The following is a 144,179-nucleotide window of genomic DNA, read 5'->3' on the forward strand; positions in this document are numbered from 1 at the left end:
GTTATAGGAAATATAATATTAGGTAGAAACCTTAGACAACCTAAGTAGTATTGATGTTATTGTTTGATATTGTGTTTCACATGTAAAAGTGGAATAATACATGCATGGACAACTCTAGCCTCACGTACATTAATTTGTTTTCTTCAATCTCAATTTCAAAGACTATTACATCTTCCTTGTGAAACAATCCCACTTTTATTTCATAAGCATAGTTAACCTTGAGCTACATAATAGATTGTATTCCTAGGTTGTAGTATTTGTGTTGTTGTATGAGGATGATGCATTTGATCAAGAGTATAAGGAACAAACATATTATCTTGTCCTTTTGTTTCAGGGCTTAGGGTACCTGGTTTAGGTAAGTCATATGGATTAGTGAAAAATTCTTGGCATACCTTGTCTTTCTTTTTCTTTTCAAAGAAACTGGTAGTAGTGTTAGAAGTATCAGAATCTAATGTGGATTGTTTTTGTTTGCCCTTGTGTCTTCTAGAAGATTCAACTCGTGTAGTAGAAGTAGCTCCAAGAAACAATTTCTCTTTGCATCCTGAGAAATGGACTGCATGTGCATTTACTGGCTTAAAAGTATCAGGATGAACTATATAATCCTAAAAAACATCTGTATCTGAATCTATAGAAACATGTGTGGTTGTAGTACATGTATCATCTGTATCAGTTTCTAGGGTATTTGAGTCAGCACTATAGTAAGAGGTATCACTGTCATCGTCATTTTCAGAGGAAGAGTGACTTTTAGCATTTGAAGAATAATCATCAGACGAAGAAGAAGAAATATTACTAATATAATGCAAGTTTATCTTAGCAACATTTGTGTTTTACTCCTTTTTTTTTTTACATTTGTTGGCCAAGTGTGAAGAGCTCCCACAAATATAGCATTTCAGCTCTTTCTTTGATTCATGTTCATTCTTTTGAGAATGGCAAGAAGATTTAGAATGTTGATGAAACTTACCATGTCCATGTTTGTGAGAATGTTGAGAATGTCGATGTGATTTTTTGGACTGGTAATTGTGGTCTTGTATGTTAAAATAGGATATGGGGTCTTTATAATGGTGATAAGGGCGATGACGCCGATTAGAACCGTTAGAGCTGGAAGGAGCACAATTATATTGTTTACATCCAAAATCAACATCACATTTGGTGGAAGATTTGCATACTAACTATGGAAATTTTTGGTTGAGTTAGGTCATCTTTTAATGATGACAGACCTCCTTGATTGTCTGTTCTAAAGTCTAAATAATTTTTCCTACACTGCATGTAAAATCTACATTTTCTACCTTCATTCTTTGTGTGCAATAGAAAGGAATAGGCTCGAGAAAAGAACATACCAAATGTTCCTTCATACTGTTTTCATGGGCGCCTAAACTTTCATAAAGAAGATCTCTCATATAAATGAGATATTCCTTGTATTGTCTTGGATCACATAGTTTTGATTTGAAAAAAGCTTCACGAGCCTCCAAGACATCATCTAATTTGTTTCCTACTAATTCACGAAGAAGTAGCTCAAAAAATAATTGAACTGGATCAACATGCTGTGCAATGGCCAATTTCACTTGAGGATGGATAGAGATCCACCATTGTTTTAGTCCACCCACAAAACCATGAGTCATGGCATTTAAAATATCAATTCTGTTGGTTTGGGGTTTTTCTACTATCTTTTTCCCAACATAAGCATACATCATATATATAAGTTTGATCTCTTCTAGAGATTTTCCATCTATAGACCATATTGGAAAAGAACCAACTTTTTCGGGGACACCAATTTTCTTATAGAAATTTGTATAAGAAGGTTTAGGGCACCCTGACAATAGACATAAGGCAGTGTTCACAACAAAATGGGGCGTGTTTGCCTACATAGTCATACCCTTTGGACTGACGAATGCACCAGCTACCTTTCAATGCCTCATGTGTATCATCTTCAAGGACATGCTTAGGCAAGAATTGGAGGTGTTTGTTGATTATCTATGCATTCATCCTGTTGGAGGAAACACCTAGATAAACTTCACACAACCTTTGAGTGATGTAGGTTGTATAACCTCTCCTTGAACCCCTTGAAGTGCCAATTTTGGGTGAAACATGGATGTATCCTAAGGCATGTGATGTCTAAGAACAACGTTGCCACAGACTTCTCCAAAGTCAAAGTCATTATCGATTTACCACCACCCACAAACTGTAAGGGAGTTCAATGCTTCCCGGGACACACAGGGTACTATCAGTGATTGATGATGCATTAAGAGGAATTCACACTATTTACTGGAAGAGGAGGTGGTTTACTTACAATAGTTGTTGTGTGTGCATTTAAGAAAGCTTGCAGTAATGTATATGGAGAAGTATTTGCTCTATGAGGATTAATTGGAACAAAATCCTCATCCATTACACTATCACCATCTTCATGTGAAGAGGAGAGTGTGTATGCATCTTGTCTTTGAAAAGCTGCTTGATCTTGGTATTACATGCAGGAAGCTCATTAGGAGGGATATGAGGCGGATGTTGTTCAATACTTTCCTCCATAATTCGTGAATTAACACGAGCTTCAATATGGCATTGAAGATCTTCCTTGTGTTGATCTGTAGGGTCAATACATAAAGGCATCTAGTCGAGGACCTGATTTGCTTCTCTATGTCTTTTGATTCTAGCAAGAGCATGCTCATCCATATAATCAAAAGCACTTTGATAGTCTTGATCACACCAGTCAAGAAATATAAGCTCAATAAATTATGACAAAGCACACGACGCTTTCTTCCTGAATGTGTACATTGGTCTGAATTTGATATTCCACATGAGTGGCAAATGGATATCACTTCTTTGAAGAAAAAAGAACTTTTACCTCCCAAGATTATAAAGGTACAAAACATAAAAGGCAAGACTCTCCATTTATCACAGCATAATGCCCCTAAACTTCCAATTCGAGAGAAATTAGTTGTGCCCAAGGCTCCATAACCGCAACTAAAGGTATCCCCTTCATAGAAAGCTAATGCATTAAAATTCCATACACATCCTTGTGAACATCGAACACTCTAAAAAACTCATCGAACAAGCTTCTTCTTCTACCATCATCAATGTCATCCAAGAATCTGAATATGAGCATAATAAGTATAAGGCTACTCCATATTTAAGGCCACATGATGTTGCTTCATGGACAATAGAATTACAAGCTGCTAATTGAACTCATTTAGCCCTCACCGGCTTAATTGAGAAGGTTGATACATTGCAACAACTTTGTGATTAGATTGTTGTATTATGTCAACAATTTGTTAAAGCCCAAATACTAGGCTCTTTTGCCAACACTTCTACAACTATTTCTACAATATAGTTACCTACAACCTCTTCATTGGTTGCAACATCTTCTACACCAAACTAGGCTACTTTCTCTACAAAACGACTCCAAAAAGGATGGGTGCCCTAAACCTTCTTATACAAATTTCTATGAGAAAATTGGTGTCCCCGAAAAAGTTGCTTCTTTTCTAATATGGTCAATAGATAGAAAATCTCCTGAAGAGATCAAACTTCTTATATATATGATGTATGCTTATGTTGGGCAAAAGATAGTAGAAAAACCCCAAACCAACAGAATTGAGATTTTAAATGGCATGACTCATGGTTTTGTGGGTGGACTAAAACAATGGTGGATCTCTATCCATTCACAAGTGAAATTGGCCATTGCATACCATGCTGATCCAGTTCAATTATTATTTAAGCTACTTCTTGGTGAATTAGTAGGAAACAAATTAGATGATATCTTGGAGGCTCATGAAGCTTTTTTCAAATCAAAACTATGTGATCCAAGACAGTACAAGGAATACCTCATTTATATGAGAGATCTTCTTTATGAAGGTTAATGTGCCCATGACAAGAGTATGAAGGAACATTTGGTATGTTCTTTTCTTGAGCCTATTCCTTTCTATTGTAAACAAAGAATGAAGGCAAAAAACAGAGATTTTATAGATAGTGTAGGACAATTTATTCAGACTATAGAACAAACAATCAAGGAGGGCTGTCATCATCAAAAGATGACCCAACTCAACCAAAAATTTCCATAGTTAGTATGCAAATCTTCCACCAAATATGATGTTGATTTTGGCTGTAAACAATGTAATTGTGCTCCTTCCAGCTATAATGGTTCTAATCGGCGTCGTCGCCCTTATCACCATTATAAAGACCCCATATCCTATTTTAACATACAAGACCACAATTACTAGTCCAAAAAATCACATCAACATCCTCACAAACATGGACATGGTAAGTTTCATCGACATTCTAAATCTTCTTGCAACTCTCAGAAGAATGAACAGGAATCAAAGAAAGAACTTAAATGCTATATTTGTGGGAGCTCTTCACACTTGGCCAACAAATGTCAAAAAAATAAGTAAAACACAAATGTCGCTAAGATAAACTTGCATTATATTAGTAATATTTATTATTCTTTGTCTAATGATTATTCTTCAAATTCTGAAAGTCACTCTTCCTCTAAAAGTGACAGTGAGACAGTGATACCTCTTAGTATAGTACTGACTCAAATACCCCATAAATTGATACAGATGATACAGGTACTACAACCACAAATGTTTCTAAGGACTTTACAGTTCATCTTGATACTTTTGAGCCAGTAAATGCACATGCAGTCCATTTATCAAGACGCAGAGAGAAATTGTTTCTTGGAGCTACTTCTACTGCATGAGGTGAATCTTCTAGAAGACACAAGGGCAAACAAAAACAATAGACATCAGATTTTGATATTTCTAATACTACTAGTAGTTCTTCTCAAAAGAAAAAGAAAGACAAGGTACCTCAATAATTTTTCACTAATCCATATGACTCACCTAAACTAGGTGCCCTAAGCCCTAAAACAAAAGGACAAGCTAATATGTTGTTCCTTATACTCTTGATCAAATGCATCATCCTCGTACAGCAACAAATTACTACACTCCCTGTCTACTACAACATCCAATACTCAACAAGCAGGTATAGACATGCTACAAGCTTTTACCTGTATGCAACAAGAGTTACACTCTCTCTGCAAAGTGTATAAGTGAATACTCAAAGGACAAAGAGAGCTGGCACAGGAAACAACTGCTATTCTACAAGAACTTCATAACTCTACCCTAGAAATCCCAGCCAAACCTATGAATCAAATCAGAGTTACTAACCCCCAAGTACATAAAGTAAATGCTCTAACTATAGGTGGCCCTATTCCTATGGTATGTGTTCAACTAAAAAATATGCCACAATTTTCATCATATGTGGATGCTCTTTTAGACATTGGATGTAGTCTAACTATAGCCCCTTTTGAGTTATTTCCTCCCAATTGTATAAAAACCGCTACTCTTATTATTGTGGAACTCTCTAATTAAAAAAAGGTTACAGTGATCCATGTAACTCAAGCTTTCCTTTAGCTTGGCCACATCAAAGTTCCCATTGAAATACAACTGATGAAACAGATGTGCTATGATATGTTGGATTGGAACAGATATCTTGCAACATCTGGTTCCATATACTTTTTGGGTCGAACACTTTACCATTTCCTATTTGGGGAAAAAGGCAGGCATGCCATTACTGCCCAAAATTGGCCACAGTATATATTCAATTGTAGAATTACCTTACCAGCAAAAGGCTCTTGCCATAGAAATTTGGATCAATGGAGAATTACAAGCTCATGCTCCAGAAATTCAAAAGATTACAGACCATCTCAAATCTTTTATGCATGAAGACTCTCTAATGTATAGGGAAAAAAGGGTTTCATATGTTGTTTCTCCTCCTTTACACCCTATTGTCATCCCTACTAAAGTTATTTACTCCGGCATGAAGGAAGAAGACTTACTTCTATGCGAAGAAGAGATCCAAACTCTTCCTAATAAAGGATTGATTGAACCTACTACTTTCACGTGGGCATGTCAAGATTTCTATGTAAATAAACACTCTGAACAAAAAAGGGGAAAGAAGAGAATGGTAATTAACTATAAGCCACTAAATACATATCTCATAGGCCATGGTCACCCTATCCCATTAAAGGATTTGTTGATTAAAAAATCTTTAAAAAGCCAATTTCAATAAGTTTGACCTTAAATCAAGAATTTGGCAACTTCCTTTGAAAACTGAAGACCGCTATAAAACAGGTTTTTGTTTGCCTCAAGGACATTATTAGTGGATAGTATTAGCTTTTGGCATCAAAACTGCTCCTAAACAGTTTCAAGGGTGGACTGATTTTGTGTTTGCCAAACTTTCCTTTTGTTTGGTATATATTGATGACATATTTGTTTTTTTAGAAACTCCTCTAGAGCATATTACTCATCTTCATCAATTTGCCAAAGCAATGGAAGATGCTGGAATGGTACTATCACGAACAAAGTGATTAATGTTTCAGAATTCTATTGAATTTCTAGGTCTAGAAATCCAACAAGGTACCATTAAGTTGCAAGAACATGTCTTGACAAAGATCTTAGACATGCCAGAGGAATTCTCTAGTGTGAAACAGTTACAACAATTTCTTGGATGTTTAAATTGGGTTAATTCCTCTACACCGAACATAGCCTTATATTCCAAAGATCTTTATCCTCTTCTCTGAAAAGATCAATTCAACTAGAAACCCCTTCACACACTAGCTATATAGAATATCAAGCATCTCATCAGGCATTTCTCTCTTCTTCGTCTACCTACTAGTTTACCCCTAATCCTTTACACTGATGCTTCTGACTCCGATTGGGGTACTTGTCTCTATAAAGAAGATTCCATTACATCACCATCAACTCTCCAACCTTGCCGATATGCATCAGAATTTTCAACAGCACCACACCACAAAATTATCCATCATATCAGCAGGAAATTCTAGCAATGATTAAAGCCATAAAGGCTTTTTCTATTTTTATGGAGTTTGTCCCTTTTACCATTCAAACATATCTTAAACATGTACCTAGCTACCTCACAAAAAAGGCACCCAATGAAATAGGGAATAAACACCTATTAAGGTGGTCCCTCTTTTTTTATGCCCTTGATGTTACCTTCCAACATATTCCAGGCACCCAAAATATTATAGCTGACCTTTTGTCACATCAACCACCCTAACACATGTAAAATGATTGTACAATATTCCTTAAGCACTAAGATATGCCTTTATTCCAAACGCACAAGCAATTCAATGCTCTTTGAATCAACATCCACTCAAAAGATGCTCACTTATCCTTTCACTTTCATGAGTGCTCGCACTATCCAAGCCTATAAATTTCCTCCCTTGTAATTCATTAGATAGACGAAGAACGAAATACAAAGCCTTCTAGCTTCAATACGATTCTTGGTTTGTTTTTAGAGATGATATAAATTTGGTTCAAATGGATGTAGAGACTAGTTTTTTACATGAGGATATTTACATGTAACAACCTGAGGGGTTTTGTGTGAAAGGCAAGATGCCATCGGTATGAGTTACATAAGAGTTTATATGATTTAAAAGAGGCTTCCAAGGAATGGTATCATAAGTTCAATGCCTTTATGCCATCTCAAGGGTACCTTAGGAGTAAGACTCATTCCTACCTATATACTAGGAAGGGTAGGGATGGTAATCTCATTCTTTTGATTCTTTATGTGGATGGCATGCTAATTGTCAGGACATTAGTCATGGATGTTGATGTTTTTTTAAAAAGATTGCATGAACATTTGATATAGAGGACTTTGGGAATGCTAATCACATTCTTGATATGCACATTATGCAAGGTCGAGACAAAAAGATACTAATATATTGGGAAGATATTGGAGCATTTCAACATGGTGACAAAGAAGGCTATTGGTATTCCATTGCCTCCATATTTAAATCTTAGCTAGGAGGAAATCCCCAAGTCACATGAGAATAAGACCAAATTGGCCAAAGTTCCTTGAGCATCTACAACTAATAGCTTGATGTATGCCATGGTTCCTACACACCCAGACATTGCATATGCAGTGAGAGTTCTTAGCAAGTATATGGAAACAAACGCTATAGTAGCAAGAAGTATTGGGAGGTAGTAAAGAGTATCATGAGATACTTGAATCGCATTAGATCTATGTGCATATTCTTCACAACGATGTGTTATGAAAGCATCAAGAACTTGGCAAGGACAAGGATTTTTGGCCTTGCAAGGAATTAACTTGAAGAATTTAAAAAACTCAATTCTTGATTATAAGAATACAAAGTACAACAATAACATTCTTGATAGAAGATTGATACAATGATGGTTGTGGCTTGAACAGGAACTTGAGAGGACTTACCTCACAGGAGCCTCACAACTAGTGTTCGCAGGATTGAGGAGGTTGTAGCCCAAAATCCCTATTTATAATAGGGTTGAGGATATTAAGAGAAATCTTCTAGATGATGATATCATTGATGGCTTTAGCATCGCTAACATAAGCCATAGCATAAGCAATGCCAATGTAACCAATGTAAATGCTCTTCTAGAACCTTCCAAAGAATCTTCTAGAACTTTCTCGAAACTTCTAAAAGTTTCTAGAATATACTAGGTTTCTTGGTCATCCATGATATTATCCCCTCCTTTAGCGACGAGTTCCACAAGGAGGAGTGGGGTTCCTTGGTAAGGATTTTGGCTTCAATGGATATTGTCAATGAAAACTTTTTACTGTAGCAAGTGCTTAGTGAAGTAGGAGGATGGTTCCCATGTTCGCTCACTAGTATCATCGCACTTTCAATGAATGATGTATTCAAGCCTTCCACAAGAGAGATTCTAAAATCAAGGATAGTCTTGTCTTCGTATTCAAGGTGACCTTTGATTTCAATAGATGGTACTGGTTGTAGGTTCCTCCCTCTTATTGATGAGGATGCATGGCAAGCCTCCAAGATTGATACATGGAATACTAGGTGAATTCTCATGGATTATGGTAATTGGAGATGATAAGTGAGTGGATTCACTTGGCCAATTATCTTGAATGGTCAAGTCTTTGTTGATAATGTAGCTTCTAGGATGAGCAAGAAGAACATAAATCTTGCCATAAAAGCCTAACTCGTTCTCCAATATTATAAGTTGAACATTGCATTTGTTTTCAATCATCAATATTATCTTTATATCTTTCATGTGCTTCCTGAATGCATGAATTTTAGTTCTTATGGATCTTTGATGTGTTGAGCTAGATTTATAGACACTTGATTTTTTACTGGGTGACTCATATAAATGTCCAGTTTAGAGTGTATTCCATAGTTGGTTAAGGATGGGGTTTGCCTAGTAGAGGTATGACTAGCATTATTGTAGGTGAAGTCAGCTAAGGGAAGTAAATCCATCCAATTATCTTGATGATAACTAATTGCATATTAGAGATATTTCTCCAATACTTAATTTGCTCTCACTATTTTTCCATTACTTTGAGGGTGATTGGATGAAGAGAGGTTGATTTGAACATTGAGAAGCTTGAGAAGACTTCTCCAAAATCTTGACACAAAGTGTAGTCCTCAATCTAAAAACAATGTCATCTAGTAACCCATGATAATTATAGATATATTCAAGAAAAAGTAAGGCCATGTCTTCCTTGATAACTATCTTGTCAGTGAAGATAAAGTTTGCCATATTTGTAAATCTATCAACCATCATATTAAGGGAATTAAACCCCTTGGAGGAAGGTGGATCAATGAGATTAAGTCCAGTGATACAAATGACTGAGGGTGATTAGGAATAGGCAAGGGGTGGAGCAACCCATAAGGTCTATGGCAAAGTCCATTAATACATATGACCAAGGATGACCAAGACTGATTAGGAATAAGCAAGGAGTGGAGCAATCATGAGAGCGATGGTAAGGGACTTTGGCTTTGTTGTACTTATCACACGATTTTCACATTTGAGACCACCATTAGTCTTGAGAGATGAGCTCTATTATTTTATTGAACCCAAAATATCATGTAATTGAAAGATCATGCCTTGTTTAGAGTATATGTACATGAAGCAATCTAGATTGTATATATAGTAGCCTTTATAATAGAATAGGCCTTGAACTCCCTTGAAGCCTTCAATACGTGTACACTGTTCTTAAATTTTCTACTTGATATTCTAGACAAAGAGATCCTTGAAAACTTTTTCCTTGACTAAGATCTTCTTGATCTTTGCTTGTTATTATGCAAAGTTGAAATTATCATGGTTTCAGGAGAACAGAATCCTATTGGTCATGAATCACATCTTCTTTTTTAGATACAAGATAGGACCATCAAGACAATGCATCTAGTTTTTCTTATTGGTTGTGAGGTCAATATTGTTATGAAAAAATCAAATCTAGAAAGAAAGGTACTTGATTTTAATTGATCATCGATTCAAGACTCCAAAATTCATGAAGTACTCTATATTTTCATGGCCTATAAAAGCTATGATTTTGTGGGGTATCCCTCTAGAAGATGCATCCATGTTTCAAAAGAGCCAATAATAGCCAAAAGTTACTTATCATGAATTTCATAATTTACTCAAAATTTTCTAAAATGAAAAGCCACTAGATGTACTCGGTCATTACCACCAACTTGGAAAAGAATAGCACCAAGAGCAAAATCTAATTCATTAGTCTCTAAGAAGAAAGACTTGAGTAGATCTACATGTATCAATATCGTTTCCTATTAATCATGTGAGTAGCATCGTGATCTTGGGATAATCCTTAATGAAGATTCTAGTAAAAGTTTGCGAATCCCAAAAAACATTACACATCTCAAACTAATCTTGATGTTTCTCATTTAAGATGAGTTTTCACCTTCTTTCTATCCATTGAGATTCCATTTTGTGAAATAATATATCTAAGAAATTCCACTTGTGGCTGATGAAAGAAACACCTTTCCAATTTAACATACAAGCCATTTTCATATAGCTTATCAAGAACTAACTTCACATTATGTTTGTGTAGAAAGTTATCCAAATATATTACCACAAAGTCATATAGATATTCGTGAAAAATGTCATTCATTAGATATTGAAATATCACTATAGCATTTGTGAGACCAAAGTGCATGACAATATATTCAAAATAGTTATACCTGGTACAAAAGTCTATCATCCATTCATCACCTTCTATTATTCTAACAAGATTATAAGCCTCACAAAGATCAATCTTTGTTATTATATTTGCTCTTTCAAGTCACTCCAAGAGTTTTGAGATCAAGAAAAGTAAAGAACCATTATTAATGGTTATAGTCAATACATATAGAAAGAGAGTTATTCTTCTTCTTGACAAATAATATTAAAACTCTTGCTAGTAACTTTCAGTATTGTATGAAACCCTTAGCTACATTCTCATGAATATATTTTCATAGTTCTACCAATTCATATTTAGATATCATATAGATTGGTCCAAAAGATGATTGAACTTGCTCTTGCAACTCAATGGTACAATCATAAGATCCGTACTCGAGAAGCATATCTCATTTCTTATTTTCAAACACATCTTAATAATAATGGTATAGGAGTGGGAGAGCTTGCACACCTTTGTTAGTCACGTGGGAGAGCTTGCACACCTTTGTTAGTCACTTCACTAGTTTGGCTTACAAAACATACATAAGAAAACTAGGAATTTCCTTTACTACTCTCATGAATATATTTGCCCCAACATAAGTTGCTCTTGCATTCTCTCTTTTAGTAAATTGTGTCATCCTTTCTTCAACTTCTTGCATTCTTCGATTAGTATTGGGATTATATAGTATGAGACAAGATAAACCAATGATAATTGGATTGCTTGTGCAATAATTTATATGGAATTGTATGTTTGTCTTACAAAGTCTCTCAATGCTACTTTTATAGTATGAATACTATATCTAACCTCAATTGAAGCAAGAGAATAAACGTATATGGCTTCTACAAGAGCTAGGCTGCATTTCTCTATAATTGTGATACCATGCCACACAGCAAATATCTCGCCCATATATAGAGACTTATAAGTCCAAAACTACTTTAACATCGAGTTGTCAATGTGATGTATAAACTCTTACTGATAATATAAAACTTGAAATAGTCTTAACAAACAAGGAGAATGCACACTCCACTCAAGTACAACCATCTCTTGGTTCGCACCCTTGGAGTAGAAATCTTATCTACTTTATTATTTCAAAGCTTTTATTGAAAAATTAACAACAATCTTTAGAGACACTAATAGAGCTGGAGTTACCAAGACCAAAATAACAAATCTACACTAAGAATCTAAACCAAGATCTATTATGCATCTAAATTCTAAAAGCCCATATGTGATTTGACTTGATACGAGGATCATTTTATCAACCAACTTTGTTGGAAACTAAATGATAATGTGAAATTTCTTTTGTCGACAATACCAAAGGTTCACATATTGACTTCATTTCTCAAGCAATAGAATATGATAATCGACTATTTAAGAGGTCTCAAGAGAAACACCATGGGGCTTTATTAAGCCTAGCAACCACCAAGACAACAATGACCTCCCAATGAAGACAAAAAATCAATATTAAACCTGTGCAAATTGATTGAGCTTGATTCAAGCCATTGTCAACTCAAGAAAAACAATGATGATGCTCTCAAGGATTATCTTTATATTATGGAAGATTTGGACATATTACTCAACATTGTCTTAACAACAAGCTACAAGTACGAAGCTTTACTATACCCTCATTTTAGAAAACGTGAATACCTAGTCACACCAAAGGCCATGTAATTGGAAAACAATAACCCCCCCTCCCCCCCCCCGATAAGCATCATTAGGATAGCACATAGGTTTCATGCAAATGAGCAACTACACTTGCTGCAAAAAAACTCTAAACTTTAATCTTATTCTATCAAACATTTCAAGTAGAATAACCGTTGTCTATTCTTGTAACTAGGAGGGTGGCTACAAGACATCGAAAAGCCTTCTTGATGTAGACTTGTCTAGTGGTTGCCCTATACGATCCATCAATTTCTATTTATGTTATACATTCTGCATCCTCTTTAGCATTCATTTATATTCTTTACTTAGGGATATATAGAGCTTAGCATGATTCACTCTTGCAAATCATAAATGTATTTTATAACCAATTACAGACATGGAAGATCAAAGTTAATAGTTTAAGGTGAATGAACAATAGAATATCAATTGTTAGAATCCTTGTGGCCAACCCTATATGACATTGATTTTCCACTATTAAGCTTAAATGACAAGGATCAAACTTAAGTCAACATAGTCACCAACAACTAAAACTCTTGTGAAACATTATACATCATCATCATCATCCAACAGCTAAATTATGTTGAGTTATAACTATGGTACAACTCATTCGCAAAAAATTGTCCGCTAGGGAGAGAATTTGAATTCTGCAAAAACAAGCATGTATCTCTACCTTGATTAAAACCAAGCCTTCAAAACAAACTAAATCGAGAAGAGAGGCGATGGTGAGACATGTCCACTTGCCATCCATTTCATCGATCCCTTGTCACCTATCTCAATGCCACTTGCTCAATGTCATATCGATAACATTGAAAGACATAAGATTTGTACGAGTATAAATAATCATGAATTGGAAAAAAAGAGAGCAACTTCAAATAGTCAAAGTGCTCACAAATCAAAAAAGAGATCAGAGAGGAATGATTTTGTATTTGTTGAATATCTAGGCTTGCATCAATACTTGTAGTCAAAGGCTGCCAAACCCATAATTACCAACTCTTACATGTCCCATTACAACGTCCATCTTGGCGACCAGCCAAGTCGAGCCAAATCACTTTTTACAATATACATGGTGCTTCACTATTGTCGACGAGACTTAAGCCTTTGACCTTGGGCTTATCACACTATTTCACTAAAACTCGATATGAAATGCAATGTTGAGAATCTATTTGTTATTAGACCATGATAGAGCAACAGGTTGCTCTAAATCGAGGCATGTGAGCGCGTGCGTACAATCATTGCATGTTTGTATGTGTGATACAAAGCTCCTACAAAAACAAACACTTTTATTCCAAAGGCCAAAAGCTCTTGTGTGCTTCAAAAAGTGTCATTTGTGCAAGAAGAAATTCAAAAACAAGAGGATTATTTTGTACCCAAGAAAAATGGGAAATTTCTAGAGAAAATGTAACCATAAGCTGCACGTGTGGCTTTGTATGCATGTTGTACTGCTCAATTTGCAAACTATTCGTTTGAGAGAGGGAACAAAACTGCCACTGAAGTAGACCTTGCGAACAACCGAAGTGGCTAAGCACACCAGAACAAGAATAAAAAATGAAAGCATCAAAGATAATCCAATCGTCCCAAAAGTGAAAAATCACTAGTCCTTGTGGCTGTGGATCCTGTAAATTTAGGGTTCCAAACATCCAATCCTGAGGATGGCTGTGGATCCTGTAAATTTAGGGTTCCAAACACCCAATCCTGAGGATGTATAGAGCTTCTAGCAATGATTCATACTCAAGAAAGGAGAGACTGTATGCGCTGAGCGAGCAGGCAACCCAAAAACCTATGATGAGGTCTCCTTGGCTGTAGTACAACAGAACAAGAGCCATTTGAAATGGTGCATTTCGAGAGAGCCACAGAAAGTGGGAGACCACCCACCAACATCCTCCGAGTGAAGACTTTGCATTTGAAAGGGGGCTTGTATTGAGCCATCCCACCAGCGCTACAGGTTTCCACCACACTCTGCCCTTGCACAATACACTCCCATAATTTTAAAGCACTAGTCCTTTTTAATCACTAAGGTATAAAATTTTCTTAGACTAGCAAAGGACACATTTAGGGTCTGCACCAAGGAGAGGAAGGTGAATACTTACTCTCTACCAAACCTATTCCACAGAATGGAAATTTGCATCGAAGGCATTTTTAAACACTATACATCAAATTCGTATCTGACTTAACTGGGTGCAATATCTCCATTACTCTAGTACTGTACAAACTAATTTCCTGGAAGTACTTGATGACTAGCTTCAAAAATTAAACCTTGCTGATCTGAATTTATAGCGGTCCCTCACTGTTCTCACTGTTTTAGGGGATACTGCACCCCTATTAGACCCAGCTGCATTACCTTGTAGCTGATCTTTCTTACCTAGATTTGCACTCCTTGCACCTAGAATTGATACTCCTGCAACAACCACAGCTCCAAATAAACTCCTCAAAAGACCAGGACCTTTTTTTGTTTTTGGTATATGTGCTTGCTGTTCCATCTCGATGCCATGGTTCTCCACAGCAGGCAGAGTTCTCCCAGTTATTTCAGATCCTACGCTTGATTCATAGCATAGGTGTTGTGAAGAAGACACAGACTTACTTCTGCTCAGAGTGGAGTAGATGCCTTCATATGAGCAAAGAGCACCAGTCGAGCAGACAATGCAGTCATTCCAGCAACTTTGATTGTCATGCTCATCATCTGCTCAGTTTCAGAATTATTGATTAACATTGTGCCTCTATTATAATTTGAGAAAATGCAATTTATTTAGAAAATACAATTTATTTTACTCTTGTAGATCATAGGCCCATTTATGTAAGGCTAAAAGACAGCCACTTACTCATTATATTACTTGAATCTGCAAAATCATTTGTTGATCTCACCCTGCCACCTTCAAGCACCTATAACAAAATATAAGCCGTACAATATAACCCATGAATGTTGTGTGTATGTCCTTAAATATTTGTGTATACATATGTACCGAGTCAGTCAGACTCATGCATACAAGTATAAGCAAGTATGCAGACAAGACCACGCAACCATGCCTGCAATTCCAGATGCATGCATGCCATGACACATAAAGTGCACATGCAAACTCAACTAGCATGCACAAGTAGCAAGATTCTTCAAATTTATTGTCAGTCTAAATTCATAGTTTTACCTTGGAGCCTGCTAAATTTGAACTAAAGCTGGTGATGTCTGACAAGGTACGGGCATGTCTGGAGTTGGGAAAGGTTGTATTCCCAACTTCCTGGTAGGAATTAAAGATATCTAGCTCTGAAAGTTGCTCTTCATAAAGATCTGATGTGCTATCCAAAGATGTCCCAGTGTTAATAGAGCTAAACAAAGGTGAATTCGTGCTTGAAAGGTATTCCACTTCCCCTGATGCACTGTCACCTGAACATCCATGCCCAAAAGTACGTTAGCTGATGGTAAAAGTTTGTGCTAGATGCTCTTGTAAGCATATGTTCTTCGTGGAAGGGGAATTTTATGCTCTTTTAGAAGGGGATGCCTTACTGCCTGAAAAACATTCTGTACTTCTGCAAGTCGATACGAGTTTGTCCAGTTTTTTGCCAATGTCAGAAAGCACACCTTCTATCTGCAGAACGAGTTTACGTTGACTTGTCAACTATAAAAGAAATTACACATGGCTAAAAGTATCAACTAAGAAATTGGCTAGACAAGCCAATGAACTGACCTCAGTCAAAGAGTGAAAATTGAACTCCTGTGTCTGTCAAAAATTGCAAGATACCAAGTACACTTTACAATTCCTTCCAATTTATTGACATAGTAAGCATCACGCACTACCTTAATCAAGCTTAAAAATACAACTAAATGTCTAAAAACTGGACAGGAACATTCTGGTAGAGGGAGAGAGACACTTGAGCCCACCCTCTGACTCATCATTTATGGCCTTGCATCAAGAGTGTAAGAAACCCAAACTGAGGATGATCTATAGTGCTTCTACAAAGTATGGTGGTAGAGTATAAGGAACACAAACTCAAGACCAGATTGCAGAGTAGAAAGATCTTTGCATCTACAATGTACAGACTAAAAAAGTGAAATAAAGGTGCAGGTGCTTGAACTCCAAGATCAAACAAAAGTGGAGGATGATGGGGGAGATGGCTGTGACCACCTTTGGGCTTCTTCAGCTGCTGTACGTAAGATTACAGCACGTAATTTGGTGTAGAATGAGAATAAATGAGCTTTTTTTATAGAAGAAAAGTAGACTTCATGCAAAGACGGAAAGTAAAGTAGCACAGGACAGCTTTGCTTTTACTCACTTATTGACAAAAAGGCAGACAGGATTTCAAACAGAATTCAGCATGTAGATTCTGGCATGAGTCTTTGGAAAAGCAAGGCTATTAAGCAATGGCCTATTTTTATTCTGATTTTACCCAAAAAATGCATACAAGGAAATCAGCTCAGTTTGCAGCTTCTTAGCATGACTCCATGATTTGACCAAGAAGTGCCAAGTGCAACTTGAATGAAAAAAGAGATCATCAAAGCTTTCAAATAGACTGAAGAATGCTGCAGTTATGGGATCAGTTTTCACTGATGCTGCTCTTAGAAGTAGAGTCAAGCTTCCATTTTTCTCTTGATGATGCCGGTGATCTTTATACACTTCTCTTTATCAGCAGGCAGTTGGATGTTTGATCTATTTGTGCAATACATGGCCGGACATTCAGTATGCTGTATTCAGTTAAGCAGATTTATGCATACCCCAAGGTCACAGCATTGGCAAGCAGTTTAAGTGTGTCTTTCGATACTTGAAAGGCACACTGGCTTTGGGGTTGTTTTACCCTAATGGGCAGGAGATCAGTCTTCACCTTAGAAGCAAGACGGGTGGAGGTGGTGGACTCATATGTCTACTTAGGTGTCACATTCACTACATCTGCCAGGAGATTCACCATGGTATAGGCAGCGAGAGACCGACTCACAAGAGGATACGTAGCATTGGCCATGATGGAGAAATAGTGCCACCAAGCACACTTCTAGGAGCCCCGCACGGAGGTGGCTATTCCACACATTGGTCACACCAGCCATGATGTATGGTGCACCTGTTTGGACTCCTAGGCTGGCTATATACCTATGGATACAAATTGAGAGAACACAGATCATCTTGCTCTCACAAATGATCTGCAGCAAACCACCAATACCAAATGAGATCGTTAGAGCCAAGTTTGCTGCACCACCCATGATGATGAAGACCTCTTTTCAAACCATCAACTTTATACACAAGAGTACATAAAATGCATCCAAATAGACTACTAGGAGAGCCTTTGAGGCCTCTAGACAACTAGCTTAGGTAGGACATAAGAGTCCTGACTGCATGGTATGCATAGGTCAAGCACCTCCCCCCACTTTTAGTATGATCCTGACTCCCCCTTCATACACCTCTCCCACACTAAGAGAAATTTTGTCATGCAACAAGACCTTCACTGGCAACACATAAAACATACATGGATTTCACCGTGGCAGCCCCTTCCACCAAAGATGTTTTGCAAGGACCACTTTATGAGGACTACAATGGATGGTTTCATCGAGAGACCTATATACCTAGATGTATACATGACACATAAGATGTAAGTAGCCATTGGTCAATTCAAGATATCCTCTCATCAATTGCAAAATCTCCCCATCATTTTCCCCATAATCTACAACATATTCTTCCTCCTCCTCTTAAAACCAGCCTTCCTTCTCGCAGAAGGGGGATAAAACCTGATCAAGCACTTAATTACAATGATTAATAAATAAGCATAAACTGAAATGCACATATTATCTTATCAATCTTGGACAATAGACACCCAGTTGTGGCACCCCTTTCAATGTTTCTTTAACTTTAATTGCTAATGGATTGAGTACAAGTTGAGATTCCACAATCTCCTTTACTGATCCAAAAGCCTCTTACTGTACAAACAATCAGCAAGCAATTTGGGCCAATTTCCCTTTGATTTTCACCCAAAACTTGTACAAACGGAACCAGCAACTAGCCAAATGTTGCTCCAATTCATAACGGATGGCCCAGCATCTAAAATCCATGTCAATACCACAAATTTCAGGTGCTAATTTCAATGTACAATGGCCTAGAATCTGAAATCCATATCAATACCACAAATTTCAAGTGTTGATTTCAATGTCAATGCCTTCTCCTATTGGCTTGGGTCCCAAGGCAGCCTGCTAAACCCTAATTTTTGCAAAATTTAGAGTTTACATTAGAGATCCCTCTACTATCGAACAAATTTGGCCGAGATTTGTTCAAAATGGCTAAGAAATGCTGAAATCTCTTGAGAAGGGGTTGGAGAAGGTAAGAGAAGCCAATATGAGAGAGAAATCCGATTTTCTTCATGAGAAAACCCTAAAATCTACTTGTTGTCTGTTCCAGCCTGCATCTAATGAAGAAACCTACTACCAAGCACCTCCAAAATGTTGTCACCTGATCAGCAATGCTGTTGCTAGCCCCTGGAAAGTGTCACCCTACTATCTCCTACCTACTAAGACCCCCAAATAGCTGTCTTTGGTAGTAAATTCTTGTTCTTTGATCAAAAAATGAACCAGCAACTCCCTCTCTCTTCTGCAAACTGTAAGCTAATAGAATGACTAAGGCCAAATCCCCAAAAACGACTCCTCAATTTGCATGGACATATTTGCCAAGTGGCAACCTTCTAAACCCATTTTTCAATATTATCTAGCCATTTAATTAATTTTCATAATTAAATAATCCTAAAAATTAATTTCAGCTCTTTTGATCCTGCCTAAAATTAAATGTGCCCATCCATAATTAAATATGCTAGGCTATTTGCAACCTAGGGTGGTCCCCAACCTCTATTCACCCTTAGAATGGCATTAATTAATTAATGAATTCTAGTCCCTAATACCATCACTGACATTTGTTGGCCAAACAACTATCCTAGGATCGAAATTGACACCAAAACTGACCGCCAAAACCCAATTAGCATAACTTATCACAACTTTTACATTTGATGCCCGCTGCATCTTTGGAATTCTTGGCCTGTACCATGAAATAACTGCCATGTGCATCACGTGTGCTAAACAACCTTATACATTTGATTAATAACTTAATCAAATGTTATCAACAAGATTAAAGCATCTCAAAATCTTATGTCCCTGTGATAGACCTCCCCCTTGAAATCCTTGCAATTGTCCTCAATTGCACTCCATTCCAAAGGAAAAATATACTACACTAGAATTTCCATAAGGCATCACAGTCACAACATTGGCCACTATTGTCTAACCATGCCACATGCCCCAAACCTTGCTAAAAATTTCCAACCAATATTAACATTAGATAATACTAAGAATTAGCTCAAATTTGTTGCTAGAAACCCATTGAATGCATCCATAACTCATGTTTCTCAACTATTCCGACTTCACAATCATAGTAAAGCATTTTCTCAGCATAAACCATGGCTGAAATTATCAATGGCATTGACTAGCAAGCTTTGTCTAAAGGACCAGTTGTAAACCATTGAAACTAATCATTTACTGATTTGAGAACTGCTCACAAACAGCTATAAATGTGACCCCAAACTAATCACAAACGCGTCGCAAAAATTGATCAGTAATTGATGCAAAACTTATCCCAAAAGTGACCATACACGGCTCTCAAACCAATCAAAAAATAATCTGATTTTTTTTCTCAAAATTGAGGCAAAAAATCATGCTATCTTGATCATAAACCGATTACACAATTATAGCTTCAGTGCTTCGGTCAAACTCCTACTCATCTGCATACATCTCACAGTGACTAGTACACTAAGTAGTGACCTCATGGCAAGCATACTATCAGCATAGTATCTTGGATGCATGCTAAATACACCCGAGATCCACTACATATGAGAGCTGTCCACAACTAGAGGAGTGGAAATGCTACCTCTCACTTGAGCATCAAGCAATACTCCAAACCCTTGCCCTATTAAACCTAACTGAGCTCAAACTGAAATCGGCTCTAGCTAAAAGGCATCTAGGTAAAGCTACAATAACTGAGGATGGCTTGCCAAGTCATTCTCTTCCATCCACTTTGCATCTATTGGTGAAACAATACTAAAGCTTTACCAAGAAGCATGTGGAAACTTTACCTCCAACTTTACTTACCTCGAAACCTCTACTAGGTTGTAGACCTTTCTTCCCCTTAAGTATTGCAATGATTTATACTTTCACATTGATGTAATTTCAACTTAAGTAATATGCAACATTGCATCCAATTGACTAGTTCCTCATGTGTACTTGACATGCTAGGAGTACCGAATGCATTAGAGAATATTCTTATTTGCATACTTTGGACCATTGCAATTCGACTATCCATGTGAATTTGCATATTATCAACCATACCAAGATACATTTTCCCATGCATTACTAGCTGCATTTTTTATCATGCAACCATTACTAGCTGAATTTCCCTCGTGACCAATACCATATGGAGCATTTACATTACCAACATTAATACCATGAGTCCCAAACACAATGGGCTGCATATATGCATCGCCAAACTTGTCACTTTGTGCCCCAACGTCATGCCAACATTACTATACATGAGGTTATGCACATTTTCACCCATACCCAAATACATTACTCCTTGCACACCATACATTGGTTGTTGCATACCATAGGGACCCGTATGCGGTCCCTGTCCCCAACCATAAGGCTTTGGCATTACCTTTGGTATGCCTTGCTACCCTGAAGATGTAGAAGATAACTTATTCTCCTTGCCCTTGCTGTTGTTTAAAGTATTCAAAAAATCCGGTTAATTGAGGATCTTTTGCCAATTCAACAAAGAGATTTGTTGTTGTCCTCATCTAATTCTTGAACTGGTCATCAAATTCCTCTTCACTTTGCTGATCATCAGCCTCGTTATGCCTTGAGGGCCTTGCATCTTGCCCAACAGCAACATTTTCAGCTTGCTGTCCATGGACTAAGCCTTTTCCAAGATCAGGCATTGCATTTCCTTCTTCCCCATAGAATGTCCATACCGAGAGGTATCATCATTGCTTGATTCCATCTCATCGTATGAATTTCTCAGCTGGGATCAAAAATCAACACTAGCATAAAGCTTTGGCTTGCAATCAAGTGTCTTGGGCCTACCAAATCAAATGATTGAGTGGTATCCCAACAATGGAACCATGAAACCAATCTTCCTTCTTGGAGAGGATGTAATATTGACTCAACAAACTATTTGAGAATGCTAAATCTCGCCTTGTATGAATCAACCAAAGCAATTTCAATGCTACAAATCTATAGGTATACTTATCGAAGGGCTGACCCAAGGTATTCTTAGATAAGTGGACAGTAGGACCAAGAGGCATGGCCACAAGCCGTGTCTGATCCTAACACTAATCCACCAAAACTAAAGAGCGTACTTCTGTTGTGTTATAAACGTGTATCGCCCAGATTAAACTTCCTTCATTCCCAAAAAGAAAGCTAACAAAATGAAGTTTGTCTTCTCAAATGTAGCACAAAGATTGGCCTTTATTTTCGCTATGGCAGTAGAATCTGAGCCAATCATCTACGTATAGCAGGATATAGTTGATCACCTCTAAAGTGATATGGACATATAGGTCTAGGTCATAAGAGGTAAAATGATATCTTAAGTTCAAAGAAACTCATCCATCCTCTGGAACCAAGACCACGGTGCTTACTTCAATCCATAAGGAGCTTTCCACAAGCAAAAGACCTTATCTTTCTAATCAATAGAAGAAAATTTAAATGGCTGCTCCACATAGATTTCCTTCCCCAAATAACAATTCAAAAATGTACTTTTGACATCCATCTGATAGATCGGCCAACCACAGTAAGCGGCTACCATAAACAACAAACAAAATAATATCATTTGCATGGTAGGAGCAAAGATACCTTCATCATCAATGCCTTACTTCTATCAAAACCCTTACTACAAGGCGAGCCTTGTACTTGTCTAAAGTATTATCAACTTTTAGCTTAATCTTAAAAATCCAGTTCCTCCCGATGACTAGGTATTGTCCATCTTTGGCTATAAGAACATATTCTAATCTTACAAAATCATTGATTGTTAGTGACAAGCTTGACAAGCATAACATCCATGCTCAAAAGTTCATATTAACTAATTTTCTGATAGGTAAAGTTTATTGGGACCACATTGAAAGAGATAATGCAAAGGCTCCAAAGTAATTGTAGCAAAAAGCTCTGCCTAAGTGGAAAAATAAATTTAAGAAATGAAACTAGACGGCTCCGAAAGTTATGTATTGGCATTCGATCAATGTTTACAACAATATGCTTGAACATATACAAGATGCATATAGTCTTGCAGAATTGGTAAAGCTATTTGGTGTAAATATCAAAGCCAAAAAGTTACAGTTGAAGTATAAGTCAAATAACGTGAAGAGTGGCAATCTGTTTATCAAATGACTGTACATTGAAGATTAAGAGCATTGGTGAAGGTTGGAACTATGACCATACAGCAATGTCAATCAATGCTGTAACACACATCCAATGAACTTTGACTCTGGATATAACAGGCTGACAGTCTATGTTCACTTGGACAAGCACTCAACCAAAAATTACTCATGCATTCAGCAAGCTTTGACCAGCAAATATCTTCAGAAATTGGGGACCTAGGTATGCAACACAGATACTCAACATTTGTCGCTTATGGCCTTAAATTATCTATCTCAAAACTGAGAGTAACTGTTGCTGCTTCCTGCAATACAGCACCATACCAAACACTTATAGATCCTGACCATGCACTCAAATACAACAGAACAAATTAAGCGTTAATTACAACACAACCAATCGAGATCTTGACATGACTGACAAGAATATTTAGAGTAGTTAACTAACTCCTTAATATGCATGCATTCTCACATAAGCTTTGTGCTACAATAATATTTGCAGAAAAAAAAAATTAAGACTTCTTCCAGTGGCTCAAAAGACACGAATATTTCAAGCAGTTAACTCCCTCCTGCAAAAACATGCAATCTCATATAAGTTTTGTACTACAAATGCTGCAAGCCCAGCTTTCTTTAAGTTAACACAATTGTGCAACATTCCTATGGAAGATCTATAGAACCCTGCATTGGGACCAATGAAGTGTGGCTTAGTTAAGACCAAACAGTAAGCAACCAGATTACAAAAAGTCCTCTTTAATACTACCACCATCTATTTGATTCAAACAGAGATTAGATGTGTACCGAACAAGTGTTATGATCTTGAAACGGATATCCCGAGGTGCAGCTGGCTTCCAATATGTCAATACTCCTATTGAGTGTACTGAAAGGTGTTACAATTTACATCAAATATCTATGATAACACCCAAAAAAGAAAACCACACCACAAACAAAAATATCATGGGATAGCTAAAAGAAATACAAAAATTGCATTTTTAGTTTTTACAGAACCTTTGTTGTCTGGCAAGAACAATATCATCTTCTTCATCAAAAAATGCAGCGGCCACTGCCTTTTCCATAAGTTGTACAGTAACCTGTAAAAGGCAATCAAGCCTCCACATTTTTAACATTGACTTGCATTGAAGAAGCCCTCTATTAAACTTTTTTCAAAAATGTGCATTTACCTTAAGAACAGGACCTTGACTCTGCTTTGAAATATTGACATACAAAGGATATTTCAGGTAAACTTCTGTGTTACCCTCTTGTATAAACTGAGAAATCCAACAGCCAAAGGATCATGAAATAAGGAGATCAAGAAGCCACATAACCCACAACAGAAATAAAGCCTTACATTTCTGATTGAAAGACCTTATCAAGAAGGGCTAGGATCGAGGTTTGAATGGTACTTAAAAGTGTGAAATCATATATTAAGTGAGTTGTATCATTCTTTGAGTCTTAGAAGCTATAATATTGGCAAACTTGATATTTGAAAACCAGAACTTGATATCATTCACCTCATTTACAATGAAAATGCAAGAAATTCAATCATTCGAAACCAGGCATTCCTAAAACCAGGTCTCAGCTTACACTCGCACTGTTGGACTGTTGTTCCATTTGCCAGTGGTCTTTTTCGATAAAACCACAAAATCCCCAAAATAGATCAGATTGACACGAGAATCTGACTGAGGAATCCCTAGACTAGGCTTAACATGTTCATACTGTCTCATTATGCACTTCTAAGCCCAGGTCTTAACTCACAAACCCTGGTAGGTTTGGATTGTGGTTTGATTTTGGTGGGTCTTTCTCAGTAAAACCACAGAATCCCCAGAACATAGTCTAGAAGACATAAGAAACTGAGTGAGGAATCCCTAGTTTAGGATTAAAATCTTCATCATTGGCCTAACATGAGAACATGAATAAGGAATCCCCATTGCTCTAGGCTTCACATGTTTATTATTGACCAGTGTCTAATATAGCACACTTAATTATACATTAATTGCAGGAAATTGTCTCTTCTTTCTCCCTCTGAGTGTAAATCACAGCACTTGAAGACAGGTATTTTCCACTCGATTCAATGAGAGTGCAGTCCTAACAATACAAGTAAGATGGGAGCTGATGAGATAAAGTTGATGATGACCTGATAAGCATCTTGAAACCTTGAACTGCTCAACCAAATGGAAAGCCACATAGCACCAAGGGCTGACAGAGAGCGCACACAAATGTACAACCACCACCAAAAACAAGATAGTGCTCAGATAATGGAATGGAATGATGCACTAAACAAACAATAAAGGGAATGAATACAAAGTACAGGGTCAATTGCAATGTAGAGCAGGGGCAAAGCTTTGAAGCAACTGTGGAAAGAATTGAAGGGGAGCTGAATGAGTCATCAATGACATCACGAACAGCAAGATTATGCCATGCTGGAACAAATCCCAAGCATCTCTACCAATTGCCTTTTTAATGACACAACAGCACCCTGCTCCTCCTGGACAGCAGTTGTGAGAGCAGGATGCTGCATTCAAGAGCTGGACAACTGCATTTGAAGTAGAGGAGGTCCAAGGGCAGTGAACTGATGATGTGGCCGCAGTATGAGCAATCATCAGGCAGCAGACTGCTGCATTTCAGCAGCAGATGGTTGGATAGCAGCAGCGTGGAGGCTGGTAGCAGGGTCATGGGGGCAGCATGGCTCTGTCTTGACCTGCAGCAGTCCCACATGACAGTCCAATGGTTGCTGGAGCAGCAGAAGCTGCATTTGAATCAGCAATAGCAGCACCTGCCTTTTTTGGATGACATGGCAGCAGCTAAGAAAGGCTGAGGGCTTATAGAGAGCAATGGATGCTGATGGCCAAGGCTAAACACGATGGCAATGATGGCTGAGCACAAAGATAAAGTGGCCTTGTCCCTAACCCCCACTTATGGAACATCTTGAGCCTTATCTTTTAAAAAATGCTCGATTTGTTTTAAATTTAATTGGATTTCCTTTGTTAGGCTGGACAAGAGAACAATAAATTGGCCAGAATTTGAAGGCCTAATTTTTTGTAGTTTAACGAGCTCCACATAAGCACACTAGCATAAAAAACTCATTAATGTGGATGGTGTGCAACAAGGCTACTCACTCAGGATAGTGATGGGAAAGTCAATAAATAAGCAGCGAGAAGAATCCACATGGCAATGACTCCATATAAGCATGATAGGAAGATTATCGTCAAAAGTCAGCCACTCTGGCTCCTTGCAAGAAATACTTAGAAAACTTTCCTCCACAAGCCCATGATCCCTCATTGAGACAGCAAGATCACAATTTTAGGCACCTCCACATAAGCACCAAGACTTACTAGATAAGACCTAAGAGGAAGTGATGGTGGGATGTGGAGTCAATGCAATGTGAAAGAAAGAGAGAGAGAGAGAGAGAGAGAGAGCACACATGAAGTTTTTGGTGGATACTATGATGCCCTTATTCTTCATTATCTTCACTTATATATGATTGTACAATGTGTACTAGTACAAGGGGTACCCGCCAAGCCTTTGGCCATTGGCCAACAACCTCCCACTTAAAGGCTAATGTGCCTTTAAGGGTGAATAAACAGTGAAAATACTATCCAATGCCCATCAACACTCTACACTATGCAAAGTGCTCGGAAGATAAAATCCTCATGAGAAGACCTACAAGGTTGTCATCCTTATGCATCTTGACAAGCTCAATCCACTTGTCCTCAAACACCTCCCTAATAAAGTGATACTTTGCCTCAATGTGCCGTTTTAGCCTTCTACTCATTTGACTTAGGTTTATTCTTTGAAGTATGGAGGCAATGAAACACTGATAGCCTTCCCCCTCTCCATATTAAAAAGCTGAAGTACTATAACAAACCTTTTGTATATCAATTGTTACCAAGACATATTCACTCAATGTTTCCAAATTAATTTTATGCTCGAGTACTTTGAAAGGTGATTTGTATTATTTAAGTGTTTCAAAATATGATTAAATATTCATCTTTTTATTTAAGGATAACCAATGGCCAAGATGCTACTTAGGTCATCATTGACGAGATGCCCAAAAGAAATTAAAAGTTTAGCCGAGCAATCAAATTGAACAAAAAGCTCAAATAACTAAGACTTTTACACTTAGATAGTCACATTGACTAGAAGCCCATATAATGAGTGGTTTCAAAAAGTGAAATCAAATGCTCGTGATCGAAGAAACAAACCATGAACCAGTGAACGTATATAATGAAGCTCTCCAGAAGCTAAATTTGGAGACTCCTAAAATTTAGGAGGTTACTATTTTGAGAAGTTGCTCAAATGGAAATTATATTCGCGTCAATGGCTTCGGAATTTTGCAGGAAACAATTTTGTTTTCAGCAACTATCTCAAATTTTTAACTATTTGAGAGATTTTGAGTAAAACGTTTTAAACCTTCTTTCTCTAGAAAAGTGACATGTGACATCTAAAAGAGGACATGTGTTATCTTGAAGAGATAAGTATTCACTTGTCATTTGTAGTCTCTACTTTTCACTTTTAAACATCCAAGCCCACACCTATATATTGGAGATCTCTCTCTTCATTTGGAATAAGCTCTCATGCTAAAATTTCAGCCACATACTTTGTGTTCTCCTATCTATCTCTCATCCAAGAAGCACTTTCTACTTCATTTGATCTAATCCAAGCACTAAAAAAGAAAATCAACTTGTTGCCTGAGTTTGCAAAAATAAGGGTTCAAAAATCCAATTTTTCAGAATTGTAGTAAATCAACTTTTTTATATTGTTCGGGCATTTGGTGCCCATGGTTTTGTTTCAATAAATTCCTATAAAGGAGGAGGGGTCAGTTCCCCTCTCAACATGGTATTGCCTCTCTCTCTCTCTCTCTACTACTGCCACACAGCCTACTGGAGTACATCATCATTGGACCTCATCTTCTGTAGGCGTCCCTTTGGATAGAGCAGTGGCACTTAGCCGGTCTAGGCGCCCACGTCCACCCGGACGAAGGCCTAGACATCCACACCACAAACAAATTAAAGCCATCATTGAGCGCCACAGGAAACAGATGCCGAGACGCCTCAGCCATGCAGAGATACACCTCCCTAGAGAACAAACATATCATTGATGGAGAGTTTTCCTTTCTCTACTCTCACTTTCAGATCACTGACATGTTTCCCTTTTATAGGACACTATTTCATTTCTTTTTCAGTCTTATAGGCATGTTTTTCATCTTTTTTCTCGTTCCCGATGAGAAACACACCATCCTTGTATGTACTGCTTTGGTCTCATAGGCCACATTGGCCTTTTAGAGATGTTAATATACTCTCTCTCTCTCTCTCTCTCTCTCTCTCTCTCTCTCTCTCTCTCCTAATTTTCATAGTGATAATTAATCAAGTTGATTAAGTTTAAAGTATTGCCATTCTCATGTTCTTCTCCACGCTTACATTAGTATCAGAGCAAAAACTTCTTCTTTAAAATAACTTTTCTAGGTCACAAGTTCTTTGGACCCAACTTTCTCACCATGTCAAAAGGCAAAAATGAGAATTTTATTGCTCCCGACACTCCATATCTGTCTGCTTCTCTAATTATGAGAAGTTACAAAGATATAAGGAGTTGAAAGCCGATCCAAAAATTCAAGTTTTAATAAAGAGAAGTGCTAAAGCACGGGCCAAAGCAAAGGTCTTGGAGTATTTCCTTACCGAGAAGGCTCTTGAGACAAATGGTATCACGGCTACAAAGGCCTATCTCAGCATGAAAGGTATCAATGTTATTGATGCAACTAAGTCTATGAAAGTTAACATATTACCTATCATTCAAGGATCCACCCAAGCGGTGACTTCAAAGTCTCATCATACACAAGCTGCCTCCTCTTATCCCAAGAATCTCTCCATGGAGAAGAGGAATAAGAAAGTCAAAGAACCAACTGTCTCCATGGTAATTGAATCTCCAAAGATGTTTTTAACAAAGAAAAATTATGCTAAAATAGACTTCAAGCCTAGTGAGAAGAGCGTCAAGTTTTATATTTTCTATGGTAAGAGAGATTCTCAGAAAGTTGTCTTTTACTGGACAATTTGATGTTGCTTTTGGTAGTGAAAATAATACAAAAAAATCAGAAATTAGAATGGTTAAAATGCATCTGAAGGATGCTGCTTTTGTGGCTCATAGTTGTTCAAGAGAAAAAGGAACCCTAGTCTTGCAAAGAGTTTAATGAGATGTTCAACAAGAAGTTTCTACCTTCATCCTATGAAGCCGATATACAATAAGAATGAGATGAGCTAAAGCAAAGCCATAAAAACAATGTTAAAACATATATCAACAAGTTTGCAGCTTTTTCTATTAAATTTACATCTCTTAATGAAGTTCCCTTCAATATGGAGATAAGAAAGTTTATCCATGGATTACATCCAACAGTACGACGAGCTGTCAAGATGACAAAGCCTGATACTTCAAAAGCAACCTAAGATGTGGCCTTAGAACCTGAAGGACTGCATATGCCATGGATACTCAGTAAAGCCTCAAAAGAAAAACCACAAAGGAAGAAGACTAAGTTATTTAACCAAAAGAAGTCAGATAAACAAGAACCAAAGCATAAAGATGGAGGTAGACCACCTTTGCCACCCAAAAAGAAGCTAACCTATCAACAGTTAGCAGAATATAGAAGAGGAAAACGATACTTCTGTTGTGGAAAAAAAGGACATATAGCTAGTTAATGTTCTAATAAGGCAAAGAAAGAAAACCAACCTCAAAAACAACTCAAATACATGTTGTACCTAAGAAATCCTTGCAACAAGATGAAACTTCGTTAGAGAAAAGGAAGCTTTTTATGGCTTGGGGTAAGATTGCTAATCAACCTGTTCTCATTCATTTTGATACGAGAGCTACATATCATTATATCTATCCTCGGATTGTTGAAGCTTTGCATACCAAAGGAGAGGTTTGAAACACCAAAAATGACAAGTGCTACTTTTCAAGGAATGGAGTCTAAAGTTACTCCCATTCTTGGGAAACTACAAATTGAGATAAGAGGTCAAGTAGATCATGAGATTTTTGTCATGGGAGATCTCTAATCATTGTGATGTTGTATTAGGAATACCTTTGTATAGAAGAATAGATTCAACCATTGATTGCAATCAAAATAAGTTTAGATTCCCTTTTAAGAGTAAAGATGTATCTTTTGATGTGGGAGTGGAAGGAAACTCTATTTCCATCTTATCCCATGTACAAATTTGTAAAGCAATGAAAAAGTTTATTTCCTCGTACTTGATTTTTACCAAAGATTCTAACAAAGAGTCTAGAATTGAAGAGTCCATCTCAAATATGAACAAGGACAGAATGAGTTTCTTCAAGGAGTATAAAGATTATTTTGCTGATACTTTAGTTAACAAGTTATCACCAAAGAGGCCAGAAGATCATCACATTAATCTCATTCCTAGAAGCTCACCTCCAAATAGGCCACCCTATCGTGTGAGTCCAACACAACAACAGGAGATTATGAAGCAAGTGAATAAGCTCTTGGAGAAGGGTCTAATAAGACCAAATTCCTTACCTTTTTGCTCTCCAATCCTCTTAGTGCAGAAGAAAGATGAATCTTGGTATATGTATGTGGACTACAAGGCCCTCAACAAAATTACAATTCGAAATAGATTTTCCATTCCAAGAATTGAAGATATCTTGGATAGATTGGATGAATCCAAAGTATTCAATCGGATAGACTTAAAGAGTGGCTACAATCAGATAAGAGTTGCTCCTCAAGATATTCATAAAATAGCATTCAAGACAACTTTTGATTTGTATGAGTTTCTTGTACTTCCATTTGGTCTCACCAATACTCCTGCAATCTTTAATAGAATGATAGAAAGAATCTTTAGAGCACATCAAAAGTTACAAGTACTTTCTTTGATAATATTTTGATCCATTCAAAAGATTAAAAAACAGCATAAGCAACACTTGAAAATAGTTTTTCAAGTACTCCACAAACACAAACTTTATATGAATGGCAAAAAGAGTGAATTTTTCCTAGAAGAGATTCACTACTTGGATCATATTGTATCCAAAGATTATATTCGAATGGATCCAAAAAAAGTCAAGGCTATTGTAGAATGGCCAAAATTGACTATTGTTCATGAAGTTTGAAGTTTCTTGGAAACCAAAATTGGCTATTGTAGAATGGCCAAAATTGACTATTGTTCATGAAGTTTGAAGTTTCTTGGAAACCAAGAAAGCAATGGCATTCCAATGGACCAAACTAGAGAAGGAAGCTTTTGAAGCTTTAAAGTTCTATTTCAGCAAAGGACCTATTTTGATTATACCTAATTTGACAAAACCTTTCTTTATGGAATGTGATACTTCAAGAGACTACATTGATGCAGTCTTACACCAACAAGGGTATGCAATTACTTATACAAGCAAAAGGTTGCAAAATACAAGAAAGAATACTACTACCTATGAAAAAGAGTTAATGGCCATCATTTAAGCTTTAAGAAGGTAGTGGCATTCCAATGGACCAAACTAGAGAAGAAAGCTTTTGAAGCTCTAAAGTTCTATATCAGCAAAGGACCTATTTTGATTATACCTAATTTGTCAAGTCCTTTCTTTATGGAATGTGATGCTTTAGAAGACTACATTGGTGCAGTCTTACACTAGCAAGGGCATGCAATTACTTATACAAGCAAAAGATTGCAAAATGTAGAAAAAAATACTACTATCTATGAAAAGAAGTTAATGACTATCATTCAAGCTTGAAAAGATTGGAGACACTATCTTTTAGATGAAGAATTTCTCATCAAGACGGACCATGACAGTTTGACACATTTTCTCAATCAACCAAAGATTTCTAAAAATTATATTCGATGGGCCAATTATTTGACTCAATTTATTCAAATATTGCATATTGTTGGAAAGCAAAACAAGATAGCTCATGCCCTATCAAGATCTCAGATTCATACAATGTCCATGATTCACCATACAAATTTCACTAGTATGAGAGACATGTATACTTATGATGAAGATTTTAAAATCATCTGGGAGAGTTTACAACTTGGTATAAAAAGGGTAAACTCTTATGTTATTAAAGATAGATTTCTTTTGATAGAAAATAAGTTATGTGTTACTAAAGATTTTAGGCCTAAAGTAATGGAAGAATGTCATATGCGGCTTCTTACATGGCTAATCGTGGTATTTTGGCCACAACCAAGACACTTGAAATGTATTTCTTTTAGCCAAGTCTTCAACAAGACATTAAGCAATTTATCAAAGAATGTCTTGTGTCCCAAAAGATTAAGTTTAATCGCCAAAAGCCTGAAGGGCTTTTGCAACCGTTACTAATTCTAAGCCAACCTTGGAAAAGCATTGCTATGGATTTTATTTTTGGCTTGCTAAAATCAACAAACGACAATACTGGCATATGGGCTATTATTGACACGCTTAACTCATTCCAGTCAAGAAAACTATCAAGTCTCAATATCATATGGCTAGAATATTTATTCAATAGATCTTTAAGTATCATGGGTTACCACAATCCATCATGGATGATAGAGATCCACGAATATTAGTCTCTTTTAGCAAGCTCTTTTCGAAATTTTGAATACAAAGGATACAAAGCTTACATTTTCTTCTTCTTATTATCCTCAAACAGATAGTCAAAGTGAGATAGCCAATATCATAATATTGGATATACTGAATTGCTATTGCTATAAAGCCAACCAACAATGGAAAAAGTATTCGCCTTTGGTAGAATATATCTATAACAACATACTTCATACTTCTACAAGTAAAGCACCATTTGAGATCATATATGAAAAACCACTCTTATTACCTACTCTCAAAACCAAGGAGGGGATATTTCATGCCGATGAGTTCATCCATGATATGAATACAACTCTTCCCCAAGTTAGACAAGCTATCCAAAGACCTCAAGAAAAACAAAAGAATGTTGTAGATAAGCATCGAAGGCAAATGATTTTACAGGAAGAAGATTGGGTGTAGCTGAAATTTGACAAAGCTCATCTAAGAAGCTCTAACAAGCCTTCATCCCAAGTCATTAAGCTCGCAACAAAAAATTATGGATCATTTCAAGTTACTAAAAAGATTAATCATGTTTGTTACAAGTTACAACTTTCAAAGCATTGAAGAATTCACAATGCTTTTCGTATCTATCTTTTGAAGCCTTGTGAAAAGCCTTCTCCATTGGAACGTATAATAAAGAATCCACCTAAAGTAGATGAACAAGGGAAGATACTTTGACAAAAGTAAATAGTCTTTTATATGATCCAAAAACGAGAAAGAAACATTTTTAGAAAATTCCTTTTTAAATTTAAAAATTACTCTTATTTAGATTTTAAATGAACGCTAGAAGAGTATTTTAAAGACTATCTAGAAATACTTATACCTTATGAAAAAACTGTAGGATCAAAAATACTTCGAGTAACGTCTTGAGGACAAGACAGATTTCAAGAGGGAAAAATGTAAGAAACCTTTCATATATTAATTGTTATCAAGACATATTGGCATATAGATTCCAAATTAATTTGATGCTCGTGTACTTTGAAAGGTGATTTGTATTATTTAAATATTTCAAAATATGATTAAACATATATCTTTCTATTTAAAAGTGGCCAATGGCCAAAATGCCCTATAATTATACTTGGATTGTCATTGACAAGATACCCAAAAGAAATTAAAAATTTGTTCAAGCAGTCAGATTAACCAGAAAGCTGAAATGACTAAAGACTTTTACACTCACATAGTCACATTGACTAGAAGCCTATATAATGAGAGGTTTTAAAAAGTGAAACTAAATGCTCATGATCAAAAAAACAAACCATGAACCAATGAACCTACAAAATAAAGCTCTCCAAAAGCTACATTTGATGACTCCTAAAATTTAGAAGATTACTATTTTTAGAAGTGCTCAAATGGACATTCTGTTCACATCAAGGACTCTAAAATTTCGCATCAAAGAAACAATTTTGTCTTTAATAACTATCTCAAATTCTTAACCATTTGAGAAATTTTTAGAGTAGAAGATTTAAAAGCTTCTTTCTCTAAAAAAGTAACTTGTGGCATCTAAAAGAGGACATGTATCATTTTAAAGAGACAAATATCCCTACACTTGTCATTTTCAACAAACACTTGTCATTTATAACCTCTACTTTCCACTTTTGAGCACCCAAGCACACATCTATATATTGGAGATCTCGCTCTCATGCTGAAATTTCAGTCACATACTTTGTATTCTTCTATGTATCTCTCATCCAAAAAGCATTTTCTACTTAGTTTAATCTAATCCAAGTACTAAACAAGAAAATCAGCTTGTTGCTCAAGTTTAAAAATTACAACAAATCAGCCTTTTATATATGGTTCACACACTTGATACCCGTGGTTTTGTTTCAATAAATTCCTACGAAGGTCTCAACGTAGTGTTCTCTCTCTCTCTCTCTCTCTCTCTCTCTCTCTCTCTCTCTCTCTCTCTCTCTCTCAATTTTTATGGTGATAATTGATCAAGTTGGTCAAGTTCAAAGTAATGTCATTGTCACGTTCTTTCTCACGCTTAAAAGTACCTTCCCAATATGCTTCTTTTGAGACAAAGAGGGAATCTTCTTGTCTCTACCTCGTATAACCTACATGCTAAGAATGTGACTAGCATTCTCCAAGTCCTTCATGTCAAAGGTTTCATGCAACCTTTTCTTCAATGCTTCCACATCCATGAGTGACTTCCCAACAATGAGCATGTCATCCACATAAAGTATTAAGATCATAAGGCTACCATCCATAGCTTTCCATATCTATAAGCAATAATCAATCTCACTACTATTGTATCCTTCAGACCTCATAAAGGCATTGAACATATCATACCACTCCCTGGAGCCTATCAATCCATATAAACTCTTATAGAGTTTGCATACCAACTATTCTTTACCTTTCATAACAAAGCCCTTTGATTGTGGCATATAAATATTCTCATGCAAATCCCGATGTAGAAAAGCTATCTTAACAAGTTATAAATCTTTCTTGGCAACCAATGCAAGTACCATATAAAGAGTAATCATCTTGACTACTAGTGAGAAAATATCATCCAAGTCAATTTCATTTTTTTGCTTGAATCCCTTGGATACCAATCTTGCGTTATACTAGGCAATGTATCAAATGGATTCATTTTCAACTTGTAGACCCATTGGCATGGTAATGGATATTTACTCTTTGACAAAGGAACCAACTCCCAAGTAGTATTTTTAACCAAAGACTCCATCTTTGACTACATACCCTTATTCCACTTATAACTATCATCCTTAGCAAAGATATCAACATAACATGAAGACTCTCCACAATTTGTAAGTATGATATAGCCAAGAGACAAAGTGTATCTATCTAGCAATCTAGAGACTCTTGTAGATTGTCTCAATATTGGCTCAAGTTGAGCCTCTAGCTATCCCAACAACTATCTACCCTCCCAATGTGAGCCGCCCACCTATTGTGGTACTCTCAACATTTCTTAGTTGTCTGAGTCATACATCATGTAAAACAAGTCATATATTTTGCTCATATGATGATCCTAGAATACTATCCTACATACCTCAATTGTCTTGATGGGTTGTTTATGCATCTTATCCTCATTGAAGATAACCTCATGGCTGCATACTATCTTCTTAGCTTTAGGATCACAAAGATGGCAATCCATGCCACCTAAATCACCATATCCAAAAAAAATACACTTCTTGGACTTAGGATCAAGCTTGTTCCGCTTGTCCTTAGAGACATGCATATAAGACTCACAACCAAACACCTACAAGTGATCATAGGGGGGTTTTTTGCCAAACCACATAAAGTGTCTCCCTAGGATTCAACCTGTACACAAGACACAACACAAGCCATATCCACAAATATAAGGGACTAAACATCAAACTCACCTCCTGGCCATAGAGCCGAATCATCCCCCGAGCCTAGGAGCTAGCAACACTCCGAGTCGCAACCACATCCCAAGGGTTGGTATCCTATACCACCAACCACCATCTCAGTGTACAAATGCATTGGCTAAAGAGCCAAGAGTCCAAGAGTGATGATCACACAATGATGTGCACAATAGGGCCTTGAGTTCTATAAATAGGACTCGATTGCCCTAACCTCGAAGTATCCTTAGTGCATTCACACTAAGTCACTTTATAACCACTATGACCAATGCTACTAGCGCCCATCCAAATGTCCAAGAAAGTAATACTTCCCTCCTTATTCAATGAATGAGTGTTATCCTCAACAATATTCTTGGGGATAAAGTGAGGAAAACAACTCTTCAATGAATGTACCGACTCCCAAGTAGCCTCCGTCTCTAAGGAGTTTTTTCATTTGACCAAATACTCACAATAAACAATTCAATGAGATAGTTTAGTTCTAAGATCAAGAACCAATTCAGATTTAAATGAAATATATTGAGCAGTATCCTCTAGCCGTGGAACTTCCTCAATTGGAACAATCAATTCACCTTGTCCCAATCATTCTTTCAAATGACCAAGATAGAACACAAGGTGAACTTGGATTTTTGAAGGTAAATCCAGCTCATAGGATACGCTACTTATATTCTTGGTAATTTGGAAAGGATAACAATATCTAGAAGATAATTTATAGCACTTGCCAATAGTCATCAAATCGGAATCCTTTGGGACTTTAAGGTAAACCCACATGTCCTCCTAGAGCTCTCGAGAAGTACATGTTGGCTAGCATAAAACATGGCACGATCCTAGGCCATTTTAATACTTTCCCTAGCAATCCTCAACATCTCCTGCATATTATTGATAGTTTTGGCTCATAACCGTACATAACTATAACCATTCATAAGCATAAACAGGCTCATAACCGTACATATCAATGGTTTTGGCTCATAACCCTACATAAGCATAAACAGGCTATAGCCCATAGCCGAATGCTTAGAATTATTATAAGCAAACTCAATCTAAGAAAGATAATGCTCCCAACCAGATTGTCTACGGGAGACATATGCACACAGCATATCCTCCATTATTTGATTTGTCCTTTTGGTTTATCCAACAATTTCAAGATGCTCCAAGGATGACATGGACAATATAGTTTCTAGTTTTTCAAAAACCATTTGCCAAAAATGGCTTTGTGAACTTTACTGATACAAATAGTCCTTAAATATACTTCATTTATGAATTTTACCAAAACTTTATTAAAATAAACACAGTCCTAGAGAGTATTTGTGTCCCACATATAAACCCTGATTTGGGAGGCCCCAAACTTTCTATAAATAGATACGCTACCCTCCATTTAGCCCAATCTCGTTTTTGCAACTTACAGGTACTAGGGCTTTGTCATTCTTCACACCCCGAGGAGATCTCAGCTAGAGCTGCCTACCCTTGCTGTACATCACCTAGCATCTACTACCAAGCCTTCTACTATTGTACCAGGGCTGTCTAATTGCTGGCAACTGCTGTTCAGGGCAGGAACAACTTGCGTTTTCAGTTCTCCGCCTTCCTAAGTTGTCGTACAGCATGTCCCTACTACCACCCAACTTCCTACAACCTCTAGACCGCTGCGTTTTGCTACACCCTACCCTCCATTCAGCCCAATCTCGTTTTTGCTGTTTGCAAGTGCTAAGGCTTTGCTATCCACACCCCATTCACGAACAAGATCTCAACCAGAGTTTCCCCACCATTGTTGTCCATCATCTAGTGCTTACTACCAAGCCTTCTACTATTGGATCAGAGTTGTCTAACTGCTAGCGACTGCTGTTCAGGACTGGAATAGCCTGCGTTTTCAGCTCTCCACCTTAAGAGCTGTTGTATAGCCTGTCCCTGCTGCCGCCCAGCTGTCCATGACCTCTAGAGTGCTGCATTTTACTGCTGTCTCCTCCACCCTACATGCCACATCATCTATAAACCTGTGTTTCGCTATTTGTAGCAACTATACAGCTTCCACATCAACATTGCTGCCTATGTTTGCAGATTTTCAGCATTTTTCTACCTGCCTCTCACACTAATCCAGCATCCACTGCTTGTTTGCTACTGCCCGACACCTTTGGAGGCTGCTTTGGCACATTTTGGGATCCGTCAAAGTACAACACTCTCCAACTCATAGTCTCTACCCCATTCCTCAAGACACAAGAGTTGGGGGTCAATGTTCATTCACTACATAGTGTGTTTGCTAATTGAGCATCGTATTTTATTCAAATTGATTCATTTCACTATTCTCTATATTCATTGTCTCTGAGTTACCCCAACCCTAACTATGTTTTATTATCAGTCTATGCTTAGACATATGATTGTATTTGAGTTTCTAAGTTAGGGCATTTCTTCACAAAATTAGAATCCCGGTCACTAACTATTTCATTGGGCAAACCATGAAGTATATAAAGATGTTTGACAAAGGGACCAACCAACTCATGGCTTTTCATGGTCGTCTTTGTAAGAATGAATCAAGAGATTTTCATCAATCACTTGACCATAACCCAAATTGTATCATAACATCAATTCTTATGGGAAAATCCTACGACAAAATCCATAGAAATGCTACTCCACTTTCTATTGGGAATTTGTAAAGGATGTAAGATCACGCCTGTCTATGCCATTTAACTATTAAGTTGACACTACAAGCACTCCTACACATAAGATTCAATCAACCAATAAAAGTGGCAAGTAACCAAGGCTAAAGTCCAATGCTTGGCACATCATGACACTCATATACAATTTTCTTGCGGATATCAAAATCATCAAGCACACATACTTTGCCTTGTTTAGGAAGTAATACATTACGAATAAATATTTTTCTACCATCTTTTTCTCAATAGCCAGCTTTTGGATGTCCAAAGTCCCAAAGCTTTACTAAGCTACTAGGTCCCTCTTAAACTAGTTGCCAGATCTTACCAAAGTGAAGATCATCTTGGCAATGCTCTTTGAAAGAAAGAAGTCAGTTGAGATTTCAAAGAAGGATAAGGCATTAACTTCAAGCATTCAACTAGAAGCATTGGCAATCATATTAGCTACGTTCTTGAATAAGATTTGCCTATCTGGCCACGGAGATCGAGATGACTACAAAGATATTTTAATGAATGGTGGTAAGTCCAAATAATAAACCAAGCGCCTTACAAATAATGACACCATACTTTAAGTACATGGATAACTGCCAATAGTTCCTTCTCTTGGGCAGTCTAACACATTCAGGCGTCAGTGAGCTTACGGCTCTAAATTGCAATAGATCAGCTGTCTTTATAAAAAACAATACCTAAAGCATAATCACTCGCATCTATATGGACCTCAAAAGGTTTATTCGAATCGATAATCTATAGCATTGGTACAATGATAGCCAGTCATTTCAATGTTGAAAACATTTATCAAGCTCACTAGTCCAAAGAACTGATAGACTAATGTGTTTTTTCTTCCTTCAAATACCCTTAAGCAAACGTGTTAAGGGTTCAACAATATGAGTATAGTCCTTTATGAACTTTTGAAAAAATCAAATAAAGCCTAAAAAAGATTTTACTTATCTTATGGTCCCGAAAATAATTCAATCAAGCACTACTTGAATCTTTTTGGGATCAATCCAAATGTCGTGAATCTAGATGACATGACTAAGATAAACTCTGTGGATAAAATTCACATTTAAAAAGTTTTGTAAACAATTGATCTCATCTTAAGAGACGTAAAACAATGTATTGTTTCACGTGTTTCAATGACTTACTATAAATAAAAATGTCATCTAGGAAAACAACTATCTACTTTCCGAAATATAAACAAAATAAATCATTCATCATCTACTGGAAAGTTACAAGAGTATTGGTCAATCCAAAAGATGGGACCAGAATTTGACAATATCCATACTGCATTCGAAACCCAATTTTTAAAACATCCTTTGAAGCTATCCATATATCGAATGATAACTGAACCTAAGATTGATTATGATAAAATATTGCACACTACAAAGCTAATATATAAGATCATCCATCCTAGGCAATGAATACTAATTTTTTAATAGTGACCTTATTGGGACCTTTGGGATCGATACAAAAGCTCATCATGCCATTCTTTTTTTAAGTGAGAAGGATATGATAAAACAGCCCTCAATCACATGAAAATGACTATCAAGCTCAAAAGAAAATACATAAGTTTTATAGTCAATGTACAAAGAGAAATATTTGTCAAAGAACCATGGCATACCAAGAATGACATCAGCATGGTCAAGGCTTATAAATTGGAAGTCCATAAACTAATGGCACTACTCGACCTAAAGATCTAAACTCAATATCATCTTATCCCAGTGATCCATAGTAGGGCCCTCCATATAACAGACACGATAAACTTGGTCAGCTAGTACCATGTGGAGCTACAATTTTTACACCAACTGAGAATAAAGAAAATTATGAGTAGAGCCATTATCAAACAAATTTGTAACTTCTTGATCATTTATATACACAGTGATCTTTAAAAGATCATGCAAACCCAATACAATTTTATTAATGAAACAACTATTGCAATTACTTGCATTAACGAAACAAACTTTCGCTAAAACTTCAAAAGATATACCTAGAGCTTCAATAGTGTTTATTGAAGTCTTAGAAGTAGACTTTATCTTCTTATTCTGGGGATATTCTCGATCGCTACGAAAGTGACCCATCTTGGCTGCAAGTGACCTTGCGCTTTGCACTTACCATCTTTATTCTCATGCAACAATGCATAGGATTGTAAACAAAGTGCATTCAATGCAAATCTATTTGATTCTTTTTTTTGTGGTTGGGGGAGGGAAGGGGGACGTAGGGGGGACAGCTTAAGGGGTTTGCTATCAGCTTTTAGCTTAAAAAAGGCTCAAACTATCGACTGAAAAAGAGACAACTATTTATAAAATAATAGAGTTAATATTAGGCAAGGCTACATATCAAAAGAAAGGCGAACACATAGTCTCCCAGTATAGGCGACCCAAGATACATAGAAAAAAATATATAGTTTCTCTCCTTCAAATCTTTCCACGTGGGAGGTCTAGAGAGATCATAGCCCTACTATTTTACCACATGACTTGATCCACCACCACCATGGGGACGTACCCATCTGCTCAAACAATTGTCTCTCTCCCTTGTTAGATATACTCAATGCCCCACCCTCGTAAGGTGCCACCAATGATCCATGGTGCTCAAAGTTGTAAGGTCCCCATTATGAGGAGAAGCCATATGTGAGCCCAGACATTGATTGAGTCCTGACTTGTATGTCAGATGAGGTCTATGTGACTGGATGGCAAAAAGATGACCGTTGTGGGTCTAATCTTTGGGTTAGACAAAGTAGTTAAGCTGGTAGCAACTCGAGGCACATTGCATCAAGTTGCGGGATAAGAGAGTTATCGGGGGCCCTAGCCAATGGTAAAGGGAATATTCCCTAGAATATTCCCTAGCCAACTAGTGGAGGTGCACATGGAAGGTCAACAAATACATGTGCATATGGAAGGTCAACAGACACATGGGCACATGGAAGGTCAACAGACACAGGTGCATATGGAAGGTCATCCATCATGACCCCCTTCACAAGCTATAAAATCTAAACCCCTTCACAGCCATCTATTATCCATCTTTCACCCACTTAGGGTTGTTCCAACTAGCCTTAAGCTCTTCACCTATCTTCTGTCTAGATTGCCATCTAAGCTTCACAGTGGAAGCGCACGGGTAAACAGAGCCATCTTTGTATCAGTTGTTTGGAGACAAAGAAATTTTGTTATTCTCCTCTTATCTGTTGTGTACTCTCTATCTCTTTCTTACATTCTATTCGCTGCGTCGTATAATTTTTACATGGTATTAGAGCCCAGGGGGTTCTAGGAATCGAAGAGTGCGCAAGAGACAAAGGCTTCAATAGCAAAGAGAAACGATGTCGTCTTCCGAAGTGGTTCTGGCGCATCAGGAAGTGGTGTTGCTGTACCAGCTATTCAAACACTGAGGATTCGTCCACCAACCTTCAACAAAGGTAAGTTAGATGATACAAACTACACCTTGTGGAAGTTCAAAATTACAACTATCATTGATTCTTATGAGCTTTTGGAGACTTTACTAAGGATTGACGCAGAACCACAGCCTACCCCCGACCCATCAAATTCTAGTGTGATGATTCCTCCAAATGTAGATCTTCTACAAGCTTGGAAATGAAGGAATGCAGATGCATTGTGCCTTAGTTACAAGCTATTCTGACTTTGATTCAGCATACAACCAAAGCATCATAGGCTTGGAATGTACTGAGGAGTCATTATGAAACACGAAACCAAACAAGGATTCAAAACTTGGAGAATCAACTAGCAACGCAAAAGTTTGCTGAAGGAGAGACGGTTGAAGCATTCATCACTCCGATTAAGAATCTACGCAACCAGATGGCTGGCGCTGGGATACAAAACACTAGCGAAGAGCTAGCTCGGAGGTGTCTTCAGATTTGTCCACAAAAGTTTGATGGACTAATAACTGCCCTTAATACTCAAGTGAGACCTCAAGCTTCGACTTTTGAGGAGTTTTGTACATTATTGATAGAGTTGAGCCTGAAAGCCCGAGAAGGAAGCAACAATGGAGATGATGCTTTCTCTGCCAATACAAAAGGCAAAGATGGTTCCTCCACCAAAAATGATGGGGACAAAAAGAAGAAGGGCGGTAAGAAGAAGTTTCAAGGAGATTACTTCCACTGCAAGAAGAAAGGACATGCAATCACAGATTGTTGTATCAAGAAGGCAGATGAAAAGAATGATACCCTTAAAAGTAAAGGGAAAGAGACAGCCAATATGGCTGAAGCAGAGTTGGAGTTATTCATGGCGACCATTGAGGAAGTGTGCTCCTCGGCGCAAGAAAAATCTACCACTAGCTCATGGGTGTTGGATAGTGGGGCCTCCCGTCACATGACCAACAAGAAAGGTCTATATAGTTCTATGCAACCTCTACAAGAATCCATCACTGTGACAGTTGGAAATGATGCAAAATGCCCTGCTGCGGGCACAGATACTATTTTTTTTGTTATTACAAATGGTGAAGTCAAAAAGCTTTCCGATGTGTTGTATGTTCTTGAAATTAGAAGAAATCTATTATCAGTTGCTCCCATAACTGATCTTGGTCATGAAGTAAGGTTCAAGAAGACAGGTGCAGAAATTATTGACAGTGCTGGCAAAATTGTTGGCAAAGGAGAAAGAAAGAACTCGTATAAGCTAAGTGCTCTTACAGCCACCGCTCGAGTAGGCACAAGTAAGCTTTGGCATGAAAGGTTTGGACACACCGGATTTGCAGTGTTGAAGGAGATGCAAAAGCAAGATATGGTTGCTCAACTACCTACAGTGACTGAATTGAAGGAACCATATAAAGCTTGTATGATAGGCAAGCAACAAAGAAAGGCATTTCCACAGATAAGCAAGAATAGAGCACAGGCTCCTCTAGAGTTGGTGCATGCTAACTTGTGCGGTAAGATGCCTACACAGGCCTTGGGGGGATCTTATTATTTTATATTGATTGTCGGCGACTACAGTAGAAAGATGTGGATGTACTTCCTTCGTGATAAGGCTCAAGCTTTTGGTAAGTTTAAAGAATGGCTAAAACTTGTTGAGAATGAAACAGAGAAAAGTGTGAAGAAATTTAGAACAAATGGTGGTGGTGAGTTCAACTCAAAGGAGTTTGAAGACTTTTGCAAGAGCAAAGGTATCAAGTGTCAATTGACGACGCCTCACACACCTTAGCAGAATGGTGTTGTGAAACACAGGAATCACACCATTGTGGAGATAGCAAGATGCATGCTAAAGGGCAAGGGATTGCCTAATCATTTTTGGGCTGAAGCTATTAATATTGCAGTCTACATTCTAAATCGGAGCTACACAAAAGCTCTCAAGGAAAAAACACCTCATGAGGCGTACAATGGTAAGAAACCATCTATCTCACATTTTAGAATTTTTGGATGTAAATGTTATGCACATGTTCCAAATCAGAAGAGAAACAAGTTAAAACCAAAAAGCAAAAAATGTATTTTCTTGGGTTATAGTGATGAGCAGAAGACTCACAAATTATATGACCAAGAGGCAAAGAAGATCATCGCGAGCCGTGATGTGGTGTTCAAGGAGGAGCCGCATACAGTGGAGGAGGAGAATGCAAGTTCTTCCACTTTATCATCAAGCGAAGAAGTAGTCCACTATGAACCTATCCCAAGAGCTGTCCCTATTCTTAAAGAGAAGGAAGCATCATCTTTAGATTATGAGGAAAAAGTTCACCAACCTGACATCACCCCACCGGAAAAACCATTGTTGCGTTGGGTGAAGCAGATCTATGGTCACAATAATTATATACCTGCATCTGTTGAGGAGAAGACAGACGGACCAAGGAGGTCTCAGAGAATAGAGAAGCAAAGGAGGGCTTCTACTCGCATAGTCAATATGGCATTGATAGCTGAGATTATGAGAGAAGTAAAGGAGCCAACTAACTTGGAAGAAGCACTTGTAGATCCAGCATGGAAGGCAGCTATGCAAGCCGAGTATGACAGCATAATGAAGAATGACACTTGGAAGCTAGTGGATCGACCAACAAAGCGGAAGGTTATTGGCACCAAGTGGATCTAGAAGGTAAAGTACAAGACTGATGGTACCTTAGAAAAGTACAAAGCCAGACTGCTTGCCCAGGGATTTTCACAGGTTAAAGGATTTGATTTTCAAAAGTCATTTACTCCAACTGCCAGAATGACCACTATTTGCACAGTACTTGCAGTGGCCGCTCACAAGCAGTGGTCAGTTTACCAAATGGATGTTAAATCAGAGTTCTTAAATGGTGACCTCAAGGAGGAGGTATACGTGGCTCAGCCACCAGGGTTTGAGGCCCCCCATTCTGAGAACAAAGTGTGTAAGCTGAAGAAGGCATTGTATGGGCTAAAACAAGCCCCCAGAGCATGGTACCAGCGGATAGATAAGTTATTTTTAAGCTTAAACTTCAAAAGATGTGCCTCAAATGCTAACTTGTATGTTTACAGGGATGGTAAAAAGTCTGTAGTGATTGTCCTATATGTGGACGACCTTCTTACAGGTGACTATGAAGATATGATCAACCAAACTCGAAAGACTTTGAGTTCTGAGTTTGAAATGACAGACTTAGACTTGCTGCACTATTGTTTGGGAATTGAAGTCTGGGCAAGAGCCAGGAAGGATCTTCATCTCTCAGAAGAAGTATGCATGGGAGATCGTGAAGGCGTTTGGCATGACCGAGTGCAAGGAGATAGCTACACCTATGGAGGTGAATGCAAAGTTATCCATTGAGGATACATCAGCACCAGTAGACATTGGGAGGTACAGGAGGTTGGTCGGCAGTCTGATCTACTTGTGTAACACCAAACCAGATATCAGTTTTGCTGTTAGTATTTTGAGCAGGTTCTCAAACAAACCTCATGAGAGTCATTGGAAAGCTGGGATGCAAGTGCTCAGATACTTGAAGGAAACTCTTGACTATGGTATCACATACAGTTCCAAAACTTCTCTTGTAGGGAATTGTGACTCAGATTGGGCAGGAGACACTGATTCCAAGAAGTCTCTTTCTGATTATTGTTTCTCTTTAGGTTCAGGAATTCTCTCTTGGATTAGTAAGAAGCAACCAACAGTGGCATTGTCTTCTACCGAAGCAGAGTACAAGGCAACTTGTTTTGCTGCATGTGAAGCAGTATGGTTGAGAAGGATCCTATGGCATATGGGAGTGCAGGATGAAAAACCAACTGTGCTGAGATGTGACAATCAGAGTAGCATCGCCATTGCCAAAAATCCAGTGTTTCATGCGTGCACTAAATATATAGAGATCCAGTATCACTATGTGCATGATTTGATCGAGGATGGGATAGTGGAATTGATCTACTGTCCAACACAAAAAAATGGAGCAGATATCTTCACCAAAGCACTTACGAAGAATCTACTTCAAGTTCATCTTCAGAGACTTGGCTTTGGGCCAAGGATATAGTTCACCTGCGGGTGTACATTGAGGGGGAGTGTTAGATATGCTCAATGCCCCACCCTCATAAGGTGCCACCAATGATCCATGGTGCTCAAAGTTGTAAGGCCTCCATTATGAGGAGAAGCCATATGTGAGCCCGGACATTGGTTGTGAGTCCTAACTTGTATGTCAGATGAGGTCTATGTGACCGGATGGCAAAAAGGTGACCGTTGTGGATCTAATCTTTGGGTTAGACAGAGTAGTTAAGCTGGTAGCAACTCGAGGCACATTGCATCGAGTTGCGGGTGAGAGAGTTATCAAGGGCCCTAGCCAATGGTAAAGGGAATATTCCCTAGAATATTTCCTGGCCAACTAGTGGAGGTGCACATGGAAGGTCAACAGACACATGTGTATATGGAAGGTCAACCGACACATGGGTACATGGAAGGTCAACAGACACATGGGCATATGGAAGGTCAACAAACACATGGGTATATGAAAGGTCAACAGACACATGTGCATATGGAAGGTCATCCATCATAACCCCCTTCACAAGCTATAAAAGCTAAACCCCTTCACAGCCATCTATTATCCATCTTTTATCTAGTCAGGGATGTTCCAGCTACCCTTAAGCTCTTCATCTATCTTCTGTCTAGATCGCCATCTAAGCTTCACAGTGAAAGCGCACGAGTGGACAGAACCATCTTTGTATCAATTGTTTGAAGATAAAGAAATTTTGTTATTCTCCTCTTAGCTGTTGTGTACTCTCTATCTCTTTCTCATATTCTGTTCATTGTACCGTGTAATTTTTACATCCCCTTGTTTTCTATGCATCTGCAATCCTATCCGTTTGTCCCACTACACCTAATCTTCTCTCTCTTTATACTACTACACTTATTTTTCTCTCTACACCTTTGAATAGAGACAAAATCTTCTCTCTCTCTCTCTCTCTCTCTCTCTCTCTCTCTCTCTCTCTCTCTCTCTCTCTCTCCAATATTAAACTCTTTTGGTCTCTCTCTCCCCGATTGATTTTGAGTCTTTCTCTCTTCTCAACATCAACATAACATTGAAAGTAAGGTTTTTCCTAACATTAAACACAATATCAACCTTGAAATTAATAGTAACATTAATGTAAACCTAAAGTGTTAACATGCAATAACAATTAATGTTACATTGGTTTCAACTCCCAATTGGCATTTGCAATAATTACAAAACCATACTATCCATCCATAATAAAAGCCCCATGGTCTCTGCTTCACAAATTGCACATGACCGAGAATGAGCACCAAAAAATTTTATTGAGCTAAAAATTTCATTTTACCAAAAGTATCATTGAATGACTACTTTACCATAAGGATAAGTATTACATTTGTAGAAAGTCCTTTACGAGCTAAAGCAAGCACCGCATTCATGGTTTCATAGGATGGATAAGTCGTTGAGCTAAAAATGCATTAGCTTTACTTAAACAGCCCTAAAACTTGCGTAATTAATGAAGAAACCTTGTTTATTTAAAAGAAACACGATCCTAGAGAGTTTCTCTATCCCATTAGCACAAACCCGCTTGGGAGGGTCCAAACTTTCTATAAATACGTATGCTACCCTCCATTCAACTTACAATCTCGTTTTTGCATATTTTAGGTGTTTCAACTTGCTGCCCACACCCCATTCGCGGAGGACATCTCAGCCGAAGCTGTTCATTGCTGTCTACATCAGTCGACACCTGATTTCCAGCCCTCTTCTCGCAATTTGGAGCTGATCCCACCTAGGCGACTGCTGTTTCTGCATAGACCTGCTGCCGTACTGCCTACCAATCATTTGCAGCCTGCATTTGGTAGTTTTCTCTCCTCCAACCGTCGCCCAACTTCTGCAGGCTGTCTAGCTTGCGTTTGGCAGTTTTCTCTCTTCTACATGCTCTCTAGCTTCTGTAGGCTGTCCAGCTTGCGTTTGGCAGTTTTCTCTCTCTTGCATGCTGTCCTGCCTACGTTTTTAGCCTTTCTCTCTCCTACAGGCTACGTTTTTAGTATTTCTCTCTCCTCACTACTATCTGCATCAGATCCAACTTCTCACTACTGCGTTTGCTAATATTTGACATCCGAAGGCTGCCCTGCGATTCGGAATCCGTTCAGAGTACGACACACTCTCCAGCTCATTACCCCTACCCTGATCCTTGAGATACAAGAGTTCAAGGTTCAATATTCATTCACTGCATAGTGTGTTTGCTGCATGAGCATTGTATATTCAGCAATTATATAACTTCAGTTATTTTCTGTATTCATTGTCTTTGAGTTGCCCTAACCCTAACTGAGCTCTTTTATCAATCTGTGCTTTGTCGTACAATTGTTATTTGTGTTTTTGTGTCATAGTATTTCTTTACATGAGTTCCTCAAAATTCATAGTTACCATTCTATCCCATATAACCCAAATTTGTATATCAAAACTACTTCAAAGGAGGTCAACTATATTCTTTTATATACTAATGATTTATTTCTTACAAGCTTAGATCCTGCTACTATTGTAAATATAAAGACTCAACTTTGCACCACATTTGAGATGACTGACCTAGGCTAGTTGTCCTACTTTCTGGGCATGGAGGTTGTTCGATTTGGGGATGAGATCTTTGTATCTTACCAAAATTATGCCCTTTCATTAGCCGAGTAACATTGTACTAATCAAACATAGCCTGTGGCCATGCCTCTCAATCCCATTGTGAAACTGTCTAGGATCTCCATGGTTAGTCCTTTGATGTACATACCTCTAGGCTTGTAGTAGAGAATGAAACATCCCCCCAAGATCCAACCCGCACAGGAGACTCGACAAACTCGCAATAAAAGGAACTTGACATCACACTCACCTCCCAGCCATAGAGCCAAATGAGCATACCCTTGCCTAGGAGCTAGCAACAGTCCAAGTCACAAATGCATCCCAAGGGTCGGCATCCCATACCACCAACCCACACCATCCTGGTATATGGATGCATCAGCCAACCAATGGGCCAAGAGTCCAAGAGTAGTGATCACACAACGAATTTGCATAATAGATCCTTGAGTCCTATAAATAGCACTCGGCTGCCCTAACCACGAAGTGTCCTTAATACATTTGCACTAAGTCACTTCGTAACCACCGTGACCAATGCTACTAGTGCCCATCCGAATATCCAAAGATATAACAAAGAAACTCCTCTAGTTGATTTAGACTAGGTCAAACTTAGCTTACTCGGTGTCTTTGCTCAATTAACATTTCAATGCACCTAAAATATCACATTGGATTGCTCGCATTCATATATTGAGATATGTTCGGTGTATCTATTCTTATGGACTGACATATGACCGTGATATGATTTTGCATGGCTATACAAATTCCAACTGAACAAGAGATCTTGGCACTTGGCATTCCCATGGTGGTCACATTGTCTCCCGGGTTACAACTCCCATTGTTTGGTCCAACCATTAATAGGAGACAATGGTTGCCTCCACTGCCAAAGCAGAGTGCAAGGCTATCTATGATGACACCACAAAGGCTATCTACTTGAGGAGCTTATCAATAATACTCCAATTTCCATGTGACATTCTAACCATCATCTTCTGCTACAACCATAGTGTCATTGTACTAGCTAGTAATCCCATCATCAGTTCGAAGACAAAACACGTAGACATGCACTATAACTTCACCAAAGAGTAAGTTGAGCTAAGCACCATTCACTTAGAGTTTATTACTTCATCAAACAATTTTGCAAACATATTAACCAAGCTGCCCAGTTCTTCAATGCTTGCTACCCAAGATCAGTGTAGATGCTCCCTCCCCTTCTATTTCAATGTGATGGAAAGAGGGGTGTTCCCTTTGGCTTTCCCTTCCACTGTCCAACAATGAGAGAGGGTAACTTCTTCCCTTGGTGTTTATAGGATTTTGCTTACTTTCTACTCCAAATATATATTTTTTATACTTTACTATCATTATCTCTTTCATGAGGATGATTATGATTATAAAAAGCATGCTTGGGCAAGTGAATAATTTCCCTACAAGAGCATTGTCTAAGTGGTACCATTACATAGCATTTTGCTTGAGCATGACATCCTACATTTTTCCATGCATTGGCATTACGTTCTTGTAAAAATGCATCTATATATATTTATCCCTTTTTGGTCAGACAATGATCGACTCTAGATCCACCATATTTGTGGCAGCTCACATGATAATCTCCCTAGGTAGTCTCTATAGCAGCATTCTACATGTACTCCCCATATTTTTTTTCTTCATCAACACCCATGAGTGGTTGTGATAGCTTGTTTGTTTTATGGTGTGTTGGATCTAACCATCCCTTTTATTTTTCCTAGGGGCATAGATACTCAATAGGATCAAAACAATCTCAACCACAAAAAAAAAAAAGAGTTTTGTAGATGCCTTGTATAAAGATATCCTAGGGTTTGCACAAAGAAAACACAAAATGTATGGGTGTAGCTTAAACACAATAACTCAAACAAGAATGCAATAAACACAAACCCTGAATGCAAGATGCAAAAACACCACAAACAGAGAAGAAATAACTCTAAAGTGAATGAATCAATGTTGTAAATGAATGAGAGAAAGTACAAAATGCTCAAGGGCAAAGCTATCCAGCAGTTGCTGATGGCTCTCATGGGAGCAAGCTGAGGGATGTGTCAATGTGTATCATCCACCATAGACAAATCCCAATTGCAATAACCACTACTCAATGCAGAGATTGATGAAGAAAAGTGTTGACAACATAAACAACCTGCTATGGATGCTAATGCAAATCAAGCCAATGCTGGAAATGGAAGGGCAGCAAGCTGCAAACCAAAAGGCACCAGTCTCTATGGCTGGAACCAATAATTGCAACAATGTAACCGCCTGAAGATGATGGCAACTGATCACCGATAATGGGAAGTTAGGCGACTATTGTAGACCAAGTAGCAATTGTCACGAGGACATTAAATTTTATTGCTTTGCTTAGCATTTGATTAAAAGTTAACCAAATGTGCTAATGTCACTTACACATGGGAGGTGCAAGTTAATTATTTCACTATGTGGGACCTAAGATCCCAAGATATCAATTGGTGCCAAAGGCAAAAGTTGTAATAAGTTATGCCTAATAGATACTAGGTGGCATCCAGAGTCAGATTCAAGTGTAGACCAATTTATTAACCACTAATGTCAGTGGTGCCATTAGAGACTAGGCATTACTTAATTAATGCCAGTTTAAGGGTCAATAACTACTCAAGGATAATTTAAGGACAAATTGACCTAGCCAATTCACCTATTGGTTGGTAAATTTAATTTTCTGAGCACTAGAATAATTATTAAACTAATTTTTAAAATTAATATTCTAAAATTTAATTTAATAAGCTGAACAAAGCTAGAAAATGGAATTAGAAGGTTGCCAGTTAGCAAAACATTTCCATGCAAGTGGGAAAGGTGTTTTTAGGTGTTGATGGAAGTCTATTCCAACCATTGTGAGAGAAAAGAAGACTGTTAGAGAGCAAGGAGAGGCTGTTGATGTGATTTGCAACCACTAGGAATCAGTCCTACAGCATGTGATAGCAGTGTGGAGCCCTTCAGAAGCACATGACAACAGCCCAAGGTCCTTCTAGCACAAATGACAGCATACAGGAGGGGGCAGCAATCTTTCTAGTGGTCTTAAGCTGTAGGTAACAACTTCCATGGCTATTTGAGCAAGGCAATAACAGCTTTTCAACGTTTCTCACGATGAAACTCTAAAATTTATCTCTACAGCATTCTTTCTCATCCCCCAGTCATCTCTGTATTTTCCAACAATTTGAGTCATAAAAGAAAGAGATTTCTTTCAATCTCTGTTGTAAAACCTAATTTATAACAGAAATTAGAGTTTGACAACCACCTTGGGATGCATACTCAAAATTGAGAGCCTAGGACTTGAATTCCAACAGCTGAAATTAAGGAATTTCAAGAAGATTCAAGAGGCTATCCAATCAATATTAGATTTGTGGTTAATTTTGTCTTTCAAAAAGTAGGGTAAAGACCAACAATCCCTCAGCAAACCAAGGGGCAAATTGGTTTGGAGACTTACTGGTTAGTTTTGACAACAAGAGGCGCTTGGATTAGCGGAAGAGATCAGAGAATCTCAATTTCCATTTGCAATATAAGATAAAGTAATATCGCGAGGGACACTAGTTTTAGGGCTAATAGACTGTGTCCATTGTCCAAGATTAAAGTGGTAACATTTGCATTTTCAGTTTACGTGAATTTTACGCTTGCTATAATTAGTGTTAAACCAAGTTAGTACCACCCTTCCCTAGAAGGAAGGCTAGTTTCAACAACACTCGCTAGGGGCTCGACAACTAGTGGAAGAGGGTTGATGGCCAAAACTTGCAAGACAAGGATGGGCTAAATGATAGGCACCTTGTCTATTTATAGATGTAGAAGGATCCTCCCAAATTAGGGTTTTGCTTATGGGACACAAAAACTCTCTAGCACCGTGTATCATTTAATGAAACTTGTGCTAATTTACATATTTTAGAGTTGTTTTAAATAGCTAATCAATTTGTAATGCATTTTTAGCCCAACACCTTGGCCTCTCTGAGATGACCCTTTGGGCTCCCTTGCTAAAATAACCAAAGCCTCTATAGTCTTGGCAAGTCCTTGAACAACCACCATACATTCTTGGCTCGATGCCTTGACTGCCTTGGAATGAGACGCCTTGGGATAATTATGGGTTGAGTTTTGCTATGTAGTTCCTTCTTTGTAGCAATTTGGGGCTTTAGGGGAGAGGTTTAGCTAAGTAATGCATTATATACTAATTAGCTCTTTGTTATAGCCCCAAAACATGTTTTTTACTAGAAGTATCATTAAATGACCACTTTCATAGAGTGTATGTGTTCCACAAGAAAACCCCTAATTTGGGAGAATTCACTCATCTATAAATGGACAAGCTGCCCATCACCTAGCCCTAATCCTATTTGCAGATCATGGCATGGTGCTCGCTACCAACCCTCCATCAGCCATTGACAACAACTGTTTTCAGCCCTTCAAGCCTGCGTTTTCTTTTGGCAATTGTTGATCGACCTTCAGTGATAGTTCCCAGCCTTCTCATCCTACCTAGCAACCATCACACTAGTGTGTTTTTACTACTATAGGCATCTCCAACCTGCCTTTACTCATCAGCACATGTCGCTTGCCTGTCATGTCATCATTTGGAGCTAGATTTGTAGTTTCTACTATTGTGTACCACTCACTTGCAGATTATATCCAGCTTGCTGCCCATTCATCCAAGCTGTCCTAGTCATGTTCAGCTTGATCTAGACTCTCTAGATCTGTGTTTGCTACTGTACACATTCGAAGGCTGTTAACTGCATTTTTGGATCCATACAGAGTACGACACACTCTCTAACTCATATTCATTGCCTCAATCCTTCAAAGACACGAGTTCAAGGTTCAATATTCACCTTGCATACTCTGTTTGCTACATTGGGCATTGTACTTATTCATTCATCATTCATTTATCTTCAATATTCATTGTCTCTAAGTTGCCCTAGCCCTATTGAGTTCTTTTATCATTTTGTGCTTTGTCTTATGATTGTGTTTGTATTCTGTGTTCAAGTATTTCTCTACAAAATCTTCACCAAATTGAAATCAAAAACCTTAGGAAGATCCTCAAGCCTAGATTTAAGGCTAGAAGTAGCCTTCTATCTTAAATAGTGTAGTGACGAGTTAGACACGGAGATCGAGACAGACATTGGTGAGGAACCAAAAGTGACCTTCATTTTGTAAACCCATTTGCATAGAAAGGTTTTCTGCCCTTTAGGCAACTACACCAAGTCCCAAGTGCCATTTTTTTCAAGAGATTCCATCTCTGACAACATGGCTTTATACCATTTCTTGCTGTCCTGTCTGTCCATTGCTTCCTTGAAGCAAGACGGTTCACCACAGTCTGTCAACATGACATAATCAGCCACATTATTTGCACCAGGAACAAATCTATCAGGTTGTCTAGTAGCTCTAGACGATCTCCTAACTGAATGGTCATTGTTTGCTGGCTGTTCCTGCATATTTCCATTTTCAGCATGCTGTCTTGGCATTTCAGCCTGCAAATCAGTATTAACAGCTTGCTGTCCTGGCCATTCCTGCGCATGTAATGGCTCATTTTCATGGGCAATAGCTGGCTGATCATTTCCAGCATCATTTCCTACATTTACAGGTTCATTTACAGCAAGTATTTGCTGTTGTACAGTGGGCACATTTTGTTGTCCAAAAGGTATTTCTTCCCGAAATACAACCCTACAGACCTCCTCAGTCTTTTTGAGTTGTTGTGCATGCGATCTTCCCAGAAGATAATGTCATTGTTGCATACTACTTTCCTTTTCTCGGGATCCCATAATCTATACCCCATTTCACCCTCGTCACCATATCCTAGGAAAATGCATTTACACGACTTTGGCTCAAGTTTGCTGTGTTTTTCTTTACGAATGTGCACAAAAGCCTCGCAGCCAAACACATTCAAATGAGCATATGAAGGTGGCTTGCCCGACCGCGCTTCTTGGGAAACTCCCCCCCCCCCCCAAAGACCTGTTTGGTAACCGATTAATTAAGTGAACGGCTGTCATAACAACCTCTACCCAAAAACCATGGGATAATGCAACATGAGACAGCATCGTACGGACCTTACCCTGTATGGTCCGATTTATACGCTTTGCAACTCCATTTTGGAACGGATCTTTGCTGTCACAAAATGCCTGAAAGACCTTGGATATATATTCCCCACCATTATCTGAGCAAAGACACTTAAGTGTCTTATTTGTCTGATTTTCAGCCAATGCTAAGAATTTTTTAAACTTGTCAAGCACTTCATCCTTGCTACGAATAGAGTAAACCTATACTTTCGGTGTAGCATCATCGACAAAGGTGACAAAATATTTCTTTTTCCCTAAAGATAATCTTGGCATTTGACATACATCAGAATGTACTAACTCTAGAGGAGAAGATTTCAAAGAAATAAACTTTTTATGAGACGTCTGTGTATGTTTGCCATAAATACAATGATCACAATGCTCAAAATCAACATAACGAAAACAAGGCAAGTAACCCAAACGAGAAAGCACTTTCATTCCTATTTGACTCATATGTCCCAACTAGCCATGCCATAAAGAAACGCTTGGCTGCTCGGTCATGGCAACAACATGGTCACGCACACTAGATACATGAAGTGGATACAAAGTATCACTCTTGCAACCTTTGGCAATAACCCTAGATCCCTTGCAAATCTTCCATTTTCCATCACCAAAGGTGGTATGAAAACCATCATCATCTAGCTGCCCTGTGCTAATCAAGCTCTTCTTGAGCTGAGGTATATACCATACATACTGAAGTGTAAAGACAGAGCCATGCTGAAACTCTAACTGCACACTACCAATACCTGAAATGTCACATGCATAGTTGTCCCCAAGATGGATAACACCATGTCGACCCCCTGTATAGCGAAGAACCACTCACGATGAGGGGTGACATGAAAGGAAGCACCTAAATCAAGAATCCAAATATGCATGTCATCATCTGTATCTGCAAGTAAAGCATGTGCATTAAAATGTGAAGAGACAAAGAGTACATCACTCTAACTATCACTGTCATGAGTGACTACATTCACCTCTTCAATTTTTACACTGCTCTTCTTAGGCTGACTGTCCTTCTTCTCTTCTTTGCTATCATCTGTCTTCTTGCTTTTTCCTTTCTCTTTCTTCCATTTGTAGCAATCACGTTTAAAGTGACCCTTCTTGCCACAATGATGACATTCAACATCTTTGCCACGTGATTTACTGCGTCCCTTGCTATCATATTTGTCCTTTTGCTATGATCTGCTCCTAGTATGCAAAGCACTGGAAGACTTATTGGATGCATTGTTCTGCCAATTCATCTCTTCCATAAGTAGAGCACTCTCTACATCAGCATACAAAAGGATTACATTAGAATTGCTAATAGCAGTCCTGAATGTATCCCAACTCTCTGGTAGAGTGCAAAGCAAGAAAGTAGCCTTAAATTCCTCATCAATCATGAACTTCAAGGCAACTAGCTAGCTAAAAACAGAGTTAAACTCACTCAAGTGAGTAGACATTGCTGTATCCTCTTTCATACGCAAATCCATAAGCTTTTTCAGCCAATACACTTTGATTGCATCACTCTTTTGTGCATACAGTTCTTCCAATCTAGTCCATATAGCATATGCAGAATCCAAACCTTCAATGTTGAATAGCAAGGCATCAAAAATTGATAGCTCTATGGTTGAGCGTGCAAGCTCATTTAATTCATCCCAATCGTCTTGTTCCATGTCCGTGGGCTTTGCCCCTTTGGTTTTCTTCGGCTTTGCCTGCTTCTTTTGCGACAGGATATTGTAGCACTGCTTTTGCCAAACTACAAAGTTATGCGCGCCTTCAAGCTTTTTTATGTGCATCAGATTACTACTGTCATTGCTACCAGCCATGATTTCCAGTCCAAATGTGACCAAAAAACAGCAAATGCAGGCCCAAAACTGTCACACAAGTGTCCAAGGCACAAACAAGTACCAACCAACAATAAATGACCACGTAGAAGCACAGATTTCAGATCTGTAAATAAATTTTCAGAAGCACCAAACTATGTGATACAGCATTATCCAACTAATTACAGCTGTTCCAAGGGTATATGCATCACACTACAGGAGAAATCCCAAATTTTAGCTGCAATTTCTGTTGTAAATGTATCCGCGGGCATAAAATTTGACACGAACGGTCAAAAGCCCCAAAATTTTGTGCTCAAAGCATCAAACACACATCTGCATTTTCTCTGTCATGCATAGAACAGGCCAATTTTACCAAAATAGAGAAATTTCAGCAAAACCCCCAAATTTTACCAAGTGTTGATGTCCAAATTGTGTGGAATTCAACATGCATGTACATAAACTGACCAAATGCTACACAAATTTTGCCCAAACTACAAAAGCCCCAAATTGCACGGGGTCCAATGTGCATCAATGTCGAGAAATTGGGTAAATTTCAGCCCAATTTGTGCATGTACATGAAAAGCCCCAAATGTCGAGGACAAAATGTCACAAATTCCTGCAATTCCTGAGATAAATTTGCTTGTCCTGCATCGAATTCCCCAAATCTGGAAAAAGCCCCAAATATTTGAGCCTACACCTTCACAAATTTGCACCCTGTGCTTGCGCACGCAAACACCTGGAGGAGAGGAGGTAAATCAGACTCGAAAATTTCTGATTTTAAAAAAATATTTAAACCGTTGACCTGCCTGTCATCCATACAGTCATGTCGCGTGACGGCTTGTCACTCGTGCAGCCCGACCGTCACGCCGCCTGACCTGGTCACGACTGCTGGTCATCGCCAGTCCAACAATCGTCGCCTGGTCTGCAACGTCGCCTGCAGAAGTCACTTGTGCTGCCCGCTGGTCGCACGTCAGCTGCTGTCCATCACGCCCACTGACTACGTCAATTGCAGTCGCCTGCTCCAGTCAACTGCTGCTGTCCTTCGTATTCTGAACCAATCGACTGTCTCTTTTGTTCATAAGCCCACCTGAGAATCCTGCAACTGTTGAGTTGTCTCTTGCTCGCTCTGATACCAGTTTGTAGTGACGGGTTAGACACGGAGATCAAGACAGACAGTTGTTACACACAGTGAGAGACAGAGAGAGTGAGATAGAGCAGAGTCGAGAGTGAGCACGTTTGTAAGTACAATGACGAGAGTGTACCTTTAGGTTTTTAGATAGATATATATGTGTGAGTACAAGTGCTAAGGGTGTGTTCACACCCGAGCACATTTAAAAGGCACGAGGCCTTTATTCCCAAAAAATAGAAAGCTTTGGGTTTTTAAGGACAAGGAAGGGCAGAAAAGCATTGTGCTCATATCAAGGTTTCCTAGATTTACAAAGCATACATGGGATACAATTTATCATACATCTTACTAGCATAAGTAAGACCGCAGATATAACAAGGAGAAACCAACATTGAGACTTCAATACTAATACCATGTTATTCATAGCTGAAGATACTACTTAAACAATATTACAAACACTCAATAAGAAGAACCATGTTTCTTAAGATTTTCTAATCAAGATTATACCTAAACAAAAAGATTTTAGCGAGAAGTTATAATAATACAGGAAACAACCTCTTTTAAGTCGAGAGCCAAATGCCCAGTTAACCCAGAGCTATGAGCTTGATCTGTTACCAAAACAGTCATAGAAACTGAAATCAGACCATTGAGACAAGAAAAAGTACCCCAATCAGTTTGTATTGTTCACAGCTCACCTATGTAGACATGCAATTTGGATCGTGCATCTGACTTTGAAAGATTAAGATGGCATATCAGTATCTTATCTATTGGACATTCATTGTGTGATACTTGAAATTCTCCTAAGGCTACTTGCTTGCTGCTATAAAGGGCTGTCACTTTTAAAAAGTCCCTTTTTGGGCTACTGCTTGTTGGCACCAGCACATCAGGTGTTGAAACGTGGGAAGGCAATCGTGTTACTTTCAATAAATGTACCATAAAATAAAACTGCAATACTCTATGCTTCACCAGCTCATGCATAGGTGGGCTGACATTCATGCTGGTTCGACACTGGAAGTGATTTTGGTTTTAACTCTGCGATACTTTCGGTCTACAAATGTATGAAAAGGAAGAAGTAATAAGGTATACATAGCGTTTCACCCCTGAAGATTGTTCCTGCAAACAAAGTAACATCTTTCATTCAATGTGGATGGAAAGTGGTGTTCATGAGTTTCAAGCTATGCAACAGGAGTAAGTTTGAAATTTACAATACCAAAACAGAGTGACACAGTTAGGTTAAAACATTCATAACCTAGAAACAATATCCTTTGTAATTAGGCTAATCTAACTTTTAACTTTAGAGACCTCTCCTGAAATCTATGGACCCCCAAGGGTATTCAATGGACAAACTTATGGTCATGCCCTTATTAATTGTAATTTTCTGTTTTGCCAGATATAGAGGCCACACTCCAATGGATTGATCATGTGTATGTGTGATTTTGACCCTTATATACTTGAGTTCCAACCATATGTGCCTAATTGGGTCATAATAGGTGGAAGTGTGCACTACCTTTTTTCTAACCAACTCCATAATCCACCATATGTGTAGCTATTCATTACTGGCCAGCTCTAATGCAATATTCTATCTAGATGTCTAATGTAAATGAAAAATAAACTGAATTTCAAAAAGTTGTACAAACACAAGTATGGACACTCACATATATGAGACAGAAATGGAGAATGAAGAGGATTGTGCTCAAATTTTACACACTGAAACTACACACTCCTTGATAACTGTATGAATCACCTCAGCTTAGTGAGACTCTGCTATCAATGGGGTGACTAATCAGGTTGGCACAACACTAATAAATCATATTGTTTGGGATGGCAATGGAAGAAGGAATGAAGACATGAACACAAAAGCTGAAGAATCTCCATAGATGGCAAAACAATGAGCAAGACCAAATGGCAGCCCTAAGAGCGTGAGATGCACGAGTCAAGGCATTGCTGAAAGACGGACAAACCCACAATGTGGTTTCTAGGCCAAAAAGCAAGAAAGAGAGAGCATTGGTCCTATATAGAAAACCCTAAGTGCAACCTAAAACGTCCAAGTGGACTAAAGTGTCTGGCCACAATGGACAAAATGACCAAGCTAACCACAAATGAACAATAAATGTCAAAGCTCCATGGCGTCCCCCCTAAATCAATGATGGAGCTCACAACTAAGAGATGAAGTACATGTACTAGTAACACCCCCTCTCAAGTCCTGGATGGAGAACAAATCTAGAGCAAAGCTAGGAATACCTCTAAAAGAGATCCACTGAGGTTCGGTACTCCACTTCCAAAGAAGTCCTGGAGGCTGCCTCTATAGAATACCTGACTCTACCACAAAGGACTCCAAGAAACATCACTAATCCAAGTAGTCGTGGAGAAATCCCTAAAAATACAACTAAATGCACAAGTAGAGAAGTGGGGCTCAAGAAGACATGATTGCATGCACTCAATTGCTGTAAGATAGCTGGCATGAAGGAAACTCTAGAAAGAAGCTCCCAAAGTCCATCCTATAAGTCCTCCAGATGAAAGGGTGTGTAGGCCAAGAGAATAAGCCATGAAGCTTTTGATATTGGGAAGCAATGGCTGACCTCCTCTATGCCAAAAGAGAAATCTCCAAGCTTGAAATCAAGGAAGTTGTAATCTCTGCAAGGTGGACAAGGAGCGCCTGAGGACAAAAGTCCATAGGAGGGTTCGGTGGACCAATCAAACCCCTTGGGTGTAGTAGGGGCAGGTTGAGGAGATGATCCTAAAGCCATGTGACCAGCAAGTTGATACCAATCAATACAGGTACCTTGTGTTAGCCTACCTTATTTTGTCGGTCTGTCATCTCTTGGTTGTGAGCCCTAGTCAAAGTCTGATAGGGACATTTGGAGCTCTAACTATGTTTTCTTCTAGATTGGTGTGCTTTTCCTTTGTTTGCCATTCAACGATTTTTTGCAGCATGCTGCGATTTTCCTGCAGTGGCCACGTCAGCATTTCTGATAGGTTTGAGGAGTGTGTTCTACATGAGCACAACCGCTTCTTTGATGGATCACTTGTACAACATGATGTCCAGTGAGATCAGCTCAAGATCTCTTTCTTGATGCAAGCTTGTGGGGGAATCTCCAAGTGATCCTCCAGTCTTGCCAATCGGGGCCCCATCCTCATAACTCAATTCAGCTATCGCCGACACTAACTCTTCCCACTAGTAAGAGTGTCTTCACTTTACCCTAACATCTTTGGCTTGCCTTCTCTTTGGGAGTGAGCATCCTACTAAATTCTAAAACCAAAACAAACACTCGTAAAGGCATCTTAAGCACTTTCATTGAAGTAGAGGTATTTGTGTCCTATGGTCTCATGTGGTACTTATGCTCCTTGTATCTTCAGTTTGGAACTAATCGCTACAGAATGTTCCATCTTGATCAAAGCAAAGAAGACCTGGATAGTTCAGTACTTATGCTCCTTACTTGTATTTTCAGTTTGGAACGAACTACTATAGGACATACTGTCTTGATCAAAGCAGAGACTTGGATAGTTCGGCACTTCTATCTCCGTTGCCCCTCTTTGGTTGGGCTTCTGACTCCAGACCAGCATGGCTTCTTCTGTGCAGGTTGACTTATAGCCTTCCTTGACGCTACCATGGAGGCCATTCATTTCGCACATTTTTCAGCTCAACGTGTGCTTCACTCTTCTTCATTGGGTGCTTCTCCTTGTAAGAATACGCTACGGAAGAGAGACACAAACTTAGAGAGAGAAGGGGAAGAGAGACTGAAATGAACACAGAGAAGAGAAGGAAAAGACTGCATTGATCTCAAAATAAAGCTAAATGCACAACAGACTGATCAGTCCCTGCATGCAACTTGAGGCATCAATAAGGACACCAGATCAGGCTGATGATGGAGGCAAATAGCAGGTTGAACTGAGAGACTGGCTGACTGCAAAAGAGAATGGCAGCAACTAAGGGGCAGACTGCTATTTATAGCAGGCAGCCCCTAAATCTGGCAGACCTGCTGCAGACGGCTGCATTTAATACAGCCCACCTGAATGAAACAGGTCACCAGCCCCAAAACCAGCTGACTAGTGTGAACACGGACCATGAACCCATTAACACTGAAATGCAGTGGAGCTTGTTCACTATCTGGAAGTGTGAACACTCTAAAACACACTAAAACTGAAATGCACTGAAATGCATGAACAGAGCTCCTATGTCTCCATCGAACTCTGACAAAGCTCACAACCAAGAGATGACCAGCATGACATACACAAGAATGCTAACACCCCCTCCCAAATCCTCGGGAGTGTCTGAAAAACCCAACAACCTCATGTAACGGAGCATAGAAGCCTAAGAGAGAGTTTCACGAAAAGATACCACTGCAATGTCCTCAATAGAATAGTAGACCACCACTAGCTTGGACTCCACAATCCATTGCCAAACATAATGGTATTGAAAGTCAATGTGTTTTGTACAAGCATGAGACACGGGGTTCTTTGCCAAACCAAAAGCACTCCCATTATCCACGCATAGCACTATAGGTCCTGTCAAAGATTAAGGCCACGGTCGGCTACTTCTTGCTACTTCAAGGGATAGCTCCCAATCCAAGGGAGAAAACAAAATATGTACCGGAGCATCGAGTGTCAACATCTCCATCCCAATCAAAGTTACTCCATCCTCCAAGAGTGGCCCCCTCTCCATACATAATCCTATAGGAACGAGTCTCCTAAAGATAAAGAGTAAAATGCACAATGCGGCTCTCTGGTAAGTCTGTAATGAAGTGTTTATGGAAGAAGACAAGAGTGCCACCACATATGAATGAGCCAGATAAGGGAGAAGACAAGGCACCTACAATCTAGTAGGGGAACACCTACAACAAAGAACTTGGACTCGGGGTCCATGGTGCATGAAATGGGCTTACAAGTATCCATACCAAACTCCAAGAGAAGCTCGGATATGTATCTATGGTGAGAAATGAAAATACCTTGTGCAAACACATAGATCTCCAAACTAATAGATGCCCAAATCTATCATCTCAAACTCCTAGCTCAAAATCTCCTATGTAGAGTCCACCTCCATTGTGTGGCTACATGTAATGACCAAATCATCCACATAAAGGATGACTAAGACACTCTTAGCTCTCCAACCAATAGTAAATGTTGAGGTCATAATCTGATCAATGGAAACCACTTTGAAGAAAGAACCTATCAATACCCTAGTACCAAGCCCTAGGAGCTTGGTATTTCATTTATAGACCCACTTCACACCGATCACTTTCTGCTTTCCTAGATATGACACCAACGTTGAAGTCTCACTCTGCTCAATGGAATGGAGTTTCTCTTGCATAGCATGACACCAAACATCTTGTACCAAAGCCTCCTCAATGGTAGTAGGCTCTATATCCTCTCATAACTTGCATAATTCACACAAAGTGAACACCCCTGCTATGCTTGTATCTTGGCTAATTGTCATGGGCCCACTGATGTCTCTAAAAAGGATGACACTCACAAATCCTACAAAGCTTCTAGAACCACCATGGAATAATATAGGGCTTCTCCTCCTGCAAAGGAGGCCTCGGGACCTCTAGAAGCTGTGATCCACATGTATGGGAAAGCGACTCCCCCTCACTAGGTAAAGAAGGCTCTCTCCTCATGGAGGAAGGAAGGCTCCCACATATGGCTCAACATCCCTAAAGAAACTTGAGAGCATGGAGATGGAGTAGGAAACTCATAAAAGAAGACAAAGGAACCAATAAAGCCAATAAAGGTCCAGGAGGCAAAGAAGGAGAAGGGGGAGGTGTCAAAGACAAAGAAGAGGTGCCAAGTGGAATCCTAGAAGCTAATGGTGGTGCCAACAATAGAGGAGGCAGTGGAGTCCAAGAAGATCCACCTAAAGTAGAAGCACCATCAAAGGGAAGGTTGGAAGCCATAGCCTCATCAAACACAACATCCCAACTCACCACTATCTTGCTGGTCTGGGGATCATAAAGCTTGTAGCCTTTGGCTATCTAACTATAACCAACAAAGATTTACTTCTTTGACTTAGCATCGATGGCCCTCTGTTTCTTGTCAACATGGATGTAGGCATCGCATTTGAAGATGCAAAAATGGGCAATGGATGGCTTTTTGGCCAAAAAACGTTTGATAGGAAGTCATTGAGCTAAAACACGCTTTTCAACTAATTAGCATTCTTGAACAGCCCCAAAACACAATTGATGAAAAACCCTAAAAAGGGGAGTGGTTCGAGAGAGTTTCAGTGGTCCCCCAAAAACCCTAATTCATTGGGGCATCCTTCAACATCTATAAATAGACAGGCTGCCCCCATTCAGCCTTATCCCTTTTTGCAAGTTTCTCATCCTTATGTGCAAATTTCAACCATCAGTCTACCTCCACGTGGTTGTCCAACCTTCACAACTGCCGCCACCTCTCCATCAACCCTTGTAGTGCCTTGGCGCCTTCCTCCAGGCTGTCGCCCACTGTCTGGTGCCATCTCCCAGACTGTGTTTGGCATCCACCTGCCATCGCCAACATCTCCACCATCTCCTGGTGCCTACATTTGACCCACATCAGCCAGGCATTAGTCTCCACACCCTCCAGCTGCCTGCGTGTGGGCTCCCTCTACTTGGCGACAATGTGGTTGCTTCCCTCTCCATCACGCAACATCCTTCAACTTGTGTTTGCACCCTCTTGGAGCCGCCTGGCATCATCTCTCTCTTCTACACATGTCACCTCAATCTCCTTAGCCTCCCGACATGAGTGTTTTGCAAATTCCTCACTCCACACTCCAACTGGTGGTCATAGACTTGTCTCCGATGGACGTCACTCTCCGACACTTTGCTCTACCCTTGAGTATCTGTACACTCTTACATTCATTTACAGCATTCGTTCACTTCAGAGTTGTGTTCTTCTCTCCCTTCTTCTATTTGTGTTTGATTTTTTGTGTTTGAGTTTTGAATTTTGCGTTTAGGGTTTGAATTTTGTTTTTTGCGTCTGTGCCTATCTCTTTGTGTTTCTGTCATGGTCATGCACTCTGCGTTTCCTCAGTATAAACCCTAGCAGTTTTCTTCACGTAATATCAGAGCCGATGCTCTTGTAAAGAGTATCCTATGAATATTGTGGAGAGTTTGGTTTTACATGAGGCACACAATACGACTCGTAACCAAACCAACATGTCACAGTCACCTTCTTCTCCATTTCCTATAATGTCCTATCAAGCTTCTCCATCACTAGAGGCCCCGAGACGGCATTATGGACTCAGTAAGGAGGACGACTCTCCACCTTCACCGTCACCTTCTTTTTCTACTCCCATTCCATATTTCACCCACATGACAGAGGAGGACTTTTGTTGAGCTAAAACACACTTTTCAGCGGATAAGCATTCTTAAACAGGCCCAAAACACATTTAATTAATGAAAAACCCTAAAAAGGGGAGCGGTCCGAGCGAGTTTCAGTGATCTCCCAAAAACCCTAATTTTTGGGACACCTTTCTACATCTATAAATAGACAGGCTACCCCCATTCAGCCTCATTCCGCTTGTGCAAGTTTCTCACTCCACGTGCAGATTTCAGCCATTAGCCTCCTCCCACCTGGCTGTCCAGCCCTCGTGACTGCTGCCACTCCATCCGTGTTTGCTCCTACTGCTGGCGCCTTCATCCATGTTGACGTCAACTGCTGGTGACATCATCATCTGCTGCGATCTGATCATCCAGTCATCGCCAGCCACATCAGACATTGTTTCAACCTTCGCGTGCGCCTGTGCAGCCTAGGCATCAGCTGTTCATCATCCTGCGGCAATTTCAGATCTGCGTTTGCTGTCTGGAACAGCCACCAGCCATCATACACACTGCTCCTATTTGCATTTGCTAATTAGCATGTGCTGTCACTTGCTTTTACAGCATCTACATCCTCTGACACACTGACTGGTGATTACAAACTTGGGATCCGTCTCCAATGGACATTACTCTCCGACATTGCTCTGCCCTTGAGCACACTGTACACTCTTACATTCATTTACAGCATTCATTCACTTCAGAGTTGTGTTCTCTCTCTCCCTTCTTCTGTTTGTGTTTGAAACCTTGACAATTTTCTTCACATGGTATCAGAGCTAGTGCTCTTGTAAAGAGTATCCTACAGATATTGTGGAGAGCTAGTTTTTGTGTGAGGCACACAATACAACTCGTAACCGAATCACAATGTCCCAAACACCTTCTTCTCCAGTTCCTATGATATCTTATCAGGCTTCTCCATCATTGGAGGCCTTGAGACGGCATTATGGACTCGGTGAGGAGGACGACACACCACTTTCACCTTCACCTTCTTCTTCTACTCCTATTCCAGATTTCACTAACATGACAGAGGAGGAATTTGAGAGGTACTATCCCAACAAGTACAATGATGTTTACACCCCTCCTACCAGTTTTGCTACCACACCCGGACCGGTTGGTGAGGCTAGCCACCTCTTCAATCATGGAGGACAAACGGCATTCGAAACGTCTGGTGACACTCAAAGTTGCAGTCTTTGTATGAATCCACATGTATCAATTCAAGTACCTTCTTGCATACATGCTTTTCATGTGAAAGTATATGCATTGCTTGCTTTTCAAGTTGATATACTTCATATACTTTATGCCTTCTAGGCTCACAATACAACTCGTAACCGAATCACAATGTCCCAGACACCTTCTTCTCCAGTTCCTATGATGTCTTATCAAGCTTCTCCATCATTGGAGGCCCTGAGACGGCATTATGGACTTGGTGAGGAGGACGACACTCTACCTTCAAATTTCACTAACATGATAGAGGACAATGATGTTTACAGCCCTCCTACTAGTTTTGCTACCACATCCGAAACGCTTGGTGAGGTTGGCCACCTCTCCGATCATGGAGGACATACGGCATTCGGAACGCCTAGCGATCCATCTTCATCATCTTAGCCTGTCAGGTTTGTACAATTCTTTTGTGTTGCATGAATCAAAACCCTCACCTGTTTCTTCTTTTGAGGTATAGGATCCAGATGGCTTTGCATATGTGAACTTCAATAGAGGGGACTCACGAAGCAAATAGAATTCAGATACATCTACAGCTTCTGTTTCATTTGAGCATATCACACACTTCTCACTTCCCTCCCATCCTACCCTCTTCTATATCACACCTTGATCACCTCTCATCATCTTTCCAAAACCTTGGAATACACTCCACATCTGCATCACACACCCTAGGGGTTGGATCTTCCATCTTCGCTCCTAGCACCTTTTCCTTCTCCACCCCATTCTCTACCTATTTGCACCATGGTACTTCATTAGGGGCAATGCCACCCTTTAACATAGTGCCTCTCACCTTTCAACACACCCATAACTCCTACGTCGACTGTGATGGGCATCCCCCTCACTATACCCAGCTTCCCATCTCACATGCCCACTCATATATAGGGGTTTCCATCCTCAACTTATGGTGCGTCTTCCCACTCTCCTTGAGTTACGCCTACGCAGGGGTTCCTATCTTTTGCTCCCCGTGTTTCCATCCCATCTCCTTGGGTTTCTCATGTGGCTACCATGCCCATGCCTAGTCAACCCACTCTACCTATGGATCCACCTTGCACACTACCCGCATGCCTGGTGGGCACTCTGGGGTCCATTCCCAAGTGTACTTCACTCCCCTATCCTACCCACACTACACTTTTTCACACTATCCATCTCCGAGCACTATCACTCCTATTGCAACGGCCAAGAATGCCTTCACGGACAAGACACGTTTTAACCGGTCGAATTTCACCACTTGGTCTAATTTCATGCAACAAGTGCTTGAGTCTCAGGGTCTTTAGGACCTTGTCATTAGTCTAGAGCCTATGCCGAACACTCGACTAGCTCACCCTGACTACATCCGTCAATGGAGAGCCTGCAATGCCACAACCAATGTTGAGCTGATGCAAGGATTGCTTCCTGAGTTTCACTCTCAATTGCAGCACTTCCCGCTCGCGTCAGAGCACTGGAATCACCTTCTCGACCGCTATGCAGCTCGTGATCGTACTCGGCGCATCAATCTCCACTTTGAGCTTCAAGAGTTCTCTATTAAGGAAGGGGATGATCCGAAAGTCACGCTCGCTGAATATAGGCGGTTACTTGCCAAGTTCGCCACTACTGACTCTCCAAAGTCAGATGACGATCAGGTTACATTCTTCTTGAATAAGTTGCCCGAAAAGACTTCAATTTCATTCAACACATCATCTCCCAAACTCGATTGCCAACCTTCTATGAGTTTCAATGCCAGTTATTGCGTTACGCAAGGCTTTATGATCAAGTCCACAAGAAATCCTCATCATAGCCTCATTCAGAGGCTAGAGCAGAGGGGATTGGTTACCTCTTCTTCGAGAGGGAAAACCACAAGTGGCAAAATTTTTCGCACTCTTAGAGTCAGGCCCATAGGATTCATTGTCCTTAGCTTTTCCCTTCTTTTGACTTCCACTGCATTTACTCACACACATACACATTTATTGCATCTATTTTGAGTTAGATTTTCTTTCTATTCTATTTTGCTTTGGAGCATCTCACCACTAACCTCTGTGTTTGCAGATTCTCATCACTTTTGCAGGGTTTTGTCTTTCAGTATAGGGCTAACTTGCAGTTTGCTTTGGTCCTACCTGGGCTAGAGACGTGGGGATGTGCACCATTCCTTTCATGGTTTCATCATCTTAGGAGTGCTTGCTCTTCTTCTAGCATGGCGGTTTCCCCTCCCGAGGCGGATCGTGCAGCATCTCTCTCGATGCTATCATGGCACTGACTTCTACCTTGCTCTTCTAGCAGGGTGCTTCATCCACTTCCTCCACTTCATCTTCTTTCATTCCTTATGGTTCTCGGCACCATATGAAGACCGACATCAGGCTCCTCTTCCTTCTTCGGCATCTACATCCAGGTTGAAAGGGGGTTCTTACCCTTCTTGATATTCTACAGGCTTCAGCACTTTGTCTTCGACATCGGCTTTTCCCCCCCTGTTATACCTTACCCTTTGTATTGCATGATTTCATCATCTTTGTAGTAGGGCGCTTCAGCAAGTGAACAATTTCCCCATGAGGAACACTGTCCAAGTGGCATCTACTGCATGAGCATTCTTCAGCATGTAGCATACTTTGCATCTCATTGTGCAAAGCGCCACTTAAGCGGATCCTAGGTTGTTTCCACTGGCAGCAGATGTCACCACACCACCATCCTCCTTCATCACACGGATACCTCATCACCTATTTTTCCTCGTCATCAACACCTTGAGTGGATGGGTTAGCTTATACTGTTTTGTGATGTGTTGGATGTACCCTTCCTACTCTCATCTTTTGGGTCACTATTACTCAATCGACCGCATCCCATCAAATTTACCTCACTTATTCAACCCAAAAAAAAAAGTTCCATATAGTTCCATCCGTCTTTGTAAAACTTGGTAGGCCACTCGGCAACCGACATGCACCCTTTGTCCAATGTCCTCTCCTCTCTAGGGTGACTCCTTGGATTCCCTTGGTAAGATAACCATCACCTCTATAGTCTTAGTAGGCCACTGGGCAGCCAACGTGCACCCTTTGTCCAATGCCCTGGCTGCTTTGGGGTGGGATGCCTTGGGATCAATAAACATCAAAGTGGTTGGCCTATCCTTTTGACTCAGTTTTGGGCGTAAGAGGGGGTGTTGAGCTAAAACATGCATCACTTACTGATTAGCCTCTTAAACAGCCCCAAAACACACTTAAAAATGCTCTTTTAGAGTAAAACCCTAAAACGGAAAACCGTTCGAGAGAGTTCAGTGGAAACCCTAATTTTTGGGACGCCCTTCCACATCTATAAATAGACAGGCTGCCCCCATTCGGCCTTATTCCGTTTGTGCAAGTTTCTCACTCCACGTGCAGATTTCAGCCATTAGCCTCCTCCCATGTGGTTGTCCAACCCTCGAAACTGTTGCCACTCCATCCGTGTTTACTCCTGTTGCTGGCGCCTTCATCCATGCTGACATCAGCTACTGGTAACATCATCATTTGCTGCGATCTGATCATCCAATCATCGCCAGCCACATCAGACACTATTTCAGCCTGCTGTTTATAGCAAACTGTGCACAATTTCCAGCCGCTGATCGGTGGTACACTACTACGTTTACCAGTTTCCAACCTCCAGACTGCTACGTTTTGGTGACCAGCCTGCTGCCATTCACTATTCAACACTCCTACACTCCGACTGGTAGTCATAGACTTGGGATCCGTCTCCGATGGGCGTCACACTCCAACATTGCTCTGCCCTTGACCACACTGTATACTCTTACATTCATTTACAGCATTCATTCACTTCAAAGTTGTGTTCTCTCTCCCTTCTTCTGTTTGTGTTTGAGTTTCTGTGTTTGAGTTTTGAGTTTTGCGTTTAGGGTTTGAGTTTTGCCCTCTGTGTCTGTGTCTGTCTCTTTGTGTTTCTGTCGTGATCGTACACTCTATGTGTCCTCAGTGCAAACCCTAGCAGTTTTCTTCACACGAATATCCAACCCCTAGTGTGTGTGATGCAGATGTGGAGTGTAATCCAAGGTTTTGGAAAGATGATGAGAGGTGATCAAGGTGTGATATAAAAGAGGGTGGAATGGGAGAGAATTGAGAAGTGTGTGTTACATGCTCAAATGAGACAGAAGTTGTAGATGTACCTGAATTATGTCTACTTCGAGAGTCCCCTCTATTGAAGTTCACATACGCAAAGTCATCTGGATCCTGTATCTCAAAAGAAGAAATAGGTGAGGGTTTTGATTCATGCAACTCAAAAGGATTGTATGAACTTGACACTGGACCTGGCTGAGATGATGAAGATGGATCGTCAGATGTAAAGTGGTCATCTCACATGGTCATGGGCACCCATGACCTAGTTTGTGGGTGGCCTCTACCAGAATGGTATGCAACCACAATGGAAGCAAAGAGACAGAGCTAACAGAATTGTTGTAAACCCAAAGAACATAAAAGAAGAAGAAGAATATATATACGCAAAGAGAATCGACTCAAGAAATGGAATCCGTATACCAAGGCTCAAGAGTCTGTACAAAGGTGCAAGTTCTACGCAACCTGTAAAGTGTCGCAATCTCCCTCTCTCCAACAAGAAGCAATGTGCTTGTATACCCGAACGAGTAACAATGAACAAAGAGCAACCAATATACAAGCTGAAGAAATTCAAATAAATCACCAAGTCGCCCAGCATTAAATGTGGATAGAAATAAGGTCAACCATTATTAAATGAACCAAACTCAAATTAGCAAAATATACAAGCTGAAGAAATTCAAATAAATAAGCAAGTCGCCCAGCATTAAATGTGGCTAGAAATAAGGTCAACCATTATTAAATGAACCAAACTCAATTTAGCAATGCCTTCTGCTTATGAGCTCTACAACCAAAGATATGTACAATGATAATAGCCTCTCACAAATCATGGGTGATTAGTACGATAAAATATACATAGTTACTTGGAGTTTCGGAAACAGCGAAACGGAAACGATGGGGAAACGGTAGAAACAGAGTTTCGTCTCCAAGAAGAAACGAGAAAACAGGGAAAAGGGGATACAAGGAAATATGTAACCCCGATTTAATATATAATATAGATAATAGATGACAATAAGCCACACTTGTCACTTGATCGAGAAATACTTGACATACATGATTAACATACAATTGATTATTGACATTGAAATCTGATACTATCATACTAGGTCGGAGGTCCTAAATCCTAACTTCTATAACCTGTTACCTATAGCCTGCACCAATTTCCAAAATCGAAAGATACATCAAGATTCATACAATATACTTAAACTTTGAATTGGCAAGTGCCAAGCACACTCTAAAGATATTCATAGATCACACTTTAAAGATTAGATCATTACAATTTACATGTAGCATGATAATAGATACTCATGAATCACAAAAACACCTGGAGGTTGGATCATATTCATGAATCATGAAAAAAAGATACAAGAGTATAAAAGATAAGTTGATAACTAATGATCCATAAAACACCACGGGTGACGGTCCACTGAGTCCTCAGTCAATGACCATAAACATAAATGATAAGACTGTTGGGTATCTCACACGCGTTGGGTATCTCACACGCCTTACTTACGCCTACGCTCATATGGGAGTGTGCGGGTGATCACTAGGACACTGGGGCACTTTTTACTCTCGGTAGGAGAGGTTTTTTCCCCCAGATTATGTGTACTATTTTGTATGTGCTTGTGGTGCACACTTACGGGCACTTACTGTGTTCGGGTGTGAACAGCCCCTTATAACCCTAAGGTATAAGGGTTATCATTTGTACTTTCAGCAAACACTCTATTCAGTACTATTGCGTTGGGTATCGTGCTCAACTCTGTCTCTCACTCTCACACTGTCTACTGCACTTCAGCTGCACCTCGATCCTCTCCCATCTGACATTTGGTATCAAAGCTGGTCAGCAGCTCTGCACAACTCCCGAGGATTCTGCACAGCTCCCGAGGACTCAACCGCCGTCGCTAGTCAGCTCAGGTTTGGGCCTGCATCTGTCTGCCCTGTGCAGACTCGTCAGTCAGCCCATCTCCTTCCTGTAGCAGCGCCGCCAGGAGCCCCGCCAGATTGGCGCCTCTGTGCCCTAGCGCCAGCTCGTCAGACAGCGCCACCAGCTGCCTGCGCCGCCTGGACCTGGAGCTGAAGCCGCCTTGTCTGTCACGAGCCCTGCTCCTGCGTGTGCCAGTTCGTGACCAGCGCCGCCCTGTCTGCGAGAAGCTCCACCTGACGCGCCTCCTGTACTTGCAGACGCCGTCGCCACCTAACGCGCCACCTGACGCCGCCCTGTCACGTCCTTGCCAGCTGACGCCCTGTCCCGCCACTGGTACCCTGTCCCGCCACCTGTCTCCTGACACGCCACCAGTGCCCTGACGTGCCGCCTGTGTCCTGACGCGCCATCCTGTACCCTGTACCTGTGCATCAGTCCGACTGTACCCAGCAGTCATTACCTCGGGAATCGTGCCCGTCGTCAACACGCAGAGGTAACATTCTGCACTTTTCTTTTACACAGGAGTTCGTGCAACAGGTTCAGGTTCAGCATTGGGAAACGTGCTGTGTCAGTCTGTGACACATTGAATGCACATTTTGGGGCTTTTGTAACAGACATTTGTGATAGAAATTTTGGGCAGAAAATTTTGGGGCTTTTGATGTTTTAGTGCTGCTGAGCACTAATTGCACCTTGGGAAGCGTGCATCAGTGACAGTTTTTTTTTGACAGAGTACCCTTTGCACATTAATTGCAGACTTGTGTTTGCTGCAATTTCTGGAAATTTGCAGATTTCCAGCCCGTACTGCATTGACATTGCTCTATTGCCTTTTGGGAAATAATGGCAAATCAGGGAGGAGATGTATTCACCTATGTGTCCAAGGAAGACCGATTGGATGGGAACAATTATTCCCTTTGGTCTTTCATGATGAAGAATGTATTAGTGGCCAAAAATTTGTGGGATTATGTCAGTGGAGAGGAAGCACGACCGGGAGTTGTGGCTCCCGCTACTCCTCCTCCAGGAGGACGTGCAAGAGGGCAACCTCAGCCCCCTCCACCTCAGCCCGCTCAGCCACTTCCCCCAAGAACTGCAGCTCAGAAAGCTTGGGATACACGGGATGCACAGGCTATGTCGCTGATTGCATTGGCAGTTCAGCGTTCTATCATTCCTCATATTCGTTCAGCAGCTTCTTCACAAGAAGCTTGGTTGACATTGGAGCAGATGTTTGCAGGAAAGAATGAGACTCGCATCTCTTTCTTGAAGAAAGAGCTAGAGACTCTAAAGATGAATGAGGGTGATTCTATGCAGGATCATCTCAACAAAATTCAGGACTTGCGGGAGCAACTCATGAATGTGGATGAGTACTACTCAGATGCGCAGCTGATTTCTACGACATTGAATTCACTGCCTCCCTCTTACTTGGCTTTTCATACTGCCTTGAACCTCACTATGAGGATTTCGAAAGAGCCCATCACTTTCATTCAGCTTGTCAGTTTGCTTCTAGAGGAGGAGCAAACTAGACGGAACAGTGGTGTGGATGGTATAGCCTCTGAGCAGGCTTTTATGTCAAGGCAGAAGGGTAAAAACAGCCAAGGGAAAAATGCTTCGCAGAGTTCTGGTAGTAGTAGCACTTCACAGACAAGTCAGAAACAGGGGGGGCACGCAAGCCAAGAAAGGAAAATGCCATTACTGCAAGAAGCCTGGCCACTATATCACTGAGTGCAGGAAACGCATCGCCAAAGAGAAGAAGGAGTCAGGGATGTCTGTTTCTGCAGCTCCTTCCACTGCTAGCGAGTCCGCGTCCTTTGTTGCAGCCAGGGACTATTGTTTTTACACTTGCAGTTATGATGTCTCTTGGGCTGATAGAGCATTTAGCTCTACAGAGGATGCTGACACTTGGTTCTTTGACAGTGGTGCTTCACGGCATATCACATCTCGTAAAAATTTGTTTGCTTCTCTTGGTGCACCTCCCGTTGGGAAGTCTGTTCAGTGTGCTAATAATGCATCATACCCTGTTCGTGGTATTGGGGAGATTCAGCTTACAGCCATTGATGGCTCTATTCTCCGCCTACAGGATGCTTTGTATGTGCCTGGCATTAAGAAGAATCTGCTTTCCATTTCTTCTATGGCACGTTGTGGTTTGCAGGTCACCTTTGATGATGACCGTTGTATGGTCCGTGACAAGGAACACATGACATTGGTCTTGACAGGTTCTCTGTGTCATGGGTTATATGAGTTGGATGCTCTTTCGGTAGATCAGTCTGCATATTTGACATCCACTCTTACTCCTGCTATGTTAGAGGCAGAGTTATGGCATGCTCGTTTGGGGCATGTAAACTATGGCAGCTTGATGCTATTACAGCGTACTCAGATGTTGGATGGATTACCTCTCTTGGAGAGACCTCCTGAGCATTTATGCGAGGGTTGCATTTTGGGGAAAATGCATCGTTTCTCTTTTCCCCGTGATGTTGCATTTAGAGCAACAGCCAGATTGCAGCTTGTGCATTCGGATGTTTGTGGGCCCATGCAGACACAGTCATTGGGTGGTTGTTACTATTTTGTAACATTTATTGATGACTTTACACGTTTTTGCTGGGTCTACTGCTTGAAAAAGAAGTCAGAAGTGGATGATGCATTTTTGGCTTTCAGTGCACTTGTGGAAACTCAGTCTGGTTGCAAGATTAAGACTCTCCGTTCGGACCGAGGGGGGGAATACATGTCCTCTATGCTGAATTCTTATTTGCAGCAGAAGGGCATTATCCATCAGTACACTACTGCATATACTCCACAGCAGAATGGGGTAGCAGAGAGGAAAAATCGGTCACTCATGGAGATGGCCAGATGTATGCTGAAGGCAAAGAGTTTGCCTCATAGTTTTTGGATGGAAGCCGTCATGTGCGCTTGCCACATTTTGAACAGATGCCCTACCAAGGCCTTGAAAACCGTCACACCTTTTGAGGCTTGGCACAGCCGCAAACCTTCTGTTGGCCACTTCCGTACTTTTGGGTGTCTTGCATATGCCCATATTCCACAGGTACTTCGAAAGAAGTTGGACAACAAGGCTGTAAAATGCATCTTTATGGGATATAGCAGCGAAAGCAAAGGCTACAGACTCTATGATCCCGTGACCAAGAAGGTTTTTGTCAGCAGGGATGTTGTATTTGATGAAAAATCAGAATTATCCTTGGCTGGTTTTGATACATATCAGGCTGCCCGTGATGTCTTTGAAGGGCTGCTGCCCATCACATTTGGTGATTCAGCTGGTACTTCAGCAAATGAACCTAATGTTCAGCCAGCTGCTCCTATGGAACATGCAGTAAATCAGCACATTGCTGAAACTGAAATTCAGCAGGAACTTGTACACAGTCAGGAAGCAAGACAGGTGCCTAGATGGTACACGCAGACTATGAGAGATAGTCATTTGGAAACACCCTTGGCTGGTCGTACTCGAAGGCAAACTCGACTGCATGATTCAGCACATTCCATGGAGTTTGTTATGGCAGCATGTACTCATGATAATGAGGAGCCTGAATGTTTTGAGGATGCGCGACATAGTGTGCATTGGATGGCAGCCATGCAAGCTGAATTGGATTCTATTCATAAGAATCATACTTGGGATTTGGTGTCTTTGCCAGTTGGCAAGCGTGCCATTGGTACGAAATGGGTCTACAAATTGAAAAGGAATGCAAATGGATCCATAGATAAGTACAAGGCACGGCTGGTAGCTAAAGGCTACGCACAGAAAAAGGGCATTGACTATGAGGAGACCTTTGCTCCTACCTCCCGTATGACGACCATTCGGTCTATGATTGCCTTGGCTGCACATTTTGGTTGGAAAGTGCATCAGCTGGATATAAAGACTGCATTCTTACATGGGGAACTTCAGGAAGAAGTGTATGTACAGCAGCCCATTGGTTTTGCAGTTGAAGGCTCAGAAAATTTAGTATGCAAGCTGAAAAAAGCTCTATATGGTTTGAAACAAGCTCCACGAGCTTGGTACGCAAAGATAGATGCTTTCTTGCTTAGTCAGGGGTTTGTAAACAGCCCATCTGAGTCTACCCTTTATGTACATAAAGAGGGGGGATCCATGCTGATTTTGTGTCTATATGTAGATGACCTTTTGCTCACTGGAACACATGCTGATCAGATTTCAGCATTCAAAAATAATTTACAGCAAACTTTTGACATGTCTGACTTGGGTATTTTGCACTATTACTTGGGCATCCAGTTCGTACATGATGCTAGAGACATTGGATTATGTCAGTCAAGGTACATTGGGCAACTTCTTGAGAAGTTTGGCTTACAGGATTGCAAGCCAGTTTGTACACCCATGGAACCTGGGCTCAAACTGTCATTACATGATGACAGTGATTTGTTTGATATCCATACTTATGCTCCAGCAGTGGGATGTCTCATCTATCTATGCCACACTCGGCCAGACATACAGTTTGCCGTTTCAGTTTTGAGCAGGTACATGCATCAGCCTCGTATGTCGCATTGGCAACCTGTGAAGCGTGTGTTTCGTTACTTGCAGGGTACTAGAGCTCTTGGATTGCTTTATGCCAAGGGGGGACCACTGCAGTTACATGCTTACAGTGACTCTGATTGGGCTGGTGATTTTGATACTCGTCACTCCACTAGTGGCAATTGTTTCTTTCTTGGCTCGTCATGCATTTCTTGGCTTAGCAAGAAACAATCCACTGTTGCCACGTCGTCATGTGAAGCTGAGTACAAGGCAACCTTCACTACTGCAGTTGAGTGCGTATGGCTTAGACGCTTACTTGCTGATTTGGATGTATCTGTTACGGAGCCTACTCCTTTATATACTGACAGTCAGAGTGCCATTGCAGTGGCACGGAACCCTGTGTTTCATGCTCGCACGAAACACATAGAGATTCACTACCACTTTGTCAGAGAGAGGCTACATGCAGGTGATATCAGCCTTGTCTACTGTCCTACCACCAGCAATGTGGCAGACATCTTCACCAAAGCTCTTCCACGAGACAAATTTGAAGCATTTCGCGATGCTTTGAATTTGACGCCCTTTGGTGGCGGATGATCCTTGTACACTTGATCACTCTTCACTCCAGGGGGGTTTGTTGGGTATCTCACACGCGTTGGGTATCTCACACGCCTTACTTACGCCTACGCTCATATGGGAGTGTGCGGGTGATCACTAGGACATTGGGGCACTTTTTACTCTCGGTAGGAGAGGTTTTTTCCCCCAGATTATGTGTACTATTTTGTATGTGCTTGTGGTGCACACTTACGGGCACTTACTGTGTTCGGGTGTGAACAGCCCCTTATAACCCTAAGGTATAAGGGTTATCATTTGTACTTTCAGCAAACACTCTATTCAGTACTATTGCATTGGGTATCGTGCTCAACTCTGTCTCTCACTCTCACACTGTCTACTGCACTTCAGCTGCACCTCGATCCTCTCCCATCTGACACCACGGGTGACGGTCCACTGAGTCCTCAGTCAATGACCATAAACATAAATGATAAGACACAATCGCATAAGAGAGCATCAGGCTGCAGCGTGAGATGGTCACAGCTTCACGAATTAGAATCACGATTCACAAGCTACAACCTACAACCACACAGAAATTTGAGATAGAAGATGAGAGAGAGAGAGAGAGAGAATGTGTGTGTGTGTGTGTGTGTGTGTGTGTGTGGCTCTGGAGTCCTCAATCGACAAAGGAGCAGGCCCGACAGAGTGGAGAGAAGAAACATAGGCAAGTGAAAAGTTGACTAGAATGTGGGAGTCTAGGGGCGCTCACGTTCGGGCCAAAGTTTTGCCCCAAATCGCAATCTGCAGAAACGCCGTTTCTTGGGCGTTTCTGTTTCTAGAAACGTTGTAGCGTTTCTAAAACGCCAGAAACGGCGTTTCGTGTAACTATGAAAATATAGAATAATGAATGATGCACCATAGTATCTACAACAATTAATTAGATAGAACCATGGATAACCAAGCAATGGGTGATCAAGCCACCACCAAGGTGCCTCAAAAAGACAATGATGTCAATGTCGATCGTACCAATCCTTGACCACAAAAAGTAGAAACTGTTAAATCTCAATGCCTATCATGAACAAGCTCCGAAAAAGCACTATGATGAGCATGGATTCCCTACCTTCTATCACACTACCAAAATGTCCCCTCATGTGAGAATAGACTAGGAGCAAAGACCGTTCTTTGTCAAATATCCCATCATGAACCTAAAGGGAAAACCACTTCCAAGATTTGAATCTACCAAACTTAGTCAATGCATGTGAAAAAGCCACAATTAGGATTGACCACACCTATATATAGATGAGGCTCCGATGCCCCACCACCACCACCCTCTTACACTCCTTTGGCACTTGAGAGTCTCAAGGAATGACAACACCAAAAGGGCTAGAAAGCTACAAAGGTTGGTGCAGCCTTCACTATCTAGCCAAAGTCAAAGTCAAAATATTGAGGGCGATGACTAATCTAAGGAGTCCTTATCCTTCTTCTTCTCCTTATCCTTTCACAACGCCACTAATTTCTTGTAATCTCTTCAGAGATGCTCCTTACCACAATGATAGCATAGACTTTTCTTCTTCTACTTATCACCCCTCTCTAAATCAACAAAGTAGTGCACTCATATGTCTAAGTAAGTAACAGTGGAGAAGAAGCAACCAATATATATACTGAAGAAATGCAAATAAATAACCAAGTTGACCTGCATTAAATGTGGCCAAAAATTAGATCTTTCAACATTAAATGCACCATACTTAATGAGAAATGCCTTCTACATGTGAGCTCTACAACCCAAGGTATGTGCAATCCCCACCTATTCTCCTTTCACGGCCTTGTATCTCCTCACAAGCTATTGCCTTTTGGAGAGAAGTCACTCTTTACACTATCCTTGGACTTGCCCCTAGCTTTCGCCTCGGGCTCCTTTGTTGCAATGCTTCTATTGTTTCACCTTCCCTTCCAATAAGTGGGTATCTATCATGAGGACATGTATTTTTGAAACCTCACTTAACATGTAAATTAATTTTTTATCACATGGTTAAGTAAATGTTGCACATGTGAGGTGTAATTGGCATTGGAGTAAATTTATGAGCTCAAGTCCTAAGAAAATCACGAGATGTCAAAGGCAAAAGTTGCCATAAGTTATGTCGCACAAGTACTTGGTAGTATCTAGTGCCAGTTGTTGGCCTAGGTCATTCATTTGACCATAAGTGTCAATTGGTAACACTAGAGAAGTGGCGTTTAATGATACCTAACGCCAATCTGATAGTCAAAGATGACGCAGAGACACTCGAGAATGAAACTTTCCTAGATAATTTAATTATTGGCTAATCAAATTATTTTTCATGGCACTGAAATAATTATTAGACTAATTTTCAATATTTAAAGACTAAAATTAATATTTAATGCTGAAAAAACCATTTGGGAAGGCTACCACTTGTCAAAAATCCCCATGCAAGATTGAAAAACGTCTTTAGAGACTGGAGACAAGCATTTTAGTGTATTCAGCCTACAAGAGAGAGAAAGAAAATGCTGCTAGTTTAATTTGCAGCCATTGGAGAACCTTTTGAGACAACCAGGGACAGGAGAAGAACAATCATCAGCAAGTGACAGTATCTACAGGCTATTGAGACACGGCAACAGTAGTAAATGACTAATTTTCTTCAATTTTTTGCATCTACAAGTTGTTGAGACAGAGTAACAGCAATAAATGATAAATTTTCTTTAGTTATTTGCGAAGAAAGTTTGAATTTTCTCTCTCCTCAGCATTCTCTCCCGGCCTTTCTATAGCCTTACTCCAAGATTACAACATTGAGATCACCAGATACTGAGAAATTTCAGATTTCTCTACTATAAACCCTAATTTGCAACAAAAATTAGGATTTAGCAATAGCCTCGGGAAGCACGCTAGAAATTGGAAGCTCCAAGACTTGGATTCAATAGAGCTAAAGCTTTTTTAGTCAAATTCAAGTGAAGGGACCAACAAATCAATGAATTTGGAACATTTTCCATATCCATCAAAGTGGGTGAAGACCAATTGAGTGTCTAAATCAAGGAGCAAATTAGATTGAAGACTTGCTGGTCATTTTGGACAGCAAGGGGAGTTGGAATACTAAAAGGGATTGGGAGAATCCCATTGCACATCAACTTTTTCTTCAATTAAGTTAAATAAATACCAAAAGGGGATGTCAGTTTTGGGACCAACAAGGTGTCCATTGTCCAAGATTGTAACTTAACTTGCATTTCTTAGTTTTGTCATAAATGTAACTACTGTAACTAAGTTATAATTAGGGAATTACCACCCATCCACGGAAGAAAAGCTAGTTCCAATATCCTACTCCATTACATGCTTGAACATAGATAACATATATGCCTCAATATCACCAAAGATAGAAAGATCTAGACAATGCATACCTTCTCAAGGTTGTTAATTCCCGCTAGGTGCCCTCCAACTCGAAACCTCGTCATGAGCAAAAGAGAAGCCTTCTATTGCTTCTAGAACAACCATTTGTTCCAATTGTTTCAATTCTCTATCCAAGAAGTTTCAATGTTAACAACCTCACTGTTGAGCTAAAATATGCATTACTTGCTCATTAGCCTCTTAAACAATCCCAAAACACACTAAAAATACTCTTTTAAAGTAAAACCCTAAAACAGGAAGCGGTTCGAGAGAGTTCAGTGAAACCCTAAAATGGGGAGCGGTTCGAGAAAGTTTAGTGGAAATCCTAACTTTTGGGACGCTCTTCCACATCTATAAATAGATATGCTGCCCCCATTCAGCAATCATCCTTGTTTGCAGGTAACACCAGCCCACACACCCTCTACTGCTGTTGGCGCCCAATTTCCAACCTGCAGCCCGCCTCCATCTACTGTCCAGCCATCATCGACTGCAACCACATCATCTTCAATCTATCCATTGCTGTAGGCGATAGCTCTCAGCTGCTGGCAACTGCTCCAAACTGTCCAAGACTGTTGTTCAACCTGCTGTCCACCATCTCCAGGGTCAGCCAGCTTGCGTTTTCAGCATTGCAAGCCCTGACACTCTCAGACACTATTTCAGCCTGCTGTTACAGCAGACTGTGCATAGTTTCCAGCCCCCGATCGGTGGTACACTGCTGCGTTTTGGTGACCAGCCTGCTGCCATTCACTATTCAGCACTCCTACACTCCGACTGGTTGTCACAGACTTGGGATCCGTCTTCGGTGGACGTCACACTCCTACATTGCTCTGCCCTTGAGCACACTGTACACTCTTACATTCATTTACAGCATTCATTCACTTCAAAGTTGTGTTCTCTCTCTTCCTTCTGCTTGTGCTTGAGTTTTGTGTTTGAGTTTTGAGTTTTGCGTTTAGGGTTTGAGTTTTGCCCTATGTGTCTGTATCTGAGTCTTTGTGTTTCTGTTGTGGTCGTACACTATGTGTCCTCAGTGCAAACCCTAGCACTCTTCTTAACACTCACTTGAAACCTAAGAAATTGTCAACCGAGGTGTGGTCATTTTTATACAAGAGTGAGCTCTAGGCAAAGAATCACCACCTCTATATGCATCGCCTCCACTTCCAACACAACTTTTCCAAATTATCATGATGAAAAACACCTTGCTTTCTTGTCCTGAGAAGAAGAGAAATAACTTTGCAGTCCACCTATTTTCATCTCCCCATCAAAGATTTAGTACTATGATAAAGTCAAGGACATGAAAATGGAAGGCATTGGGCTTCTTTGACCCAATGCACAAATAGGTGTGGCTAGTATTTGCTTAGTGCAATCTTAAGATATCACCCTTATGCAAAATGCAAGATTCTATATGCCGAATGAATCTTTGTCTATCAATCTTTGCCTTACACAAAACACATTCAAAATGTGATTTTTTTTACAAGTTTCACCTTGGCTTATCAATCTTTCATTATTTGCTTCTTCACCCAATCAATGAGTTTGATCTATCACAAACAACACTACTGATCAATATTGCAACACTCAAGAGAGAAAAGAATCCAAAGGCAAAAATGATCCTCCCACTCACATGTTATTATAGTACTCATGATGCATGCACAAGGGGCAAAAGGTTGCCAATAGCAAATCCACTATTTATACCGCACTGATTATCTACTATCCATGGAATATGCCTACAATGATCAATCCAAGACAAAGCCCCACTCAACCTCAACAACCCTGGACTGTGAACCTCAAACCTCAAGACAACCTCACCACTAGTAGATATAAACTACCACTAAGGAAGGTGAGTACAAGATGACCAAAACTAATGATCCTGCACTATGTATCCCCAGGATATTCAACAGCCGCAAACTGCAGCAAAAAGATATAAATGTTGTGGGGAGCTACATGTTCGTGTCCAGGGCACCAAAGCAGCCTTACAAAAGGCATGGTGAGCTCAAATTCTCACCACACATGATCCTCCTCAAAAGGCAAACATTGAAAAGGTTGACCCACAAGCCAATGCTGCCTAAATCAAGTTTCAAGGCCTGTTGACTTCCACGAATCATGGTCCAAAACTTTCCTTCAAAAGTCTACTTTGTAACTTGTTTCTTTTGAAGAGTTGGCAAGAGAAACTGGCACCATTAGGTCCATATGAATGTATTGGTTGCATAACATCTACATGCGCATTGCTCATTCATAATTGCACAAAGCAGGACTATCCCAAACGTCTGTCTTTACCCTAGGCTTCAGCGTGCAGTTTTAATTTTTTATCACCATCTGCTTATGAAAGGACTAACCATCGAAAGCTTCTGTATTGATATGGATAATTAGGATAAAAGAACCACTGAACTTCTGAAGGATTTGGCAAAATGAAAGGTTTGTGGCTACTTCATTGTCATGATAATAACCCCAAAGAAAAAAATGAAGAGTAATGAACTGATATGAAATTTCGAAAGCCTTCCTACAGATTGAGACCCCGGCCCATCTAATAGACCAATGGAGGACTAATCATTGACCTGAAATCCAGCTGCCACTCGCTCCAAATGAAAGAAATCCAGCTACAGATCGAGGAAACCAGGCTCATACTTGTACTATGTAACCAGTATTGAAACAGAGCGACCTCTCAATTGACGGGGATAAGGACACGTGAAGATAGGAAAAAAGCCTAATAGCTGCAGAAGCCATAAGAAGCAGAGTACTGAGATGACGCCGGACGCGACATACTTACAGTGTAGCTCAGGAATGCTGAGCTGCTGGGTGGTGCCGATCTCCTGGTCCATGTTACGAGTATCGTGAAAAGTGTGTGGATTTGTTCGTGCGGGCGCGTGTGTGAGAGGGAAGACCCCTCCTTCAACGTGGAAAAAACGTAAAAGATGATGATGATGATGATGATGCCGTCGTCCATGGGGCCCGCGCGGGTTCGCGGCCTTCCCGCCCAACACACCAAAACCAGGTTCGACATAAAATTAATTGCAAGATTTTCCACTAAACCTTCAAAATTTAAAGAAAAGAGTTAACAATCTTAAATTTTACAGCAGCTAGGTTGACATACCCAAGGAGGTTTGGGTAATTCAATTCCCGACACTTTTTACTCCGTCCTTATTAGAGAATATCTTGTTATTGAGGTAAGGCTTTATGCATGGTGTAGATGGAGAACGAGTTTCACATGCACATCTTGAATCTTGAAATATTCATTAAGGTACATGTTGTCATCATATGAGTGAAGGAGAACAATGCATTCTCCAAGGTGATATCAAGGCAGAATTCCCCTTTGCAGGCAAGTCAGGACATTGTTGTTCTTTTTAAAAGTTGGTTACTATTTTGCAAGAGAATGATACACGTGAACTCATGTTGATTGCCCCTTTGGAATATGTGTCCTTCATTAGCCTTAACTATGTTGTCGAGCAAATTATAACTTGTTGCATTTTTTGCTTTTAGCATTGATAGTTTTCACAATGCACTTCTAAAATCCTCTCAATTGATGAGTTCTTGAGGACGTATAGAATTGTCTTTGGATGTGGAAGGTCCACTATTCTGATGTATTTTTGCATCATCTAATTATGCATCATATTGAAAGCGAACACATCAACAATGCTAGATGTCATCAAGTTATATTTGAGGGATGGTAAGTAGACAATGCATCATTCCAAGATACCAAAGTATTGTTGAGAATCAATCATCTACCTAATGTTCCACTCGCGAGTCGTCGTTGTTGTTCTAGATACCGATATCAACACATTGATGAAGTTTAGAAGTTGTAGGTGTAGTGAATCAATGTAGAGAATCATTTTTGCATAGTCCACTAGCAATGATGTGACCACATGCTTGTTCTAGTCTTTGTTTGCACAACATGATCCATGTTTCCTTATTATGATATCAACCTTGTGCTATTCGCATGCAAGGATGAAGATCATGCTTGATAGATCTGTCGAAACTTGCATTTGATATACACGTTCAATATTCTTTTGTGAGACAATGCTATGTTGCTACATTATGAATACTCCACAAGTTGCACATAATGATAGTGCGTTGATGATTTTTACATGTTTGGTTGCCTGATATGATTATCAAAAATAGCATATACATGTAATTTGATTCAAAAATGCTAGAAAAATCCCTCCAAACTTTCCAATTTAAGTTTTCTAATTTGCTATCAAAAGTGTTTTTCATGAAGTGAGACCAAAACATGGATCTCACAAAGGGTGTTGATCAATAGATCACAGCCCCATGGTCCTCTTAACAACTTCTAGGTTTTTTTTCTTATAATGCAAGAAACTATATTAAAATTTAAAAAAAAAGTTGCATTATCACACTCGTAGAGTAGGTGACAAGACATATCACAAACATAAACCAAATCAAACTTTCTTAGATATGGCCTTATATAATGCCTTAAAAATACAATTCTTCCTACCCATCCCCTTGAGAACTACCAAAATGTCATGCTTGCACTTATAACTACCTAGTGAATAAAGTCTCCTAATATTCCAAAGGGTCTACTATTTTAAAAGGACTAGATGTATCGAATGATCAAAGCCTTGATGGTATTCCGATGTGCCATCAACCCTTCATTTAGCTTGCCTAAATCTCCAATGAGCATCATCTTGGCATTCCTATGGCGAATGGAGAGCAAGAGCCAAGAGAGAGAGTGTATGAGTGAGTGACGAAACTGGGAACTCCAACAACCACAATGTGTGGCCAGGCCTTCCTTTGTTAAAACTCTCACTAAAAAGAATAAAGAATAAGTGCCTGTGATGAGTGCCCACCACCTGCAATGTGCAGTGGCGGGTACTGTGAGTGTAGTAATACATGGCCGGCTAGGCGGAGGCGCATTTACCCCCAACAACCTCTCACTTAAAGGTGAATATGCCCCAGTGAGAGAGAAAAAAGAAAAGACAGTACAACCTATACACCGGTACAATAGGATGAGGAAAAAGACGTCATCTCATCCAATGCCCATCAATCTCATGAGGAAGGCAAAGTGCTCGATAGTGAGGCTTTTCGTGAGCAAGTTTGCAGGATTTTGCTCAGTCGGAATCTTGACAAGGTTAACAGACCTGTCCTCAATGACCTCGCGAATGAAGTGATACCTTACCTCAATATGTTTCATCTTTGCATGGAAGACCAGATGCTTGGCCAACTGAATGGCACTCATAGAATCTGAATACAGTGTAGGCATACCATTTGTCAAACCAAGGTCTGCAATCAAACGACCTAACTAGATAGCCTCCTTGTAAGCCTCTGTGACTGCAATATACTCGGCCTCTGTAGTAGAAAGAGTCGTACACTTTTGCACCCTGGACATCCAAGAGATAGCCCCTCCAGCATAAGTGAACACATAGCCAGAAGTGGACTTCTTACTATCTACATGTATTGCATAATCAGAGTTCATGTACCCCACAACTCCTCTATCATGGCTGCCATAACAAAGACATATATATGTTGTGCCCTTCAAGTACCTCATGATACTGTTCACGGCATCCCAATGTTTCTTGCCATGTGTAGCCATATAACGTGCCACAACCCCAACTGCAAAAACAATATCTGGATGTGTGGCTATCATGGCATACATAAGACTGCCCATAGCTGATGCACAAGGAATCTTGGCCATTTCGGCCCTCTGCTCATCTGTCTGCGGATAATCAGCCTGTGAAATCTTCACATGAAAAGGTAATGGACAGCCAATAGGCTTAATGTCTTGCATGCGGAAGCGCTCAAGGACTTTATGAATGTACTCCCTTTGTGACATATAGAGTAGTCCCTAAGATCTATTGTGCGTAATGCACATACCAAGTATATGAGAGGCCTGTCCTAGGTCTTCCATCTCAAAGCTCTTCTTGAGATGAGCCTTAAGAGCATCTAGCTCCTCATGAGCTATCCCTACTAGAAGCATGTCATCCACATAGAGTACCAAAATCAGTAAAGAACCATCACAGGCTTTTTTCGTGTACAAGCACGGATCCATAGCACTATGGTTGTAGCCCTGTGACTACATGAATGCATCAAACTTATGTTACCATTCCCTAGGTGCTTGCTTCAAGCCATATAGACTCTTCTTTAGTTTGCACACTAGGTGTTCCCTGCCAGGGTCTGCAAATCCCTTAAGCTGGTCCATGTAAATCTCATCGTGCAAGTCTCCATGTAAAAAAGCCGTCTTGACATCCATCTGGTACAAGTCCAAGTCAAGCTGTGCAACCAAAGCCAAGACTAAGCATAGGGTGGTCATCTTGACCACAGGAGAAAAGATTTCATCAAAGTCAACACCATGCTCTTGCTTAAAACCACTAGAAACCAATCGAGCCTTGTATGCCGGCTTGGGGTATCCAGGGGTACTTTTCAACTTTTACACCCACTTGCATGGCAAAGCCTTCTTAGCCTAAGGCAAGAAAACCAAATCCCAAGTGTGATTCTTATGCAATGAGTCAAGCTCAAACTGCATAGCCCTCTCCCAAGAGTGACAATCACCCCTGTGCATAGCCTCATCATAAGTGGGAGGCTCTCCTACATCTGTAACTAGGACATAATCCATAGAGGGCGCAAAATAGTGAGGAGGTCGTCTATCTCTAGTTGAATGCCTCAACCTAGGCTCTGCTGCTTGACCAACATCCTATCTAATATTAGTATGTCTAACATTTGGGCCATGAGCATCAGGTGATGTTGTGCGGTGTCTAGTTGGCCGTGGAGCGGGCTAAACAGGAGCAGGTGGCTCCTCTTGAAAGATAACTTTGTGTACCTCAACCACTTTCTCAGGCTGCATATGCATTTTGTCCTCATGAAAGATGACATCAAGGCTCCGGATTACTTTCCACGCCTGCGGATCCCATAGACGGTAACCCATCTCTCCTGCACCTCCATAGCCAATGAAAATGCATTTGACACGTTTAAGATTCAGCTTATTACATTTATCCTTGGGCACATGGCAAAATGCCTCACATCCAAAAACACGCAAATGATCACAAGAGGGGGGTTTGCCTGCCCATATCTCCTCTGCAACCTAAAAGTCAATGCTACTACTAGGCGACCGGTTAATGAGATGCACTGCAGAAGTAATTGCCTTATCCCAAAAGTGATGTGGTAAGCCAACCTCGCTAAGCATGCTAGGAACCCTTTCCTGAATGGTCATGTTCATGCACTCAACCATACCAATCTAGGGTGCGGTGTAAGGGGTGGTCAACTGACACTTGATACCCCGCTCATCACAAAACTGCTCAAAAGCACGTGATACATACTCATCCCCATTATCCGACCTTAGGCATTTGAGCCTTTTCCCAGACTAGTTCTCTGCTAATGCAAGCCAACACTAAAATGTGTCTAAGACATCGGATTTTCTCTTTATGGGATAAGCCCAAACCTTACGTGAGTAATCATTTATGAAAGTAACAAAGTACTTTGCCCCACCAAGTGATTGATAGGGCATAGGCCCACATACATCTAAGTGCACAAGAGCCAAGGGCTCACCCATGCGTTTCTTACCAGACTTTTTATGTGTATTTTTAGTCTGCCTACCATGCAAACAATGATCACAAGAATCAAAATGTGAAGTGTCAAAAGGCGGAAGATATTACAAAGCACGGAGCATTTTCATTCCTTTAAGAGACATATGCCCCAAACGAGCATGCCAAAGGGATACATGGGAAATAGAACCCACAGTCAAAACATGATCCAATATAGCTCCAGATACAAGTAAGGGATAGAGGCTGCCAGACTTGGCACCTCTTGCAAGTACAAGCCTGCCACGAGTAATCTTCCATCATGCAGAGTCTTCAAAAGAGATAAAATACACTGCATCATCAAGCTATCCAGCTGACATAAGGCTGTGAGTCAACGCAGGTACATGGCGGACCCTCACTAATGGGTCTAACTCCCCCTAAGAGGGTTTGTACTCTTTATACTCCAGTTGAGAGATCTAAGCCTTCAAAGTGGTCACTGTCAAAACTGCGCCCAGATTTGGGAAAATGCAAATGCCAAGCATGGTGTGCATCAATCTCCTTGATTTTTGTACCAAGAAGTTGTGCCTTGACCTGAAGAACAAATCGCGAGAAGAAAACTCGAAGAGATATGGCCTGGTTGATGAGATATGGCTGCTCCAACAGCGGTAGGTGCTGTCCACAGACACAGTTATGGCAGCAACTCTGAAAAGACGCAATGCTGAAGCTATAATTGCCCAATCTCAATGATTGAGGTGCCAAGAAGGAACTTTGGAAGTAGAGAAACACTTCTCCAGAAGGAAGTTCAGAGAGATTTGGCCTGTGGAGAGAGATATGAAAGCTTCAAATTGATAGGTTGCTCCTGTCTATGGCTGCCATGGAAGCTTCATTGAAGGTAGGAATGCAAATGAAGTTGGAGATAGAGTCCAGTACTCAAACTGAGCTGAGAAGAGATGGAAAGGAGCCGAGAGGAGTGAAAGGAGAGTTGGGCCATGCTCAACTGAGCTCTGATACCATGTGAAATATGCGGGATCTAGAGCATGGCAGATGCAGAAGCTATGGAGGTTGAAAGAGGAAAAAGAAACCCATGAAGACATTGACCCTGACTAGGACAAATTTGTTACACAAGTGAATTAGGTTCCAAGAGATGCAAAACAAAAGAGCTTCCAGAAGGAAACTACAGCCTAACATCTCCAATGCCTACAATGTCAAGAGACCTGTCATCACCAAGGCGCACAGAACTAGACATAGTACGATAGGTATGAAACCAATCTCTACAGGGTGTCACATGAAATGACACACTCGAATCCAAGAGCCAACACTACACATACATAGAGTGTATCTTAGAAGTCTGTAAGGCATCGCATGGAGAAGCTGCAAGTATGTAATCGTCATTTGAATCAATGGCCTGCGTGACATTAACCTCTTCTATCTTCACACTAGACTTTGCAAATACTATGTTGCACTCAGAAGACTTTTCCTGCACTTTATCTTTTCCTTTTTTCTTGCGCTTATCATTGCGCATTTTATGGCACTACGGCCTAATATGTCTTGCTTTCCCACAATAATGACAGGTAAGATTAGACTTTCGTCCACGGGACTTAATGAGACCACGTGACTTGGACCTGGACTTCTCAGAGTGCCTACCCTTATGATCATTATCATGCCTGCCATTTCTGCCACCTCTAACGATCAATGCATGTGAAGAGCGGGAAGCATCATTGTTTCTCCTGTTGATTTCCTCAGTCAATAAAGCACTCTCAACATCTTTGATTTTCAACCCATCAAGCTTGTTTGTGCATATGGTAGTACGGAGTACATCCCATGATTCATGAAGGGTGCCAAGCAGAAATAACGGGTGCAAGTTATCGTTGAGCTCAATACCTTGTGACAAGAGATTCTTCATGATAGCATGAAACTGACTGAAATGAGATGATAGGAATGACCCCTCCTTCATGCGAAGGTCCATTAACTGCTTCAACCAATACATCTGTGACGCAAGACTCTGCTGCGCATAAAGCTCCTAAATTTCTCCCATAAGTCCCATGCACTCTGACTCTCATCTTCAACAACATTATGATGGACCTCTTCTGAGAGTGACAAAATAATGGTAGACTTGCATAGCTCATCAACTTCCATCCAAACATCATCATCCATATCCTCAGGTTTGACACCCTTGAAATGCAAGGGTTTAATCTGCAATTTTTGCACCAAAACCTGTCATATTTGGGACTTCCAATACCCATAGTTGGTACCATCCAACTTGGCAATGTTAAAGAGAGCTGTATATTTCAAATGACCAACCATACTGTCCCAAATCAATGCAAAACAATAAAATTGCATGTTGCTGTAATTAGCAGAAAATGCACTAAGACCACTGCTAAAACTAGCTGAAAGAGTGGATTTCACCAAGAGAAGCACCTGTCCACGAAATATGACCAAGGTAACATCAAATAGAAAGCATTACCCTCATAAAAGTGCTCAAAATCTGCAAATTTCAACTTGTTGTAATAAATGATAGCAGTATGTAAAAATGTCCCACAATGAAGCAATCACTCATACATAAGTCATTGCAACTGCTAGGTAACAAGATACCTCCAACAATGAGTTTCCAAGGGCAAGAAGGTACCAAGAACTGTCAAACCAATAACCTGTCAGGCAACATACATCTGATAGGTCCAGAAGTTATGCATGTAATGGATCTCGGGGTAAGATAAGAGACCGAGCACAAGCACAACTGATAGAGATAGGTGCCTATCCCAATAGTCGTATCAAATCAGCCCACTACAGATAGATTGCAGACATAAAGCTCTCAAGAGAGCAAATGCATATAACTGTCCCACAAGCTCAAGATCATCTGTAAATAAGACTCTATCATCTGAATATACCAAAAGGCTCCCACTGGAAGTGAAGTCTGATGCAAAGAGAGCAAGCAACGCTCTAATACATCAAATACATAGCATCAGACATGCCAAATCCCAGTGGGGTACATCTGGAGCATAAATCCTAAGCTATCTTATATATGTAAAGCATAAGCCTGAAAGCATTCAAAGAGCATGTAAGTGACAACCAAATGTAATGCCTAGTAGATCCAAAATGCTCAAATATATCGGAAGAATATGAAGCTCCAAGTAAATGTCAAGCATGGGCAAACCAAGTGGTATCCATATCTGACCAAAGCCTAAATGCAGGAAGCCTAAATGTCAAGGAGTGACAATAGGTATAGACCAAGTCGGAGCTTAATACAAGCTCAAAAACATTCTGAAACCAAGAAGAAGCATTTGACAACCTCCAAATACATCAGTACGATCATTCAAACCTCCAGTGAGCACCCCATATCCATGAACCAATGCATACACCAAGTAAATGAGCTTCAGCCCACTGTATTACAGTAAGCAATTTACTGTTATATGAAGCTCAAATAGTGCTCAAATCTGCTCCAAATTAGTCCCAAAGCATAGATATAACATCCCATAATATTTGGGCATCACTAGGCATCAATAGGCATCAAGTAGGCAATGCCAAGAAGCATTAACCAATAAATGTCAAGTGCTACCTTGTTTTGATAGTCATGGGACTGTGTATACAGCAAAGGGCTGAAGGGGAAAGCACTCGAATCGATCACCAGGAGCCAAGATGTAATGCCGAGGAGTTCAAAGAATGTCGAGAATGTTGCAAACAATGCTAGGAAGCCGGGGGAGGAGCTGGAAATGCTAGGAGGGGATCAATCCATCCCCCTAAAAATACACCACATTTTGCAATGGTTGCTCTTGGGGGCCAGGGAATCTCCTACACTCCTCGGGGGCACTTGAAAATGATGAGGGGGCTCTGATGCAGCCCGGGAGAAAATCGTAGAAGGTCCGAAAGCTTGGGTAGGAGGCAGGAGATCAAAACATACCTTCAAATGAAGGTGCCATGGCTGCCATTGAAGCTCGAGTTGAAGCTCTTCAAATCCGGGCTAAAGAGAATATTGGGCAAGCTCCAATGCCTTTGCTCTGATACCAGTTGAAAGGAAAGTAGAACCCAAGAGGAAGAAGCTTGGCGGTGAGACTATGGCAGATGGAGAGCAAGAGCCGAGAGAGAGAGAGAGAGAGAGAGAGAGAGAGAGAGAGAGAGAGAGAGAGAGAGAGAGAGAGAGAGAGAGAGAGAGAGAGAGAGAGAGAGAGAGAGAGAGAGAGAGAGAGAGAGGAAAGTGGGAACTCCAACAACCACAATGTGTGGTGCCTTCCTTTATTCAAACTGTCACTAAAAAGAATAAAGAATAATGATTGTGACGGGCACCTGCCACCTGCAGTGTGCAGTGGCAGGTACTGTCAGTGTAGTAATACACGGGCGGCTAGGCGGAGGTGCCTTTACCCCCAACAATCCACACAATGCTTAATGCTACTCCGCAATTGTTGTCACTACATGCAACTCTAGAATAAGTGTTGGATTTTTCTTCACCCCCCTCACATTGAGTGCACAAAGGAGAAATGCACCTTGATGTGGCAAGTCTTTCTTTCGTGAGGAACTTATTCCTCAATGTCCTTCACATTACAAAATTGAGTCTTTTAGAAGGGGTGCTCTTCCAAAGCTTACGAATTCTTCTCTTCCAAGCCCACATCTTTGTCCATGGATACCACCTCTTCTAGTATTCTATAGTCTTCAAAGTATGCCTACCATAAAAGCTTTGGAAATTTATTTATTTTTGCTAAAGTCCTGCAATCTCAATCCTTTCTCATTCTTGATCCTCTTCAAGGGGTGGTTCTTCCTATATCTATATGAGGTGGGTCACTCTTCTTTCTTTTTTCTCATAATTTCCCCTAGCCACTCCATTTTCTTATTTGACAATCTCCAACTCTCCCTTATTTTCTCCACAGTTAGGAATTTGTATCAAATTGGTCCCATAAGTCGCTCCACCTCCAAATACCAATTGTCCGTACTTTTGAGATAGCTTAGGCTTCACAAGAATGGGTAGCCATACATTTTCAAACACCTCTTCATACAAACAATGTAAACTAGTACAAAGAGTGATCCCCTTTTCCACACTCATCCTTGGCCCATACAACCTCCTTTGCACACCTTCTCCATGAATCTAATAGCTTTTGTGTCAATTGGGGGACCTTAATCCTTGTAATAGGCCGCCTCCGTTGCTGTTATGAAGGCTCCACCCCCCCCCCCCCCCCCCCCCCAAATTTCATTTTTCCGTCGCCTTCAGATTCCTCCCCCCCTTTTCTATCCAAATTAACAAATTAATATTAAAAACAAAATTATTTCCTAAACATCACCCCCAGTTAGCAATGTTGAGTGATGAAGGGAGAGGGAGTAAAACTCCAATTCGACGAGAGTAAGGAGGAGACAACAAAGGTAAAGAAGGGAGGGGAGGGAGTTGAACATGTAGTCGAGCAGGAAAAGAGGATGACGAGAATTGCCAAGTTGTAGTGAAGTCGACAAGGAGATAGGTGAAGAAGATGACGATTACAATGGGGGGAGGGGCACACATGTGCCACCTCCAGCCCCCCTAATATCCCTTCCTTCTCTCAATAGGTCTCATGGTGGTGGCAGAAAAAGTAGGGGTCCTGTGTAGTTAAGGACCCCCTATCATAGCATTCCCCCCCATTTTTACCTACCTCACCCTTATAAATCCCCCCACTCCTTAAATTGGTAGGAGGAAATCCTCTTCTTTTTCCCTTACTATTGTCACCCTTCCCCCTTGAATCCCCCCCCCCCCCCCCCCTTTTCCTTTCAGCAAGCAAAATCATTATTCTTCTTCTCCTCTCACTTTCAATTTGAGAAGGAGAGAAGAAGAGGTAGTAGAGGAGAGGAAGAGAGAAGGAAAGAGAGGGAAGGAGAACCTAGAGAGAGAGAGAGAGAGAGAGAACAGAGGCCAAGGACAACTCCTCTCATGGGAAAAGGCTCGAGTATCCTCTCTTTCCCATCGTGAGTCCTATAACCACCCCATCGATTGCTTTGAAGTGGACAAGAGATTGCGAAATTCAAGACAAGGTGTAGGAACTCTGGCACCAAGGAGTCCTTCGAGAGAAGTGAAGGTCACTTTCTAGCTTCGAAATGCCCCCAAAGCGTAAACTCTTCCAAGTAACTAGAAAAGCCACGACTATGGGAGGGGAATCGGGCAAAGACGCCACCATCAACACAATCGGTTTGTCAGGCGTGAACGCTAACTCGACACTCCAAAATCAGGTACCGCATCTGTGTTTAGAAATTGAAATTGAATATTTAAGAATGAGCATCATTAAGAAAAAAGTCATACCTATTGAGTAACTTGCATATTTTGAAAGATAGCTGAAAAGGGTTTAATAACCATGAGTTGTCAGGAATAGTTTAGGCATCTACAGGTTATTGCAGAAATTAAAGATCGAACTTTCGCAGATGCACCATAGATTTGTTGGGGATAAAGGCGCCTCCGCCTAGCCGCCTGTGTATTACTACACTGACAGTCACACTGCCACTACACACTGCAGGTGGCGGGCGCTCGTCACTATCACTTTATTCTTTATTCTTTTAGTGATAGTTTGAATAAAGGAAGGCTCGGTCACACATTATGACTGTTGGAGTTCCCATTTCTTGTCTCTCTCTTTCTTGCTCTTGCTCTCCCGCCATAGCTCTCGAGTGCAAGCTTCGATCCTTCTCACCTTTCAATTGGTATTAGAGCACAACTTCCCAACTCTTGAGCTTGGCTCGTGGCATTCTCAACTTCCCATTGACTCCCCACTCGCATTGGGTCTCCTTCCCGGCAGCCATAGCTCATTCTCTTGAGCTCCTGTCACTCCCCGGCTTCCCGAGTTTTTTTCCGGCCTATTGAGGCATCATCAGGGCATTGACATTGAGGTATTGATTCATTATTTCAGGGATTTATCTCAGTCCACAGGTCTAGGTAAATAGGGTTTTCACAGGTTGTGGGCAGCCATAGCTCACACCTCTTGGAGCTTCCTTCACCTGGATCTTGCTTCTAGCCTATCAAGGCTTGCTAAGGCTTGGTGTAGGCCTTCTTTGGCCCCCATTTGAGCCCCATGGCTGACACGTGGGACAACAGACCCCCCAGCCAGCTCATGTTTTTTTTTGCGCATGTTTCAAAATCCGGCCCAAAAATCACTCTTTTTGTCATATCTCGGGCATTCGGAACTCAATTCAGGCAAGGTAAGAGTCTAAGTTGGGGTTTTGGCATGGTCGGACGTGATGGTGATATCAGATTTGCCAACTTTTGATGGCAAAATATCATGCAATAGATTTCAGGTTTGAGACAACATGTATTTGTATGCCTATGGCTTATGTGATGCTTCTACTGATGTTTATTGATACCGGATCACTTGTGGATGTTATGCCTCTTATGTGAGATGCATTTGGAGCTGATTTAGCTCAACCATTGACTATTTTGAACAATCCCAGATCTATCCAAAACATGGTAGCCACTTGTTACTTCAATTTTATGCTTACAGGTCTTGGCATTTGATGCCCAATTATGCCCGGTTGGTGCCTATACATACGGGAATGTACGCCTATGGTTTGCCTATGGATTTAAACTTGGATTGAGTACTGATTTGCTCAATTTACAGAGGTTATATGCTGCTGGAAACTTCAGGGCTGAAGCTATTTATGCTACAGTTGGGTTATACCTATTGGTCACGGGGTGCTCTCGGCTACTCGGTATGATGTCATGATGTATTTGGACTATGCCACATGTCTTGTTTATGCTCCGGAATGCTTTTGAGCTGAGATTAGAGCTCGATTTGGGTTTGACTATCACTTCTTTGCAGCAAGAATTTCATCTATGACATGGTTTATGCCTAGGCTACCCATTACAAGTTATGATGTCTTGGTGAATGTTTTATGCTTTGGTCGTGGATGGCAGTTGTTTGAGCTCATCTTGACATTCATTTGAGTATTCCCTTGAGTAGTTGGACACTGAGTTGGATTTTTCCGTTACGACTTGGCTTTTTCCATTATGACCTTGGATACTATTGAGGAATTTTCTTGGTTACCTGTCTTTGGTACTTTGACTTGGCTTGCTTGAGTTTTTGAGCTCGTTTATCTGCCTTTTGAGCTAGTGGGAGCATCTTGTATGCTTGCCGACATTGAGCAGAAGGTTTATGCTATTTGAGCATTTTGTAGATACTTGAGACTTTGGGATATCTTACACTTACATGTTGCATGGTTCATGCACTGATATCTTGGAATTACTTTTGACTTGAGCTTGGGTTTTGCACTCTAGTGAGCATACACCTACTGGTGTCAGCTCTTGCCAGTGTTATGTATACTTTGCTCTACTGTTCCTAAGGGGTATGCCTACTCACTGAGATGGATGCTTTGGTGACATGTTTGGGTGGTTGCTCAAGGTCTTGATGACTATTTGGTGTTGATTTATACCCGTTTATGGCTGGTCATGTCTTGGTTGTCATTTCTTGACTTGGTGCAGTGATTTGGTCAGCAATTGCCTCTCACAGTACCCTGCTATCATTTATTACAACAAGCATATAACTTCGGATTGACATGGATTTTTCATGCTAAAATATTTTGAAATGATGTACTTTCACTAGTACTTGGTGGACAGTGGCTTTGGTTACATTTTTCTCGCCATTTTCTCTCGATTTTGGTGATTTTTTGGTCATTTTCTGCAGTAAACAGCAAGCAGTTTTGAACTATCTGCAGTCTTCCAGCCTGCATTATGGCGAGTTCGTCCACTTATCATGCTATTTTCAACATCACTAAGCTTGATGGCACGAATTACTCTTATTGGAAGAGCCAGATTTGGCAGGTGTTGGTGCAAAAATCACAGATCAAACCATTGAGGTTGGCATCCGCCTGCAACTATGCCAGATGAGGAATGGCTTGAGCTTGATGAGTTATGCAAGTCCACTATTGTATTATCTCTCACAGAACATGTTCATTACAATGTATTTGAGGAAGAATAGAGTGCATGGAAATTGTGGGATAAAATCAAGAATCTCTATGACAAGAAAAGTCCAGCGAGTCAGATGTATTGACTGAAGCAACTTATGGATCTACGCATGAAGGAGAATGTGACTATGTCTGCTCACTTGAGCCAGTTCCATGCTATACTCAAGAACTTGACTTTGCAGGACATCACTTTTACAGAGGATGTCACTCCTCTTTTCTTGCTTGGTACTCTTAATGAGTCATGGGATGTATTTTGCATTGCATTATGTACCTCTGCTACTGCCTTGAAATTATCTGATGTTGAGAGTGCTCTTCTGCAAGAAGAGGTTAACCGTAAGAATTTGGATGCCTCTCGTGTGTCGCATGCTATGATAGTTAGAGGCAAGAATGATGGATATGGAAAGCATGGCAGTGGCAATGGCCGTGGACAGGATTCCTAGAAATCTCGGTCCAAGTCTCATGGGAAGTCACGTAGCAAATCTCGTGGCAGGAATGAAGATGTTACTTGTCACCATTGTGGGAAAAAGGGCCATATTAGGCCACAATGCCATGAACTGTGCAATGAAAGGCGCAAAGATAAGGGGAAAGACAAAGTGTAGGATAAGTCTTCTGATCTCAGCATAGTGCCTACAAAGTCCAATGTTAAAATTGAAGAGATCAATGTTAGGCAGCCTAAGGATGTTGATGATGATTATTATATCCTTGCAACTTCTTCTAGTGCTTCATAGATGACAAAGATACACTCTATGTGTGCACAGTGTTGGCTCTTGGACTCAGGTGCGTCCTTTCATGTGACACCTTGCCGAGAGTGGTTTCATTCATATCGTACTGTTTCAGGTTCTGTGCGCTTGGGTGATGATAACTCTCTTGATATTGTGGGCATTGGTGATGTTAGTAGACTGCAGTTTTCTTCTGGCAGCAGTTTTGTTATGCAGGATGTACATCATGTACCTGCTTTGACATGTAGTCTTCAGTCAGCTGGACAACTTAATGATGCAGGTTATCATGTATCTTTTGGAGACTCTGCATGGAAGATCACTCGTGGCAGACTTGTGATTGCGAGAGGTGCCAAGGCTGGCAGCCTCTTTGTATCCGCTTCTCTCCCTTGATCATGTTTTGTCTGTGGGTTCTATCCCACATGTATCTCTTTGGCATGCCCGTTTGGGCCATATGTCTGTGAAGGGAATGAAAATGCTTTCTAGTTTGCAGTACTTACCACCCCTTGATTATGCACGTTTTGATTCATGGGAGCATTGTCTTTATGGCAGGTAGACTAGGTCTACGCATAAGAAGTTTGGTAGGCCACGCATGAGTGAGCCCTTAGCATTGGTATATTCTGATGTCTGTGGGCCCATACCTTGTCAATCTATGGGTGGTGCAAAGTATTTTGTTACGTTCATAGATAATTTTTTATGAAAATTTTGGGCTTATCCCATTAAGTTGAAATCTGATGTCTTGGCTGTGTTTCAGAGATGACTTGCATTGGTTGAGAACCAGTCTGGGTATATGCTAAAATGCCTAAGAACAGATAATAGGGGTGAGTATGTCTCACGTGCTTTTGAGCAGTTATGTGATGAGAGGGGTATTAAGCATCAGTTGACCGCCCCCCACACCCCCCCTAGAATGGTTTGGCTGAGTGGATGAATAGAATCATCTAGGAGAGTGTACGCAGTATGCTTAGCCATGCATGCCTACCACAGAGCTTTTGGACTGAGGCAGTTAGTACAGCTGTGCATGTCATAAACAAATCACCCTCTAGTAGTTTGGATTTCCAGGTTGCAGAGGAGGTATGGACTGGAAAACCTCCCTCTTATGCACATCTCCGTGTCTTTGGATGTGAGGCATTTTGCCATGTGCCCAAGGACAAGAGAAGTAAGATGGATCTTAAGAGTGTCAAATGTATTTTCCTTGGTTATGGGGATGCAGGCAAGATGGGTTACCGTCTCTAGGATCCGCAAGCGGGGAAAGTCATCCGCAGTCATGATGCAGTCTTCCATGAAGACAAGATGCATTGGCAGCCTGAGAGAGTTGTTGAGATCCGCAGGGTCATATTTCAGGAGGAGCCGAGAGCTCCCGCACAACCAGTTTGACAACCTACAACTGCAGCAGATGCTCATGGTCAGGGTCCAATTGGGCATGCAACATAGCCTGCCATGAGATGGTCTACTAGAGATAGATGTCCACCTGATAGATTTCAGCCCTTGATGCATTATGTCTTGGTTACAGATGCAGGAGAGCCTTTCACTTATGATGAGGCTATGCGCAGGGGTGACAGTCAGAGGGCTATGCAGTCTGAGATAGAATCCTTGCATAAGAATGACACTTGGGATTTGGTTTCCTTGCCTATGGGCAAGAAGGCTTTGCTATGCAAGTGGGTGTACAAGCTGAAAAGTACGCTTGGACACCCCAAGCTGGCATACAAGGCTAGATTGGTAGCAAAGAGAAGCATGGTGTGGACTTTGATGAGGTCTTTTCTCCTGTGGTTAAGATGACCACCCTGCGCTTAGTCTTGGCTTTGGTTGCTCAACTTGACTTGAAATTATACCAGATGGATGTCAAGACGGCTTTCTTACATAGGGACTTGCGTGATGAGATTTATATGGAGCAGCCTAAGGGCTTTGCAGAACCTGGCAGGGAGCACCTAGTGTACAAATTGAAGAAAAGTCTTTATGGCTTGAAGCAGGCACCTAGGGAGTGGTATCATAAGTTTGATGCCTTTATGTAGTCACAGGGATACAGCAGGAGTGCTATGGATCCATGTCTTTACACGAAGAAAGCCCGTGATGGTTCTTTATTAATTTTGGTACTCTATGTGGATAATATGCTGATAGTAGCAGGGAAAGCTTATGATGAGCTAGATGCTCTTAAGGCTCAGCTCAAGAAGAACTTTGAGATGAAAGATCTGGGACAGGCCTCTCACATACTTGGTATGCGCATTAGGCATGACAGGCATCAGGGACTCCTCTACTTGTCACAGAGGGAGTACATTCATAAAGTCCTTGAGTGCTTCCGCATGCAAGACGTAAAGCCTATTGGCTATCCATTGCCTTCTTATGTGAAGGTCTCATAGGCTGATTGTCCGCGCAGATAGATGAGCAGAGGGCTGAGATGGCCAAGATTCCCTATGCATCCGCAGTGGGCAGTCTTATATATGCCATGATAGCCACTCATCCAGATATTGCCTTTGTAGTTGGTGTTGTGTCACGCTATATAGCTACACCTGGCAAGAAGCATTGGGATGCCGTAAAGGGTATCATGAGGCACCTGAAGGGCACTGCAGATATGTGCATATGCCATGGCAGCCAGGATACAGGAGTTGTGGGGTACACTAACTTTGATTATGCATGACATGTAGATAGTAGGAAGTCCACTTCCAGCTATATATTCACCTATGCTAGAGGTGCTATTTCTTGGATGTCCATGGTGCAAAAATGCACGGCCCTTTCTACTACAGAGGCCGAGTATGTTGCAGCCACTAAGGCTTGCAAGGAGGCCATTTGGTTGGGTCGTTTGGTTTATGACCTTGGTATTGATGCTATCTCTACACTGCATTCGAATTCTATGAGTGCTATTCAGTTAGCCAAGAATTCGATCTTCCATGCGAAGATGAAACACATTGAGGTGAGGTATCACTTCATACATGGGGTCGTTGAGGACAAGTCTATTGACCTTGTCAAGATCTTGATTGACCAGAATCCTGCTGTTAACCCTCAAACGAACAAAGGTGGAAAATCTGGAAGAGCTAAAGTAGAAGACAAAGACCAAGGCAAATTGAAATGGAAGATGAAGGCATGCCAAGAAAAATCTAGAAACACGAGAAGCACAGAAAATTCCTAAATAAGGGAAAAGGTGCACAAGGAAAAGCGCAAGTCAATACTTTTGTAAAAGAGCACAAGCGCATCGTGATTTAATTTAAGGAGCGCTGGGCTCTCACTTGTGCAATTTGTAAATATAGATGGGCGGTGGAAAGGAAGCTAGGAAGATAGAAGGACAATGGGGAAAAGGGCCTAGGCCATGGCCGCGGCCATGTAAAAAAGGGGATAAGGGGATGACCTCCCAAAAGGGATTTAGGGTTTTGTATATAAAGTTGAAAAGTGAATGAGAAGCTCATTCTTATGTGGCCAAAAGTGGCTCTCCTCTTCTTCTTCTTCTTCTTATTCTTGCTTGCTTGAGCTTGTGCTTGAGAGAGGGAGTGTGAGAGTGTGAGGGAGTGAGTGTGTGAAGGTGAGGGACCGAGGAGGAGAAGCTCTTTATCTTCTCCTCTCTTCTTCTCTTCTCTTCTTGTCTCTTGTCTTGCTCGCGGTGATGGAGCTTGGAGCGTGGAGCTTGAGGATGGAGCTTGCTTGAAGCCTGAACTTGAATCATGGAGCTACCAGAGTGCGCGGGAGAGGAGGTAACTCGAGCGGCATGGAGGTAAGCTCACTACACCCGTAGATATGGATGGCGTATTGGCTATGTGAGAGGTAGCCATTAGTGCTCAACTTGGACCGCTTGAAACAATAAGCGGTCTGTGGGTCTTGGCGGTTGAGCGAAAGCTCCCACATTTTGGTCCCGTTGTTGCCAGGACCAACAGATTCAAGCCTTGAGCTCTTGCCACTTTGAATCGAGCATTGAAGTAGGGATTTCCCCAAACCGGTGCTTGAGATAGATAGGTAGAAAGCGAGGGAGTTTGAAGAGGTATTCGATCTCCTTAGCAAGTAGGTTTTTGTTGATTTGGACTTGGGAAATCATGATGGAGTAGCGTTGGTATTTTTCTTATAACTTTTTCTTGCATTTAGGAAGAATAGGAGCAAAACATTGGAGCAAACAATAGGGTTTTCTGTTGCTGTATAACAGGCTGAAATAGGGACATAGATTCAGATTTCTGGCTGGAAGAGTATGAGGGATTAATTTCTAAGGTTATAGCAGGCTGAGATGGGGCAATAAGAGGCCCAGGGAACCAGGAAAGACCACAGTGAGCTTGAGAGCCAAGGAGAGAGAGAGAGAGAGAGAGAGAGAGAGAGAGAGAGCGGCAGAGAGACCTTTGAAGTGCTGATCGATTCGAGTGCCACAGTGATCCCAGGTAAGTCTGGCATTTTCTTGTAGTGTTTTGCACCTATTTGGAAAGCACGGGACGATTCCGTGGAGTAGGCGTTGACCTTGAGACATCACGCACAACCTGCGGGCCGTTATCCGTGCCATCGGACCAGGCCGTCCAAGTCCCAGAATAGGACCCACTGGATTTCTAGAGTCAAACCTCCGACCTCGAAAATCGGACAACTTTTCCAATCCGACTCCCAGAATCAGACCACTTCGAAAATTGGACCGCTTTTTCGATACGACCTTGAAAATCGGACACACTGAAAATCGGACTTCAAAATCGGACCCTAGAAATCGGACACAAGGAATCGGACAGCTTAGAATTGGATGCCTGTCAAAATTGGACGATTGATTCCAAAAATTGAACATAACCAAAATCGGACCACTGGGCCGATCAGACCAACCCAAAATTGGACGTTCGATTATGATAATCGGACTTCTAAAAATCGGACATCTAAGAATCGAATAGAAAACTGCCAAAATCGGACAGGTATCTAGAACATAAATTTTGACGCATCTAAACCCCGAAATTGACCCCAAAGGTTGCGTAGAGCTAAAGGCACATCACAGATCCATCACTAGGCTGAAACTTAGAGCAAATAGTTCAAAATTTGGCTATAAACAGTCCTCCAAATTGCGCATGGTGTTTATTGTAATGGCCCTACGGGCTGGGGGGGATTGCCCCTCCTCCCCTGGATAGAGCCCCCTCCGCATCTCCCCCAAGTAGATTGGAGAGAAAATGCGCATCGTGACAGGTCCTCCAAATTGGACCCTAGTGTAGTAATGGCTCTACACGAGCATGGATTCTCACTTGCAAAAGAGCAACCAAAAGCCCATATCCGAACAAAGAGAAATACAGACCGTAGAACATCAATGGGCCAATCTAGCCAACAAGGGCAAAAATGCCACATTGCAAAAACACATATGTGTTGCATTCAAACTGCATCTAGTCAAAGCGAAAAGCAACAACATTGAGCTACAACAGCGAGAATGACCAGATATGACAGTCCTGACGATAGATGCTCCTTGAATAGCACTACACTGATGATCCAAGACATCAATGGAGAATCGACATTTGGTTGTGCATTTGGGGACTCAAGGGCATTTGTCAGAAGGCTTAAATTTACAAGCCAAGACCCGGAAGATGAAGACATAGTACCACCTACTTATCTTAGGGTCAAACTCACCGCGAAAAGAGAGCATACTATTGATGCTCTGATTGATGAAGGAGCATATTTTAATATCTTGACCTATGAATCATGGACCCTACTAGGCCAACCAGAGCTCACACCGAATAATGCAACTCTTAGCCCTTACGGGGGACACCCATAAGCACTCATAGGGAAGTGCAAAATCCTTGCGACAATTGAAACTGAAAGCTTGCCTATCCTATTTCATGTTCCTCAAAATAGTGCTAATTACAGGAAGGAAACCCTCTTAGGAAGACCCTTCAAAAGGGCGACCAAGTGTGAGGCCGACTATGTAGCATAGAGGATACACTTGACACTACCGGGTGTGAGGATAGTCACAACCTTCAGCAAGGGTGATCTCATAGAATCTCGAGGGAAAGGTAAGGAGGGTATTGACATAATAGTCAAGCCTGCTAACAAGAGCAAGGACTTGTTGGACGAGTTGATACAAGCACAGGTTGAACAATGAGAACCAGTGAGTGAGGTCATGCCTAAAACAAGAAGGTCAAGAGACAATGCCAAGGACGGGCTTTGGACTTACAAATATCGTAGAAGACCCCAGAAGAAGCCCAAGCCTTATAGACGAAGGCATCGATGGAGGGTCAGCACAACACCACGATGGATATCCAAAGCATTGCTACGTGCTCAAGGGTATTACGCAGGTAACCGATGGATTTGGGTGCCGAAACCCCTTGCTAAACCTCCCTTGTCGACTGAAGGCCAGATCATATCAAGAGCAAAGAAGCATAGGGAGGAGATCTAAACGAAAAACCAAGTCTCGAGTCAACAACAGTGAAGTGACCGAGTCCCTCATGGTCGAAATCAAGAAACCAAATGGGACTAGTCGGAGGGTAGATTCTCAGCCTAGCATGCTTGACAAGTAGATATAAGATGTAATTGTTGAAGATACGCAAAAGTCGCTAATGCCTAAGGAGCCCTTGATTCCCCAAAAGGATAGCAGGCATCGTAGGCTCAACATTGCTCATGGCAAGGTTAAATGCTCAACAAAGCAAATAGCAAAATCATCTAATAGCCACGAGCAAATCTCCCAGCCAGTATCAAAGCCACTTAGGAGTCCCAAGTCTCCTACACCCTCTTCCCCTAAACGGACATAGGAAGCACAACAGTCATCAAGTGCGGCTACTCAATCCCAATCTCTACCTACATCAGAGCTTCCAAATGTCCAAGAGGCAGGACACGACACTACCCTTAGCTCTCAACCTAAGGATATGCATGTGCAATCCACCGTGGCTAGCTCAATCGATACTGAATCTACGCAAGTGAATGCTCTAAGAGCAACAAAAGACACGATCACTTCCAATCGACATAAGGACTTGACACCGCAATCCACCAATAATAGCAAGTCTACTAAACTAGCTGCTACTACTTCCAATCAGGGATCACAGCAGTCACAGCCCTTGGCCATGACAATGCCCCTTGCGAAACGTATCCTTAGTGGTTCACCTATGGAGAAGGTGTCGCAACCAACTTCATTGACAACTCCAGCACTTCCAAAGTGCCTAAAGTCTAGGCTGGAGGAGTTACATAGAAGGGAAGAGCTAAACTCTCCAAAAAGGGAGGCAGTTGTACCCTCACAACCTAGCGAGGCTATTCATCAGGCCACGGCTATGTCCCATAAGGACACACTAGAGAAAGAGAATGTTGAGGCCCAACCAAGCACATCAACGGTTGACCTAGTCCAAGGTCCTGAGTTGTTGAGAGATACACCTTCATTGACCAAGAAAAAGAGGAAAAAACAACGAAAACAACAGTAGTTACAGGTGGTTGTGGACCCGAAGAACATTGACACCAAGAGCGTTGGAGAGCTGAGGAATAAAGCATCGAGTCCATCCACCAATGACCCCATTGAGGCCTCTCCTAATAGCAGTGAAACTTCAGACACATCCGGGTGCTCTGAAAAATCAAAGCAGTCGTTACTATCGAGGTTGCTTGCAACACTCAATCCACTGACAACAAAACTCACATTGACCAATCAAGAGTGGATAAAACGCTCTCACAACAGGGTGATAAATTTATACCAGTCACATCCAAGGAGAACCATGACGCAATAACGAAGCCTCAGGAGAAACATGGAAACGCCAAGAGCATAAGAAATCCTAGTGTTGACCAATCTTTCTCATCTAGGCCTGAGCCCCCAGCTATGCTAAAGCCTAGGCAAACTCCTAGAACCTTGCATGAGATAGCAATTGAGCAAGCTCTCATTGAACATAGAAGTGTCATAGAATGCTTAACCGAGTTGGATGCTAAGCTCAAAGTGTTCACACATGTCTATGTCCTGGCAGACATGGGCACATTCCCTAAAGAGCAGCTTGAAGAATACTTGCCATTCCCCTTATCCTAGGAAGAGCAAGAACATCTTGGCGAGTACTATAACAAGCTCCTATATGAACGCATGCGACTCATCTCTGATGAGGAAGCTGATGAACTACGCTTAACTGTGATATTTAATGATATGCTATGCCAACCAAATCTCTTAGAGATAGATCAACTAAAGCGACAATCAGAGGGTCGAAGTCAATTTGAACAACGTTGGTGTGAAAACCGCGTTGCAATGGCCGAACTAGGAGCCCAGATTAGTCTTAGAGGAGCCATTGGCCAAATGGCGGTCTCAAAGAGACCCAACCTTTGTGGCACCAACTTCCTTTCGAGTGCTGACTACCATTCGGGGTACGGACTTAGCTAAAACTAGCCAAGGGAACTCTCTGTTTGATAAGGTTCTCACTGAGGAGGAGTTACATGTTGCTAGTAGACTCGGACAAGGTTCCATGCTACTTGATGTTGCAAAATATCTATCGGTGTTGAGTAAGCTACCACGAGTACTAGATGCGTGTGCCACACTCCAGTACAATCCAGAGTTCTACAATTGGTTTTTATCCTCGTGAAGTGACATGGATTCGCAAATATGTACATAAATAAACAATGAATTTTGTGACCTTGTATAGACAATATCAACACACACAAGCAATGATAGTCAAGCACAGGAAGAAGAGTTGGGTTCAACAGGCTAAGCTTCTCAGGTCCTCCTCTCACCACACATTTAGAAGTTGTGTGACTGTTCCTGCCTCTAGGTGGAGGGTATGCAACCCTCATTACCGACATACGAAGCCTTGACCAACATCTCTGATAATGTAGACAGGGTACCGTCCCTTTCTATACACCTTTTCCCCTTTCTGGTCTATCCTTCCGAGGATGAGCCCTGCCCCACTATATGACAACCAGTCCACACAACTTAGCATAAGCCAAGATCCGCTAATGGCTGGAGGCAAAACGAACATCATCATGGGGGCCATCCCTCTAAAACAAACACTGAATGCCTCACCTCTCCCCTCCTCATCATATGCGCTTGATAGCTCATTGTATAATCCCTTCCATGCGAATAATGTTATCTTGCCTCAAGGCCTACTTGGTTCGCATTTTACAGGTCTCCCTACGGTAGCCGACATGGAGCACCCAGTGCAGTTGGCTTGTAAGGATGCTATCTACTGTGGAAGGGAGCATGTAGCACAACCTCCTCCGTCGGAATGTTACGTACCTACCCTTAAAAGGTATGCAAAGAAACGAGGCCCCAAGCAACACCACCCCAGACGTAGGCCAAAAAATCCCAAGGCCAGGGAAATAGAAGCACAAGGGAGCACACGAGGCATGGCAACACTGATCGTGCAGGCTCCCACCAGATGCGCGGGCACCAGGTGCTCAAAAGAGAATAGGGTAGCTCGAGACAAGCATGAATTTGACACATTGTTTAAAAGCATTCTGGAAATAGTTGCGGCCAAGGACTACACCATTCAGGTCCCGACTGACATTTTTTCCGCCCAGCCTCACAGGAGCCCCTCACTAGCATAGCCTCAGTCGCCCAACCACCCAGACTCGCCCTGCCTCGTACAAATAGAGTAGCCCCATGTTGTATAAAAGACTTATCAAATGCTACCTGGCCATGACTTTTTGTCTTTAAATGGTTAAGTACTAACATGTTCCTCGATTGTTCAAACTTTTCATATTTGCGTTTAATATACTTCACGTCTTTAACAAAAGAAAAAGCTAATTAAGTGTAGGTGATAAGTATCTAAGCCAACACCATGGAATTCAGATAAGTGATGCCTCCTTGCGTTGCACAGGTTTATTCTAGTTGCAGCATGTGCCGTGCATGTACTCTCATGAAGTGACAAGTGGATGCAGGATGATGCAGGTCTTTGTGCGAAAGTGTTCAATGTTCAAGTCACCGCAAGTCCACCGACCCCACAAAGAGCCGCAACAAAGCCACGCTGCCGAAAGCAAAGATCACCCGTGTGAGTGCCCACGTCGCATGGGCCAAAACGTGATCTTAACCACTTCCTCTTTTTGGGTTACACTCTACGTCGGGCACTCATGGCAGCTGTGTTATCCCAATTGTACCAACATCGCACGTTCCAAAGAGGGTTGCAATATCTCAAGTGTATCTCTCCATCTCAATGACTGCTTCTTTAACAACAAGGCTAGGGCACAATCATAACTGTAATATCCATTTTCTAAGCCTTCGAAGCTTGATATTTCCCAATATCCATTGAAAGGCTGATAGCCTCAACATATTGCAATGGTTGTACTCAGGCAAGTCCAAATAAACAAACATAAAAAAAAGAGAAAAAGTAAAGAAATAAAGAAAAAAGAAAAAAGAAGAAGAAGAAGAAGAAGAAGAAGAAGAAGAAGAAGAAGAAGAAGAAGAAGAAGAAGAAAAAGATACGAAGCACCCAGGATCACAACACAGCACCTAGGGGTCCTCAAATTAGGTACATCTAGTGACCTTCGTCGGCTGGCTCCATCCCTAGTCCCCTAGCCCCTTAGCATCACCCACAATTGTTCAAGGCACATCAAGGGCAGAACATACCTAGGGAGCTGGCCTCGCCTATGGTTAGACCTGTCACCTTGACCCATTCGCACGATTCTCTCTTGCACTCTTCCTTAATACCATTGCAATCAATTGTGGTAAGCACCGCACGAATGGCCATGAAAAGTACACCGTCCTCATCAAGCAAGTCCAATAGCTCCCAGCTATCGAGAGTGCGGTATCCCTATGTTCAATTATGCTACGTTGTGCAATCACAATGTAAAGGATGTCTCATACACCTTCATGTGTACTTCTTCTTGACATGGACAACTTTGCTCTATCCACACAATGTTACGAGAAACCAGCTCGTAGTCTTCTAACTACGTAATATCTAAGTATGCACGAGCACTCACATAATATCTGCACCGAAATATATACACAGTTTGGGTCCTCAAGTGCAGGACAATACTCTCAGCTTGCTTAGAGTTCGACCTGTCTCCCAAACTAATTGAAATGTGTCTTGTGCACGATAGAGAAGACTAGCACTACCCCTAGGGAGAGACCACCTATGAGAGGTTTTCAATTGCAGGTATTGAAGACTCCAACGAAAGTGTCGTTTGCTCTTCATCGACACCCAATTTTGAATTCTTATCCTTTATATCCTGCAAGTTCTCCAAGAATCGTCATGTGCAGAATCCCCAACAAACCAACACTTGGGCTGGCCATCAGTGCAATCCCCAATAAAGAACAGCCCTACCACCAACTCCAACCACCCTACCACCAGCCACCTAGGCCACCAACATGCCCCCAACAACCTTCCTTCACACCACCACCAACACTCCTCCACGGCAGCCACCAATGTCCCTTCCACCCACGTCTTCAGAGCAAGCCAAAGCCTGCTACCTATGCCGGTGAGTGCCATGGGACTGGCACTCGTCTAGGAGGGGGGTAATGTTAACCCTCAAACGAACAAAGGTGGAAAATCTGGAAAAGCTAAAGTAGAAGACAAAGACCAAGGCAAAGTGAAACGGAAGACGAAGGTGTGCCAATAAAAATCTAGAAACACGAGAAGCGTAGAAAAGTCCTAAATAAGGAAAAAGGTGCACAAGGAAAAGCGCAAGTCAATACTTTTGTAAAAGAGCGCAAGCGCATCGTGATTTCATTTAAGGAGTACTGGCTCTCACCCGTGCAATTTGTAAATATAGACGGGTAGTGGAAAGGAAGCTAGGAAGATAGAAGGACAATAGGAAAAAGGGTGTAGGCCACGGCCGACCATGTAAAAAAGGGGATAAGGGGATGGCCGCCCAAAAGGGATTTAGGGTTTTGTATATAAAGTTGAAAAGTGAATGAGAAGCTCATTCTTGTGTGTGGCCAAAAGTAGCTCTCCTCTTCTTTTTCTTTTTCTTGTTCTTGCTTGCTTGAGCTTGTGCTTGAGAGAGGGAGTGTGAGAGTGTGAGGGAGTGAGTGTGTGAGGGTGAGGGACCGGGGAGGAGAAGCTCTTTATCTTCTCCTCTCTTCTTCTCTTCTCTTCTTGTCTCTTGTCTTGCTCGCGATGATGGAGCTTGGAGCATGGAGCTTGAGGATGGAGCTTGCTTGAAGCTTGCACTTGAATCGTGGAGCTACTGGAGTGCGCGGGAGAGGAGATAACTCGATCGGCATGGAGGTAAGCTCACTACACTCGTAGATATGATTGGCGCATCGACTATGTGAGAGGTAGCCATTAGTGCTCGGCTTGGAACGCTTGAAACAATAAGCGGTCCGTGGATCTTGGCGGTTGAGCGAAAGCTCCCACACCTGCAAATTTTCTCACGAAAAGTCTCTCTACAGAGCACTTTGCCTTCCTCAAGAGGTTGATGGGCGTGCGATGAGATGATGTCTTTTCTCATCCTGTTGTACATGTGTACATGTTGTACTGTCTTTTTTTTCTCTTTTCACTCCTCACTAGGATAGATTCACCTTTAAGTGGGAGGTTGTTGGGAGTAAAGGCGCCTCCACCTAGCCACCCGTGTATTACTACACTGATAGTCTCCGCCACTACACATTGCAGGTGGCGGGGCGCCCGTCACCATCACTTTATTCTTTATTCTCTTAGTGACAGTTTGAATAAAGAAAGGCCCGGTCACACATTGTGACAGTTAGAGTTCCCATTTCTTGTCCCTCTCTTTCTTGCTCTTGCTCTCCTGCCATAGCTCTCGAGTGCAAGCTTTGATCCTTCTCACCTTTCAAGATTGCCACGGTACATAAATATTCTGTATAGGTCAATTGCATCTCGTAAACCATCATAGTGAATTAACTCATATTTACAATGAATGCATGTATACTCCCATTTGAAAAATTAGGTAATGCCCTTTGAGTTGTATAAGTGCATTAGAAGGGATTTTTAAGAATAGGGATCTCGCAACTCATTGACAACTCAGGGGAGGCCTGCATCTAGATTTACATGGCATCATGAATAGCCTCAATTACACCACATAATAGGGAATGCACCTAAAAAGGCAGATTTAAGATGGGCATGTCGAGTGCTAAACCTAACTGCAAGGGCCAGTCTAGTGAATGAAACCTTACATAACAAGTGAAGTTAAGATTTAATTCAACTCAACTTGAGCTATAATCGCAAATAGGTCAAGTTACCCTTACGTCCATATTTTCTTAATTAGAATCGACATGCTCTTTGGTCCCTACCCTAATAGCCAACCGTGATGGACACAAAACACTTGGGTATATCATTTTCAAAATATGATACATCTTGAAGTTAACACAAGAAAGATCGAATGTCACATGCACATGAAGAATGACTATTCACCAAGTTACATTCGACGCTCGCAACTATTTCGGAATGGTAAATAGATTTAGTTTACTCTTAACTTGTGAGAGGAGTAAAACATAGGTTCCTGCTATCTTGAAGGGAAAAAACCCCAGGGTGAACTTAGAACCCTGATAGAATTCTAAGATGGGAAAATGGTTACATACAGATTAATTAAAACCCTAGACCAGGATCTTAAGATGAAAACCAAAGGTTAGTGACTTTAGGGAAGCTATCATTCGAGACTATAGTAAAATTGCTCACTCCTATTGCATAGGAGAGAGGTCGGAAGGAGGGTATTCTTTATCCCTCAGAAGATAATGGAGAATGAAGCCAAGGCAAGGAAGACCCAAGTAGGGTAACAATAAGCGTTCGAAGATGAGGACTCCACCTTAGCAGATGTCTTGAGCACTCGCCTTCATTGTTGTTTGTGCTTGTAAATCTAGACTCAATGTATGTGAAAGGAATGTATGACTCAAGCTCACAAAGCTCACAAAAGAAATTTCGATAATGATTCTGGAAGAATTCAAGGAGGGTGCGCCAAGCTACCCCCAGGTGGCCGCCAACCCTAGCCAAGGGGGTTCCAAATAACTATGGCGGGAACGTGGACCGAACCTGCCACAAGAGATCTCTCCGTGGATTAGTTTGAATATAGGAGGATGCTTGGATGCCACAGGGGACTGTGGCTATAAATTCCCTGCCTCTGGGTCGTACTCAAATGATCTATGTGACTCAAGATAGATGCTCGAGGCCGTGTTACTAGTGCAAGGGAGAAAACTTGGAGGAGATAAGATGCATCCTCACACGAATTGTAGGATTCGTCCCTTTTGGACAAGACTTCTATTTTAGTTAAGATGATAATATAAAAGTTTACTTCCAAAGAACTTGTATGAAGTGCTTTTGTGTGAGTACTATAAGTTACACAAATGAACCCTATTTTTAAAAAGGCTTAATTAAGAAAGTTGTTTTTAAATGTCTCATAAAAATGTGATAGGATCTAATTAGATAACTAAAGAATGCCCATTGAGGGAAGCAGGTGGGCGAAACCCCTGATGGGTCCGTCCTACGGCAAGGTGGTCCTAGAGAACTGGGAGGCTTTTTACAAGATTTTACCGATGATCGACCCTTAGAAATTATCATATCTTGCATTGAGTAACTTGCATATTTTGAAAGGTAGCCAAAAGGGGTTTAATAACCATGAGTTGTCAGGAATAGTTTAGGCATCTATAGGTTATTGCGGAAATTAAAGATCGAACTTTCGCAGATGCATCATAGATTGCTAGGATATATAAATATTCCGTATAGGTCAATTGCATCCCGCAAACCAACATAGTGAATTGACTCATATTTACAGTGAATGAATGTACACTCCCATTTGAAAAATTAGGTCATGCTCTTTGAGTTGTATAAACGCATTAGAAGGGATTTTTAAGAATAGGGATCTCGCAACTCATCGACAACTTAGGGAAGGCTTGCATCTAGATTTACATGGCATCATGAATAGCCTCAATTACACCACATAATAGGGAATGCACCTAAAAAGGCAGATTTAAGATGCGCATGTCGAGTGCTAAACTTAACTGCAAGGCCAGTCTAGTAGATGAAACCTTAGATAAGAAGTAAAGTCAAGATTTAATTCGGCTCAACTCCAGCTCTAATTGCAAATAGATGAAGTTACCCTTACGTCTAAATTTTTTTAATTAGAGTCGACATGCTCTTTGGTCCCTATCCTAATAGTCAACCGTGATGGACCAAAAACACTCTTGGATACATCATTTTCAAAATATGATACATCTCGAAGTCAACACAAGAAAGATCGAATGTCACATGCACATGAAGAATGACTATTCACCAAGTTACATTCGATGCTCGCAACTATTTCGGAATGGTAAATAGATTTAGTTTACGCTTAACTTAGGAGAGGAGTAAAACACAGGTTTCTGCTATCTTGAAGGGAGTAAACCCTAGGGTGAACTTAGAACCTTGATAGAATTCTAAGATGGGAAAATGGTTACTGATGGATCAATTAAAACCCTAGACCGGAATCTTAAGATGAAAACCAAAGGTTAGTGACTTAGGGAAGCTGTCATCCGAGACTATAATAAAATTTCTCACTCCTATAACATAGGAGAGAGGTTGGAAGGAGGGTAATCTTTATCCCTTAGAAGATAATGGAGAATGAAGCCAAGGCAAGAAAGACCCAAGAAGGGCAACAATAAGCGTTTGAAGATGAGGACTCCACCTTAGCAGATGTCATGAGCACTCGCCTTCATTGTTGTTTGTGCTTGTAAATCTAGACTCAATGTCTGTGAAAGCAATGTATGACTCAAGCTCACAAAGCTCACAAAAGAGATTTGAATAATGATTCTGGATGAATTCAAGGAGGGCGCACCAAGCTACCCCCAACTGGCTGCCATTCCTAGCCAAGGGGGTTCCAAATAACTCTGACGAGAACGTGGACCAAACCCACCACAAGAGGTCTCTCCATGGATTAGTTTGAACGTAGAAGGACACTTGGATTCCAGGGGGGGACTTTGGCTATAAATTCCCTGCCTCTGGGTCATACTCAAATGATCTATGTGACTCAAGATAGATGCTCGAGGCCATGTTACTAGTGCAAGGGCGAAAACTTGGAGGAGATAAGATGCATCCTCACACGAATTGCAGGATTCGTCCCTTTTGGACAAGACTTCTATTTTAGTTAAGATGATAATATAAAAGTTTACTTCCAAAGAACTTGTATGAAGTGCTTTTGTGTGAGTACTATAAGTTACACAAATGAACCCTATTTCCTAAAAGGCTTAATTAAGAAAGCTGTTTTGAAATGTCTCACATAAATGTGATAGGATCTAATTAGATAACTAAAGAATGCCCATTGAGGGAAGTGGGTGGGCGGAACCCTTGATGGGTCAGTCCTACGGCAGGGTGGTCCTAGAGAACTAGGAGGCTTCTTACAAGATTTTACTCATGATCGACCCTTAGAAATTGTCATACCTTGCATCAAGTAACTTGCATATTTTGAAAGGTAGCTAAAAGGGGTTTAATAACCATGAGTTGTCAGGAATAGTTTAGGCATCTCCAGGTTATTGTAGAAATTAAGGATCGAACTTTCGCAGATGCACCATAGATTGCCAGGGTACATAAATATTCCGTATAGGTCAATTGCATCCCGTAAACCATCATAGTGAATTAACTCATATTTACAATGAATGCATGTACACTCCCATTTGAAAAATTAGGTCGCCCTTTGACTTGTATAAACGCATTAGAAGGGATTTTTAAGAATAGGGATCTCGCAACTCATCGACAACTCAGGGAAGGCCTGCATATAGATTTACATGGCATCATGAATAGCCTCAATTACACCACATAATAGGGAATGCACCTAAAAAGGCAGATTTAAGATGTGCATGTTGAGTGCTAAACCTAACTGCAAGGGCCAGTCTAGTAGATGAAACCCTACATAATAAGTAAAGTTAAGATTTAATTTGACTCAACTCGAGCTCTAATCACAAATATGTCAAGTTACCCTTACGTCCATATTTTCTTAATTAGAGTCGACATGCTCTTTGGTCCCTACCCTAATAGCCAACTGTGATGGACCCAAAACACTCTTGGGTATATCATTTTCAAAATATGATACATCTCAAAGTTCACACAAGAAAGATCGAATGTCACATGCACATGAAGAATGACTATTCACCAAGTTACATTCGATGCTCGCAACTATTTCGGAATGGTAAATAGATTTAGTTTACGCTTAACTTACGAGAGGAGTAAAACACATGTTCCTGCTATCTGGAAGGGAGAAAACCCTAGGGTGAACTTAGAACCCTGATAGAATTCTAAGATGGAAAAATGGTTACCGACGGATCAATTAACCCCCGAGACCGAGATCTTAAGATGAAAACCAAAGGTTAGTGACTTAGGGAAGCTGTCATCCGAGACTATAGTAAAATTGGTCACTCCTATTACATAGGAGAGAGGTCGGAAGGAGGGTATTCTTTATCCCTAAGAAGATAATGGAGAATGAAGCCAAGGTAAGGAAGACCCAAGAAGGGCAACAATAAGCGTTCGAAGATGAGGACTCCACCTTAGCAGATGTCTTGAGCACTCGCCTTCATTGTTGTTTGTGCTTGTAAATCTAGACTCAATGACTATGAAAGGAATGTATGACTCAAGCTCACAAAAGAAATTTCGATAATGATTCTGGAAGAATTCAAGGAGGGTGCGCCAAGCTACCCCCAGGTGGCCGCCAACCCTAGCCAAGGGGGTTCCAAATAACTCTGACGAGAACGTGGACCAAACCCGCCACAAGAGGTCTCTACATGGATTAGTTTGAATGTAGGAGGACGCTTGGATGCCAGGGGGGGACTTTGGCTATAAATTCCCTGCCTTCGGGTCCTACTCAAACGATCTACGTGACTCAAGATAGATGCTTGAAGCCCTGTTACTAGTGCAAGGGCAAAAACTTGGAGGAGATAAGAAGCATCCTCACACAGATGGCGGGATTCGTCCTTTTTGGACAAGACTTGTATTCTAGTTAAGATGATAATATAAAAGTTTACTTCCAAAGAACTTGTATGAACTGTTTTTGTGTGAGTACTATAAGTTACACAAATAACCCTATTTCCTAAAAGGCTTAATTAAGGAAGCTTTTTTTAAAAGCCTCACATAAATGTGATAGGACCTAATTAGATAGCTAAAGAATGCCCATTGAGGGAAGCAGGTGGGCGGAACCCTTGATGGGTCCATCCTACGGCAGGGTGGTCCCAGAGAACTAGGAGGCTTCTTACAAGATTTTAGCGATGACCAACCCTTAGAAATTGTCATACCTGGCATCGAGTAACTTGCATATTTTAAAAGGTAGCTGAAAAGGGTTTAATAACCATGAGTTGTCAGGAATAGTTTAGGCATCTACAGGTTATTGCGGAAATTAAAGATCAAACTTTCACAGATGCATCATAGATTGCTAGGGTACATAAATATTCCGTACAGGTCAATTGCATCCCGCAAACCAACATAGTGAATTAACTCATATTTACAATGAATGAATGTACACTCCCATTTGAAAAATTAGGTCATGCCCTTTGAGTTGTATAAATGCATTAGAAGGGATTTTTAAGAATAGGGATCTCGCAACTCATCGACAACTTAGGGAAGGCCTGCATCTAGATTTACATGGCATCATGAATAGCCTCAATTACACCACATAATAGGGAATGCACCTAAAAAGGCAGATTTAAGATGCACATGTCGAGTGCTAAACTTAACTGCAAGGGCTAGTCTAGTAGATGAAACCTTACATAACAAGTAAAATTAAGATTTAATTCGACTCAACTCGAGCTCTAATCACAAATAGGTCAAGTTACCCTTATGTCCATATTTTTTTAAATTAGAGTTGACATGCTCTTTCGTCCCTACCCTAATAGGCAACCATGATGGACCAAAAACACTCTTGAGTATATCATTTTCAAAATATGATACATCTCAAAGTTAACACAAGAAAGATCGAATGCCACACGCACATGAAGAATGACTATTCACCAAGTTACATTCAACACTCGCAACTATTTCAGAATGGTAAATAGATTTAGTTTACGCTTAACTTGCAAGAGGAGTAAAACACAGGTTCCTACTATCTTGAAGGGAGAAAGCCCTGCCTTGATAGAATTCTAAGATGGGAAAATGGTTACCGACATATCAATTAAAACCCTAGACCAGGATCTTAAGATGAAAACCAAAGGTTAGTGACTTTAGGGAAGCTATCATCCGAGACTATAGTAAAATTGCTCACTCTTATTACGTAGGAGAGAGGTCGGAAGGAGGGTATTCTTTATCCCTTAGAAGATAATGGAGAATGAAGCCACGGCAAGGAAGACCCAAGAAGGGCAACAATAAGCGTTTGAAGATGAGGACTCCACCTTAGCAGATGTCCTGAGCAATTGTCTTCATTGCTGTTTGTGCTTGTAAATCTAGACTCAATGTCTGTGAAAGGAATGCATGACTCAAGCCCACAAATCTCACAAAAGAAATTTGAATAATGATTTTGGATGAATTCAAGGAGGGCGCACCAAGCTACCCCCAGCTGGCTGCCAATCCTAGCTAAGGGGGTTCCAAATAACTCTGACGGGAACGTGGACCAAACCTGCCACAAGAGGTCTCTACGTGGATTAGTTTGAATGAAGGGGGATGCTTGGATGCCAGGGGGGGACTTTGGCTATAAATTCCCTACCTCCGGGTCCTACTAAACGATCTACGTGACTCAAGATAGATGCTGCTCGAGGCCTTGTTACTAGTGCAAGGGCGAAAACTTGGAGGAGATAAGATGCATCCTCACACGGATTGCGGGATTTATCCTTTAGGGACAAGACTTGTATTTTAGTTAAGATGGCAATATAAAAGTTTACTTCTAAAGAACTTGTATGAATTGTTTTTGTGTGAGTACTATAAGTTACACAAATGAACCCTATTTCCTAAAAGGCTTAATTAAGGAAGCTGTTTTTAAAAGTCTCACATAAATATGATAGGACCTAATTAGATAACTAAAGAATGCCCATTGAGGGAAGCGGGTGGGCGGAACCCCTGATGGGTCTGTCCTACAAGAGGGTGGTCCCAGAGAACTGGGAGGCTTCTTACAATATTTTACCGATGACCGATCCTTAGAAATGGTTAGGATAGAACCCTAATTCATGTCATTTTAGGGGACCGGAATTGGACTTTTCCCTACGGGCAAAGAGGTCGAGTAGTGCATCCCTCTCATTTCCCATTCTCTTTGAACCAAGTGCAGTATGGATCTACTTTGGGTTGGGTATCTCTACGTAAAGTAGGATCTCCAAGACCCAACGCTAGAATGCTATACATTCGGTTGCAAGGTGGACTCGAGAAACCCTAGGCGACAAACCTTAGAAAATTCCATGGGAGTGTCGGGTAGTGATGCTTAGATTTGTTTCCTGATGGACCACTAAAAACATGCATGAATAGCTATTAGGTGGGCACGTTACAATCCTGAATGATTTATTGAGGAAAACATCTTTCTCCTCAATGTCCTACTAAACTTCTCCTAGTAATCTAATTGTTCTAAGCCATTATTGCATCATTATAGACCACAATTGATCGTGTGCAATGTGACTTGGCTAGATTTAAGAGCATTCTATTTGCTTTGTGTTAACCCCAACATGAAGAAAGCAAAAGGAAATAAAAAAGACGCAGGGCAAAGGCAGAAAAAAGGTAGTTCGACTGAAGAAAGAATAGGAGAAAAGGCCAAAAGCGCAAGGGCAACCTTAAAAGTCCAAGGCAAATGCAAAAGGGGAAATGCGCATTTTAAAATAAAAAGGCGCACCCTGAAATCTTGTAAAAGAGCGCTGGGCTCTCACTCATGCAATTTGTAAATGTAGACGGGCGGTGGAAAGGAATCTAGGAAGATAGAAGGACAATGGGAAAAAGGGCCTAGGCTACGGCCGGCCATGTAAAAAGGGGAAAAGGGGATGACCGCCCAAAAGGGATTTAGGGTTTTGTATATAAAGTTGAAAAGTGAATGAGAAGCTCATTCTTGTGTATGGCCAAAAGTAGCTATTCTCTTCTTCTTCTTCTTCTTGTTCTTGCTTGCTTGAGCTTGTGCTTGAGAGAGGGAGTGTGAGAGTGTGAGGGAGTGAGTGTGTGAGGGTGAGGGACCGAGGAGGAGAAGCTCTCTATCTTCTCCTCTCTTCTTCTCTTCTCTTCTCTTCTCTTGTCTTGCTCGCGGCAATGGAGCTTGGAGCATGGAGCTTGAGGATGGAGCTTACTGGAAGCTTGCACTTGGATCGTGGAGCTACCAGAGTGTGCGAGAGAGGAGGTAACTCGAACGGCACGGAGGTAAGCTCACTACACTCGTAGATATGGATGGCACGTCGGTTATGTGAGAGGTAGCCATTAGTGCTCGGCTTGGAACGCTTGAAAAATAAGCGGTTCGTGGGTCTTGGCGGTTGAGTGAAAGCTCCCACATTTTGGTTTTGTTGCCGGGACCAACGGATTCAAGCCTTGAGCGCTTGCGCGCTTTGAATCGAGGATTGGAGTAGGGTTTTCCCCGAACTGGTGCTTGAGGTAGATAGGTAGGAAGTGAGGGAGTTTGAAGAGGTATTCGATCTCCTTAGCAAGTAGGTTGTGGTTTTTTGGATTTGGAAAAGCATGTTGGAGTAGTGTAGGTGATTGCTTTGTGATTTGTATGCATTTAGGATAGGAAAAAACAAAGAAAAAGAAACAAACAGTAGGGTTTTTTGTTGCTGTATAACAGGCTAAAACAGGGAAATAGGGGCACAGATCCTTGGAGTGCCGTTTGATTCGAGCACCATAGTGATTCCAGGCATGTCTGGCATTTCCTTGTAGTATTTTGTACCTATCTGGAAGGTGCTGGACGATTCGATAGAGTAGACATTGACCTAGGGGCATTGCACACAACTAGCGGGCCATCGGCCGCATAGTCGGACCAACCCGTCCGATTTTGAGAATCGGACGCTCAGACCACTCGGACACTCGGACGCTCAGACAACCGTCCGATCGGACCAACCCGTCCGACTCGGACACTCGGACCACCCAAAATCGGACCAGTCACAATCGGACCACCCTGTCTGATCCGATTCCGAGAATCGGACCACTTTGAAAATCGAACCACTTTTTCGATCTGACTCCCAGAATCGGACGTGACCAAAACTGGACCACTAGGCCGATTGGACCAACCCAAAATCGAACATCCGATTCTGATAATAGGACTCCTGAAAATCGGACATCTGAGAATCGGACAAAAAAATGTCAAAATCGGACAGGTATCTAGAACACAAATTTTGACACATCTAAATCCCGAAATTGACCCCAAAGGCTACATAGAGCTAAAGGCACATCACAGATCCGTCACTCAGTTGAAACTTAGAGCAAGTAGTTCAAAATTTGGCTATAAACGGTCCTCCAAATTGCATATGGTGTTTACCGTAACGGCCCTACGGGCCGGGAGGGACTGCCCCCCCGGACCCCCGCAAGTAGGTTGGAGGGAAAATGCGTGCCATGACAGGCCCCCTCTGCACCTCCCCCAAGTAGGTTGGAGGGAAAATGCGTGCCATGACAGGCCCTCCAAATTGGACCCTAGTGAAGTAATGACTCTACAGGAGCATGGATTCTCACTTACAAAAGGGCAACCAAAAGGCCATACCCGAACAGAGAGAAACAGAGACCCTAGAACATCAATGGGCCAATCTAGCCATCAAGGGCAAAAAGGCCGCACCACGAGAACACAAAGACATTGTGTTCATACCATGTCTAGTCAGAGCAAAATGTAACATCAGCAAGCTACAAATGCCAAGATGACTAGACATGACACTCTCGATGAGAGATGTACCTTGAGCAACACTGCACAGACAACCCAAGACATTGGTGGAGAATCCACGTCTGGTCATGCAAGTGGGGACTCAAAGGCATCTGTCAGAAGGCTTAAATTTACAAGCCAGGACCCAGAAGATGAAGACATAGTATCACCTGCTTATCTTAGGGTCAAACTCACCGTGAAAAGAGAGCATACTATTGATACTCTGATTGATGAAGGAGTAGATTTTAACATCTTGACCTATGAATCATGGACCCTACTAGGCCAACCAGAGCTCACACCGACTAGTGCAACTCTTAGCCCTTATGGGGGATGCCCACAAACACTCATGGGGAAGTGCAAGATTCTTGCGACAATTGAAACGGAAAGCTTGCCTATCCTATTTCATGTTCCTCCAAATAGTGCTAGCTGCGGGAAGGAAACCCTCCTAGGAAGACCCTTCAAACGGGTGACCAAGTGTGAGGCTAACTATGTAGCATAGAGGATACACCTGACACTACCGGGTGTGAGGATAGTCACGACCTTTAGCAAGGGTGACCTCATCGAACCTCGAGGGAAAGGCAAGCAAGGTGCTGACATAACAGTCAAGTCTGCTGACGAGAGCAAAGACTTGTTGGAAGAGTTAATACAAGCATAGGTCGAACAACGAGAACCAGTGTGAGTGAGGCTAGGCCTGGAACAAGAAGGTCAAGAGACAATGCTGAGGACGTGCTTTGGACTTACAAATATCATAGAAGACCCCAAAAGAAGCCCAAGCCTTATAGATGAAGGCATCGATGGAGGGTCAGCACAACACCGCGATGGATAGCCAAAGCGTTGCTACGTGCTCAAGGGTACTATGTAGGTAACTGATGGATTTGGGTACCAAAATCCCTTGCTAAATCACCTCCATCAGCTGAAGGCCAGAGTGCATCAAAAGCAATGAAGCACAAGAGGAAATCTAAGAGAAACTCTAGGTCTCGAGGCAAGAAACTAGACATGATTGTTCGAAAGAAAGAGCCTTAGCCTAGCATGCTAAATAGACAGATGTCATATGTAGCCATTGAGCATGTACAAAAATCATTAGTACCCTATGAGCCTTTGATTTCCCAAGGGAGAACAAACATCATAGGCACAACATTGCCCATGGCAAGGCTACTCGCTCAACAAAGCAAATGGCACAATCGTCTAATAGCCTTGAGAAAATTATTCAGCTAGTGCCACATCCACCTATGAGTCCTAGATCTCCTACGCCCTCTTCTCCCAAATAGACACAGGAAGCACTACAACAGTTGTCAAGGGCAACTGCTCAATTCCAATCTCTATCTCCATCTAAGCTTCCAACCATCCAAGAGGTGGGACATGACACCATCTGTAGCTCTCGACCCAAGGATATGCCTGAGCCACCTAATGTGACTAGATCAACTCATGTTTGATCTACACAGATGAGTGCTCAAAGGCCAACAAAAGACGCAACCACTTCTGATCACCCTAGGGACTTGACACCACAATCCACCAAGGGTAGCCAGCCCACTAAACTAGTTGCTACTACTTCCAATCAGGGATCACAGCAGTCGCAGCCCTTAGCTGTGACAATGCCCCTTATGGAACGTGTCCTTAGTAGTTTACCTGTGGAGGAGGTGTCGCAACCAAATCCCTCGACAACTCCAGCACTTTCAAAGTGCCTAAAGCCTAAGCTGGAGGAGCTAAACAGAAGGGAGTTGGCTGAAGAGCTAGACTCTCCGAAAAGGGAGGTAGTTGTGCTCTCACAACCTAGTGAGGCTATTCAGCAGGCTACGGCCATGTCCCGTAAGGACACACTAGAGAAAGAGAATGCTGAGGCCCAACCAAGCACATCAACGGCTGACCTAGTCCAGGGTCGTGAGTCATTGAGAGATGCATCTTCATTGACCAAGAAAAAGAGGAGAAAACATCGAAAACAACAACAGCTACAGGTGGTTGTGGACCCCAAGAGCATTGAGACCAAGAGGGCTAGAGAGCTGGGGAATAAAGCATCAAGTCCATCCACCAGTGAATCCATTGATGTCTCTCCTAATAGCGATGAAACCTCAGACACATCCGTGTGCTCTGACAAATCAAAGCAGTCGTTACCATCAATGGCTGCTTGCAACACTCTATCCACTGACAATGGAACTCGCAATGAAAAATCAAGAGTGGATACAACACTGTCGCAACAAGATGACAAACTCACACCAGTCACATCCAAGGAGAACCATAGCACAATAATGAAGCCTCTAGAGAAACATGGAAACCCCAAGAGCATGAGCAATCCTAGCATTGACCAAGCTTGCTCATCTAGGTGTGAGCCCCCGGCTACACTAAAACCCAGTCAAACTCCTAGAACCTTGCATGAGATGGCAACCAAGCAAGCCCTCGTTGAACATAGAAGTATCGCAGAATGCTTAGCTGAGTTGGATGCTAATCTCAAGGTGTTCGCACGAGTTTACGTCCTTGCGGACGTGGGCACAATCCCTAAGGAGCAGCTTGGAGATTACTTGCCCTTTCCTCTATCTTGGGAAGAGCAAGAACATCTTAACGAGCACTATGACGGGTTCCTGCATGAACGCATGCGACTCATATCTGACGAGGAAGCCGATGAACTGCGCTTAACTGTCACATTCAATGAAGTGCTCTGCCGACCGAATCTCGTAGACATAGAGCAACTAAAGCGTCTGTCAGCAGGCCAGAGTCAATTTGAGCAGCGTTGGTGTGAAAACCGCGTTGCAATGGCCGAACTAGGAGCTCAGATCATGACAGTATCTGAGGAGCGATTAGCCAAATGGCGGTCTCAAAGAGACCCAACCTATGTGGCACCAACTTCCCTTCGAGTGCTGACTGCCATTCGGGGTACGGACTTGGCTGAACCTAGCCAAGAAAACTCTCTGTTTGATAAGGTTCTCACTGAAGAGGAGTTACATGTTGCCAGTAGACTCGGACAAGGGTCCATGCTGCTCGATGTGGCAAAATATCTATCGGTACTAAGTAAGCTGCCACAAGTGCTGGATGCGTGTGCCACGCTCCAGTACAACCCCGAGTTCTACAATTGGTTCTTATCCTCGTGAAGTGACATGGATTCATAAATATGTATATAAATAAATACTAATTTTTGTGTCACTGTGTATAAACAATATCAACACACACAAGCAATGTTGGTCAAGCGCAGGGAGAAGAGTTGGGTCTGACAGGCTAAGCTTCTCAAGTCCTTCTCTCATCACGCATTTAAAAGCCGTGTGACCATTCCCACCTCCAAGTGAAGGGCATGCAACCCACATTACCGCCATGGGAAGCCTTGACCAACAACTCTGATGGTGTAGACAGGGTATAGTCCCTTTCTATACACCTTCTTCCGTTTCTGGTCTATCCTTCTGAGGAGGAGCCCTGCCTAAATCCATGATCGCCAGCCCAAGGTAACTCGGCGTGAACCAAGATCTGCTAATGGCAGGAGGCTAAATATACATCACGGGGGCCATGCCTCTACAACAAGCACTGCATGCCCCACCCCTCCCCTTCTCGTCCTATGCGCTTGATAATCTGCACTATAATCCCTTACATATGAATGGTCTTATCATGTGACAAATCCTAATCCTTGATTTGCATCTTATAGGCCCCTCCGTGAGGAAAACATGGAGAACCAAGGGCAGTTAGTCTGCAAGGACGCTCTCCGCAGCTGATGGGAACATGCAGCACACGCGCCTCCGCCAGTGCACTACGTGCCCACTCTTAAAAGGTACGCCAAGAAACGCGGCCCCAAGCGACACCGCCCCAGACGAAGGTCGAAGAACCCGCGGCCAGGGGGCAGACGCTCCGAGAGGCACACAAAATGTGGCAACGCCAGTTGCACAGACCCCCAACGCATGCTCGGGCACTAGATGCTCAAGGGCAGAAAGGGCAGCTCGGGATAGGGCAGAATTTAATGAATTATTTAAAGAAATTCTAGAAACGGTAGCGGCCCGGGACGACACCATTCATGTCTCAGCCGACATGTTCCCTGTCCAGCCTCACGGGAGCCCCGCACTAGCACCACCCCGGTTGCCTAGCCAACCGGACTCACCCTGCCTCGTACCTATCGACTAAACCCCTATGATGTACAAGTAGCTCGACAAGTCAGCATGCCAGAACATTTTGTTTTTTGATGAGTAAAGGGGCAAGATCCCCACTTGTACACATTCCCGTTACCTCTTGTTAATGTATGTGACCTTAACAAGCAATGAAATAGGCATCCCAATAGACATCATAGCATTCTGAAAAATTATGTCTTAACATGATTGCATTGGTCCAATGTACTTAACGCAAGCGAGCATGTACTTTCACGAAGTGACAAGTTGATGCAGAATGACACATGTCAATGTCTAGAAGCATTTAATATCCAAGTCACCACAAGACCACCAACCCCACAAAGAACCATTATGGAGGAAGTGACAGGAATACCAAGAAACAAAAGCCATGATGGAAATGCAACTGGATGAGAACCCAAGGACACCTCTCTGCAGAAAAAGCACATATTGCAACTAAGCATGGCCAAAGCATAATCATTGATTACCTCCTTCTTCTTGGCCAAACTCTATGTTCGGGCAGGCGCCATGCTCTCAACAAGGGCGAACGTCTCTTCATCATCGAGGATTCAATTCGCAAGATGCTCTGCCCTTGTCCATGCACAGCTCGCTCCAAGTGCTACCTCAATTGTTCGATGTCTCACATGTTACAAAGAGGTTTGCAAAATCTCAAGTGTATCTCTTCATCTCAACAACAGTTCCTCTAGCATCAAGGTTGGTGACACAATCATATCTGTAATATCAATTCTTCATAGCCTTTGAATCCCAACATTTCTCAATCCAAATGAAAGGCTAACAACCTCAATGTATGGCATTGATTGTATTCACTTTTTCCACAAAAAAAAAACAAAAAAGCAAAAAAAAAGAAGAAAGAAAGAAAGAAAGAAAGAAAAAGAAAAAGAAAAAGAAAAAGGAAAAAAAAAACGCACACGATCACCGCACCACACCTAGGGGTCCTCAAATTAGGTACGTCCAGTGACCTTGGTCGACTGGCTTCGTCCCTAATTCCCTAGCCCTTTGTACACCCCCCACAATTGTTCAGGGCACATCAAGGGCAAGACATACCTAGGGAGCTCGCCTCGCCTATGGTTAGACCTGTCACCCTGAACCACTTGCCATTTCTTTTGCACTCCATCTCAATGCCATTACAATCAACAGTGGTAAGCAAGGCATGAAAGACAATGGAAAAGTACACCATACTTTTCATGCACAAAAAGTAGTCACTAGCTACCAAGAGCTAGACATCAAGGAGCTCAATTATGCTACATGGCCTTGACAAGCCCTTAATGATGTCTCATGCAATCTTCAAGTGTACTCCCCGTCTTCATCGACAAAATTTTCCATCAACTTAGCCCCTTGCTTCACTGACCCATTGCTATACAAGGAACCAGGCTGACAATCTTCTAACTAAGTAATATCTAAATATGCACAAGCACTCACATAATACCTGCATCAAAGTATATACATAGTTTGGGTCCTCAAGTGCAGGACAATACTCTCAGCTTGCTTAGAGTTCAACCTGTCTCCCAAACTAATCAAAATATGTATTGTGCACAATAGAGAAGACCAGCACTACCCTTAGGGAGAGACCACATGAGAGGTTTTCAATTGCAGGTGTTGAAGACTCCAACGAAAGTGCCGTTCGCTCTTCATCAACACCCAACTCTGAATGCTTATCCCTTACCATCCGACAAGCCCACAAAGAATCGTCATGTGCAGAATCCCCAACAAACCAATACTTGTGCTAGCCATCAATGCAATCCCCAACACAGAATAGCCCTACCACCAACTCCAACAACCTTCCACCAGCCACCTTGGCCACCAACAGGCCCCCAAGACCTTTTTCCACACCACCACCAACACTCCTCCACAAAAACCACATGCGTCCTTGTCACCCACATCTTCGGTGCATGCTACAGCCTGCTACCTACGACAATGAGTGCCATGGGACTGGCACTCTTCTAGGAGGGGGGGTAATGTTAACCCAACACGAAGAAAGAAAAAGGAAATAAAAAAGACGCAGGGAAAAGGCGGAAAAAAGGTAGCCCGACTGAAGAAAGAATAGGAGAAAAGGCCAAAAGTGCAAGGGCAACCTTAAAAGTCCAAGGCAAATGCAAAAGGGAAAAGGAGCATTTTAAAATAAAAAGGCGTACCCTGAAATCGTGTAAAAGAGCACCGGGCTCTCACCCGTGCAATTTGTAAATGTAGACGGGCGGTGGAAAGGAATCTAGGAAGATAGAAGGACAATGGGAAAAATGGCCTAGGCTACGGCCGGCCATGTAAAAAGGGGAAAAGGGGATGACAGCCCAAAAGGGATTTAGGGTTTTGTATATAAAGTTGTTGACCCCAACACGAAGAAAGAAAAAGGAAATAAAAAAGACGCAGGGCAAAGGTGGAAAAAAGGTAGTCTGACTAAAGAAAGAATAGGAGAAAAGGCCAAAAACGCAAGGGCAACCTTAAAAGTCCAAGGCAAATGCAAAAGGGGAAAGGCGCATTTTTAAATAAAAAGGCGCACCCTAAAATTTTGTAAAAGAGCGCCGGGCTCCGTGCAATTTGTAAATGTAGACGGGCGGTGGAAAGGAAGCTAGGAAGATAGAAGGACAATGGGAAAAAGGCCTAGGCTACGGCCGGCCATGTAAAAAAGGGGAAAAGGGGATGATCGCCCAAAAGGGATTTAGGGTTTTGTATATAAAGTTGAAAAGTGAATGAGAAGCTCATTCTTGTGTGTGGCCAAAAGTAGCTCTCCTCTTCTTCTTCTTCTTCTTGTTCTTGCTTGCTTGAGCTTGTGCTTGCTTGAGAGAGGGAGTGTGAGAGTGTGAGGGAGTGAGTGTGTGAGAGTGAGGGACCGAGGAGGAGGAGCTCTCCATCTTCTCCTCTCTTCTTTTCTCTTGTCTTGCTCGCGGCAATGGAGCTTGGAGCGTGGAGCTTGAGGATGGAGCTTGCTTGAAGCTTGCACTTGGATCGTGGAGCTACCGGAGTGCGCGGGAGAGGAGGTAACTCGAGCGGCATGGAGGTAAGCTTACTACACTCGTAGGTATGGATGGCGCGTCGGTTATGTGAGAGGTAGCCATTAGTGCTCGGCTTGGAATACTTGAAGCAATAAGCGGTCCAAGGGTCTCGGCGGTTGAGCGAAAGCTCCCACAAAAGTTGAAAAGTAAATGAGAAGCTCATTCTTGTGTGTGGCCAAAAGTAGCTCTCCTCTTCTTCTTCTTCCTCTTCTTCTTGTTCTTGCTTGCTTGAGCTTGTGCTTGAGAGAGGGAGTATGAGAGTGTGAGAGAGTGAGTGTGTGAGGGTGAGGAATCGAGGAGGAGAAGCTCTCTATCTTCTCCTCTCTTCTTCTCTTCTCTTCTCTTCTCTTATCTTGCTTGCGGCAATGGAGCTTGGAGCGTGGAGCTTGAGGATGGAGCTTGCTTGAAGCTTGCACTTGGATCGTGGAGCTACCGGAGTGTGCAGAAGAGGAGGTAACTCGAATGGCATGGAGGTAAGCTCACTACACCCGTAGATATGGATGGCGCGTCGGTTATGTGAGAGGTAGCCATTAGTGCTCGGCTTGGAACGCTTGAACAATAAGCGGTCTGTGGGTCTTGGCGGTTGAGTGAAAGCTCCCACACTTTGTCCTGTAAGCAATCTACTCCCAAACCCCCTTCTAAGTAATTAGTAGAGATGATTTCCCAAGATACCAAATGCCATTTATGCTTATCTCTCATTTACAAAAGAATTTCCTGAATAGTTTCTACACTTCTTCTTCCAAGCTTGATTGTTGCTGAAGGCAATTATGCTAGCAAATGAGGACTACTAGTGAAACCAACATAGATTGTAATATCACAACACATTGAGGCAAACTCTTGCCTCCCAACTTCTCATCTTTGCCTTGAGTTTGTCCAAAAACCATTGAAATTTTTGTTTTTGTGTTGACTAGGAAAGCCAAGTATCTTACCACTTCTACTTTTTACAACACCAAAACCATATCCCCTTGAACCCACCAAGGAGTGCATAGCCTAAATATAATAGTTTTGTTTTAGCCAAACTAACCTTGAATCTTTTTTTTTTGAAAAGGTATCAAACAACTCCATTTTCATTCTATTAGCCTAGACAAGATTGGCAATGTCCTCATCAGTGTGAAAATTTGAGAATCGAAGTGACTACCATTACGTAACCTTAGCACTTGCAAGGAGCTTCTTTGAATAAGCTAATATGTTTCTAAGTAGAGGATTTGACATGATGGCTAATAGAAGTAGTGAGAGAGGCCAACCTTGCCTTATTGACTCAAAAATGGTGAGGAGAGTTATCCCCAATGATGCAAATAATTGTATTATCACATTGCAGAAAAGAGTTGATACCATGCCAACAAACCTAGGACCAAATCTCATCATTTGCATTACTTGCATGATGAGTGCACGATGAACTCCCAAACAATTATGTCATATGCCTTCTTTAGGTCCATGTTGACCAAGATGCTTTATTATCACATTGCAGAAAAGAGTTGATACCATGCCAACAAACCTAGGACCAAATCTCATCATTTGCATTACTTGCATGATGAGTGCATGATGAACTCCCAAACAATTATGTCATATGCCTTCTTTAGGTCCATGTTGACCAAGATGCTTTATTGCCCATTGTGTAAAGCCCAATCCACTACTTGTACACTGTGAGGGAGAGGTTTAAAACCACATCTTGGATTTTCCTCCTATACACAAATCCATACTTACAAGGTTCATCCACTGAAATTGGAGCATTCATCAAGTGACCTTTGTAGTCTCTACAAAGATGAATTTGGGAAACCCATCAAGAATTCTTTAACCTTTCTATCATAATCAAATGGGTGGCCAAATTCCTTGCCAACAATGTCATTTAAAAAGTGAGGAAGATACTAATATATCTTTGTTGTGAGTATTCATCTTTTGACATTGTTTTTTCAATGCCTTGAAGTAAAACATGGTGGGAGTATTGCCCTCTATCTCTCCCACTTACGTTTGAGCCAAACCTTTGCAACATGAACTTTGATTTTCTCTTGCTCTCTCAAGAAGGCATCACAACCCTACAACAAATCCGCAACAATGAGATCATTGGGCATTCAACTATAGGATCCAATAGAGACGGCCTAACTTTGGTATGATCTCCCTTGCCCATGATTATGCCATGTAAATTTTTGAGGTGCCTTCGAGACCAATGACAAATCTATCATTTGATGCATGGAACATAACTCCTCCCACTTTTCATGCTCTTCATTGCTTGTGTAACTTGATGGGTTTGATCCATCATCTTCCCTCTTTGTCACATTCTAGTATTGTCTAGTTGAGTTATTATGGATAAACACTCATCATATAAATACATTCTCATTGTTGACCTTTATCTCTACAATAATAATTGACACCTTTGTGGCATCATTGATAGCTTGCAACAATTATGACATACCCATTTAAGGTGAAAGAAATGGCCTCTCCCTTTGCTAGTTTTATCTCTTGTAGCACCAAGATGTATGGCTTTCTCTTCATAGCATATTGTAAATTATCTATTGCCTCACCAAGCACAACCTTGTGACATTCCGTGACACAGTAGTTAGATTATTGGAAGCTCTTTGCATTGTTATAATAGAGTTCATTTACAATCTCCTCAATGCCATCAAACATTGGGTAATAATTTCTATCCACAAGAGGCATGCAAGAAAGATACAAGTGAAACCTGAAACCTTACCCTTACCTTTTTATTATATGAACATTTTATTACATAATTAAGGGTCAAAATTTTCATTGTTCCATTGCTTCTCAACACCTTTAAGCTGAGTCATCTTCTCTTTACACCTAAAGTACACGTTAGCCTTTAATTTCTTCTTCTTACCACTCAAATAATAAATTGTTATTAGTAGTACACCTTAGTGTGTGAGCAAGGGTAGTGTGCTGGGGATGCAATTAAGTGCACAACTCATAGTGAAGGCCACTACCAATAATAACTAGAGGGATACCAAGTTTCCCCCCCCTTGCATGCATGCATGCATGCAAGCTTCCGTCAAGTACAAAGCTAAACTTGATGAGGATTAGATGGGGAAACAAAAAACGATTTATGATGGAGTTTATATGGAGATGGACTAGGTTTTTGTGGATGAGAGGGTGCCAAAAAGACATGGCAAAAGTTGAAAGAGTCGTACAATGTGAGAAGTAATGCATCAATGCGAGGAGGAGAAAAGATAAATGCAACAAGTAAGAAATGTTACCAAGCTAATGCGATGCTATTGCTAGAAGACATTAGGCAAGGGTTCTTCAACTTCCAATCTTGGAGCATACGCTTTTATTTCATGATAAAATTAGTGAGAGAGCTACACTTTGAATGTTAGTTTTCTCCTACATACCAAGGGAGAGTAAACCCTTTAACAATACCATTTTGTGGGTAAGGGTTTTGGGCCCACTTAGTTTAGTAGCCATAAGGGATTAGATCCTTAGTAGTGCTATTGGGCATAGGAGCAATTTGATGTTTGTGCTTCCTTGATGTGCGGCCTTCTCTTTGAACACTATGCTCTAGCATGAGTATTTACTATGGATTACTTTTCATGATCTACCAATTTGGCTTAATGATGAAGTGGTAGCATTGGCTAATGCTCTTGGAAAATTCCTCTATGTCTCGGCTCTTACATCAATGGTTGGTACTCTGAATTTAGAAAGAAGAGTATGCATTTGATGGGATCATGGATTTGATTTTATTGAGTTCTTGGACTTAAAGGATACTAATGGTTTCAGAAGTTGTGCCACAAGTCAAATTTGGAGCTTTTCCACTGAATATTAATTGTGCAAACAATGTGGTCATTTTGCTAAATATTATCTGAAAGTAAGATGAGAGCATGCATGATGAGGATGTGAGAAATTAAGAACATGAATTGGATACAAGGGCACTTGTAGATTTTAAGGTACCCATGGCCTCCAAGCTATCAAGAGAGAACAACCCCTAGGCCTTTGCAAAAAGTATCGAGGAACAAAACTCTGCATTTGCACTTTTATCTTACTAGCAAGGGCCCATAATATTGCATTCCAATTGCTTAGATTGCATGGAAAACTTGGATTTGATGAGAGTTCACATAGTTGCATGACTAGTTCTCTCACATAAAAAAGTTGAGAGGTAGATATGTAATCATTATCACAACCACGTTCTTTGCAAACAAGCATAAACTTGGGTGTCTTGATCTCGCCAAAACTACCTTCACAAGTAATATTTTTTGTTATCGAGCTTCATCCCATTTTTTTAGATTAGCTATTGGAGTTTTCATTAATTTAGACTAAATACACGACTTAATTGTGAATAATATGGTCCATTTTCCCTTTTATAAAGAGATTTCACACTACAAAAGAGTGTGCCCTCCGTCACACATCAATACAACATAAAAAATCACTAACATTCCAAGCTAGGACTTGTGAAACCATGGGAAACTATCATCATGATAAGCACTATAGAAAATGATATGATTTTGCACATGAACAAGAGCCAGGCACAAGTAACAGCGAGAGGAGAAGGAACATTGAAGTCCCCTAGAGAGTGGCTAGGATGTCACAAAGGACATGTTGTCACTCCCCTACTACTACTGTAATAATCGATGGTATCAATATAAGATAAACTACATAAAGTAGGGGTCATCTCATACCTCAAACACATGACAAATGCGTCATGTGCATGAAGTAAAAACAAATCTTTTTTTAAAAAAGCTTACCTATAAAGTACTCATGCACATTACTAATCTTGGTGCTGAAAAGTGATTTGTGACTTGGTTTTAGAAACCCAATTCTACCCTCATCATGCTAGGTTTCATATTCCCACCTTCTAATATGCATGTTCTTGTCTTCTATCTCATTCAAAACAAGCTCCTCATCCTCCTCCTTTGGCTACCAAGCATGCTCCTCCTCCACTAGCTAGCAAGATATTAGCTCTTCTCCTTTACCCAAAAGTATCTCTCCTTCTCCTCCTCTTGCCACCCAAAAAGGCTGGTGGTCCTTCTCCAGTCCCATTGCATAGGCAATGTCTGGATGTCTATCCACCATGGTATACATCAAGCTACCAACTATAGATACATAAGAAATCTTGGCCATTTCAACCTTTTTCTCTTTGACTTAAGGCTAACAAAGTTTCAAATATGGAGGCAATGGAACATTGATAGCCTTTCCCATCTCCATATTGAAATGCTCCAATACTTTCCTAATGTATTCCTTTTGAGACAAATAGTGTATCCTTCTATCTCTGCCAAGAATGTGATCAATATTTCCCAAGTAGTTTATGTCAAAGATTTTGTGCAACCTTTTCTTTAGTGCATCCTTATCCATTATTGACTTTGTAACAATCAACACATCATCTGCATAGAGAATCAAAATCATGAGGCTACCATATCTAGCCTTCCTTATAGATAGTAGTCGGTCCAACTTCTAGTGTACTCTTGAGATTGCATTATTACAAGTATCAAACTTATGCTACCATTTCTTGGGAGCCTATTTCAAACCATATAAGCTCTTATGTAGCTTACACAACAATTTTTATTTTCCTTTGGATTTTTGAATATAAATGTCCTCATGTAAATCTCCATGCAAAAGCTATCTTTGCATCCATTTGAACCCACTTTATATCCTCATGGGCAACCAATGCAAGTACTATACAAAGGGTGGCCATCTTGACTACTAGTGTGAAGATTTCATCGAATTCAATCTCCTTCTCTTGCTTGAATCCCTTGGCCACCAATATTTCCTTATAGTTAGGCAATGCATTAGATCTTCAACTTGTTGATCCACTTGCATGGTACTGCACATTTTCCCTTAGGCAAAGGAACTAACTCTCTTAAGAAGCGTTTTTCACTGAAGCATCCATCTCTAATTGTATAGCCTTCTTCCACTTATATCTGTGATCTCTAATCATAAAATCAATATAACAAGACATCTTATCACAATCCACTACTATGGCATAGTCTAGAGATGGAGTGTATCTATCTAATGATCTAGAACCCTCATGGACCACCATTATAAAATTAGCTCTCAACTGAAGTGTGTGGCTATCCCACCTATTTATTCTATAAAACATGAAGCTATCCACCTATCTATGGTACTCCCACCTCAACATTAATGGGTTAGCCTTGCATCATGTGGAATACGCTATGCATATTGCTCATGTGATGGTTATCCATCCTTCTAGAACACTACCTTGTTGATCTCAAATATTTGAATGGGATGTCTATGTATCTTATCCTCATTTAAAATGATATCAAGGATTTTTGCTACCTTCTTAGAATTGAAATCCCATAAGAGATAGCCCATTTCTCTTGACTTTGCATATCCAAGAAAGCTACACTTCTTGGACTTAGGATCAAGCTTACTCTACTTGTACCGACATACATGCACAAATGCCTCACAACCAAAAACATGCAAGTGAACATAACTAGGCCTCTTTCTAAACTGTAACTCCTCTAGAGATTTGTCATCCAATGGCTTGGGAGAAGAACTATTGATCAAATGCACTACTATCTTTGTAGCTTCAAACCAAAATCCATTAGTGAGACTAGTGTTAGAGAGCATACTATGGACCCTTTTATGAATGGCCCTCCTCATCGTCTCTGGCACACCATTTTGAGTAGGATTCTTGGGAGCTATCAACTCTCACACAATACCATGACTATCAAAAAAGTTTGTAAAGCCACGAGAATATTTCGCACCATTGTTAGTTCTTAAAAGCACTTAAGCTTTTTTCCTAAATGATTCTCTCTAATTGCTAGTAACTTTTGAAATGCATCTAATACATCACTTTTCTTACAAAGGGGATAAGTCCAAACCATCCTAGTGGCATGAAAATCACAAAACATGAAGATCCACCCGATGAAATCATGAGCATAGGCCATACAAATCATTATGAACTGAATCTAAGTATTTTGATCTTTTAGAACCATCACCTTTTTTATGCGACTATTTAGTTTGTTTACCAAAAAGTTGATGCTCACAAAAACCAAGATCAAAGAATTCAAACATGAAAGATAATTCAAATGGCACAAAGCTTTCATCCAATAGATAGACATGTGCCCCAAAAAACAATTCCATAAAGAAATTGATGGTTGGTCAATCTCAGCTATGCTCTTTAATCCTAAAAACATGCAAAGGATACACAGTACCAAATTTAGGCCCTTGATAATACTCTTTGTAGATTTTCCATATATGATCTTCAAATCACCTTTTTAACCATGGTATTCAAGCTATCCTATGCCAATTAGACTCAGTCAAATTCATGATATGATTTACGTTCTTTAAAAGAAGATCCATGAGGTAGTGAAGAATATATACTCCTAATACCAACAATGATGCATGCATAGTTATTACAAAGCCACCCACCCTCCTTTCCCAACATCATAGTACTGAACAACTCTTTATGCGGAGTGACATGAAACAATGCTCAAGAATAAAAAATCTAATTTTGTGATATATCATTGATGGACCTAAAAACGGGCCGGCACTGGCTCATGCACTAGCCGGACCTTGTCACTACGCACAAGACAACCCCTCGGCCTCGCGGCCAGGAGCGTCTATCAAAATCTATGCCTTCCTAAACATTGCGTTTGTAATACGTTGTAGTCCAACTGATCCTAACCCAATATTACTCCTCAGAGGGAGTCCCTTTCACATAGCCAAAAAGGCTCGAATCACATACAGATGGGGTTCCTCCTACGGCTGAATGCCGTCAACCCTCTGCGACTCTCCTACACCTTGGGGATTGGCCCCTCAGTGCGTCGCTCCACATATAGACATTTCGCACAAACGTCGCTCAAGGTACCAAATAAACGTGTCCAGGAATGTACCATTGTCCTTACTTGATTTCCCCTTTTGGATCCCACGACTAGCCTACAGCATTGGGTATCCTGTCTCTCACTCAACGTAGGTCATGTCCTCATAAACCAATTGCAATGCATGTCCAGGAGCTGATCACTGATACTTTTAAATTCTTTTCATGCTCTATGCAGTTGGTGGATGTCTAGTGCTCATACATTTAGTAAAACAGTATCGTGCACAAGTGCAAAAACATCCTTTTCATGGTTCCTTTCTAACGATTGTGCTTCGTTGCATGGCATTTTACGGCTTTTCCCCTTATTTTTCATACCAAAAGCGGACAAAACCGAACTAAAACACGGAAACAAGGCTGATCTGAAGCAAATCTTCATGCCTCAGCCTTGTTATACATTCACGGACATTACTCATAATTTTCCCAATTTTCCAAAGCCCAAAATATAAATTTCCCCTATTTTTAAGGGTTTTTCCATCATTTTCTTGCAATTTTTCCCATTTTCTCCCATTTTTTTAATTGCTAAAAATTAAGTTCAGTTTATGGGCTGTGGCCCTTAGTTCATTTCAGCAGAAACAGAAATTTTAGTAGGTGTGGATTAATTTATTGCATCATTTTTAGCCCAAAAAACCCTATTTTCCTTCATTTTTATGGTTTTTCGTGTCTCGGGTTTCTATTTTCTGCTATCCCGCACATGTTTTTCTGATTTTTAAATGCTGAACAGCCAGAAAACAACTCAAAGCACGACATACTCAAAACTCAATCCATATGAACACATTTTTATCGACCAAATTTGCATCAAAAGACCATTTTCTTTGTAAAAACAATTATTACCGTGTCTTGCGGGTTTTTTCATTAAATTTGGCATGTCCCACGATTGATTTCCAGCCATGAATTCTACTTGGAATCAGCAATCTACAATGATTTGGCATTGCCCTTCAATCTCGTCAAGAATCGGCATCCATCCGGACATCCATTTCCATTCTACTCTTCCACACATGAACGGGGGTTAAGAGGAGAGAGAGGGAGGAGAGAGAAAGACTGATTTTCTCTCTCTCCAACCAGTCCACCATTTTGCGTGCGAAGGGCGGCGATGCGGAGCGTAGCCTTGATGCAGGAGCCCGGGCTAATCACCTTCATGGCTTATGTGTAGCCTGACATCTCTCAAAGGGGGGGGGGGGGGGGGCGCGATTTTTTCGGCGGCTGAAAACAGCCGCCGCCCCCCCCATATTCACGATTTTTTTGGAGGGGGGGGGGGGGGGGGGGGTGCCAAAGGTCACCCCCCCTCTCTTACACCTCTTGGGATTTCCAATTTGGGTCCCCTTTTGGGCACCCCGGCCGGTTTTGGGCCATCTTCCGCATACGGACTCCGATCGGCCGTCTGAAAATTTCTATGAACTCGTCTCGACATCCCGCACTGACCGGCAGCTCCACTGACTGGCACAGGCGCATGAAAAAATTATGAAAATTCTCGGAGTGTCGTACGGGCGCCCGACGCTTAAAATCGTCTTAGGTCGAGCTGCCGCCTTCGTGGTTGAGCATTTTCCCGCGCATTTCCACATTTTTCTCCTATTTTTAGGCACGTTCCGGGGCCTAAAATCCCTCCTTCATTGGCGACCATGGGATAGGACGACTCAGTCCGTCGAACCCACGAACATATCTGCACATAAACAACCAAAGAAGCATCAAATTGATACAAAACAAATATATAATAAAACTCAGCACAATGCTCCCCCTACCCCTAGACAGAACCAAGGCATGACATCCACAAGGAGTAGGCCTAGCATCATCTAATAGGAGATCCAAAGTGAGTCGCTAACCAACTGCTCCAACACAGCCAAACTAAAAAGAAATGTCAAAGAGGTTGCCCTAAGTGGTAGCCTGAACTACTTACCAACTAAAGACAACACAACTAGGAGCTCCTACAAGGCGAGGACTCCTATAGCCTGATCAAGAAGTATTTTCTTTCAGTACATTTCTTCTTTTAAAGTTTGTATTAGATGAATATACTTGGGCATGTAAAAAGGAGGGAGCTGAGCGTAGTGACCCAAGGAGAACAGGGCATCGGCACCCAAGAACCTACCAAGCCCTCGCAAGGCGACACTTAATCCTTTTCTAACGCTCACTTTTATTTTCGCTCCAACCTTCCTTGTTTTGTCATTATTTTTCCAGCAAGAAGCCATCCCTAGGAAGATAAGGTATCGGCCCCGGGTCTGATTCGTCCCTAGGAACCTACCAGGCCTTCGCAAGGCAATGATTAACTGCTTATATATTTGCATTTCTTTTCTTTTCTTTGATAGGGGTTAGAACCCCTTTTTACACACCTTCATATTTATATTCATCTTTTAGGATGTTCCGGGTTTCTTGGCATCATCATTATTATCTTCTGGCAAGCTTCTCTAACTGCCTCACTACTAACAAGAACTCCTAGAACGGCTGCCTAGCAGGCTAGCAGAACAGGCCCACTAAGACTTCCTTCTAAAACAAGTCTTTCGATGCCTGACAATGTCTTTACAGGAGGCAATAACTACTCCGACCTCCCTCAAACATACTTAGCCTAAACCTGGGGCTTCATGCCTTGGTTGCTGGTCCCCAACAAAAATAGATCCCTTCGACAAGTACAGATACACATATAACAGAAAAGAAAGGTACTCGTAAAGGAGAGATATCACCTGGATTGGCCACAAGAAGCTTCCATCGCAGCAAAGGCTCCCCCAGGCTCCACAAAATTCCACGAACCGCGAAACCTGTCCAGCACAACACTTAAAACAAAAACCCCCATTAAACGCACCCGCACTAGACAGGGAAATGGCCCTCTTGGCCTAATGAAATCATACATGTCACTATAAAACTGAATTGGCCCTCTTGGCCTAATGAAATCAGACACTGACTACGCATAACATCCACCTGGAAACAACCATGATAGACATCAAAGCATACCATTCCCAGGGGAACAGGGCTTGTAGCCCTAAACTAGGTGCATTAGATTATGACCTATCCCTCCTGCGTATATCACAAGAGGTGTTTGCATCACATGTCGTCTAATCAGTCTATGCGTCCAAGATAATAAAGGCAGATGAGTCTCGCTTACCCTCTGCATCATCCAAATCAACCATCGTCTGCCAAAAAGGGCATGTTCAGAAAGCATACCCCACAAACGACCGGGTCCTGTCTCACCATCAATAGATATATTGGGACAAGGGCCACAATTAAAGAAGAGGTCTTCTTCATACGCAAAATTAGCCAAAGAATCGGCAAACTGATTCCAATTCCATGGAATCAGCTGAAAAGACACTCTATCAAATTCGTTTAGCAGGGCTATGGCAGTACGATGGTACATACAAAGGATGGGATTCCGTACCATGTATGTCCCATTGAGTTGATTTAAAACCAACTGAGAGTCCCCTTTCACCAATAACTGGCGGATACCACCCTTCTTTGCAATATTCAAACCCATTATCAGGGCTTTGTATTCTGCCATATTATTGGTAAAATTCGCCCCGAGATAAGCAGCTAACTTCATGACAATGCGTCGTCGGGGGTCTCGGATGACAACTCCTACACTTCCTTTTTTGCATGGACCCCTGGACGCCCCATCAAAATACAAGGTGTACGTCCATAAAGGGTTTACATATCCTGCCATCCGGAACTCTACTCGTAATTATGGTGATCGAAATTCAGCATATTCAACAGGTGGACTGTAGGCTCCATCCCTCCATCGTCATTGAATTCAACAGGGATGCTCGTCAAAATTTGTAGGCAATGATGGCAGAAGACCTTGATCTCCCAAATAAATGTCCCACCTTCTTGCTCAATCACCTTGTATCCTTTGCTCCACCAAATGAGCTTTCCCTGATGATACCTCTGTTCCAAATATGGGTGTTCTAAATAAGGGATCAGACGACCCATCAACCTCTATCACGATTTCCTTGCAGATGTTTGATCAATCTCGCCTAGACCTGCAAGGCAGTCATAGCATTAGTGCAATCAAAAGTAATAAGGTTTAATCTTATTAAGATTAACCTTATTTTTAAATTCTATCCCCTCAAGGTCAGGTAACAAAACTGTGGATTTATTCTTTCCTATTCTAACGATCCTATAGGGCCCATCCCATTTGGGCTCTAGCTTGCCTGGAAATAATTCATGTTGTGCGTCATAGTACAGAACAAGCTGTCCTTTCTTGAAGGTGTATTTCTTGGCTTTGAGGTCATGTAGCTGCTTCATTCGGCGCTTCGCCACTTCTTGGTGCAATAAGCTCTGCAGCTTAAGCTCATCTAAATGTGCCAGTGTCGTCAAGCGCTCAAAAAGTGCGTCTTCATCGCTCAAAGAATGATTGATGGCAAACCGAATAGTCGGCAGCTCAATTTCTAAAGGCAAGACACACTCCTCCCCATATACTAACTTGAACGGGGTATGGCCAGTGGCTCATTTGAAAGTCGTATTATAAGCCCACACTGCCACGTATAACTTTTTATCCCAATCCCGTTTCTTTTCCGACACAATTTTGGACAGGACGCCCACAAGCTGCTTGTTGGTGCTTTCAACTTGCCCATTGACTTGCGGATTATATGGGGTTGTCTTGTTATGCTTGATTTGCCACATCTCTGTCAAACCTTTGATCACCTTATTCAGGAAATGGGTTCCGCGGTCCGACACTAATTCTTTTGGTGGACTAAACCGGCATATTATCTACTCTAAAAGGAAACTAGCAGTTTCTTTAGCATCTTCTTTCCTTGTTGCACGTGCTTCTGACCACTTTGTGAAGTAGTCAGTTGCGACAATGATGTACCTCTTTTGCGTAGTCGATGACGGAGTAATAGGACCCACAAAGTCTATTCCCCACTTCTCAAATGGAAGTATCGCCATAATAGGGGTGAGTGGTTGTTTCCTATTCTCTCGACTATCATGCCACTGGCAAATATCACATCGCTTAACATACGCAAACGCATCCTGGAAGATGGCAGGCCACCAATAACCTGCTCTTAAAGCCTTTTGTGCTGTAAGCCGTCCAGCAAAATGGCCACCGCAAGCAGAATCATGGCACTCCTCCAAAATGAATGGTACCTCGTCAGGCATCACACATCGGCGATAGATATCATCAACCCCTTGCCGATATAATGTACCTGCGATCAAGGCAAACTTTAACGCTTGCTGCTTAATTTTCCTTTTCTCAGCCTTAGATAGTTTGGATCCCGCCTCTCCCGTGGATAAATAATGCGTTATTGCAGCATACCAGGAGGGAATAGAGACCGTATCTATCTTAAATAACAACTCCATGTCACTACCTTCAACCACAGATTCTTTCGGCTCCCCAAAGTCCACAAGACATTCCACGATGCCTTGCAACCTTGGTGGCTTACTCTTGATTTCATAATCAAATTCCTGCAAAGTGATTAACCACTTTGCTAGACGATCAGGCGGCTGTAACTTATTCATCAATAATCGAAGTCCCTCCGCCTTCGTATAAAGCACGACTTTCTCATAGAGAATGTAATGCCTGAACTTCTTGGTCCCAAAAACCATCGCTAGACACAATTTCTCCATGTAAGTGTAATTGATTTCGGATACCCCCAGCTTCCAACTAGCAAAAGCAATCGGGTGGTACCACTTCTCCTCCCAAATTTGGGCTAAACAACAGCTGATACTATACATCGTGGCTGTTGAAAATATATAAAACACCTCACCTCTTTTAGGTGCTTTTAAGACGGGCGCTCTTGCTAGCTCTTGTTTCACATCCTCGAATGCTACCTTACAAGGGCCACCCCATACAAACGAATAGCTAAAGGACAATAAATTTGTAAGCGGCAACGTTCTCTTTGCTAAGGCGTTGATGAATCTACGGTAGTAACCAACCGAAGACAGAAAGCTATGCACCTCCTTCAGAGTGCGTGGTGGACCCATGGCAACTATAACTTTAACCTTCTCGGGGTCTGTTGCAATTCCTACCGAACTGACCACATGACCCAGCAATAGCCCATAAGGTACTCCAAAAACACACTTCCGTGGGTTTAGGGCGATGCAAAATTGTCTACAGCACTCAAAGCATTTTCTTAGAATGATCAACTGCCTTTCTCTCAAGGTGGCAGCCCCTAAATCATCAATAAACACCTTCAACTCTTCAGGGGATATGTCACCGAATGTCTTATCTGCTGTTCATTGCCACGAACCAGGCGCATTGCATAAACCAAAGGCCATCACATGGTACGCAAAAGTACCAAATACAGTGATAAAAGTTGTTTTCAACTTGTCCTCTTCTGCAATTGCCATTTGGTTGTATCCTGCAAAGCAATCCATAAACGAATATATCTCCCTACCCGCTAATTGATCCAAAATCTGGTCAATAAATGGCAACGGGTAGTAGTCCTTAACTGTCTGCTTATTCAGCTCCCTAAAGTCTACACATAAACGGATTTGATTATTCTTCTTCTTTCTAATCACAACTGGTGAACACCATTCCGTGTGTTGTACAGGACAAATCAAACCCGCTTTTCGAAGCTTCTGTAACTCTTCAAACAGGCCGTCCCTCAATTCAAAAGGCATATGCCTTACTTTCTGCCGTACAGGACGACTGCCTTCCTTCAACGGGATTGTATGAACAGCAAGACTAGGAGGGATGCCTCTCAACTCATCATAACTCCAGGCAAAGATATCACGGAATTCCTGGATCAAGGCCACATAGTCCTCCCTTTCTGCTGTACTGAGCATAGAACCTAATTTGATTGGCCGCGAATCATCAAGCGTACCAAGGTCTAGCTCGATAACATCTGCATCTCTTATACGATCTTGGCCCTCTATCGGCTCGTTCAAAGTGATCTAATAGATGTCCTCTGTGGTGGATCCCTCTTTGGACTCATCACTTGATGACGTCTCACTGCCAGATAAATCTTCTAATGTCTCCAATTCTATAGAAGATAGAGGGGCTCTCTCACTCTGCGGGGACTCAGGATAAGCATCAACTACCACACGCTGGGCACCTCTACCGAATATCAGTCGACCGGTGGGTATATCTACTTGGCAGTCCGCTTGCAAGATCCAAGGTCGTCCGAGTAATACTTGGTAACTTGGACGCCCTGCAAAACGAATCACCCTAAAGTCCAACATGCATTCTACATTTGCAACAGTGACATGGACCTTAGTAATGCAGCCTTCCGGCTGTCTCAAACTATCATCTGCCACTCTAAGAATTGTGGAAGTATCTTTCTGAATCGTAAGACCCAACCTTTCCATCAGTTCAGAACTCATAATGTTAACAGATGATCCAGTGTCGACAATGGCATAATCTACTAATATCCCATCGACATAGGCTGCAACCCTTGGGCAATGCTTCTCAGCATGCTCAAACCAGTCATCACCAACTCGCGCAATTTCCAAAGGTTCTACGATATAACCGGTACGTAAGATCTTTCTAAATTCCTTACGTACTCCTGGGGAAAGCTTAATAAGCTGTAAAAGGCTCACATCCAGCTTGACTTCGCAAAGAGAGCCCGCCAAATCGAATTCATGATAGTTTGATAGAGCTCGCTTTTCACGCCAAACCATCCGCTCTTTAGGTCGCTGAACTGGCTTTATTGCCTCTTTCTTAACTTTCACCTTCTTCTTTGGTGCTTCCTTATCGGCTTTACTTTCTACGGGCTTCAAAGGTCCCCCTTCCAGGGCAGGATCCAAAACTTGCGTTCCTTTGTCACCTTGTTTAGGGTTTCCGTCGACAGGCTTATCCTTGTCGGCTCCTCTGCCCTTTTGACCTCTTGTAAGGACAGCTCGTAGATTAGAGGTTTCAGCATCGTTAACGCGTACAGCCTCAATCAAACTAACCCCACTACCACTTGGTAGCTCCTCCACTGTAGTCTTTGGTCGTTGAAGTATTTGTTTAGGCCCATCCTCTCGCTGGGAATCATTTCCTTGGGCACGATGATTAACAGGCCCTGGTTGCCGACTACCACGCTGGAGAGAACTGATCTTACTCCAGCAAGTAGCTGCTAAATGGCCGGATTTTCCACAAATGTCGCACTTAACATTTGGGCAATTCCTTGGATAGTGCTGCCCACCACACCATTTGCAACTAAACCTCGACGGTGCACCCTCATCTAGGTATCTACTTCCTATCAAGTTTTGTTGTTTTTTAAGGAAGTTGACATCCACGGCTATTTGCCGATACTGCTCCGTAATCATGTCGGTATAATGCTTCATCATGTCCTTAACCTCTCCAAGAACATTGGAAGAACTCGACTCATAGCCTTGGTCATTACTCTGTCGTTCCATCGGCCTAACGATTTGATTAGGCACTGGTTGTTGAGCCACAGGCATGGTATTAGAATTGACCACCTGGCCTCCACCACTTGAAGCCATTTGACTGCCCGTAGGCATCGACATGCTAGGGGGAGATGGTAATAAAGGCACATTCTGTATCATGTTCCCTCTCCCATTAGGGTTAGCCATCGCTATCCCTTGACCACTACTGCCATTGGCCATTGCCATATTGTTTCCCAATACTAAACCCATATTTGAATTGCCTCGAGAAGCATAGGCTGCTTGTAGTCGGGATTCCACCTCTTGTGCTCGTGTAATGGCAATATCTATATCCCCCAAGGGGACACTACTCAACTACAATTGGATATTAAAGTCCAAACCATGTAGGAAATATTGCAATTGGGCAGCTGCGGGGATAGGGATAGAGGTGTCCAACTTACGGAAAACCTCTTTTATTTTCTTCGCATAAGCACGAATATCCTCGTGTGGTTCTTGGCGGGTCACGTTAAGTACACGCAACCAATATTGCCCACCCCTTTCAGGGGCAAACTCCCTTCGAAAAGCTCCATAAAATGCATCAATGTTCAATATGGTTCCGGCTTCTAAACCATGATACCATATAGCGGCTCTTCCTTTGAGAGTCATATTGAAGAACATCATTAAATGTCCTTCTTCTTGAATGCGACAATTAAACATCAGCTTTTGAAACTCCCTAATGTGGAGTTCCGCATCTTCCTCAACTAGCCCATTAAAAATGGGTAGCGGGTAACCTAGAGCCGGTAAATCCGTCGTTCCTGCTGGAATTGCAATAGGCTGCGCCATGACGCGGATTGGATTTGCACTAGGAATAGGGGATGGTGGGGTTACACCTCTCGCAATTGACGTGGACTGGCTTATGGCAGGAAGGGAAGCACGAGAGCTTCCACCTGCTCCTAACTTGCTGCTTGTGGCCCCAAGACCACTAGATCCACTCCCTCGTAAGGGTTCAGCACTGCTACGCTTAGGGGAATATCTCCTAAAAATTTCGGCACGTCGCCTAGCTCTTTCGTCTCTTTCTTGCTTTTGGATTTCTGCTAGACGATGCTTATCAATAAATAACGGATCAATCTCAGTATCCTTTGGCATAAACTGCTAGTTGGTCCCTAAACAACCAGGATTCGAGAATCGCCACTTTTAAGTGACT

The 144,179-nt window shown here is 41.4% G+C and overlaps 1 protein-coding gene across 8 annotated transcripts; it reads right to left on the reverse strand.

Annotated features, from left to right (window-relative positions):
- Positions 1 to 14,645: 14,645 nt before the first annotated feature.
- On the reverse strand, positions 14,646 to 83,202 carry LOC148020667 (uncharacterized). 8 transcript variants are annotated; one of them, XM_087698465.1, is made up of 12 exons: positions 83,073 to 83,178; positions 80,326 to 80,441; positions 58,131 to 58,548; positions 57,991 to 58,043; positions 24,159 to 24,245; positions 23,986 to 24,068; positions 23,779 to 23,857; positions 16,293 to 16,325; positions 16,112 to 16,193; positions 15,756 to 15,991; positions 15,435 to 15,495; positions 14,647 to 15,295 (listed from the first exon to the last, which is right to left on the reverse strand). In XM_087698465.1, exons 3-12 carry the CDS (start codon positions 58,429 to 58,431, stop codon positions 14,859 to 14,861), a joined length of 1,452 nt encoding a protein of 483 aa, XP_087554591.1. In that variant the 5' UTR covers positions 58,432 to 58,548; positions 80,326 to 80,441; positions 83,073 to 83,178; the 3' UTR covers positions 14,647 to 14,858. The 8 variants fall into 8 exon arrangements, with proteins under 8 accessions (XP_087554598.1, XP_087554591.1, XP_087554593.1 ...); XM_087698467.1 differs by lacking the exon at positions 80,326 to 80,441 and adding an exon at positions 70,051 to 70,114 and having other exon boundaries at positions 83,073 to 83,156; XM_087698470.1 differs by lacking the exon at positions 80,326 to 80,441 and having other exon boundaries at positions 23,779 to 23,845; positions 83,073 to 83,202.
- Positions 83,203 to 144,179: the final 60,977 nt, after the last annotated feature.

Source organism: Lygodium microphyllum, chromosome 18 (genome assembly GCF_053477565.2).
Source record: "Lygodium microphyllum isolate KBCC chromosome 18, Lygodium_microphyllum_v1.1.10, whole genome shotgun sequence".
Lineage (NCBI taxonomy): Eukaryota > Viridiplantae > Streptophyta > Polypodiopsida > Schizaeales > Lygodiaceae > Lygodium > Lygodium microphyllum.

Coding starts and splice junctions, on each gene's coding strand:
- LOC148020667 (XM_087698468.1), bottom strand. CDS start 58,431: ATGAATGTCAGCCCACCTATGCATGAGCTGGTGAAGCATAGAGTATTG. Junction 15,992..16,111: donor TACAGAATGTTTTTCAGGCA/GTAAGGCATCCC, acceptor ATGGATGTTCAG/GTGACAGTGCATCAGGGGAA. Junction 15,496..15,755: donor CAAATTTAGCAGGCTCCAAG/GTAAAACTATGA, acceptor ATTTTGTTATAG/GTGCTTGAAGGTGGCAGGGT.